Source organism: Eulemur rufifrons, chromosome 8, assembly GCF_041146395.1.
Source record: "Eulemur rufifrons isolate Redbay chromosome 8, OSU_ERuf_1, whole genome shotgun sequence".
Lineage (NCBI taxonomy): Eukaryota > Metazoa > Chordata > Mammalia > Primates > Lemuridae > Eulemur > Eulemur rufifrons.
In genome coordinates, this window is record NC_090990.1 from 18,352,013 (window position 1) to 18,468,389 (window position 116,377).

At 46.7% G+C, this 116,377-nt stretch overlaps 2 protein-coding genes across 2 annotated transcripts; one reads left to right on the top strand and one right to left on the bottom strand.

Moving 5' to 3' along the window:
* The first annotated feature begins 4,906 nt into the window (after positions 1–4,906).
* On the top strand, positions 4,907–8,059 carry GPR3 (G protein-coupled receptor 3). The gene is made up of 2 exons (XM_069477524.1): positions 4,907–5,022; positions 6,034–8,059. Exon 2 carries the CDS (start codon positions 6,039–6,041, stop codon positions 7,029–7,031), a length of 993 nt encoding a protein of 330 aa, XP_069333625.1. The 5' UTR covers positions 4,907–5,022; positions 6,034–6,038; the 3' UTR covers positions 7,032–8,059.
* A 7,983-nt stretch (positions 8,060–16,042) lies between these two features.
* On the bottom strand, positions 16,043–85,919 carry WASF2 (WASP family member 2). Its single transcript, XM_069479641.1, has 9 exons — positions 85,769–85,919; positions 37,081–37,253; positions 30,763–30,897; positions 30,085–30,238; positions 27,107–27,224; positions 25,900–26,030; positions 23,600–23,755; positions 20,951–21,462; positions 16,043–19,995 (listed from the first exon to the last, which is right to left on the bottom strand). Exons 2-9 carry the CDS (start codon positions 37,208–37,210, stop codon positions 19,838–19,840), a joined length of 1,494 nt encoding a protein of 497 aa, XP_069335742.1. The 5' UTR covers positions 37,211–37,253; positions 85,769–85,919; the 3' UTR covers positions 16,043–19,837.
* Between the last annotated feature and the right edge of the window lie 30,458 nt (positions 85,920–116,377).

The window sequence follows — 116,377 nt, forward strand, 5'->3', positions numbered from 1 at the left end:
CCTTTGAAAACATGTCAGACCATATCACTCCCCTCCTTAAACCCACCAGTGGCTTCTGCCTCACTGCTTTCTGCGACCACTCAATCTTGCCCCTGCCCACCTCACTGAGCTCAACCCCTCTCTTTCCCCTTTGCTGATTTGGCACCAGACACACTAGCCTCCTCTCTAGTCCTCAAGCACATCAACACCTTCCCTCCCCTTGACAATCTTCCATTCTCTCTTCAAGTAACCTGCTCCATGGCCTCCCTACCTAAAAGAGGCCTCTTGGTTATTCTACATCACAACACCTGCACCTGCTCTTTCCTTCAGCACCTGTATCGAATGTATAATTGAGTACTCATTCGTTTCCTAGGCCGTAAGTTCCATGCAGGCAGGATCCAGACTCCACCGTGTTGAGACTGTTTGTGTACATGTTTGTCTGCCCCACCTGTCTGTGAGACGCTCAAGGGCTCCCTACTTGATACCACATTAGGTATCTATTTGTAGATTGCACATCTCTCCCTATTAAAATGGAAGCTCCCGGAAGAAAGCAGGGATTTTTGTTCATTTCCATATCTTCCATCCCTGGCAAATAGTAGATGCTCGATAAATATTTATGGAATGTTGAAAATGCAGGACTGTGGCCAGATCATCTCCGTGACCCTGGCACCCACCAAAACCCAAGCCCAGAGGAACCCTCAGTGAATATTGGCTGAGTGAATGGGTCTATGCTAAGAATGCGATGCCTGACCCCTTGGTCTTGGACCAGGGGCTCATGTGTGGTGATATCTGTGTCTCTCTCACACACACACTCCTCCCCGAAGAATTTAGGCCCAAGAGATTCCCCAGACGGGTGAAGAGAGGAGGTAAGGAAAGATGGCTCACCTGGAAGTGAGTGCTCACAGCCTTCTGGTGGTCACCTGGGAAACTGCAGGTATTGTCAGCCCTACTCAAATTTTGCCGGCGCCCCCCTCCCCGCCCCCTTCCGGGGAGAGCGTGACATCTAGGCTAGAATGGAAGGCACACTGGACTTGGTTACAGATGGACCTGGCTTTAGCTCCCAGCTCTGCCATGTGCTTTGAGGCAAGTCCCTTGGCTTATCTGGGCCTCACCTGTGAAATGGGAACATTGTCCCTTAACTTTGCAGGGTTGTAAGCACTGGGCTCTGGCCTGGCCCCTGGTAGGTGGGAAGGAAGCAAGGAGGTAGGGGCAGAGGGCAGGGGAAGAACAGGAGAGGAGGGGCTGCCCCTTCCTCTAGAGAGCAAGTGTTCAGGGAGGAGAGACCTGATTAGTGGTGATAGCCTCAATTGTCCTGTTGGCACGAGCAGTCTGGTGCATGAGAGAGAGCACACACGTGACAATCCATAGCCCCTCTTTAGTCTCATGGATTTCCGGAGTTTCTCGGGGTTAGAAATATCACTGCACTCTTTTCCTCCCTGGCTTCCTGAGGATCAACCTCCACTGTGAACGACAGGGTAACTATTGGGATCAGGAAGTTCATGACCAACCGACTACTTCAGCAGAAACAAATGGTCACGGTCATTGATGTCCTTCACCCTGGGAAGGCAATCAGACCTAAGACAGAAACTTGATTCAGAACCCATTCTGTGGTGGCGGCAAGGCAACTGGCTTGGGCATGATTTACGATTTCGATTTCTCAGATTATGCAAAGAAAAATTAATCCGGACACAGACTTGCAAGACATGGCCTGTGTGGGAAGAAACACAATGACTTTATCTGCAGTGGTCGTGCATATTTTTCACCAGAGGATCAATAAACTATGAAAACTTAAACAAAAAATCACTGCTAATTTGTCGTGGGATTAGAATTTAAAAATATTAAACATTTTAAAAATAATAATAAAAATAAAATAAATCACTGCCACTCAGAATATAGCAGAAGATCATCTCTTTTTTTTTTTTTTTTTGAGACAGAGTGTCGCTTTGTTGCCCTGGCTAGAGTGAGTACCGTGGCATCAGCCTAGCTCACAGCAACTTCAAACTCCTGGGCTCAAGCGATCCTACTGCCTCAGCCTCCCGAGTAGCTGGGACTACAGGCATGTGCCACCATGCCCGGCTAATTTTTTCTATATATATTTTAGTTGGCCAGATAATTTCTTTCTATTTTTAGTAGAGACGGGGGGGGGGGGGAGGGGGCGGTCTCGCTCTTGCTCAGGCTGGTCTCGAACTCCTGACCTCGAGCGATCCACCCGCCTCGGCCTCCCAGAGTGCTAGGATTACAGGCGTGAGCCACCTCGCCCGGCTGTAGAAGATCATCTCTGATACACCCCTTCTGTGCCAACCTTCACCCTTCTCTGAGACCCCCACAGGGCTCTGTGGGGACCCAGCTTTGATGGGGGAGAAATGCGATGCCCAAGCCTTGGGGTGCTGATGCTCTTGCATCCCTCCTCTCTGACACCCCCACTTCCTTGACACCAGACATCGTACTGCTCTCTGTGAACGTCTCTCTCTCTGACTGCTCCTTTTAATCATCCAGTCACCAAATAATTGTTGAGCATTTATCACACATCAGGCACTGTTCTCCAGCAGAAAACAGGACACAGTCACTGCCCTAATGGAGCTTATGTTCCAGTGGGGGGCTGACATGGAGCAAAAACAAATGTGCGGGCGGGCCGGGCGCAGTGGCTCACACCTGTAACCCTAGCACTCTGGGAGGCTGAGGCAGGAGGATCACTCGAGGTCAGGAATTTGAGATCAGCCTGAGCAAGAGCGAGACCCTGTCTCTACTAAAAATAGAAAGAAATCATATGGACAGCTAAAAATATATATAGAAAAAAATTAACCATGCCTGGCGCATGGTTGTAGTCCCAGCTACTCGGGAGGCTGAAGCAGGAGGATTGCTTAAGCCCAGGAGCTTGAGGTTGCTTTGAGCTAGGCTGACGCCACAGCACTCTAGCCCGAGCAACAGAGCGAGACTCTGCCTCAATAAAAAACAAAAACAAACAAAAAAATGTGCGTAAACATAATTTCAGGAGAGCTTCATGCTCTGACATCTAGTAACCCAAGAGAAGGGAGGGAGAGTGAGGGGAGGGGAGTGGTGATCTGGGGTGGAGGTCAGGGAGTCCGTGTCAGAAGTGACTTGGGAGCAGAGACCTGGATGAAGGGGAGGGGTCCTAAGCAGAAGGAATGACCAGTGCAAAGGCCCAGGGCAGAAGCATGCTTGTCCCCAGTGTGTGCCTTCGATGGGGGGTTCCCTGAAGCCCCTTCGCACTCTCCGCTCCCCCTGGGTGATGTCACCCAGGCACCAGCTGCACATCTGTGCCTCCCAGGGTTCTTCATTGGCCAGCTGTGCCATCCACAGCCAGCACAGCTAGTGCTGATGACATGCGGCCCCTCCCAACAGTCCTAGGAGGTGGGTGCTGATATTGTCCCTGTTTTACAGATGAGGAAATAGGCACAGAGAGCTGAAGAAACTACCCAAAGTCACACAGCTAGGAAATGGAGGAATTGAGATTTGAATCCAATCTACACTCCTGACCACCTCCACCTGTTAAGTACCCTAAACTCACCACCCCCAGCCTGAAGTCATTACCCTCCCCAGCCCCACCCCTCCTCTCCCCATATTCCTTGCCACTTGGGCCTTCCCCTTGCCCTGCACCCAAGCCCAGAACCTTCCTGGTGGACCCTGACCAAGGGAGCTGCTGTGGGGCTGTGCTGGGGGTCTGGGTGACCCCTGGATCAAAGCTAGAGACGGGGGAGAAGGGGCAGCGAGCCCCCCTGCCCCAGGACTGGCCACATTAGTCCCACCTGGAGAACTCTGCTGGGGTGGTTCCCTGGGATTTAGGGCAGGCAGGGATGGGGAAGAGGGAGCTTTCTCCCTGAGAGGCTGAGAAGGGCCTGGCCGGAGGGCTGAGCTGCCAGGTTTTCTTCATCCAAGTTCTTCCCGGCTCCCCATCTCCTACTGCTTCGGGGAAGTGCCCCCCCCCCCTTGCTGGCCTTCCAGATCCTTGAATAAATAATTCAGGTTTTGAGATCTTGCCAGGCCCACCCCTCCCAAGCTGTGAGGGCGCTATTGGGCTGACGTGAGTGACGTCACCCAGCTCCTTATCCCAGCCCCAAAATCACGGGACCTGCCCTGGCAGCAACTTACCTGCCCGGTCACTGTCAGCCCAGACCCTCTGCCCTGTCACCTGCACCCTGGGGCCCACTCACCACTGTCGCCTGGTATCTTAATTCCAGGACCCTACAACCCTTATCACTTAGCTTTCTCACCTCAGTACCTTGGCACTTCTGACAGGGTTATGGTGACCTGAAGTTCTATCACCTGGATACTCCATCTTCCCCGGCCACCTGTCTGCCACCCTGGGATCCCTGAATTCCATCATGCTGCAGAGTCACCCTGAAACTGCTGTGATTGCCCTGGGGGCTTCCCCCTGTACCGTCCCACGGCCACCATCCTCCAAGATCCTGTCACCATGCTCATACCGTCACCGCCACCCACCTCCCTGCTCCCTCGTGCTCCTGCCATCGTCACCTCAGGGCCCCATCATCTCGGCAACTCCGTCATCCTCACAGGGAGGCCCATTCAGCCCCATCACAAGATCTTCGTCACCTGAATTTCGTTAGCCTCTCTCTGCCACCCGAGGGTCCCATCACCCCACCGCCTATTCGGGTCCCCTTTCCGCTCCTCCCACCCCATCCCCTGCAGCCTCCTTGAGACTTCTCCAAGGCTTTCCCACCAGCGCCCCTGAAACCCCCGGCCCGCAGAGGGCGCCGCGTCAAGGACAGCGCGGGCTGACTAGGGAGGGGGCGGGGCCGCGGCCACGGTCGCTTTTTATGAATGGGGGAGCGGGCGGTGCGAGGCCTCATTACTATGCCGCGCTGCGCGCGTTGCGCCCCAGCGTGCCGCGCCCATTGGCCGACCGGGCCGCTGACGTCACCGAACCGGTGGCCGGGGGCGGGGCGGGGTGACTCACGCCGCTTCTCCAGCGGCCGCGGGGGCTTCTAGGGGTCCGCGCACGCCCTGCGCCTTCAGGACCCGAGCAGAGCCTCCCCGCGGCCCGGCCGCGCCCAATCCTGAGCGGTGAGTAGTGGCGCCTCGCGGGCACCAGGCGTCCGGGGGGCGAGCAGGATGCTGGGGCACTGGGCCGGCAGAAGGCTCCTAGCGGCTGGCCGGGGTCTGAGGTCGAGGCTGAGATTCTGGGTTAGCAGGTGTGGGCCTAAGTGCTCCGGTGCTGGTCACTTGGATGACCCCGCGAAGGGTGAGCATTCCTGCAGGGAGCTGGAGGGACGATGGTCATCTGAGGTTGAGCCAGCAGGAGGCGTCTGGGGCAGGGACCCAGGCGTCTGGGCAGCAGGAGGTGTCCGACTTAGGTAGGAATCCAGATATCGGGGCAGGAGACGAAGTCAGGCCCAAGATCCAGGTGTTCGAGCAGAAGGAGGGATCTGACTCACGGACCCAGGCTTCCAGCAGGGGATGTCTGTTCCAGAGACCCAGGGGTTCAGACAAAAAGAGGAGTACAGCTGGGGGCAGAAGTCTGGAAGGGTGTGTGTAGGGGGGGCTGAGTTCCCAGGTGTTACCCAAGGAGTGTGGGGTGGTGGCTGGCGGGAGCCTCACGCGCATTCCCTGGGGGTGGAGCCTGGAGCTGGCAGTGCAGAGAATCGTGAGGGGTCTGGGAGCCTCAGAAACGGAGCGTCATCCTCTCTGATGGGAGGGAGCAGAGCTGCTCTCAGCCTCGAGATGTTTCCCTCCCCCAATTTGAGCCTTTCAGGGCATGCCCTGGATCCTCTGGGCCCCCATCCACCTATGGTGCCCTTCATCTGGTGACACACGTGGGACAAAGAGGCCTGCAGGACCCAGGGGATTGGGAGAGTGAAGAGATCCAGTACTGGGGTCCCCTGGAAAAGAGACCCCTGTTTAGGGGCCTGGGGGCATTGGCGAGGACAAAGGTATCCTGAGAACAGCCCCAGGGCATGAATGGGGGGACAAGGCATTGGGACCCCACCAGGTATCTTGAGGGGCACTGCACCCCCTCCAAACCCCTCCTCCAAGCACTCAGCCCTGCCAGCTTCTCACAGGGCCTTTCTCCTGCAGGTACCATGATGTGGGGTACAGGAAGCCCCCTGGCCTGGCTCTCGGCTGGCCCGGGCACCGTGAACATGAGCAGCGTGGACCCAGCTGAGGGGTCCACAGGCCCAGCTCCACCGCTGAGCTCGCCTAGAGCCTGGGACGTGGTGCTGTGCATTTCAGGCACCCTGGTGTCCTGTGAGAATGCTCTGGTGGTGGCCATCATCGTGGGCACTCCTGCCTTCCGTGCCCCGATGTTCCTGCTGGTGGGGAGCCTGGCTGTGGCAGACCTGCTGGCAGGCCTGGGCCTAGTCCTGCACTTTGCTGCTGTCTTCTGCATCGGCTCGGTGGAGATGAGACTGGTGCTGGTTGGTGTGCTGGCAATGGCCTTTACTGCCAGCATCGGCAGTCTACTGGCCATCACTGTTGACCGCTACCTTTCTCTGTACAATGCCCTCACCTACTACTCGGAGACAACAGTAACACGGACCTACGTGATGCTGGCCCTAGTGTGGGGGGTTGCCCTGGGCCTGGGGCTGCTGCCTGTGCTGGCCTGGAACTGCCTGGATGGCCTGGCCACATGTGGCGTGGTGTATCCACTCTCCAAGAACCATCTGGTGGTCCTGGCCATTGCCTTCTTCATGGTGTTTGGCATCATGTTGCAGCTCTATGCCCAGATCTGCCGCATCGTCTGCCGCCATGCCCAGCAGATTGCCCTCCAGCGGCACCTGCTGCCTGCCTCCCACTATGTGGCCACCCGCAAGGGCATTGCCACACTGGCCGTGGTGCTTGGCGCCTTTGCTGCCTGCTGGTTGCCCTTCACTGTCTACTGCCTGCTGGGTGATGCCCACTCTCCGTCCCTCTACACCTATCTCACCCTGCTGCCTGCCACCTACAACTCCATGATCAACCCCATCATCTACGCCTTCCGCAACCAGGATGTGCAGAAGGTGCTGTGGGCCATCTGCTGCTGCTGTTCCTCTTCCAAGATCCCTTTCCGGTCCCGCTCCCCCAGTGACGTCTAGTGACATCCTGGTGACCCTTCAGCCCTGATCACTACAGAATTCCAGAATGTTAGGTTCTCCAGGGCTTTGTTCCAAATCCCCAGGTCCACACCCCCAAGACCCAGCTGGTTCTGGAGTTCTAGGACATTGGGTGTTTCAAGATTCTGTTCAGATCCCTGTGGGGAGCCAGCTGGCTCTAAGGTTCTAGAATGTTCAGGTGGTCAGGGTTCCACTCAGAAATGTCCCACAGCCCAGCAGCTTGCAGTTCCAGAACGCTGGGAGTTTTACAGTGCCATTCCAAGTCCCTGACCTTCCCCCTCCCCAAAACTTGACCTTGACCATTGTCACTTTACTTTTGAATTTCTGGGCTAAAGAGTCAGAAAGATTTAGTCACATAGTTGCCTAGATAAGAGAAAGAAAGATTTATCTCTATTTATGTGCACATACAAAGAGAGTATCTATTTATGATTTATTTATTTATTTGAATTTATTTATGGGTGGTTAGGGGAAAAATGAGACCACACCTTGAAATCCAGGCCATACCAGGGTACCCCGAGTCCCCACACCCCCATTTCTGACCTCAGTTCCTGTAGGGGGTAAAGGGAGAAAGAAAAACCACGTATTTTGTTATTATTTTTGCTTATTTTTTATCGAAGAGATCATAGAAACCAGAGCCTTCTCCCGAGGCCCGCCCCCCTCGGGTTTGCAGGGGGAACACACCAGCCTCTGGTTTTTTATTTTTTTAAGAAGCCATCACCTGAGCAACCGAGAACTCCTCTGCGCTGGGGGCCGGCTGCCCTCTGGTGGCCATTTGGGGGAAATTGCAGCCCGGCCAGGCAGCCGGGACCAGAACGCGCAATCCCAATTCTGCTCCAGCCTGGCCTCCAGCGCCACAGCCAAGGCCAGGGGACCAGGCCTCATTCTCGGGTGCCCTAGAGGAGGCGGGGCACGAGCCAACACCCCACCCCTCTGCCAACCGGGGTATGGCTCCCAGTGCATCCCCCATTCCCGTCCCCAACCCAACTCAATAAAAAATGATTTTGTGATAAGTATGTTTCCACATGTGCGTGTGGAGGGTACGGAGGGGGTTCTGATGGGGGATAACCTGGTATGAGAGGGTCAGGCAAGACCTGGGGGGCCTGTTGGGAGATCCGGGGGGCTGGATACCCAGGGTGGAGTGTGGCAGGAAGGTAACTCCCCAGGATGTCAGTGCCCCTCTGCTCAGACGTGGGTGCTGCCGGGCAAGGACCTCACCTCCCCCTGGGGATGGGAACCAGGGGGCTGGGCCCATCCTGGGTTGAGGATGCCTACATCCTGCCCACATTAGGCAGTTTGGGGTTTTGGCGTGGTGAATATGCTCAAAGCATGTTAGTTTCCTTAACAATAACAGCCCTTTCTTTTTCTTTTCCTTTTTTTTTTTTTTAGACAGAGTCTCACTCTCTTGCCTGGGCTAGAGTGCCGTGGTGTCAGCCTAGCTCACAGCAACCTCAAACTCCTGGGCTCAAGCCATCCTCCTGCCTCAGCCTCCCGAGTAGCTGGGACTACAGGCACGCACCACCATGCCTGGCTAATTTTTTCTCTTTTTAGTTGTTTGGCTAATTTCTTTCTATTTTTAGTAGAGACTCCATCTCACTCTTGCTCAGGCTGGTCTCGAACTCCTGAGCTCAAGCAATCCTCCCGCCTCGGCCTCCCAGAGTGCTAGGATTATAGGCGTGAGCCACTGCGCCCGGCCGCCCTTTCTAATAGTGGGTGCTTACTGGGTGCCAGGCACACAGTAGGCTAGGCTAAGTGTACTACGTATGCTCCTTCACTTATGCCTAACAAGCATCCCATGGCGCTGGTAGTATGTTCTCCATTTTACAAATAAGGAAACTGAGGCTGAGGGAGGTCAGTGACTGGCCCAACCGGGAACATGTGTTTCCAGAATCTGTGTTCTGTCTACTGGGCAATGGCCTCTCATTTCCCTCCTTCCCAAGCCTGGGACTTAGGACATTCTGGTCCCTGATTTATGTTGGAGTTCATTGTTAGGGCCAGTGGCCCCCATTTGGGAGGTAGTCAGATAGGGTCTGGTTATTCTGGAGCTGGAAGAGTTTCTTTTCCATGCAAAGGTAAGTGACTATAAGTGTGTGCAGGTGGGAACATGTGTGAGGGCCCTGAATCTGGGCGTTTCGGAAGAGGAGGTGGACCCTGGAAAGGAGTGTTTATCAGGCAAGGGCAGGAGCAGGTCTGGGGTGTGGCTGAAGAGGAAGCTCTGATTAGCCAAGCCTCCCAGCTTCCCAGGCCTTACAGGTGGGCAAAGCCTGGAGGTGGGGCCCTCAGAGCATTTCTTGCCCACCCCTCTGTCATACAGATGGGGACACTGAGGCTTAAAGAGGAACAGCCCTTTGCTTAAACTCACACAGCTGAGCCAGGCTGGGATACAGGTCTTTCTCCATTTCCCTGTCCAGAGTCCTTTTGCCTGGTGTTCAAGACCCTCCCCAAAAGTCCAAGGTGGGTGGACAAGCCAACAGGCCCAGGCGCAAAGTGGGGGAGGCCACACCAGGTCAGGCTGAGCCTTATCCTCTCCTCTCTCTCCACCGTCCTGAACGGTCCCTGGAAAAGACCCCCCACTCAGTAAGCACTTCCCCTACACCAAGCTTTGAGCCAAATGTTTCATGCCGTCACTGTGGCTCCATCAGACAGGTGACGCTGTCCCCATTTTACGAGAGGAGGTTGAGGGTTTGAGAGTAGCGGGCCTTCATTTATTCACTGCTGTCCTTGTGGACAGCTTACATTCTAGCTGGGGGAATAGTAATGAACAGAAAAATTTTTGCAAAAATGTAATGTTAGATAGCTATAGATCCTCAGAGAAAAATAAAGTAGGAGAAGGACAGGGAATATGTAATTTTTTTTTTTTTTTTTTTTTTTTTTTGAGACAGTCTCACTCTGTTGCCCAGGCTAGAGTGTCGTGGCGTCAGCCTAGCTCACAGCAACCTCAAACTCCTGGGCTCAAGCGATCCTCCTGCCTCAGCCTCCCAGGTAGCTGGGACTACAGGCATGCGCCACCATGCCCGGCTGATTTTTTCTATATATATTTTTAGTTATCCGTATAATTTCTTTCTATTTTTAGTACATATGGGGGTCTCGCTCTTGCTCAGGCTGGTCTCGAACTCCTGAGCTCAAAGGATCCACCCGCCTCGGCCTCCCAGAGTGCTAGGATTACAGGCGTGAGCCACCGTGCCCCGCCCGAGAGTATGTAATTTTTAAATGAAGGTGCCCAAGAATGGCCTCCCTGAAAGATGGCATTGGATTTGCCCAAAGTCACATAGTTAGTAAGGAGTTGAGCTGGGATTTGAACCCAGGTCCATCTGATTCAAAATCTGTTTCTTTCCTGGTTGAGGGAGTGGGTTTCAGGAATAGCCCAGAAAAAGCAAGCGAGGAAACGGGCAGGAGGGCCTGTCCCCAGGCTGGGGGAAAAGTGGGGGTCTCCAGGTTATACCCCGACCTTTGGAGGCGTGATGTAGGGAAGGTCTCCTTGCTGCCTCTCCCATGCTCCTGAGGAGCCCCCACCGAGGTCCAGGAGAGGGGCCAGGTGCCCATCCCACACTGGGTGGGGCTCTGCCCTGTGCTCCCCTAGCCTAGCTTCCCGTTCCAGGGTCCAAGCAGGGACCTACCGCTTGCCATCCCATGTCTGGGAGGGCCTGGGTTGGGCCCCCATACTGATGGCTTCCTTTCTGTCTGGGGGTGGTAGTGGGGTGGATCTGAGGCATTTCTGGGAGCCTGCATCTGGGGTCTCTGCCTTGGGTCCTGGGCCCACCCTGAGGGGTGTCTGAATCTGTCCCTTAGGTGGGAGGCTGTGTGTGTGGCGGGGCTGGTTGGGTTTTCCCTCCCCACAAGATTCTGCAGACACAGCTCAGGGGCTCCCTGTACCTCCTCCCGAGTGTGCTCCGGGAAGCCTCCCTGCCGAGCCCTCCTGTGGCTGCGAAGACGGGACACCTCACCACAGTTCCCCGAGTGAACACTTACAGAGAAGTCTTGCCTTCCTTGACGGGGTCGGGGGCGGGGGGCGACCAGGCAGACAGGGCTGCGTCCCAGCTGCAGGCTCCTGAAAGCAGATCTCTTTCTTTCTCCTCAGAACTGGGGGCTCCTGAGTACAAGGTCACGTCTCCCCACTGGGACTGGGAACTCCTGAGAGCTGGCTCTGTCTCCTCCCTTAGGCTGAGGCTCAGAGCAGGGTCATGTCTTTTGCCTCAGACTGAGGGCGCATGAGGGCAGGACTCCCCTCCCCCCTCAGACCAAAGCCTCCTATGTCTCTTCCAGCCTCAGACTCAGACACCTCTGGCGCTCAGCCCGGGGCTGCTCAGCACGCATATGCGTGTGTGCATGTGTGCTTGTGTGTGCACGTGTGTGTGCTCATGTGTGTGCCCGCGTGTGGGGACCGGTAGCTGAGCCTCCCAGGCTCTCTGCCTCTGCTTTTCAACCCCTGTACCTGGTTGCCGGCTACAGGGGCGCAGGAGGGTGGCTGGGCAGGCAGGGCTGGGGCCCAGAGCCCCACCTTCCTGCAGGGGGAGGGCTTGGGATGGGGGTGGGGCCCTCTGTCCTCCCCTCTCCCTTGGCCCTGTGTGGTGAGGGGGGGCAGCCCTGAGTGCTGAGCCCCAGCCGAGGCCATGTTGGTCTCTCCTTGCAATAAGTGAGGAGACAGCAGCTATTAATATAAGATGAGTTCACGGGCTCACGGCTTCCGCAGGCTGGAAAACAGGCTCCCGGGGCCGGGGGCTGTGGCAAGGCTCGGCTGTCAGATTCCCTCCTGGAGTCTGGAAACTGCCAGCCCCGCATCCCCCAGCTCCTTCCGTGCAGAGACCTGCATGCATGCAGACACACGCAGGCACACATGTCCAGGCCTCTGGCTGTTCAGAGAACACACACACACATGCACACACATGCAGACATGCAAGTATACCCAGACACATCTGCACACTAAGGTACACACACTTGTGCACACAAATACATAATTGCACACGTATACACAGACTAGGTCAACTTTATGTGCACGTTTGCATGCTGGAGCACACACTTGAATGTATGTACATCCCCTTGTATACACAGACACAGACTTACCCTGTATACACATATATGCACACAGGTCTAGGCATGCTTGCATACTCAAAACCATTTGCACACTATTGCACACCCACATATATACAGACACAACTTCATGTGTGCATACAGACGGTATCCATAGTCACGTATGCACATTGCATGCAGAACCACATTCAAGGACTTCAATGCATGTGTACACCCTTTCACACACAGCATACACACCCGCACATGCTCCCAGCTGCTGTCAGTGCGCAGCGATCATGAATTCACGGGCTGACCCTCGGTTCCAGCACCAACGGGCTGGCTCGGCCCTCCCTCCCCCCGCTTCACGACAGGCAGCTCATGCTCCTGCCAACCCCAATGCCTGCTTTCAGCTTCCCGCCCCCCGGGGGTCCCCAGATCCCTGATTAACCCCCTCGCTAATTGGCCACCAGCCCCTTGACTTTGCTGCAGGCCTTCTCAGGAGCTGGGAGCGAGAGGCTGCAAATTGGCCAAGCAGGATGGGTCTGGGGAATAGTGTGCACGTGGGGGTGAGGGTGGGGGTGCTGCAAGCCCAGTCAGTGCCTGGCTGGAGCCAGGCAGGGCACCCCTTATACCAAGGCTGGGTGCAACACTGGCGTCATACCCTTTTGGGAGGGCACTCCTATGGTTTACACAGTCACATGAAGCCATCCCTGCATGCACATTTACACACACTCACCAGCGGTGTGTGTAGACATGTTCTACCCCACTCTGTACACCAATCCATGTGAACATTTGCACATACCTAAATATACTCATGAACATGCCAAGGATGCATGCAAGCAAAATTTTACATGTACCTAAAGTCACCTGCCACATATGCAGACACCATTTATATATGCACATCCAAACACACACAAATATGCCTCAACTAAACACAAAAACGCAGTTATGTGTATATGGGCTTGCAAACACACAAACTTACATATTATACATGCCTATGAATGGCCTAAGTGTACATGTAGGCATGCGCCAACATAAATCCACATGTGAGTATACACACATGGAGTCCCCACATGCATGCATGTGTGTATATTCCTTAATGAACAAGCAACCAAGTGGCCACAGGCTGGGAAGAACCCTCTTTCCTTAGCCTGCCTCTAGCTTTACATAAAAGGAAGCTTGAGGTTTGTTCAGTGCACTGGTTGGGGTAGGGAGTAGTGGAACCCACCCAAGTTCCAAGTTGCCTTTTCCCAGCCTCCATGCTAAACACCTAAACCCGGGACCTCCTCTGGTTCCCCCACAAGCCTTCAGACAGCCCCAGGGACCCTGTTAGGGCTCCCAGACAAAAGGGCAGAGCCTCTGGCTTTTAGCCTTTGCAGTTCCAGTCCTCTTGGCTCGGGCCCGGGCCCACAGGTGCTCTGCTCTCTTGTAGGCAGACAGGCATTGGAAACTAGAGGGTTTCTATTTCTATGTCTGCTGCCAGCCTGCTGTGTGACTTTGGGCAAGTTGCTGTGCCTCTCTGTGCCTTGTTTCCTCATCTGTAAAATAGGAATAAAAGGTTTGTGTTGGTAATCCTTCCAAGACTGTCCGGAGGAGTACATAGGTTCATGATTATGGTTCATGCTTTACTCAGGCACACACTCTGGGAGCAGTGTCAGTGCCCAAGACGGTCAGACGCCAGAGTTGGGGGCTGGATACAGCATCACAGGCAACTCTGTTGAATGGGCAAGGAAGCTGAGGCCCAGAGAGGCAGCACCAAGGTGGGAGCTAGAAGACCCGATCTCTGACCTCTCAGCCAGGAGTCTGATCCTCCTTCATGGTGTATGCAGAGCGTGAGCTCACGTGTGCACTGTGGACATGTGTGCGCAGTTGCCTGGGCAAGGGCAGGGAGTGTGGCCACGCAGGACCCTCTGCCCTAAGTATTACCTGCCCTCCTATCACCAAGGGACAATTCTACCATGAAAGATTCCTTTGGATATTAAAGGCTTTTTTTATGTCCTCAGTCTTCAAGAGTGCCCCCCAGGCACCCACACCTCCTGAGGCTGAGGGGCAGTTCAGGGGGGACACCTGAAACTGCTCCCAGCTTGGTGATCTAAGAGGGAACTAGCTGACAACCACCCCAGAGCAGAACTTCCGGGAAATGGTGCCAGGTTGCCCTGGCCACTGGGCAGCCAGGAGGGGGCAGTGAGGAACTGGCAGAGCCAGCGAGTAGAGCGGGTGGCTCCTGAGGACTTTGTGTGAGGTTTGCCTGGGATTGTGTGGGTCCCTGCAACGGTATGCTGATCTGTGTCCTTGTGCAAACAGGGGCATGGGTCTGTGCACGATGCGTGCATGTGTCCCTGGGCCTGGGTTCTCATGTGTGCCCACCGACACGTGTCTCCTTGCATGTATACGTGTCTGAATACACGTAAATTTAAGTGTGTCTGTGTGAAGCTCCCACCCATGCCTAGGGAACCCCCTTTGTTCCCAGGTAGCTGTGCAGGGTACTTCCTCCTCTAAGGGTCTAGGGTGGCTGGGCGAGTCATGCTCGCTTGATTTCAAAGCAAGAGCAAAAATAACCCTAACCTGTTATTGCACCTGTAAAACTGGGCACCAGGGGGAGGGCAGATAAGAATCAAACCCTTTAACGTGCTCCCTACAACACCACAGACTGTGATTCTAGATGGAGAGATTCTTAAGCCGTTTAAATTGTGCTGTGGACCGAGCATGGGCTCTGCCTGCGCCCTGTGTTTGGGCCGCGGCTGTTTCTGGCCAGCTGTGTGATCTTAGGCAACTCCCTTCACCTCTGTGAACCTGTTTTTCTCGTATGTAAAATAGGGGACCCCCTGCTTCTCAAGATTGGAATAAAATATATGCAGTCGTTGGCAGGTAGTGGGCGCTCGATAAATGCTCATTCCTCTCAGATCAGCCCAAAGAGGTGAAGCGACTCGCACAGGGTCACAGCTCCCGAGTGGCGAGCCAGTATTCAAGCTCAGGCCTCTTGCTTCCCAGAACCGCATTCCTTCCCTCCAATTGCCTAGCAAGGGCGGCTCCCGACACCACCATTTTGTCTTCTGCCAGGGCGGGTGTCTGGCTGCCTGTCAGTCAGGCCTCGGGAAGCCAAGTGCTGACTAAACACAGGCCTGAGCAGGAGCAGGCGGGTGGAGTGGAGGGCTCCGCAGGGGCGAGCCGGCTCCGCAGCCCCCTCCCCTGCGCCCCCACCTCCAGCGATGAGCTCAGAGCGGCTGGCGCAGCAGTTGCTGACAATTCAAAACTTCTGCCCCCTCTCCTGGGACGCCAGTGGGTGACTCTCTTTCTGAACAGCAGGCGTGACCCGCAGAGTCACCAACCCTGCTCCCGCCCCTCTCCCTGGGGCCACCCCACTGCGTCTGCTGGGCCCGGAACCGGGTGTCTGCTCATAAATTACCCCCAGGGACAGTTACCCGCAGCAGCTGTGCTCGGAACAACCGTTGCTTCCTGGGTAGGTCATTTTTTTGGGTCAAAATATAAACCCAGCCCCCTGGCCTTCCCCAGGCAGGAGAGGGGGCATGCAGCAGCCCAAACCTTTTATCGGATTCCATTGTAAATCGTTCTATTTAAGGTAAGTTGCTTGGGTCTGAGAGGCAGACAAGATGCCGGCCAGATGTTGGGTGGCAGCATCAGCATTCAGCCCGTGCTCCTCTCCTGCCTGACACGAGGAGTTGCCAGCAGCGCGTCTCTGTCTCCCCGGCACCAGCCCAGCCCCTTCCTCACGGTGACGGTGACGGGGGCTGGGTCTGTAGGTCGCCCAGCTCGGGTCTCCTCCTAAGCCAAAATGGTCCGAAGCCTCTCCACCCGCTGCACGCAGGGCACCAACCACACCCAAAGCCTTCTGGCCTCGGGCCCACCCACACCAGAGCCCCCTCCCGAGCTCTGGTCACCACCTGTGGCTGTCACTGTTGCCCCTTCTAATCTCTTCTCTCGTTACAGAAACAACACACACACCTGAGGTGACTGAGTGGCTACTTTATCAAATTATTTAAAATGTTGGCATTTAAGTATTTATGTGTATACATAAAACAGTTACATGGAAACATCACGTCATTGGGGTACAAATGTTACACACAAGAGCCTGGCAGGTGAGCAAATGAGGCCAGGCTTGGAGCCACAGGGCTTTAAAAAACTGGATGTCCTCTAAGGGTCTGAGAGAAGGGCAGAAGAGGAAAGGGTCAGTTTAGGGGTCTGGCTTAACCCCACCACTCAGATCTCTTCAGCGCCTGTTCTCAGACTGTATCCCCACTACATACACACCCACTCCCTAAAATCTTGATGTGGCAAACACACCCAAGAACCCACTGGAATATGTCCTTATAAATATATTTATTTTAGAGAAGACAAGGCACTTTGGGAATATTACGGCTTACTCTCCTACATGTACATCATTCTAGACAGAATGTAAAAATTGGTTAGTTTCTCAAGTGAATTAACTGAATAAAGTTAATACAATAACAAAAATTGTTCCCTAACCCTCACTGAGGCACTATTAAAGTGAACGTGGCAGGAGGCACAGAATGAGGCACATCTCTGTGCAACACCTGGTCCCGGGTTGGCGGGACCCCAGCAGAGCTCAAAGGCTGACACCCCCCAGGAAGCCCGACATCTCTCATGAGCAAAGCCCCCTGGTCTTGCAGCACTGCCTGCCTCCCCAGGCCCTGAGGTCAGGTGAGGGCTGCAGCGGAGGCAGTCCTAGAGCAGAGCTGGGACACGGTGGGAATGCTTAAGCAGGGTCACCAAAGCCACAGAGACCTCAATCTGTCCAAGCTGGCGCAGCAGAGTCGGAGGATCGGCGCCACGGGAAGAGATTTCACATTAACCCTGACAATACCGCCTTGGCTCTGCGGTGACATTGGCCAGGGTCGTTTCTGAGGGCGCTCCAGCTTCCACTGGAGGAGCTAGAGCTTGGGCGGCTGCTCTGAGCCTCCGAGGGCTCCCTGATCCTCCCCTCCCCCCCCCACTTTTGGAATGTACCCATCTCACAACCAAGGCAAAGCCACAAGTCACTTCTGACACTGCCGACTGGAAGCTGGGCCCCTGGGCCACAGGAATGGGGGCAGGTCCCCTGGGCTGGGCAAACCAGGAAGGGAGGAGGTTTCATCGCTTCTTAAGAGTCCTTACAGGCCATTGTTCCAATACTCTTACCAGCCTCAGCCCAGTTTAAATAATCACTAAACTTTGCATTCTACAATTACAGGATTCCAGAACACACGATTACCTGCACTGGGTCCTTTATCATCTTAAAGGGCTCTAGGTTTAAGGAAGCAATTTTTTTTTGGTGCACATATGCATAAATAGAGCCCAGAGGGCCTCTCGGCTGACTGGGTCCCCAGCCCCCCGAGCTGAGGAGGCTTCGCAAGGCCGGCTGCTACAAAGCGCCGAGCTTGGCTGCATAGATTTTAATGAGAGCGTCAGGCAGAGCTGTGCTGTTGCTCTCCGGGACTTGCAGATCATTACCAAACCAGCTGTAGGATGAGAACACAGCACATCGAAACCCTAGGAGGTCAGTGAGCTAATGATCTAATCCTACCTTCCGCAGGCAGTGCCCCTCCCCACCTCCTCCTGCCCCCAGCCCTTTCCACGGTGGACTCTGTCCATTCCAGAAGCCAGGCCAATACCGCCCCCTTCAAGGTCAGAGCAGAATGATAGTGAGTGGCTCTGGCTCCCCCTTTTCCGGAAAGGAGGAGGATGGGGGCAATTTAGTCAAAGCCATTAGGCCCAAACCCTGGCCTGGCCAGGCCCCAGGACTCCTATTTGGGAGAACCACTGCCCTCTGCCTGCCTCTCCAGCCACCACTGGGCTGCAGCCCAGGCACCTTCAACGGCCATTTTAGGGTTCTGATGAAAGCACCTATACTCCTACAGCTCCCAAAGTGGGGGGTGGGAGACAAGGCGGGGGGCCCACATAGCTTGGTGTCTCGGTATGGAGCTAGGTGCCAAGTCCTGTGCCAAAGACACCTGATCTTTGGAGAGGGGGAGAGGGCACGCTTGGGAGCAGCTGCAGCAGGCTTAGTCCCCATGTCCTGAGATCCGGGAAAGAAGGCAGAGGGGAAGCATTCAGCAAGGGCACAGAGGCAGTACCCATGATTATACACATTCTCCTCAAGCCGGAGGGGTTTACGAGGGCTTTGGCAATTACTACAACCATTTGCTGTGCTGGGTAGAGACAGATCCTGTTTCTCTTTGTTTCAGGGCTCTGAAAGCTGGAGAAGCCAGGAGAAGCCGATTTCCGCATAAGAGGCTACACAATAGTTAGGGCACAAGAGAAGAAACCTCACTGTTGGCCAGAGCTGACCAGTTTTTTCTGAATAATAGCACCTGTGTATTAGCTCTGGGAAAAGGGGGGAGGGACAGAAGGAACATCACCATGTGCAGTGCAGGGTGTGGGGGAAGCTGGAAACAGGACCCGGAGTCCCTCTGCCTTTCAGCCTGCTTCACGGCTGCCAGGCCCCCCCAGGCAGGTACCTGCACGGCTGCCAGCCTGAGGGACTGAAGTTTCCACAGTTGGCAGAACCTAAGCTTAAATTGGGGAAATAAAAGGGGGAGGAGTTGCAGAGGAATTGAAAACAGCACCTGTCAAAGCTGCCTACCCCTTCCTTCTCTCACTACTTATAGTCTCCCAGAAGGGAAGCTCCCAAGGCCATGTGGTTGGCTGGTGATAGGGAAGGGGCAACAAAGAATTCTGAGAGAGGGGAGGAGGGTGGAGCAGCACGGACAGGCTGGCACAGGCCCAAGGCCTCCTACTGGGGCCCCCACCTATGGTGAAGTCTGGAGTAGCACAGAGCCAAAAAAGCTCTGCCCAGACCCCAGCAGGTGCCCATTATTTGGTCCCAGAAAGCACAAGTGACTTGGAATCAGGAACTCTGGGCTCTAGCTCTGTCACTATCCAACTGTGTGACCTTGAGCAAGTCACTTCCCATCTCTAGGTCTCGGCATCCTTAAGAGCGTAGGACCCAAGGAGTTCCACCCTCCTTGCAGTCCTGCATTCCAAGTCTCTAAGCTTTGCTCCTGACAGCCAGCAGAGGCCCCGGGCCCTGTGTGTCAGGGGTAGTTTGGTCATGGATATTGGAGGTTAAAACGGCTGTGCTGCCTGGAGGCACCTAGGGGTGAGGGAGGGGCATTTCAGGGACACCTGAAATGCCACACTCACCATGAGGGAGCCTGAGAGGGAGGCAACAAGCTCAGCCTTCAGAAAGGCAGCATTTCTGGGCAGAAGGGGTGAGACACTCTTTAGAGGCTTTTTGCCTCCCAGAATAAAGGGCATCCCTGGCACAGAGATCACTCAGCACAAGGCAGCCCCGCCCGGTTGATTAGGGCCTCCAGCCTGCTCTGCCTTCTGCTGTGTCCACGCAGGCCATTCTTGCTGCTTTAGGACCAAGAGATGGCTGGCATTATTTGAAGTGGCTGAGAGCAGGGATTTTGGAATGAGACCACACCTGAATATGGCTCCTAGGGGAAGGCACCATCTCCAACTGAAACTCAATCAAAGGGATCTGCTTTAGGGTTTTTCCTTCCTTTCAATACACAACAGTCACTTGAAGGGAAGAGGGAACATCCCGGCTACTGAACCTCTGGAGCCCCACAAGGCCTGACAATGGGAAGAGGAAATACATGTTGATTTGGAGGAAGCACTTGGATATATCTTTGGTTGCTTCAGGGAAGGCTTTGGCCCCTTGAAATTCTTTTTTTCCTCCCTTATGGGACTACTGGGGTAGGCATCAAAGAAGGCAGGTAGAAAGGAAAGAAAAAGAAGGTGGGCAGTGGCAGAAAGAGTTAATCCGACCAGTCGTCCTCATCAAACTCAGAGGAGTCATCTTCTGAGTCGCTGTACTCAACAGCAATGCGACGTGACAAGATGGTGGCCACATCATTGCCCACAACATCCCGCTTCTCTTGCTCCTGCTGTTCCTCAACCCTGCGCAGCTGAAAGCCTGGTGGCAGAGGGAGAGAAGGGTGAGGAAGGTGTGTCCGTAGCCTCAGAATCCATTCAGGACTGGGTAAGGGGGAGTGGCCACTGGTGGGGGGTATACTGGAAAGGACAGAGAAAAAGAAGGATCCTTTGGAAGCAAAGAGGGAAAAGGGTTGGCAGGAGAAGAAGGAAAGAAGGAGCTTTGTGAAACTGGTGGCCCTGGTGCTACAGGTGTGCCTGAAAGGAAGTCTGCTGTCCTCCCTGGCTTATGGTGAGGATGGTACTTTGATTGGGGAGCAGCCACCACACCCCATCTAGCAGGTTCTCAGTCTGCCCAATTCCGCTGATTCTAACGGGGCTCGGCTGCCCCAGATTTTCTCCTCTAGACTAGAAGTTCCTTGATTACAACAACAAACCACTATAACCCTTTGGGCCCAGACCTGGCCTGACAGAGAGGGAATAAATGCTCCAGGAGGATGAGATGATGAGGGGGAGGGAGGGCGGAGAGAAAGGAAAGGAAGGGGAGAAAGAGGGCAGAGGGAGGGAGGATGTGAATGGCAGAGCACTGGAGGAGGTCGGGGGTGGCTGAGTCCAGCTGAACAAGGACCTGCTGGGACACTGATTCTTGTTTTTTTGAGGCACAAACTCTTTTGAGAACCTGATAAAAAATTAGGAATCCTTCCCCAAGAAAAAAAATACATGCAAACACACCTAAAGCATACATTTCCAAGGAGTTCAAGGTTCAGGTTAAGCATCCTTTACTTTAAACCAAGGTGGAAAGAAGTCTAAATCTCCATATCTTTAGGGTAAAGCCTTTTTTCAGGCCGCTCTGAGGCCTGAGGTCCCCCTCTGTCCCCACCCAATGAAAGCCATTCCCTGGGAAGGGTACAGAGTCCCTCTCAACAACCCCCCTTATCAGTTAGACCAACTTCAGAAAGACAAGGCTCCACGATCCCAGACCCACCACTGGGGCTTACCTTGACGGATGGCTGAAAGCAGGTCACTACGGGCATCGCTCACAGCAGGCAAGGAGGACTTAGGCTTGGTGACATCAGAAAGTGGTGGTGGTATGGCAGGCTGGCCATCCACACCACTGAAAGGGAGAGGAGGGGGCCCTGGGGGAGGGGGAGGAGGGGGAGGGGGAGGGGCTCCTCCTGCTGGTTGGGACAAGGGAGGTGGTGGCAGAGTTGGGTAGTCAGCTGCTGGTGGGGGGGGAGGCGGGGGAGGGGCAGCAAAATCAGGGTGAGGTGGAAAAGATGGGGGTGAAGGTGGTGGAGGGGTCCCTGGAGACCCAAATCCTACAGGTGGTGGCGGAGGCGGAACACCCATCATTGGAGGCGGAGGTGGTGGAGCAGGTGGTGGAGCGAACCCAGGTTTGGGGCCTGGCGGAGAGCCCAGAGGAGGTGCCGGTGGGGGGTGGCTTGGGCTGACCACACTGGATCTCTTGGGTCCAGCCAAGCCAGATCCTCTTTGGTTGTCTGCCGGGTAGCTAAAAGGCCAAAGACAAAAGATCCAGTATCACTCTCAGGATGCAAACACTCACTTACAATTAGGCTTATCTATAACCCTAGGTTCATCTTGGTTGACTACACCATTTTACTTTGGTTCAAACACAAAGAAAGACCTAGGTATAATAAGAGCAGACCAACAATGAAACAGGCAGCCCTTTAAGGTAATGAGCTTCCCACCAACAAGGAGTATAATCAGAAATTGAGGAAACTACCTGGAAATAAGAGGACTTGGGATTCCTCGATCATGTAAGAGCTGGCTGAGGCATCCCTTAGGTCCCCTCCAACTTTCAGCTATCCAGGGGAAGGCACCCTCCTGAACCCTCCTCTAAGAGGAATGGGCCATGGACGGTTGTCAGTTTAATCCTGGAGCCCGGGCTAAGAATGCAGGCAAGAAAGAATTGGAATAAAAATTCAAACTCCACCCACCCACTGTGCTCTGTTTCTCAGGCTGTTAACATTCACCAGGTCCGGTGAGGGCAGGAAACCCAGCAACCTGACCAGACCTGAGTGGGATACAGATTTAGGTGAATGCATCTTCAGTGCTCGTGTGGGGAAAACCTGAGAGAGAATGAGTGTCAATCTAAGGGTCTGCAGGGATGGGAAGCGAATGTGCCACCAGACTCCTGCCCCAGGTTTGAAAGAGGATTAAGGCTACACTTCTCCTGGGAGCAGATTTGGTTGGCTGCAGCTGCAAGGTCTCAGGCTATGTGTGAGGCTGAAGGTTTTCTTTTCCGCCTTTGTATCTGTCCTGCACTAATAGCTACTCTTTAGGAAGGCCTCCATCTTGGAATTTTCCACAGACCTTCAAGCCTTAGCTGCATCTGATAGGGCATGAAGGAAGTGACTGGGGAGGCGGAAAGAGATTTGGGATTTGTGGTTTCAAGAAGAATGAGGGGAGAGGAGGAGGACATCATTGCTTTACGTCTCCATCTGAGGTATCCTCAACATATTTAGTCTCTAATTAAACAATGTCCAAGGCTGGGCGAGGTGGCTCACTCCTGTAATCCTTGCGCTCTGGGAGGCCGAGGCGGGAGGATTGTTTGAGCTCAGGAGTTCGAGACCAGCCTGAGCAAGAGCGAGACCCCGTTTCTACTAAAAATAGAAAGAAATTAGTCAGACAACTAAAAATATATAGAAAAAAATCAGCCGGGCATGGTGGCTCATGCCTGTAGTCCCAGCTACTCAGGAGGCTGAGACAGAAGGATTGCTTGAGCTCAGGAGTTTGAGGTTGCTGTGAGCTAGGCTGACGCCACGCACGGCACTCTAGCCAGGTCAAAAGAACGAGACTCTGTCTCAAAAAAAAAAAAAAAAAAACCCCACAAACAACAACAAAAAAAAACAGTGTCCAAGGAGAAAGTTCACTTATCAAAGCTCTCATTTGTTAGGCATGAGAAAGGACAAAAGCAACTGTGAGGAAAGAGTGCAATCTGAACAATCCCCGGACCTTTTTTCAGCCATTACTGGCTAACTTGTCCTCTGTACACATCTGCCAGGGATACTGACCGATATCAAAATGGACAGATGTGAAGTTTCATCCTCCTTTCCCCTTGTTTAATTCTGGAGATTCTATACAGCAGTGAAATGAACCAGTAGCAACAAGAGAGGAAGGTGACTATCTGCTAGGTTCCTAGATAACTGGGCAAGGTGACTGCTAATTATATCATGGATAGCAGATTATACCACTTCATTTCATGCTGAGTTAAAGCTAAGTGAAAAAATGAGAGAGAAGTTGGTGACTTCTACTTGTTCAGGTTTAGGCAGAATAGCAAGTAGTTGAGAATACAAGTCTGGAGTCCAAATGACCAATCATGGCTCTGCCTCTCCCTGGCTGTGTGACCTTAGCTAAGTTCGTTGACCCCTCTGTACCTCACAGTTCACTCATCTATAGCACAGAGATAATAACAGTACCTATCTTAAGAGGACTCCTCTGGGGATTAAGGAACACACAGTGTTTAGCATAATGCCTTGCAAACACTTGGTAAATATTAATTATTTCCATTATGTAGACAGACTTGCCTGAAGTTATTTTTGTCATCCTGACCAAGATTTTGAATTCTTATGTTGTTCTTGAGTGCATAACCACCACAAGTGGATGGAAGAGGTACCACCATTTACCTGAATTCTGCTGGTGGGGGAGGCAAGTTGTCCTCAGAGAAGGCAGGAGAAGGTGAAGAAGCGGAGTCTGACTGCGGTGGTGGTGGATAGCTGCCTGCATCCACGTTTTCCACAGAGCCGATGCTGCCATTCTGGTACACCAGGGTGGGTGGATACCTGACAATGAACCCAATGCCAAAAGCTGTCATTTCAAGAGCCTGAGTGGTAATCTCTTTTCTCCTTAAAACATACCATAAAGAATATAAAAACTATTAGGGAGAAATAAAATAAGTAAATTCCCCAAATACTTTCTGTTATACTGAAATTTTATTTTAGGATTAAATATTCTATTGACAAATATATAGATATTTCTCCTGAATTGTTTACCGTAATGAGATTCAACCTAGATTATTAAAACCATGCTGTTTCTTTCCTAGTGTTGGTCTTGTCAAACCTAGCAGTTAAATTCTCTCCGAAATATTAGGTGCAACTATATCTGAATCCCAAAGTCTGTCCTGTGGCAAAGGGTGAAGCCAAGCCCCACAGGCTAGTGAGCTGCAAACACGTGATGGGCACACAGCCTGGTTCTGAGGTCGGCAAGCCTCTGGAGTGCTCCAAGGCCAAGGAGCCATTTGATTGCAAAATCAAGCCAAGGATGAATGCGGGTTGCTGTGTGGTAGTAAACGTGGCCTCTCTGCCAGGTCTCTTATCAAACAAAATGAGCTGACGATTAAAGTAGGGTGCTAGGGGTTGCCTCATAGAAACCTGTCTCTCAGAGCATGGGGCCTTGGATGAATTTGTTCTGGGTCAACAATAACAAAACTTCAAACAAGAACAAATACACCCAGCAACAAGCACAAGTACACCAAGCATCAGCTAGCAAAATTTGGCCTGTTCTGCTCCACCTCCCACTTCTGTCCACCATTGTTGGGTTCTGAAGAACTCATCTAAAACACACCCCAGGGAGAACAGAGTTGGAGGGAACTAACTGAATCAAAAGATGCTCTGATTTGGAAAATCCCCGAAGCCTGGAGTCCTGTAGGCTTGGCACATGTCTTTACAGGCTCACCAACAAGCACGTCCAGATAGACTAGCCATGGAGCCTAGCAAACCTCTCAGACAACATGAAAATGGGAAGCAAATCCTCATCTTCACTATCCCCACTCCACAAAAAAGGACACACACGATAGTTGGCATTCTGAATATGCAAGCTTCTGGCCTCAGAGTCACTGAACCTATGACAAGTGCCTGTCTGAACAGGATGGGACTATGGAACAAAATGGCCCCCTTTATTGGGAGGTGAAGGTAAGGAAGGTACCCTCAGGGCTGATTTCCCAGTAGAGAGAAAGGTTCATTTTTACTTTCACCATCTTCATCACTCTTTTAAAACAAATCTCTTAATCCATGAAGAAGAAGTGTCAGAAGTGTCAAGATTTTTAAAAGTCAAGATTTTCATGGTAGAGTTATTCCTAAAAGCAAGAACAACTCAACTCTTTCCTTTTATCATTCCTAGCCACCCGGCATGGGCTGGCATGGTTCTCTGACAGGCAGGATGCAATGTATTTAGAGGAAAAACCAGGGCGACATTCACGCCAAGCAGTCATGGTGACTTGGCTTTGAATGTCACACAGGTCAGACACTAGGATAAGCATCAAACCAAGCTTTAAAACCATTTTTTCCCCTTTAAACCTCCAGTGTGATTTGGTATTGGGAAATGGGGTCAGACTGACATCTCTTATTTCTCTGCAGAGATATACAGCCTCAATACTGGCCAAGCAACCTTTCCCACACTGTCTCTGAGGTCTGCATTCAGTCCCTTGGCCAGCCTCTCTCCCAAGACTGACAAAGGCTGGCTGAAAAGTTGCTTTGGTGATGTGCACAACTTGCCTGCCCGGCCCTCCCCACTCCTGTGGAATGCCCAGCTCTGAGGCACAAGCTTCTCATCAATGCTCTGGAGGCAAAGGGCTCCCAAGACCACTTTTCTTCCCTTTCCAGTCTTTCCTCCGAAGCCTTTAAACACACCAGTGTCTGGCAGAGTGAGGGCACCAGGAGCCATGGCTGGCATGGGCCAGCCACGGGTTTTCTTTTCCAGAAGACTCCAGTCACCTCATTTCAATTGCTGAGTCTCCTGATTTATTTAGCAAATTTTAATCACCAGATGAATACACTTTAAAGTAGCTGATTACCAGTGGTATTGATCTAAGCCACACAGCCAGACTTCAGGGGGCGTGAAAGGTGTCATGACAGAGCAGTCAGACTGTTGTCCCCAGGTCCCCAGCCCCTTCAAAGAAGGTTACCGAAAGTATAAATGCACCACCTACCCAGAAGGCCCCAGCTTTTCTTTGGACTCCACAAATTCTTGCCCCATCTTCATTTTCTCCCACTCTTCCTTACGGGTCTTGATTTTACGTGGGTTTACATTCCCTCGATTTGGATTATCTTTCTTTTCTTTCTATAATGAAAAGGAAGAGAACATTTGTGAAACATTTTCCAAAGTTCTTCATTAAAATTCTACCCATCTCCGTAGATGTTAAATCCAAGGGATGATTTGCCGAGACAACATATGACAGCTACAGAACTTACAAAATTACTGGGTTTGGAGTGACCTAGAGGCCATTTAATCCAAACTGCCCACCCACCCCCACCGGCGAAACATTTGCTCACTGCCACACTCAAAACACCTTTAGTGAGGGGAAACCCACTACCGCTTTGGGTAACTCAGTCATGTTTGTTTTCCCTTTGAGCTTAGCTTCAGGGAACACTCACAGTTTTGAACTGTTCTAATTGTTAGAAAGTGAGTAAACAGCTATTTGTTATTTGCTCTGCCACAAGAGTCAGTCAAGGAAGATGAAAAGTAATGACAGCTGCAGATATCTGAGACAGATATAGGGAAATGGTTAATAAAAAAAACCAAAACAAAACAAAAACCAATGAAGAATGTTTCGGCCTGTGCAGCTGCACTAGCCCCCGGCCCTCTCTTGGGCCTCCTGGCAGCCATGCTGAATGGGATTGTGCGGGTGCACTTGGTGAGTCACATACATACCACTAGGAGTCTAAGGGGAGAGGAAAATCTCCAAAAACCATGCATATCCCCCCACCCTAGCCCTGCCCAACCAGAAGGTGTTAAACTGCTCCAGTTGCAAATCAAACACTGCAGAACCTTGTGCTGATCTTTGAGAAATGAGCTGCAAAACTGGCAGGGAAGGTACTAGCCTAGCTTGAGTGTCCAGCAGAGTCAGGTGCAAATTGCAAGAGAAATAAATGGTGAATAGAAAAGTCAATTTCTAAAACTCAGCCTGAATATACTCAATTGTTAATAGCGCTGGGGGGAACAAACACATTTTTGGTGTGATTTATACTTTCATCTTGGTTGTGCTTGGTGTGGACACATTTTTTTTAAGAGTTTCACCTGGCATGCAAGCAAGCAGCCACTCGAAATGATTACTTCACATAAGACTGGAGTCCTTTTTATCCCCCCTCCACAACCGTGCCTACTGATGTGTAGAACAGAGGCCCCTTTCCCCTCACCCTATGCTTTCTCTTCTCTTTCATGATATCCTTGGTGTCCTGCAGCATCTTCTCCTTCCAAAGATCAAAGAAGTATGAAGGGTCTGTGTAGAATTTGAGTGCCTCTTTTCCATCGTCCCTGGGATAGAAATGAAGACAAGTAGCTGTCACTACACAGATGAGCTCCCAACCAAATCCAATATTCCAAACACCTACCAGTTAGCAGTTTTTACACTAAGGAATCAAGAAGTCATTTGAATCAATTGCATATTTCCTCTCCCATACCAGCATTTCAATGCCCCCGAATGGCACCTCTCTACTTATCTGGCTTTTTAAGAATCTTAGCCTTACTTTCAATTCTTAGCAGAGGAATTTGCATGGTCAGGGCAAGAACAGGCTATAGCAGCAGGGATCCTGATTATTTCTAATGATCTGCATGGCCACAGACATCTCCCTGAGGATACCCAGATATCCTGGCACATCAGAGGGGATTTCTCCCACTGGTTTTCTTTCCCCTACCAATTCCCCAGGACTTTCTGGGAAGCATTAGTAGCTTCCCACTCACCTGAAACGTGTGCACACATGTGCAGGTTCGCATTGTACATATGTACACACATGAAATGTGTACACATGTACAGCTGTTATTCCTCTGCACACACAGAAAACCACAGTATTCCACCTTCTAGCTCCCTTCAAGATAGCTCCGTATACGCCCCACCACCACAAGGGGGCTCCAGTGAGAATAGAAAGCCACCTGTTTTAGACCACAAGGTGGTTGGTTGGTTTGTTTGAGGCAGGGTCTCTCTCAGTTGCCCTGGCTGGAGTACAGTGGCGGCATCATAGCTCACTACAGCCTCAAACTCCTGGGCTCAAGCGACCCTCCTGCCTCAGCCTCCCGAGTACCTGGGACTACAGGCGCACACCACCATGCACCGCTAATTTTTTCTATTTTTGGTAGAGACAGGATCTTGCTCTTGCTTAGGCTGATCTCGAACTCCTGACCTCAAACGATCCACCTGCCTCAGCCTCCCAGAGTGCCAGGATTACAGGTGTGAGCCACCATGACCGGCCAGACCACAAGGTTTAATCACCAACACCTAGTGGCTGTGACAGTAGTACAGAGTGAGCTCCTGAGTGTCTACATAAGGGCTATCTGCTAAATTCAATGATCCTGATTGGAATCCTGCACTTTGGCACGGCTAAGCCCCTCTGACTACACAGAAAGCATGAGCTTAGGGTGAACGTTTATTCTAACATTATTCTGAACTAAAACAAATTAGAAAAGTAATTCTATTCCCTGTCCCTTGAATCCTATCACAACACATAGAAAGCGTTTCCAAATCAAATGTTAATGATTTCTATATTAAATCTTGTTCTGAGTTAGATATACCACCACTTGTTTCTGTTAGGCCAGGTCCAGATAATTGAGAGGAGATGCTAATTCTGGGGTTGTATGTTAAAAAAGAAAATACCGGCCGGGCGCGGCGGCTCACGCCTGTAATCCTAGCACTCTGGGAGGCCGAGGTGGGCAGATCGTTTGAGCTCAGAAGTTCGAGACCAGCCTGAGCAAGAGCGAGACCCCATCTCTACTAAAAATAGAAAGAAATTATATGGACAGCTAAAAATATATATAGAAAAAAAATTAGCCGGGCATGGTGGTGCATGCCTGTAGTCCCAGCTACTCGGGAGGCTGAGGCAGGAGGATCACTTGAGCTCAGGAGTTTGAGGTTGCTGTGAGCTAGGCTGACGCCACGGCACTCACTCTAGCCTGGGCAACAGAGTGAGACTCTGTCTCAAAAAAAAAAAAAGAAAGAAAGAAAAGAAAAGAAAAGAAAATACCATTAACTGAAGAATAAAATTCTCTTAATATCATTTGTTTACCCTATTCTACCACACAAACCCTATATCATACTCCTACAATAGTATCAGGTGTGTGACCCCTTCCTGCCCAAGAATCCCTCTGCCCAACCTAACTAGACTCAGTGATGGAGACTACAGAGTCAAATCTCTGTCCTGCTCTGCTAGCTAGCCCCTTCGAAAGCCAAGGGGCAAATGCAATTCCACACAGTAACAAGGAAGGACAGATGCCATGCACATTCTCTGTAGCTGTGTGAGAAGCTACCAAGCTCCTATTCCAAGCTCCCTGAATCAAGCTGGTGTCCTTGAATTTCACAGGGGTGCGCGCGCGCGCACTCTCTCTCTCTCTCTCTACCTTGCAGTGTACCCATGTCTGATAGAAGACATCTGCTTCCAGCTATCTGTAATTACTTTTTACCTGTTCCAAAGATATTTATGGATGTAAGCAAGATAAACATTCGCTTTCTGCCCCTGTTCAGTGGTTTTTGCAGGATTACAACACTACCAAACCATTGGCGGGGACAGGCTTTAAGTTGTCCATAAGGCTACCTTCTTTTTCAAGTCCAGCTGTATGTAGCAGGGTAGGTCCTTTCAGAAGGAAATGTTGAAAGGATGTTCAAAACAAAGTGACCGATGCTCATTTGGAAGAATTCCAATTACTCCTTAAGCTTTGGAAAGACCCCTCTGGGCTCGGAGCAGCCAGTCCGTGAGGCTGGCCCCAGTAACACGCCCAAACATCTGGTAATCTAGTGGTTTCCAAGTAAGTGGGAGCCTTGTTAGAATGTTGCCCCTGGGATCTATGCTGTAGGACTGCCTTGTAACAAAGTCCTTTTGGTTCTATAATAACTTAAATTCCTTGGATGAAATCCAAGATGGACCTGGCTTATACCAAATTAAACTCTATAGCATGCAATGTTACAGCAAACTTAAAATATATATTATATTCACTGTGAATTTCAGAAGCCAAATAATAGTAAGTGATAATTATTTATAGGGTAAACTTTAGCTTGTGCCACAAACAACTTTGGGGTAGGTAGTGAGCTTTTTGATACAATCCTCTGATGTAAACAACTCTTCAGATAAAAAGACAATCCAGTGTTGTTAACTATACGCCCAAAAGGGAGGAGCTAGCCAGCCATTACCTGTAAGGGGTAAGATTGTTGAGAGGGGGAGGAGTATCACAGGTATTGTATGTTTCTAAGACAGGCACTGGGAGAGAGTTTCTGTCAAAAAGCTTCTGGTCTTGAATGGTAGAGCTTCTGAAGGCCTTCCGGGTGTTGATTCCTTGTAGTGACACTGAGAGAAGATGGAAGGCGTTAGAAAATGGACGACAGGCTATTTGAGCAAACACTGAGTCACACTAGTCAGAGAGGCCTCAGCTGCTGCATTTCTTGGCTGCGGCTGTCTGCAGCCAGGTTTTTTTTTTCCTCCCCCTCTGGGGAAGCCCCACAAGGCTGTCAGCAGCCCAGCCATTTCACGACTGAACAAAATGAGGCAACACAAAGGTTTACTATGTGGCCAGATCTAGCAGGCCTCTCCCTAGGAGGAATGAATCTTCCAAGTACTTTTATGGTAGCAAAATACGATCGAAGGAGGGGAAATCTGAGAACGAGGGAATTGGGGGAATGGGAGAAAGGAAGTGTATGAGGGTGTGGTAGAGCTAAAAAGGTTTCTTTACACCACCCAGGCTTGTGTCACTTCAAAGCAGAATTCCATAGGTCTCTGTGATTTCTCCCCTCACTTTTTACTTTTCACTCAGGGGAAAAAATTCTAAGAAGCCGCTCAACAGAGCCTGCAAATGCTGAGCTCAGCTTTCTTACCTTCTTCTTCCTTGGGATCCAACTGAGTGACTTTAACTTGTAGTCGGTCAACCCTCTTAGCAAGGGAGCTTACCCGAGAGGCAAAGGTATTTGCCTGAGTAAAGAGCTCTCCAAAAATGTCCTCTGCATATTTACCTGGAAAGAGCAAAGAAACCAAGTCACTGCTACACAGAAGTGACATAAATGGTCAGAAAAACTGGCTACTAAAGATCATATTCCCCACCCCAAAAACACCCTCTGCCACACACACCCCCCCACACACAAACCCTAAGATGGTTTGAACTATATGCAGGTGCTTGCTCTTGGAGATGGAGACATACCCTCCACCCCTCCATAGCTAGGGCAGTCTGCATATATTCTATAACTCATAGAGCCCTCTTGGCAAACTCTAAACAGTCATGAACTTCAAAACAGGCTAAATAGGCCGGGCGCGGTGGCTCACGCCTGTAATCCTAGCACTCTGGGAGGCCAAGGCGGGTGGATCGCTCGAAGTCAGGAGTTCAAGACCAGCCTGAACAAGAGTGAGACTCCGTCTCTACTAAAAATAGAAAGAAATTATATGGACAACTAAAATATATATATACAAAAAATTAGCCGGGCATGGTGGCGCATGCCTGTAGTCCCAGCTACTCGGGAGGCTGAGGCAGTAGGATCACTTAAGCCCAGGAGTTTGAGGTTGCTGTGAGCTAGGCTGACGCCACGGCACTCACTCTAGCCCGGGCAACAGAGTGAGACTCTGTCTCAAAAAAAAAAAAAAAAAAAAACCAGGCTAAATAAATCGAAAGGGATAATGCAAAAAATTAATCCTGGAAGAGTAGATAATAAGTCTACACACTTGCCTATATCCCTTAGCCTCTTGCTGTTCTGTAAAAGCACCTTGTAAAATGGTTCTGGAAAACAGATTGGGAGTTAAGAGGACCTTCTAGGTATCTACAATTAACATGAAAAATAAGAAATTACTTCTTCAATGGAGCCTCAAAAGTACACTGAACAACCAAGATGAGCTGTAGTATCTTTGAAGGGCCTTGAACTTATCAACAACCCACAGCAGAGACACATAACTTTTTCTAAGGGTAAAAAGGTTAACTTATGTTTTATAACCTATAACTTTCAAAGTCTTTGCTCTAGGTTATAATCCTTCAAATCTACATCTTAGGAAACAAAAGCTGAAACTTTCAAGCCTTCCCTGAAAAACAATGCACCAGTGGTCTCTTTCCACAATGTCTTGTTTTTTAGAAAAAAAGAAAAGAAAAAAGTTCTGTACTTTGAACCCTGGAATGCAAGGAGAATTTGCAGCCAGAGAAACATAACAGCAATCTGACACTAACTCCATATTGTCATTCCAAGCCACAAGGCACATTCTTACTAGGAATGAAAAGTGGTACATACGAATAAATATACCATCTGAGTTTCCTACTTGCAAGGTGAAGGCAGGCATAAGCAACTGTGCCCAACTAAAAGATAATTTTTTAAAAGAATTATTTAAAGTAGGCTCTAATTTTTAGCTTCTAAACTACATTTATGCATAGTCCATATCTGAAGGGAAAAAAATTAGTCGTAAAGGCCAAAACTGCACCTTCAGGGTGAACTGCAGCTCACCTTCCCAATATAACCTGGAGAGTAAGGAGAAGACCAATCAACTGCGGATTTTGAATTGCTGGTAAATTTAAGTCAATAAGGAGTTTCTAATCAAGGAAGGAGCAAGTCCTTGCATACTGAACGGTTTTGTGATCTAAACAACTATGGGAAGCTCCTGAGCTCAAAGGACTCAAATCAGCTAATGAGCTGCATTTCTACTCTGCAGGTTGGGGATCCTATTTGATGCTTGGATACAATATGGCTAAAGTCCTCTAAAAACTTACTGTATCATGGTCATCTAGGTAATGGAAAATTGTGTTTGGAAGGCTAACGCAGAGCAATATGCAACATTCTGTGTGGAAAATAGACCAAGCTCAAAAATATCTGTTAACTACCCAGCTGCTCTAGAGGAAAAGAAAATTCCAAATCAACTTACCCTTAGGTCACCAAGAGTGTACCCAGGATTTCCTGCTCCTTAGTAAAGGGGGCAGTGACAGTGGCAGTACCGGTAACAATGAGATCTCTATTTTAAAGAGGAAGTGAGGTGATACGAAGGCTTCCCCTGGTCACACCACCTCAGGCCCAGGCTGACCTAGAGCCACCACAGAAGGAGCTGTGAACTTTAAATCAGAAAATCTGTATTTAAGTCTCAGCTCTTTCTATTTATAACTGTGTACTCTGCAGTGAGTCACAATTTCTCAGCCTAGTTTCCTCATCTGTAAAATGGGGATAACTACATCTACCTCATCAAGTTACCGTAAGGATTAAATGAACTAAAAATACAAGTTGTTACAATGAGATTCTTCCTTATATTGCTCAACATTAGATGACTTTTAAGGTGTGAATATCTAAATACTCTAAGTTTTAAGCTTAGAGGAAAAATTGAAATATAATTACAATCAGTTATTTGATAGTCCCTATTCTTCAAGTGCTAAAAATTATTCTAACCTCTGAAAACGGAAGTGTGATACTTAAATAGAAGAAAACCAAAACACCTTGTTCAGAGTTAAATTTCACTCATTCAGATTACCAAGGCAGACTCAATATCCATCAGGACATTCACAACAGATATCACATTTTGCAAAATATTCCAGAAGCAGTCTCCCTTAGCAGAACTCTTCAAATGAAATGTTATGTGGAAGCAGAACAGGTAAAACTGATTTTTAAAAATGTGAAGCTGCTCTTGTTGAAGTCTGAGTGGGAGTCTTGGAGCTCCCCAATGGCATGCCTCGCCCCCTCACCCCCACTACAGTCAGTTAGAAACTCAATATCATAGCATGATCTCCTAATGACCCAAGTGGGAGTTCCACTCTCCTAGGTGGCCACAACACTGATCAAAAGTGCTGGCTGGCTGGTTGTGCCTGTATTTCCTAAGATATGGCAACCTAATATGTGAAATGCCAATCTCACTGTACTGAGGGAAAATAAGAATTCTGGATGTGCTGTCACAGAGCGATCCATGGCTGTAGAATTTTTAGTTTTTTATGCTTTATCCATTCCATAATCAGACTTTCACTACTAGGTTGAGCAGTTCTGCCTAGAGTACAACGCACATGAGGCCAAGGTCATGAGCCTGAAGCACATATAATAAGCCCTTCCCTGAGCCCCTTTCTGCTAGATGAAATCCCAGTCATATTTCAAGGCCTGGTTCAAATGTAACCTATTCTATAAAGCTTTCCTTGACCTTCCCTATCCCCACCTGTGCCCCAACTCCCTACAGAAAGTATTCCTTCCTTCCCTATAGTCTCTGCACTAACAGCATGGAATGGTGGAGAACATATAAGAATGAATCACTCAACAAACATTTACTGAGCTTCTACTGGGTGACAGGTACTATATAAGGTAGACGCTGGGGTTCGAGGACAAACAATACATGATTTCTGCCTTCAAAGAATTTTTAATTTAGTAAAAGAGAGATGTAATTTGCAACATAATGTGATAAGTAATAATATAGGCATGTAACAGGAGCTCAGAGGAGCACTTAGCGCAATCTGGAGGAGCAGATCCCTGAGCTGGGCCTTGAAAGATCAGCTACAGCCCGCCAGGCAGACAAGGATGGCAAGGGCTGTCCAGCCAGCGGAGACAGAAGAGTACTGCATGGAAGTGTGAAAGAGCATTGCTTGTCTCAGGAGAACTACTAGTGGGTGATAATTCATTCTTTCTTCCTTTTTTCCCTTTTCCATTTTAAAAGAATCTTTTAAAAAGACTATAAAACGGGAGAAGACAGATTGCAGAAAATGAGGCTGGAAAGGAAGGCAGGTCTTGGCGAGCTAGGCCAAAGAACTTAGACAATTCCATAGTGAAGAACAGGAAAGAAAAATAGTTAAGATTTATACTGTTACTGTAAAAATACTTGTTAAACTACAAGATTTAAAAACTCAAAAATTACTAATTATAAAAGTAAAACATGAGATCCGTGTTTCAGGCAGATCACTCTGGGAGGGGTATAGGGGATAGATCTAAGGGGGCTGGATCAGACAAAGGAGGCCAGGGGGAGGCTTGGACAAAATAGTTCAGGTGAAAGTTTTGTTGTTTTTACTTTTTTTCCCCTCCAAAAGATGGGGCCTCACTCTTTCGCCCAGGCTGGAGTGCAGTGGAGTGATCACAGCTCACTGCAGCCTCACGCTACTGGGCTCAAGCGATCCTCCCACCTCAGCCTCCCAAGAAGCTGGGACAACGGGCTCACAAGCTATGGTGCCCAGCAGTTTTGGTGAAAGTCGATGAAGGTCTGAACCAGGGCACTAATGGCAGACAGAAAGTAAGGGACAGAGCTGAGAAATTCCTTAGGAAGTCTCAGTTTAAATACTGGCTGTATCTCTTTAGGCAAGTTACCTTACTTTTCAGAGCCTTCACTTCTTCAGCTGAAAAATGGGAATACGAGCACCTACCCTCATAGGATTATTGAAAAGATAAAAAGCAATAATATATGTCAAGCTCCTGTCAAAACCTGGCATAAAGTAGGCAATCAACAAACGTGACTTCCCTTCTTACTCTCTCCCCATTCTCCTCTTAACAATTATTTATTTCTGTCTCCCTTGGTAGATTATGAGCTCCTGGAAGGCAAAGACCATTTATTATCACCACTGTATCCCCTCAGCATCTGGCACATAAAATATGCTTAATACATGTTTATTGGATGAATAAAGGGTCAGTTAGCCCCACAATGTGAGAAAATCTTGTTTCCTTAGGCACAAACCAACCCTGGCCCTCAGACTGGCTTCCTCAAGAGAGGAGTGGTCTGATCACAAGTGGCAGAGTGAGCAATGGCATCCATCAACACCACCCTGGAAAAACACCTGTGAGAGGGCATAACTTCTGCTGAGTGAGAAGCAGCAGCAGCATTAGCTAGATGGTCTTTGTCCTATGGAGAAAGAACAGTATGTGATTGACTTCCACCCATTTGGCCTTCTCAGGGAGACAGAAGTAGAAATAATGCTTTTAAGCAGCAGTGAGGCTCTCTGCAGCCTTCATATGCTTGCTTGTCAGCTGCACTGCTATTGCGCTACTGTCAATGTTCCTTTGTATAAGACAGACACTGGCAGGGTTTCATTTCTTTGCAATGCCCCATCCAGGTTTTCCTAAGCCCTGGATCAACTGAGATGGTCCCTGAGCTAGGTGAAGGCTTAGGAGTCTCAGACTCCATACATCATCTGGTCACAGAGCTCTGTCTCCTCAGGCTCCTATTTTAAAGGCTGGGCCTATTACTATCTGGGGGAATGCAGACTTTCTTGATATTCCACTGCCTTCACTAAGGGCAGTGATGCGATAGGAGGGGCAAGTGTCTGAAATAATTCACACCAAGATGCCTTTGCTAAGGAAGATCACAAAAATGGCATTTTGACGGAGGTTCTTATGGGAGCTGGAGTGGCACTAGACAAATGCAGAGCAAATCCAAGCATCTGCCCTTCCCATACCTCAGCTTCAAGCAAACAAAGTCAGCTTGATTCAGAATGAAATCCAAACCACATGCATGTACCCCACCCAAGGCAGTCTCATTCATTCTTGCCAATTAAAAAAATATATATAGTTGAGCTGGCTTTCTCTCAGCTCCAAAACAGACTGGGCTAACCCCCACCTTCCTCCTAGAGAAGAATGGCTCCAGCTACTATTTGTGTCACTGTGTGTTCACACAGCTTGCAAAACTCCTAATACCCCAGAGACTGCAGAAGTAATTTGTACTCTGAACTTGGACCTGGGGGCTTGCAGCACAATTAAATGTGTACCAGGGTGGACAAGTCAGCCAGAATCTCTCTGAGTGCATGTTTGCTTTACTCCTCCTTGGGAAGAAAAGAGTTGGGGGGGGGGGGGCCTCGGGTAGATAAAGACTATCGGCACATTTGAGGCTTCAAGAAAGTCAAGCTACATCGAACAGCTCATGTAATTACAGGCACATTCCCCGACCCAAGATACTGCTCTGTGAACCTCCCACTTTACAGAGAGAATTCTGCTCTGTCATTCCATCTGCAGTTTTTGCTGCAGCCCTTCCTGCCACCCTTCCCACAGATTTCTTTTGAAGCAGGTGGAGGGGGAGGGGGAGGGAACCTAGAGGGTGGTGGCAGATAAAGAAGGTTGAGGGGAAGAATCTATACCAAAAAGGATCCTCTCTTTGGGGAGGGATACATTTTTGCATTACCTAGGGAAGGCAGATGGGGGAGAAACAGGAACACAGAGGAAAAGGAAACTAAATAAAGAGCACCAACGACCCCTGAGGGCAAAGCACAGGCTCTCGGAGGCACTCACTCAGGCTGCCCAGCTGTCGGATGACATTTGCCAGGGAGATGTTGGTCACGCATTCCAGCTCGCTTCTAACACTAGGCAACGTCTGACGGCACAGGTGCCTTGGCTCGATGTTCCTCGTTACTAACGGCATGGTGGACCTGCTTCAGGCAATGTTCTGAATGATGAAAAACAACCTAAAAAAGAAATAACAGGAAAGTATTACTCAACCACAAATTCCAGGCACACTAGGGCTGTGTGAGTCTTTTTTTTGTGGGGGGGGGAGGTCGTCTTGCTCTGATCTAAAACAGTTTTTAAAAAAATCTTCACTCCTCCTATCTTTTTTTTTGTTTTTCATTTTTAAGTCCTCCCCCCACCCTTCTTAAGGTTTGTTATTAGAAGACTTGCTATATAAGTTTAGCAATTCTGAACTGGTGACTGCTGGCTGAGGTACACAGGCAGCAAAAAACCCCTTAAAGTGACAACTACTGCTCCAACCAAGAGTCCCCAGAGGCAAAAAGGCATGGTTAGAAAACAGCCCACCCAGCAGGCACTGGATAGTATAGATCCTATCCTTGAGGTGTCCGTTACCAGGACAGATCATCTTCTAGGCCATCAATTACAAGGATCAAAAGAGAGCTTCTGTTATCTAATAATCTCCACAATGAAATCAAGATGCCAATAGTGACTTCACTGATATAAATCAGGACGTAACTTTGCCAGTTCCTCCTGGGGGGATGATTGTTAATGTATAACTAAATTCTACTGCTAGTATCTACTTAAGGTTAGTCTGTAAATTGACAGAATGAAAGAATATAAAGAAAAATTTTACGTGTTCAATATGTCAAAACATGCTGAGTAAACTGTGCTATAAGATTCCCCCGTCCTTCCTCTTCTACCACATATCTCCCTTTCTGTCTCCCATCTGGTTCAACACACCTGAGCCAAAAGGCTCTCGAGACAGCAGGAAGTGTCTGGAGCAGATCCGGAAACGTTCCAGATAATTTTTTTTTTTTTTTTTTTCTTTTGAGACACAGTTTTACTCTGTCACCCCAGGGTAGAGTGCAGTGATGTCATCATAGATGACTGCAACCTCAAGCCCTGGGGTTCAAGCAATCCTCTTGCCTCAACCTCCTGAGTAGCTAGGATTACAGGTGTGTGCTAATTTTTCTATTTTTAGTAGAGACCTTTCTGTTTTTAGTAGAGACAGGGTCTTGCTCTTGCTCAGGCTGGTCTCGAACTCCTGGGCTCAAGCAATCCTCCTGCCTCAGCCTCCCAGAGAGCTAGGATTATAGGTGTGAGCCACCACACTCAGCCCAGATACTGTTTTTTATCTAGTCGGCTGAGCCCCTTTCCCAAGGAAATCCCCCAGCATTTCATATTCACGCTGAGCTATTGTTTTAGATTTAGATTACCAAATTTCTAGCTTTACAAGGATAGGAGGAGGTTTTAATCTCCACAAAATGGATACGATTACAGTTCAGGCACACTGGGATAGTCTTTTTTCCATATCTTGTAAAACTAAAGAAATCTAAAGTGGCCTAATGGTTCTTATGCTAGGAAAAATGGCAAATTTGCTTAAATGAAAAGATAAAGCATAAAGGTAACATATCCAAGCCCCCAATATTATAAACTCCTCTTTTAAAAAAAGCAAAATAGAAGTTTACTTACATCAAAGCTTAAAACACCAGCTCATCACCAAAAGTTGATTGTGAATATAAAATGCTTAAATCAAACTAAACATCATAGATCTTAAAAGCAAACCAACATATTGTCTGACCAAAAGGAAAAAAAAAAACCCTTCAGCCTCAAAGGGGGAGTAGAACCCTTTGGAACAGACTGCTCCTTGTTATGGACATTCTGATCTGCTACAAGTAAAAATAAAACAGGAAGCCAGCAGCTTGGGGAACAAGATTTCCTGTCACCAACAGCAACAGCCCAAGAACCAAGAGAATCAGCTGTTTGCTTATAACTTTGAACCTCCTCTTAATAGTCACTGTGTGGCAGCTGTGCCTATCTTTGGGGTGCAGAGGTGTTTCCTGAATACTTGTCTACTGTCTAAGGAAATGATTTCCATTCCATTCCTCTGCAAAGTTCCCCCTTTGACTCAACAGGTTTTCTAATCTAAACTCTGGACTTTCCAGTTTAACTTTTCCTTAATGTAAAAGGTATCAGGCACTAAGATACAATCTTCAGTAACGCAGTGAAAAGAGTTTGGAACAAGAAAGGAGGCAGGAGGTTACAAATAAAAGAATCTTGCACAGCTCTGTATACCATCCTCTAGATGCCCTTAGATTCCCAAATTTCAAACTTTCTGGAAGAACCAGATATTTGGGATACAGGCAGGAATGACTGGAAACAGCCAGTGTGGCTCCCTCCATTAGCGATCATTGGAGTACTTGTTCCAGCTTTTCAGAGGAGCTAAAAGAGCCAGACCACCTTGAAATTCTGTGTTGAATGTGACCACTGACAAGGCATTCCAGGCTTTCCCTCTATAGATTCCAGATGGCTAGGAAATGTCAGATTGGGGTTGGGGGGCAAATTCTAACACCTTGGTACTTTAGCACTTATGCTTTTCCAAGTGCTTTGGGTAAGCAGACACAAATGGAGTTAATTCTATGTCATCTTGGTGGCGTTTACCTGGAACCAAGTTTTCAAAAGCAAGATGGCTTCCTCTTTCTAAAAAAGTCAGCTCCTATAAATTGCTAAAAAAGTCAGCTCCCATTATAGCTAGAGAGTTTTCAAGAAATAATAATATGTCAATATCCATTAAGGCAAAACAACTAGAAAAGTATATCTGCTATTTTTTTAAAAAGCCATTTAATTTGTTTCAAAGCCACTAAAAAGAGACAAGATTCCCTGTTACATGAACTCACTTGCCACCATTGTTCATCTTTCCTTTAGATAATTCATAGTTGGTTATCTTCTGCACAAGACGTATGGAATTATGCATGATCTGAACCACAATAGTAACCTGACCAACAAAAAAAAAAATCCTACATTCTGGTGAAGATAAACTTAGAAATGGGCAACAAGACTTCCAAGCTCTTAATCCTCTCAATTTAACTGCAAGATGTAGAAAATGCTCAGGCTTGGGAGTTGAGACATACTTGGGTTAGAACCCTGACTCTGATACCTTACTAACATGTGACCTTGGGCAATTTTGCTGGAGACAATAAATAATATAATGTATATAAAATGCCCACTACCAGGCTAAAAAACAGTTATATGTAGTTCCACTGACCCTGGGCAAATCTTCCTATAGAATCAATTCTATTCATTGATAAATATTTAAAAACACTTTTAACCATGGACATATTATATAGTAGAATGCAATATTCACATAAAAATTTAAAGATGAAACTCCAGACTTCAATAAAATTTGGTGGGTTTTTCCTGGAGGTTGCTTCCAGCTATGGTCCTAGACCTCCTGAACAACATACACTCTCTCTCTGTTCTCCAGTCTCTCATAACTGGGGTCCTCATCTGAACTACAGAATAAAGAAAATGATCAGAGAGACTGTTTTCTCAATTATCCTGAAGACTGTAAATAACCAGCACTACTTTAGATGCACTGGAGAAAAGTTAATACATTATATACGATGGATGCCTAATGGCATTTGGGTTTAATTCTTCCATGGAACCCTAGTTGAGAAAAGCTTCTCTATCATCAGGAGCACTTTACTGGAAAACTTATGGAGCACTGAGTGTTCAGGAACCACTGAATTAAGGAAGTACAGGGTCACATTTGCATTTTAGACAAATCATTCTAACATAACCACGGAAGTTTTATTTGAGCAGGAAAAGGCTAGAGGTAAGAAGACCAATTGGGAAACTCTTCCCAGGCTGAGAAGGAGAGCGCAGGAAGGGAGAGGCTACCACACCACAGGTGACAGATATGAACTGAGAAACCACAGACAGGCTTGTCTTCAGCCCTGCTGCTCTCTCCTTATAGGTTTTTTTGTTTGTTTGTTTTGTTTTTTTTTTGAGACAGAGTCTCACTCTGTTGCTCAGGCTAGAGTGCCGTGGCATCAACCTAGCTCATAGCAACCTCAAACTCCTGGGCTCGAGCAATCCTCCTGCCTCAGTCTCCCGAGTAGCTGGGACTACTGCCATGCACCACCATGCCCAGCTAAATTTTTCTATATATATTTTTAGCTGTCCATATAATTTCTTTCTATTTTTAGTAGAGACGGGGGTCTCGCTCTTGCTCAGGCTGGTCTCGAACTCCTGAGCTCAAACAGTCCACCTGCCTCGGCCTCCCAGAGTGCTAGGATTACAGGCATGAGCCACTGCGCCCAGCCTCTCCTTATAGTTTTGTACAGTTATACTCACAAAGTGATAAAATGTATGTTTCCTTATTAAGTGTCATGAAAAGAGCTAAATGCTAATGCCAGTGACAGAAATGAAAAGAAAGTGAAGAAAACCAATGAAGTAGTGGTTCTGAGGTAGAAAAATAAATTTTAGGAGGCCAAGGCAGGAGGATCGCTTAAAACTAGGAGTTCAAAACCAACCTGAGCAACATAGCAAGACCGTGTCTCCACAAAAAATACAAAAATTGGCCAGGCATGGTGGTATGCACCTATAGTCCTAGCTACTCGAGACGCTGAGCCAGGAGGACTGCTTGAGCCTGGAAGTTTGAGGCTGCAGTGAGCTATAATGATGCCACTGAGCTCTAGCCTAGGCAACAGAGTAAGACCTTGCCTCAAGAAAAAAAAAAAAATTCTAAATACATGAAAGAGTGGAGTGCCCTGTCTTTATGGAATCAGTGAAGGTCTCTTTCAGTCATCCTTTACTTGATTAGGGAAATTATATGCTATGTGGTATTTGCTAATTTGGGGATTTGAGGCCTTACCTTGGGGATGTCACATAGAATTAAATTAGAATCGCTGAGAAGATAAAAGTTACAGGGAAGCAGATTTCAATTTACCTAGTTCCTTTTAATTGGAACTGTCCTATAGTAGAATGGGTTCTCTTTAGATAAGGTCATGAGTTCCTCCAGCCCCCATCCTCTGGATGACCAGCTAATCAGGCATGTTGGGGGAGAAATTTCTAGAGTATAAGGTGTTGGAAGATCAGACTGGATGACATCTACAATGCCTTCTATATCAAAGATGCTGTAAGTCTCACTCTGGGCTTTAGTCTCCTGTTCTGCAAAATAAAGGGACTAAGCTAAATGATCTTTAAGAAGCTTCCCAGCTCTGAAATTTCTGGATTTGTTTCAAGCTGACATAACTTCCTCACTCAGCCAACATCAACTTGCATTCTGAACACAAGATCGGAGGCAAGTTTGGGGACTATAGAGAGGGGTGGATTAATGGCCATGAATCAAGCAAGCCCCTTCTCCAGGTCTATGTTCATCTAGTTACCAGGACAGGTGGAATCTAGAATGGCCCAAGAAGTTTCAGACACAGCCCTAGGGTTAAGTTATTTATACTCCCTAAGAGGCTCCTAGATTGATCTGGGAGTTGGCTACCCAAAGAAGTCAAAGGAAAAATTCACTTTTGGACCAGTTCCAGACATCTAGGCCAGACCCAGCCGCAATCCCCGTCTTTACCCCTTGCTAGTTTCAGCCTAAGGGACTGGAGAATGTATCTGAAAACAAATAAAAGACTTTAAGCATCCCTTCCTAGCCATGGCCTGGCAGTATACTGATAAGCCTGGACTGTCAGTGCCACTATGGGATTCATGCTTTGAAATGAAAACTGGTTGCGGCTCTGTGAGTTCCCCTCAAACAGTGAGATTCTTTAAGTCTATATAGTGGAAGTTATGGAATATTTATATACCATATTTGGTCAGTGTAAAGTCAAAAAGAGACTGTGACATCCACTCTACTTTCTGAACTCCCACAACTCTGCTCCCAACAGCCCGGGGTAGGTGGGGTGAGGTGGGGGTGGGAGGAAGGTAATAAGGGAGGGCTGCCTGTGAGAGGGAGGAAGTAGGAGGCACTCATCTGTACCCCACACTCTGAATTCCTGTTATTACCAGGACAGAAGACAGATGACTGCTCATTCTGGAGATGGTGTTTATTACTAGCTGTTTATGATAAACAAACAAACAATGCTGCATTTAGAGCCAAGGTTACTGATAACACCTGCAGATTTCTATGGTCACATCCAAATAGCAAGTATATCTGAGCAATAACCATCACAACAGAAATGCTTCTCGAGGCAGTTCCTCTTTGAAACATCCCCCCAAAACGCTGATCAGCAGTAGCAGGGGATGGAACATGTGGGGATGTTGCATGTGTGCCAATTAGGACTTCTGCTTTCACTTCAGCATTTCCCACTGTTCTATAGTTAACAGCGCATTGGATGGGGGCATATGAGAAGAGGTTTATAGTTTCCTCTTTCAAGAGACAAATTTCTTTATGTCAAATAATATGCATTCAACAGGGTTCAAGAATTTCAATTGAAAAGTTGAATAATCATTTGACTTCAAAATGATAGACAATATATGGTCCTACTGTAATCTAAGTCTGCATACTAAAATGTTTAAAGTATGAATTTACTGTTGCATATAGCAGTCCTCACTATAATGCAGAAACTACAAGAAGGAATGCTTCATTATAGGCTTAAGCACCCACCCACTTCCTGTTGAAATACAGGGTGGGGCTGAACTGACAAATATAACCAGACTGTCTCCAAACACAAGGAATTACTGACAAATGTGTTTAGGTCACTAAAACAATGTCCAAATGAGCAAGTAGGACAGAAATGGAACTCTTAGGGTAGAGAGAGAAAGTATCCGACTGTGAGAACCAAGAAAAACAGCTTACTTGTGATCTATAACCAGAAGAAATTTCCAATTTCATAAAGGAATAACACGAACTCTGGGCCTACATTCAATCAATGTAAGGTTCTTCTTGTCTTGATTTGGCTTTGAGATAGCAGCCCAGGAAAACTAGACTTCTAAACTCCAGTGTCTTAAACTCCTTGAGGACAATATATACATCTATCAAGGACCATTCACATCTGGTAATTCAGTAACTTTCGATTACCTTTTGGGGGCAATACCACCTTTTGTTCTTACTTTTATTACTCTTCAGGTTCTAATCAGCACTTCGTTCTTAAAACTAAAAATGGGGGGATCACTTTTACCTTCAAAATTGGTTTCTTCTACTATCAACTTTTCTATAGAAAACTGCTTTCTAACTGGCCAAAATTAGTCTCTCTTTTTAGTAGGATCCATCTGGTTGTCCAAAAGAAATTATATTTAAACTGTGAGATGGAAACCTGGATTCTAGTTCTTAGTCTAATGATGACTGGCAATTGGGGATAAAATTTCAATTCATCCCTCTCTAGTCCAGCTGTGAGCTACACTAAAAAATCCTTGAGAGATGCTACATAAAACTGAGATTTTGTTTACAAAGTATTCTGAGGTCGGAAGAAAAGATTTATCTGCATAAAGTATTTCTTGTATCTCCATCTTGGCCCAATTCCCTGTTATGGGTCCGCTTATACAGGATCTACAATGTTGTCATTGATGACTTTCAGTTACAAAGTTCATTTTATTTTCCCAATCTAATGCCAATTTCTAGCACAACCCATATCATGAAAATGACATGGTTTGCAATACTTCAAACTATCCATCTAAATGGGCTTACTTTTACTTTGATTGGATAGAGATTATGAATAATTTTACTCATTAATGGAAAATTCTTACCCTTAACATTTATGGGTACCAGATTTCTTTCAATCATAGTCATCAATTGAGCATGAAATTCGCACAGGAGTTTAACACGAAACAACTAAACTGCTCTGAAAAAAACAAATATCCACACGCAAATTATCAAACCTCAACAATTAGTTCACAAGATTACTAGAAATACATCAATAACTCACACAAACCCCAATAAAGTACTCTTCATATTTAAATGCTTCCTTTCTTATTTATAGTCAACAACAGAAGAGAATGATCTCCAGTTGGTGGTGATCAAAAATTTGAGATAAGACGATAGATACAAAAGGCGTTCCTCTCCAAGAACCTGGGAGGAAGCCAAACCTGGGCATGTGTTCTAGACTACCAGACAAATGGAGAGCCAAAGTCCAATGCCATATGTGAACATACAGTTGGTTTTTATGGAAGGGTCTAATCTCATTTTACCACCCTACTCAGGGATGGAGAGGATGGTGCTAGGCTGTAATCTTTCTTTCTTGGCTCTTACAAGTAGCAATGAGTACTGTACTAGATTAAACTCCCTTTGGACAAGGCACTGGAGTACCCACTGGTGGATTAGATGCAGTGGCAGGTTTGAAAATGGGGGGGTGGAAAAGAGGTAATCAGAGGTGAATTGCACATCAGGCACTGAGTAAGTCTCATTTCAACTGGCCAGCTGCCTAACCATTCGTTTTAATCTCTGTGATGCCTCACTTTTTTTTTTTGAGACAGAGTCTCACTCTGGTGCCCGGACTAGAGTGCTGTGGTGTCAGCCTAGCTCACAGCAACCTCAAACTCCTGGGCTCAAGTGATCCTTCTGCCTCAGCCTCCCAAGTAGCTGGGACTACAGGTATGCGCCACCATGCCCCACTAATTTTTTCTATATATATTTTTAGCTGTCCATATAATTTCTTTCTATTTTTAGTAGAGATGGGGCCTCGCTCTTGCTCAGGCTAGTCTCGAACTCCTGACCTCGAGTGATCCTCCTGCCTCGGCCTCCCAGAGTGCTAGGATTACAGGCATGAGCTACCGCGCCTGGCCTATGCCTCACTTCTTATTTCAAGCTTCTCTCTGCAGTAATTGCTCCCTCTCTGGGATGGAAAGGCCAAAAAAGAAACTGACTTTACACAACTGAGAAAGGCCAGGGAAAAGAAGGTTGCAGAGCAACAACAAAAAAGAAAATTCAGCAAAATATTTTGCTGACAGCTCAGGGCAATATACAAACACACCGTGTGGTCATGGAGCAGGCAGAAGCAGCAGTCCAGACATGCGACTGTTAATATACCAACTTAAGTGAGGGGAGAGACCTAGCAATCACAACTACATCTGAGCAACAGGGAGTGGAATTATGGAGCAAACTGCCATGCAATTCCATATCAACTATTCTATTCTGCCAGCTGTAACAAGAATTCATTCCTGAAAAAGTGTTACACACACATCTGTCACTAACAGCCAAGCCGCCAGCAGCTGACTCAGAGTCAGAGCAAAGGGCAGCTGTACATCTACTTCCTCTCACAAGGTCTAGTCACCACTCACAACATAGGATTTATAAGGAAAAGTCCTTGAGCAGAAGGAAAAATAAGTACTTATTCTTTCCCTTCTACCCTCAGTTTACTAGGCAGTTACCAAAGCCTTCAAAATCTAATAAGCAGTGGGGCAGAGCCGCAAGGGCATGAACTTTAAGAGACATAGCTATCTCTTAAAGCCTAAAAAATATGAATGAAAATTAATAAGGATTATTAAATTTGAATTATATATATATGTATATGTATAATTGCATCAACAACATGAACATTCTTATCAAGCATATACGGAAAATTTACCAAGCTTGACCAGAGTGTGGGTTTCACTCCACCACTGCCATATTTTAGTTTTGAGACTTTGACAAACAGTCTCAGCTCTCAGTCTTCTTCCTAGCCTGTTAAATTAACATAATGATTCCTAGTTTGTAAGGTTATTGTGAAGAAAAATGGAATAACCCATGGATAAAATGCTTAGCACAGTGCCTGGCACAGAATAGATAATTAAAATAGCAGTATTAGTAATTGTAGTAATAGTAGTGGTGGTGGTACTAGTAGAATAGCTAACATGCATCTAGCACTTGCACTGTTCTAAATGTTTTATATGTGGTTCTCTTTATATAATACTATCTTAAGTCTCAGGTTGTATTAATGGTTAACTATTAATTATAGTACCCTTATCAATCAATGAATATTTATCAAGTAGACACTAGAAGACACAAAGAAGAATAAATTCTCTCCCTGGACTCCAAGAACTTATAATTTAGTTGAGGAGACAGATAAAACCACAGCTAAGTAACCAAATATCGAATAAATAGAAGCTCTATTATCAAATGAATGATGCAGTCAATGATGACAATAGAAAGGATGAAAAGATCACTGTGAACTGAAGAGACTAAACAGACTTCCTGAAACAAAGATCTGAACTAGGTAGAATCTGGATGTAAAGACTAAAGAGGTGAAGGTTTTCCAAGGAGAGGTAATATAATAAAAAGAAGTCTTGAACTCTACCACTAATATTTATGGAAAAGTCACAATTCCAATGCGCTTCTACCATATTTCATCAAATCTACATGCCATTGTTGTAAAATGCATCATGATTCAGGAGATGTTAAAATGTGGGGAAAATTGTACATCTCAGAATCAATGAAATATATATACTTTTTTAAAGGGAGAGTCTCGCTAGGTTGCTCAGGTTGGAGTGCAGTGGCTATTCACAAGTGCAATCATAGCACACTACAGCCTCAAACTCCTGGGCTCAAGCAGTCTTCCTGCCTCAGTCTTCCAAGTAGCTTGGACTACACAGGCGTGCAGCAGTGCCTGGCTGAAATATATTTTGAAATACATTTTTTAATAACATGAGAGGACGGACAAAGTAGTCTTTAAGAGGTCTTTCCATCCCAGCTATTCAGGAGGCTGAGGCAGAAGGATTGCCCAGGAGTTTGAGATCAGCCTGGGCAACATAGCGAGACACTGTTTCTAAAAAAATAAAATTAGCCAGGTGTGGTGGAACACACCTATAATCCTAGCTACTCAAGAGGCTAAGATGGGAGGATCACTTGAGCCCAGGAGTTCAAAGCCAGCCTGGACAAATCAGCAAGACCCAGTCTCTTTAAACACACACACACACACACACACACACACACAAATCAATATAGCTTGGTAAACCCAGAGGCATGTTCAGTCAAGGAAAGCAAGGATGCCTTGAGCCACTAGCTATAAGACCTTAGATTGGTTAATCTCTCTAGAGTGTCATCTATAAAATGGGAAAAATAAAACCTACCACATAGGACAGTTCTAAGCATGAGATGAAATAACATTATGTAAGGCTTCCAGAGGGTACCTAGCACCCAACAGGTACTCGGTAATTGACAGCTCTCATTATTACTAATTCAAAGGAATGCTGAGTTTGTTTGGACTCACTTCCTAGTGGTAATGGAATAATCTAAGGAGAGCAGGTCAAATTAAACAACAATGAACATTACACAAGAGCTCTCCTAATTGGTCTTCTCTTATTTGGTCTCAGTGGAGGCCAAGTAGTGGGTGGGCCTCTTACCTTCTGAGACAGGCTCTCCAGGAGACAAATAAAGAGAAAGATGGATGACCTCTGCTTACATTATGCAAATTATTAAGGATTAAGACAAAGGGTATCAGTCTTCCAAATCACAGTCAAGAGTCAATCCAGTATTTTCACTTTATGTACTTTGAAAGGAAAACAGTCTCAAAGAGAATATTATCTGGATTACGGTATTTCTTTTTAAAAACAAACAAACAAAAAACCGCTTTCATCTTAAAGGCCCAAGGCAAATGTCACCACTTCTAAGACATTTTCCACAACTCTTCTAGTCTGAATTCATTTCTTCCTCTCTAAAAGTGCCAAAGAGGTACGCTGAACCTCTCTATGGCAGTCACTACATTCTATTTTGTAGCACAGATTTTCGGAGTTTACAACTCTTTGAGTAAAGGAATTGAAAAACAAAATATCTTTAAACCTAACAGAAGTAGTAGTAGCAACAGCAGCTATCTGGAGACAAGGGTGAGATTCTTAACACTTCTTTGTATCCTATAGTGTCTGCTCAATAAACATTTGTTAAATTCCTAAAATGTGCCAGATATTTATTCACATTTTCTTGAGTATCTATAATGCTCAAAACAATTCTCCAAGTTAAGTAGTAGTATTCTGGCTTTACAGATGAGAAAGCTAAAACTCAGAGTGGTCCCTTAACTTTATCAAAGTCACACAGATAGCTTTTAAACCCAGGTCCATCTGTGTCCAAAGTTCATGCTCTTTCTATGAGACCACACTGACTCTTCAAAAAACTGTATGCCCATACTTCTCATCTTCATACACAAGTGCCACCAAACCCCAGAATAGTTTCTTCCCCCTTGAAAAAAGACTGCATGCTAACTTAAGAAAGCCTTCCTGACATATTTACCCTGGAATTGAAATGGTGTTAATGAGGATAACACACTGCTTTCTCCCTCTCTACATCCAGTTTTAGCCAGCTGCTCAGGGGCTTCACATCTTTTACTTTAAACATAAACACTGGCTTATTTAAAGTGCCAGCTTCAGATAACATGTTCAGATACTATTGCTTTTCAAACAAACCCCTGTTTTCAAGTGGCTAGGCATTTGGGGTTCTATCACTTCTGACTGGTTACTTTTATCCACAGGGTCCCTGAGAATCAATTCATTCTCTGTTCACTGTTCAACTCATCAAATCATGTCATCAGGGACTTTTTTTTTGTTAAAGCACCTAATCTTTCATCTTCTTTTACAACGAACCAAAACACATTCCTATGGGTAATCTCTAAACTATATACATATATTTTAATGTAATATTGTTCTGACCCTTTTTCTAAAAAACACAGTTGTTTTTCCTATTTAGCCCAAGTCAAGATAATTACATCAGAAGTGAGTTTTCCCTCATCTCTTTCTGCATACAGGGAATACTGAAAAGATAAGTCTTTTTTAATTATTAAATGTAAATAGCTTGTTAAATATAATCCAATTACTTTAATTGTAAAAAGGGGGTAATTACAATATGTACATGTCTTTTTGCCTAGATTTAATATCTTAAATTAATCTTTTAAGCATTAATATTTTAAATTAACCTTTGACATTAGAAAAATGCAAGAAACTGATGTCTCTTTTAAAAAAAATTATATATATATATATATATTTATACTGACACATACATAAAACCGTACTTTCTGGATCTTTGTTGTGGTTTCACCTACAAACAATTTTGGTGGGAACAGCCCCACTTCCACAGAGAGGGGTAATTAAATCCCACCTGCCCAAACTGAACTGGTATTATTTCTTGTGTGCTATAAATCATGTTAAAGGGTCTGTTTTAAATTCTAATGCCTTAGTGGGACAAAAAGCCTGGAGATGAATTCTGTGGCATTCCGGTCATCATAAAAACTTTACTTGGAAAGACAATCCCAAGACAAAATTTGTTAGAAGAATGTCTTTGGTACAGCAGCCTAAATAACCTAATTTCTGTTGTACTATCAATCATAGTTACCTGGGACCACCCCCCAAGCATTCTTCTTGCTCTTTGGTCTCTAGCCCCTCAAGTTTGCTGTTATAATATTTTCCCTCAGTAGCCATCTGGTTCTTTGGTTTTTATTCTTTCTTGGTGACCAATGGTAAATAAATTGCACAGCTAAGTCTCTTTGAAAATGGGCTCTGCCACCTCTGAGCACTAAAGAATGTCCACTAGAATGGAGGGAAGAGGCTTACATAGAGGAGGAATTAAGATTGAGCTTTGTTTTTCTACCTCCTACCAACATCTATTAATGAGTGTTAAGATATGAATATATTTACAAAAATTAAATTATATTTACATGAACACAGAACTTTTTCCAAACCTCAGAAATAGCAAGAACTATATGAATATATATGTTATAAAGGTAACAACTCAGCCATGTTTATACAATTTCGCTCCAAAGTAGAAAAGTTCTATTTAAAGTATTAACAGGTATCATGTGTTTTCAGCAACTCTCAAGGATTTCTCTGAAATAGATTTTCCTGTTCAGACCTGGTATTAACAAGCCAAAGGTGCACCTCAGTCTCACTGATACCATTTTGCTAAACAAATTAATGAAATGAAGGAGGCTGTGACCAACTCCTTTGGTTATTCGATTGTAGCCATGTCAGAGCAGTTCCTGACTATATAAGGGTGGCTTCTGCTGTCCTCCAGCCTAACTATGGAAAGTTGTTTTTTGGTCTAAAAGGACAGTGACATGGGTTGCTGTGGGTTCCCTCATTCCAAACACTAGTGGATTCTGAACAGTTACCAAAGGTTAGCAGAAGGGATGGAGCCTGGTATCTGATGATGATCACAGTGCCCCAGAAGGACAGCACCATTAAAAGACAACAAGAAGTAATTGCACAGGTAAAAGGTGCACTAGCAGCTAAAATTAAGCCCACTGCAAAATCTAAATCATTCAAGTCTCATCTTGATAACACTGGTATTTTTGTACAAAATATATCTTATTAGGCCAAGCCCTTGAAAGTTAAAAAGGTGTCTTTAAATGCCCGCTGGCCTAAAATTGCCATGTTCCATGCTTTAAAGGGATTGATTTTCTGGAGAAGGACAATAAGATGCCAAATTCTGTTCAACGGAGATCAGAATACTATTTGGTGAACCTATTCTGCACCTGTGGAAGTAAAAGAATAAGATTGGCCCACACACCCCAGAGGAAGGATGCTATTTATGTGCACTCTCCCTCTGACCTCTTGGCAGCAAATATAAGAAAGTCCTTTTTTGAGGCTTAGGGGCGGACCCAGGACTTTCAACTACCCATTCAAGCAGGGTTACAATTCCCCTCCTCCATAATTAAGTCCGCTTTCCCACTCTCTATGCATGCATGAATTGCAGTGACACTGACATGGGGGCCTGACATTAGTCTTTGAAGGTCATTTAAATCCTCCTCCTTCCAAGCTGCCTTAAAAGCAATGCATCATCCATTCCACAATGCTTGTATGTGGAGTTTGACTAGATGGTACTCAAAGAGGAATCACCTAAAGAATAAAAAGAAAGAGGGCTCCAAATTCGGGCATCATAAAAAGAGCAAATCAAAGAAATAAAACATGGTAAAACTCAAGTTACTCAAGAGACAATAGTAGGAGAAACACTAAACACCTAACAGTGTATGAATGAGAACACTTCCACTGATAATCCCTTTCATCTAGGAAAGTAGAAAAGGTCATTCAAATACGGCCCCTTTAGCTCCCGTCTCATCTCCTGAGATTCTCATACACACACGCTCTTCTCTGCAGTCCTACATACCTTCTCATGGCTCCATATTGTATCACGTTCTCTCTTACCTCCATACTTTTGTTCAAATCTGACCACCCACCACAACCTCCACCAACTTCCGAGGTTTTACAAGATTGAGGCTTAAGTGAAATATTTCTTGATGGGCCTTGCCCCAAAGGTGGTGTCTCCCCTCCCACATGCCACAGTGGGTCTCTAAGTTTCCATGACACATTGTCCACGACTGTACCATTGCACTGGATTAAAATGACTGATTTTCTAACTTGTTCTCCCACTGGACTGTAAGTTCTCTGAGGCTGGTGCTATGAGTCATCTCTAATCCTAGTGCCTACCACCATGTTAAGTATCAAGAGAATGTTCAATAAATGTTTATCAAATGAATGAAGTCAGTTAGTGGCTCTTGTGCTTTGGCCCTCACAAAGGAAAGGATAAAGAAGGTATCTGGGCCGGGCGCGGTGGCTCACGCCTGTAATCCTAGCACTCTGGGAGGCCGAGGTGGGCGGATCGTTTGAGCTCAGGAGTTCGAGACCAGCCTGAGCAAGAGCGAGACCCCATCTCTACTAAAAAGAGAAAGAAATTATATGGACAGCTAAAAATATATATAGAAAAAATTAGCCGGGCATGGTGGTGCATGCCTGTAGTCCCAGCTACTCGGGAGGCTGAGACAGGAGGATCCCTTGAGCTCAGGAGTTTGAGGTTGCTGTGAGCTAGGCTGACGCCACGGCACTCACTCTAGCCTGGGCAACAGAGTGAGACTCTGTCTCAAAAAAAAAAAAAAAAAAGAGGGTATCTGGACCTCCAATCTTACAGTACTGTTTCCTGAGGGAAGATAACCCAATCTAAATAGCACAAGTTCAACCTCTGTTTTAGAATTAAGATTCCTGGCAGTTCTCCAGGTTACAAGATAGGATGTATGTATACTCCTAAAGCCCAGGGAGGTGATCAGGGGGCGAATCTGGGATAGAGTAGAGTGAGAAGTTAAAAATTAGAAACTAAGGCCACCTTGACCAACATGAGCTGTCTGCCATCTCCATTTTATTCATGTGCCTCAAAGCTCTTACTCTCTAATGTAAGGAGAGAAAAAAGAGTTATTAACCAAGGGAGAGAATTCCAAAAAGGCTAAGGAAGGTCAGAATAAGGTAAGTCATGAAAATTAGCATATGTCCAAAGCTTGAAAGAAATCCAGGCTGTCTTAAACTCTCTAGGCACTTGGCCTAAAATGTTAATAAGCCCGTGAATCCTTCCTTTCCCTCTCAAATCAGCTTCTTGCTTCCTTCTCCTCAATATTTTTCTCCTACCTGTCTACTGACTCACCTGCCTGCTTTTTTCTCTTCCCTTATTTTCCTTTCCTTTCCCTTCCCTTTTTCTCTCCCTCCCTTCCTTCATTTTTTTTCCTCTAAAACTACAGATAGAAATGGTAAAAATCTGGCACACAAATGACAACTATAAAATATATACTGGAGCTGGGTGCAGTGGCCCATGCCTGTAGTCACAGCTACCTGGGAGGCTAAGGCGGGAGGATAGCTTGAGCCAGGAGTTTAAGGCCATCCTAGGCAACATAGGAAGACTCTATATTAAAAAATATAATATATATATGATTTGTATAAAGTGATATAAAATTATTTGTTCATTCATTCATTCAATAAACTTTTATGTACCAAGCACTGTGCCACACACTGGTAGTATTAACTCAATACTTCCTCTGCCTTCACAAAGCTTGCAACCTACTGAAGGAGATACAAATAAAGAGGACAATAAATAATACTCTGTGGTAAGGGTGACTACAAATGTTAAGTTCAAGGTGTTATGGAGCCATCCAACTCAAGTTGGGCAAGAGAGAGTCAGTTAAGAAAGGGTGTCTTGGCTGGGCGCGGTGGCTCACGCTTGTAATCCTAGCACTCTGGGAGGCCGAGGCGGGAGGATCGCTTGAGGTCAGGAGTTCGAGACCTGCCTGAGCAAGAGCAAGACCCCGTCTCTACTAAAAATAGAAAGAAATGATCTGGACAGCTAAAAATATATATAGAAAAAAAAAAATTAGCCGGGCATGGTGGCACATGCTTGTAGTCCCAGCTACTCGGGAGGCTGAGGCAGGACTGCTTGAACCCAGGAGTGTGAGGTTGCTGTGAGCTAGGCTGACGCCATGGCACTCTAGCCCGGGCAACAGAGCGAGACTCTGTCTCAAAAAAAAAAAAAAAAAGAAAGGGTGTGTTATAATACAAATAAGGCTAGTTAAGAGAAGTTCCAGGTAGAGGGAGGGAGCAGCATGTGCAGAGGAAAACAGTGTCCCAGGAACATCAAAACAGCACGGTGTGGCTGAAGTACAGGAAGTCATGAGTGATGAGGCTAGTAAGGCAACAGAAACCGAGGCACAGAGAACCTTGTATGCCGCACTGTAACACTTGCAGTGTGCTGAGGGATATAGAAGCTGTTTAAGATGGAGGCCAGAGAGTGACACGATCAGATTTGCATTTAGAAAGCTCTCTCTGGCAGCAGTGTGGAGAATGTACCGCATGAAGGGGTGAAAGACTGAGGCAGTAGTCCAAGTGGAAGCACTTCTAATTCATCGACAGAATCTACGTAACAGGAGGGTTGCAACATAAGATGATAGAGCTCTATACTGGGATTGAGACCAGGTTCTATCATCGATAAGCTGTCTCCTTTGAACAATTAAGTTACAGTGGTACCCCCCTTATCCACAGGAGATAGTTCCAAGACCCCCAGTGGACGCCTAAAACTGCTGATAGTACTGAATCCTATATACTATATTTTTTCCTATACATATATACCTATGATAAAATTTAATTTATAAGTTAGTCACAGTAAGAGATTAACAATGATAATAAAACAGAACAATTATAACAAAACACTGTAATAAAATCTATGTGAATGTGGTCTCTCTCTCAAAATATCTCACTGTACTCACCTATTTTTGGATCACAGTTGACCACAGGTAACAGAAACTGTGGATAAGGGGGGACTACTGTACTTAATCTCTCTAGCCCTTAGTTTTTATATTTTGAAAAATGTGTATATGTGTGATAGAATAACTACGGGGAACACTAGACTAGATCAGGTGTCACTAATCTTTTCTTTTTTTTTTTTTAATTTTAATTTTGTTGACAGGAACAGTGAGAATAAACTGACCTTTTCTTAATGTTTTAAATTTATAAACATTTAAAAATATAAGGTATAAAGAATCACAATATAGCAAATATCAGTGTACTTACCACCCTGTTTAAGAATAGTATTCTCATTAGCTTTAAAGCCCCCTAGATGCCTCTCTTAAACCCATCTCTTTCCCTCTTTACCCTGAGATAACCACTATCCTGAAATGTGTACTTACCATTTCCTTTTCTATAAAGTTTTGTCACATTTCTATCTCAAAACGTTATATTGTTCAGTCTCACATATTGCTGAACTTCACAGGACTCTAATCTCCATGTATATATTCTTCTGCAACTTTTTTACTCTACAGTTTGTTCTTGAGATTAATTTATGTTGCTATAGCTGCCATTTACTAATTTTTACTATTATATAGTATTCTGTTGTGTGAATATATGAGATTGATTTACTTATCCAATCTCAAGTTGATGGACACTGGAATTTTTTCCAGTTTGGATTTTTCGACTCTGTTTTGCTACTGCCAATAGTGTTGCTACAGACATTTTTATACTTGTCTCCAGGTACACATGTGTAAGAGTTATTCAGGGTAGATACCTGGGAATGGAATTTCTAGGTCATAGGGTATGCACATCTTTAATCATGAGATAATACCAAACTGTTTTTGAAAAATGGTTGTATTCATTCACACTCCTACTTGCAGGGTTCTAGTTGCTTCATATCCTTGCCAACATTTTTTGTCAGACTTTTAATTTTTGCCAATCTGATGAACATAAAACCAGTATATCACTGTAGTTTTAATTTACATTTCCCTGATTACTGATGAGGCTGAACATCCCCAACCCTTTTTGTAGAAAGGAGCTACTTTTTACTTTTCCAAAACACTGAGTTCAAGTTCGCATCTACTCCAATAGCACTCTATTATTCCTCTATTATAGCATCCATCCCATATTGCAGTTTTAACAGGAATACATTGTGAGCTCTTTGAGGGAAGGTACTATCTTTTAAATCCAGAGGTGCCAAGCAGCATTTCTGTCACCCATTGAACCTTCATAAAATACTGGATAAGTGAAAGATGAACAGAATCTGCTGAGGGAAAAAAATTCCAAAACACTGGAAAGGTTCTTTCTGACTCTTGCTAACTATGAAAAAAAAAATCAGAGAAAAGGCAAGGAAGGAAATAGGAAGTAGGAACTAATAAAAAATAAATTGTGATGGTCATGTCCCCTTAGTAGAGACCCACGTCAGAATAGCCAGGAAGTGAAAATGTAAATCATAGGTCACTTTCTTAATGTGAGGAACAGTAGCAAGCAAAAGTGGAATTTATAATTAATGCTAAAACTATAGACTGTATCTTGAAAGTCTTATGGAATTCATCTGGAAAAATTATTTGGGTACGGTGTTTTCTCTGCAAGAAGTTGTTTAAGGACAGCTTCCATTTATTTAATAGTTAAAGGTTTTCCATTTTTTCTTGAGTCATCTTGGTAAGTTATGAGTATCTTTTGTTAGGAGTTTGTCCATTTTAATCTAAGTTTCCAAATTAATTGACACAATATTCATAGTATTCCTTAAATTGATTAGCAAAAATTATTGTTATTATGATAAAATGGCTAGAGGAAGGCTGGGCATAGTGGCTCATGCCTATAATCCTAGCATTTTGGGAGGCTGAAGTGGAAAGATCACTTGAGGCCAGGAATTCAAGACCAGCCTGAGCAACATAGCAAGAGTTCATCTCTGTAGAAAATAGAAAAATCAGGTAGGCATGGTGGCACATGCCTGTAGTCCCAGCTACTCAGGAGGCTAAGGCAGGAGGATTGCTTGAGCTCAGGAGTTTAAGGTTGCAATGAGCTACGATGACACACCACTGCACTCTAGCTCAGGCAACAGAGTGAGGCCTTGTCTCAAAAACAACAACAAAAAAATTCTTAAAAAATGGCTAGAAAAATGGAATAATGGGAGAGATAATCCAGACATAAGGATTTAGGATTCAATAATATTGCAACATTTTCATGTGCCTGTGTGTTCTCAGAATATAGGCTTCTTTTGGACAGGAACTTATGTCTATCATAGACTTTGCACATACTATATTTTCAAAAATATCGATGATTTCCTATATCAAATAAAAAATACAAAATTCATAATTAAAGCCAAGTAGGTATCTCATTATTTTAATAGCTGGTTTCTATTTGTGCATAGGTGACCTAAGTTAGTGACATTTGCTGTTGTCTTTAAAAATAAAGATTTTTGGCTAGGCATGGTGGCTCACACCTGTAATTCCACCATTTTGGGAGGCCAAGGTGGGAGCATCCCTCAAGGCCCAGAGTTCACGACCAACCTGGGCAACAGAGTGACACCCCATCTCTACAAAAAAATTTTAAAATTAGCCAGGCATTGTAGCATGCACGTGTAATCCTAGCTACTCAGAAGGCTGAGGTGGGAGGATCATTTGAGGCCAGGAGTTCAAGGCTGCAGTATGCTATGATCATGCCACTGCATTCCAGTCTGGGTAACAGAATGAGATTGATCTCAAAAAATAAAGATTTTTAAAAATTAAGTAAAAATTGGGCTGAGTACAGTGGCTCACATCTGTAATCTGAGCACTTTGGGAGGTCAAGGTGAGAGGATCACCTGAGGCCAGAAGTTCAAGACCAGCATGAGGAACACAGCCAGATCCTCTCTCTACAAAAAACAAAAAAATTAGCTGGGCACGGTGATGCATGCCTGTAGTCCTAGCTGCTTGGGAGGTTGAGGTAAGAGGATCGCTTGAGCCCAGGAATTTAAGGTTACAGTGAGCTATGATCGGGCCACTATACTCCAACCTGGGTGACAGAGTGAGACCCTATCTCTTAAAAAAAAAAAAAAAATGAAAAAATGGCCAGGCATATTGGCTCACGCCTGTAATCCCAGCACCTGGGAAGCTGAGGCAGGAAGATCACTTGAACTCAGAAGTTCAAGACCAACCTGAGCAAGACTGAGACCCTGTCTCTACTAAAAATAGAAAAATTAGCCTGGCGTGGTGATGTCCACCTGTAGTCCCAGGTACTCAGGAGGTCGAGGCAGATGGATCCCTTGAGCCCAGTTTGAGGTTGCAGTGAGCTTTGATGATGCCACTGCACTCTAGCCTGGGCAACAAGAGCAAGACTCTGTCTCACAAGGAAAACAAAATAGAAAAAAAAAAAAAGAAAAAATTGTCAGCATCCTTGCCCTGTCCCACCTGCTCCTACCCTAGTGGATCTGTACTTGGTTAAATATATACTGTATGAAGAAGACGAAAAGAGGTAACTTGATCTTAAAAATTCAGTGCAGATTGTATTAGAATATTTGTTAAAGCTTAGAGATTTGACCAAAAAATACTAGCCCTATAGTGAAGGCCAACCTCTAATTGGATGCAGCTCTAGCAGAGTGTTATTGCAAATAAGTATGATTAGAAGAATGACAATGGATACTACCTGGCCAACGGATCAATGAGACAACATACATGCCTTTGATTCTAGACCAGTATAATACTTTCTTTTTTTTTTTGAGACAGAATGTCGCTTTGTTGCCCTGGCTAGAGTGAGTGCCGTGGCATCAGCCTAGCTCACAGCAACCTCAAACTCCTGGGCTTAAGCGAGCCTACTGCCTCAGCCTCCCAAGTAGCTGGGACTACAGGCATGCGCCACCATGCCCGGCTAATTTTTTCTATATATATTTTAGTTGGCCAGATAATTTCTTTCTATTTTTAGTAGAGATGGGGTCTCGCTCTTGCTCAGGCTGGTCTTGAACTCCTGACCTCCAGCGATCCACCCGCCTCGGCCTCCCAGAGTGCTAGGATTACAGGCGTGAGCCACCGCGCCCGGCCCAGTATAATACTTTTTGACAAACATTAACACAGCCTCCAGTACCATACAATAAGGTTATTTCCAAATATCTATGGGAAGTTGACGACAGTAATATTTCTCTGTCAATCTAGTAATGCAGATGCATTTACTGGCTCCTCTCCTTGTAGAAATCATGTTAATAAAGATGTTTTGGGATTTATGGTTTTAAATGCCAATATTTTTAAAAATGGGACAAGTGTTACAGAAATTCCTGCTGGTATTTTTCAGACTTAGAGGAAATGGAGTTTGACAAAGAGTATTTCCCAAGTGGTCTGGAAGGAAGCAAAAGAATTAGCAAAATCGAGAGAAGAAAATATGAAAATGCATTAGGTGAAGGCCTGAGTTCTGTCGGCAGGATAAAAAAAGTATCTGTATTGTGTAAATAAGAATCCATGGTAAACAAAATTCAATTATAATGAGGCAATTATCATGTCCTGTCACATTTTTTAAAACTGAACTCTGCCAAGAGGTATCCTTTTAGGGTGTCCATTCGTCTTGGTTTACATCAATCATCCCGGAGTGATTAACAGTATTCCTTCTTACTTTTAAAAGTGAATTCATTTATACAATACATTATATGATCGCCCTATCCTTGAAGAACCAGAAGGCAGAGCTGCTAACACAGTCCAGTGTTTAGGATCCAATCATAGTCCCACAGTCAGATTTGGTACAAACACACCTCATTTATCTAGCACCATGAATAGAGCAGCACAATAGCACTAGAATTAAGAACGTGGATTCTGGAACCAAATGGCCTAGGTTCAAACCTCAGCCTTGCTATATGTATTCTTTAGCTTTATAACCTCAGAAAAATTCTTTTGTTTTACTTTTTATTTTTAAATAATTTCATACAATCTGAGCTATTTGATTAGGAAAAGAAAAAAGGGGGGAAAGAAGAAAAAAAACAAAAAAAGAAAAAAATGAAGTAATTTCAAACTTGGAGAAAAGTTGCAAGAACAGTACAAAGAGCTCCAACGTGCCTTTCACTTTAGGTTCACCAATTACTAACATTTTGCCACATTTACTTTGTATCTCTCTCTACACACACTCACATACGCACACTATTTTATTACTAATTATTAAACCATTTGATCACAGGTTGCAGACATCATGTCCCTTTCTCAAAATACTTTAGTGGGTTATTTCTTAAAACAAACTATAGTACAATTATCACATTAGGAAACATAATGTTGATACAATATTATTATCAAAGATAAAGTCCATATCTAAATTCTACTAGTTGGGCTGGGTGTGGTCGCTCACGCTTGGGAGGCCGAGGCGGGAGGATTGCTTGAGACTAGCCTGAACAAGAGTGAGACCCTGTCTCTACTAAAAATAGAAAAAATTAGCTGGGTGTGGTGGTGTGCGCCTATAGTCCCAGCTGCTCAGGAGGCTGAGGCAGTAGGATCGCTTGAGCCCAGGAGTTTGAGGATGCTGTGAGCTAGGCTGATACAACAGCACTCTAGCCTGGGTGACAGAGTTAGATACTGTCTCCAAAAAAAAAAAAAAATTCTACCAGTTGTAGGCTGGGTGTGCTGGCTCACACCTGTAATCCCAGCACTTTGAGAGACTGAGGTGGGAGGATTGTTTGAGGCCAGGAGCTCCAGACAGCCTGGGCAACATCAGCGAGACATCTCCCCCTATATGTACAAAAAATAAAAAAATTAGCCAGGCATGGTGGCACATGCCTGTATCCCCAGCTACTCAGGAGGTTGAGGTGACAGGATCGCCTAAGGCCAAGAATTCAAGGTTACAGTAAGCTAAGAATTCAAGGTTACAGGCCGGGCGCGGTGGCTCACGCCTGTAATCCTAGCACTCTGGGAGGCCGAGGCGGGTGGATCGCTCGAGGTCAGGAGTTCGAGACCAGCCTGAGCAAGAGTGAGACCCCGTCTCTACTAAAAATAGAAAGAAATTATATGGCCAACTAAAAATATATAGAGAAAAAATTAGCCGGGCATGGTGGTGCATGTCTGTAGTCCCAGCCACTCGGGAGGCTGAGGCAGTAGGATCGCTTAAGCCCAGGAGTTTGAGGTTGCTGTGAGCTAGGCTGATGCCACGGCACTCACTCTAGCCCGGGCAACAAAGTGAGACTCTGTCTCAAAAAAAAAAAAAAAAAAAAAAAAAAAAAAGAATTCAAGGTTACAGTAAGCTATGAGATCACTACACTCCAGCCTGGGTGACGGAACATGACCCTGTCTCAAAAAAATTAAAAATTCTACCAGTTGTCCCACTAATACTCTTTAATGCAATTCTTTTTTTTCCCAGGTTCCTAATCCAGAATCCTGGGCAGGTTTCTTAACCTCTCTGTACATCATTTTCGCCATCTGCAAAATAGAGATTAATAATAGCACCTGCCTCATACGTTTAGCAGGAGAAATGAAGGAGTAAATAAAATAAAGAATTTAGAATAGTTGCTGGCTTTAGTGCACATGTGAGATGCTTTTTAGAGAATGACAGACTCCATATAAGATAGAACTGTCAGAGAATGGAAATAACTCTTTACATACTATGTTTTTTGAAACCATTTTTAATCAAAATCCAAGATATATTGTATACACCAATTATTTCTTAAACAGAATATATTAAATATAATTTAATCTTTTCTTGGTAACTCAGGGTCTTCAAATCAGCAGTGGTACTGTTATAGAACTGTGACACTGTTAAGTGTCTAAGGTGTGAGGTCTATGTGCCCCTGTAGTAAAATGGCTACAAAGTTCTAAACAGACAACTTGAATCTCTGCCTGCTGTCATGTTTCTGGGCATTAGTGTGTATTATTGTGTCTAATCTGTATTATTCTAATAATACTCATAGTCATACAAAGCTTCCAGTTAAAAAAGTACTTTCATGCCATCTCTCATTAATTCAATAAATATCTATTATATTAATATCATTTGATTAATTAGCTGATATGAATCTTCTGGTAGTCTGTGAGGTAAAAAGAACATGTATTACTACTCCCAATTTTTTTTCATCCTGTCGGGAGTCATATGGCCGGGGCTTGGCCCCCTGCCCTCCCGAGGCCACTACTCCCAATTTGAACTACCTCATTTATAGCCGAATACATTAAGGCTCAAAGAGGTCAAGTGACTTACTTTGGGACACAGCGTCAATAGGCAACACAGTTAGCCCTCACATACCTGGGTCATCTGTGCCTCCATATATATTAATACAATTAACCAAGTGAGGCCCTGGGGTGATGCTACACTTTTGGGGTAAAGTGAAAGGAGGTTTCTGAAAGCTCTTTCCATTCAGAAGCACTTTCAGCTTAGTTTTAGACGCAAGGAACTGCATTCTGATTGGTGGAAACTGCCAGATATCTGACTTTCAGATGCTCTTCCTCCGCACTTTCTCAAATATCTAAAATTCTCTGAACTTTATGGCAGTACTTTATTAAAATAGAGACTCCCATTTGAAACATGAGATAAATTCAGATCTGAGCTAAAGTTTACCTCTGCCCTCTTAAATAAAGACTAAGAAAACAGTGTAAATTAAGATTGCAGGGAGAAATGTTTAATGAGCTGTTTTTAGGCATTTTGAGTCTAATTTACATACAATTAAAGTTAAATTGCACACCATTCTCAGCTATTCATGAAACCAGGTACATGGACCTCTACCTAACAAAATAATCTGGTAACACTATTAGCCTAGTTTCAATTACTATGTGAACTCGAAGTAACAGCTGTACCTAAAGAAAAACAACACACAACACTCTTTGTAGGTTTTCCCCCAATTAGCCTAAATTAATAAAGTTTGATAGTACCTCCACTGATGACCCACAAAACCTATCCTCCCCTGATGGCCTAGAGTAGAAGCTAAAATGTAGTCAAACCACCTGTCCTAGAAACTAGGTAGAGGAAGCAAGCCAAAATGGCAATGGCATAGAGCTAAGAGCCAGAAGGCTAGGGTTCTAGGGCAGATTAATGGCCCGAAATCTTTGTGACCTTAGTTAACTCACTCAACTTTTCTAGCCTTCAGTTGCCTCATTTACAAAATGAGGGAGTCAACAATGTGGTCTCTAAATACAAAAGGATCCAGAGCTCTTTGGGGAAAGGGCAGAAAATGTGTAAGACAAGTCTGGAACATCTTATCACACTAGAAAACGAGGAACACAATCCTAGCACTCTGGGAGGCTGAGGCGGGAGGATTGCTTGAGCTCAGGAGTTCGAGACTAGCCTGAGCAAGAGCAAGACTCCATCTCTACTAAAAATAGAAAAAACAGGATTAGCTGGGCAACTAAAAATAGAAAAAATTACCCAGGCCTGGTGGTGTGCACCTGTAGTCCCAGCTACTCAGGAGGCTGAGGCAGGAGGATAGCCTAAGCCCAGGAATTTGAGGTTGCTGTGAGCTAGGCTGACGCCACAGCACTCTAGCCTGGGCAACAGAGCGAGACTATGTCTAAAGAAAGAAAAAAAGAAAGAAAGAGAGAGAAAATAGGAACATTATCAAAGACTACTACAGCAGTTATGTCAAAAGGAATCAGGAGGCTCGGTGTGGTGGCTCATGCCTATAATCGCAGCACTTTGGGAGGCTGAGGCAGGAGTATGGCTTGAGGCCCAGAGTTTGAGATCAGGCTTACACTTGATTTTTTCCTTAATCTTTTTATTTTTTATTTCAGAACATTATGAGTTTTTTCCATATCTTTTTAATGTGCCAACTAAAATATTTAAATTTTATTTGATGCCTGAATATTTTAATTACACAACACTGCTCTAGATCTAACAGCCATTTTACAGAGAATATTAGAGATAGAGGAACATAAATGAATCATAGAAATTCAATTATCAAAGTCCAGAATGGGAAAACTATACAACAACAGTTTCATCAACAACAGTAGCAGCAGCAACTACAACAAAAATACAAGAGAAACAAAGAGGTGAGAGAACCTATAGATTAAAAAAGAGACTTAGAAGTCTTATAAACCAGGCTGGGTGCAGTGGCTTACACCTGTAATCCTAGCACTCTGGGAGGCTGAGGTGGGAGGACTGCTTGAGCTCAGGAGTTCAAGACAAGTCTGAGCAAGAGTGAGACCCTGTCTCTACAAAAAAAAAAGAAAGAAAGAAAAAAATTAGTAGGGCATGGTGGCGTGCACCTGTAGTCCCAGCTACTCTGCGAGGCTGAGGAAGGAGGATCACTTGAGCCCAGGAGTTTGAGGTTGCAGTGAGCTATGATCCCAGTGCTGCACTCTAGCTGGAGTGGAGCAACAACAGAGTGAGACTCTTGTCTCAAAAAAAAAAAAAAAAAAGCCATACAAACCAAATCAATGTATGGACCTTATTTGAAACCTAAAGATTTATTTGATTCAAATAAACCAAATGCTTAGAGAGAAAGAATGGCAGGGATAAAGAGAGAATGGAAGAAATAAAAATCAACTGTAGGCATTTGAACATTAACTGGATATTTGATGATATACTGTGGTTGTATTTGTAAAAAAAAAAAAAATACCTTTTATCTTTTAGAGATACTGAAATTATTTACAATTTAAATGATACAATGTCTGGGATTTGTTTCAAAAGAATGTAGTGGGTGAGGGAACAGGCAGTGGTGTAGATGAAACAAGAATGACCATGAGCTGATAACCGTTAAAGCTGAGTAATGGGCATATAGGGGTTCATTATATCATCCTCTCTACATTTGTATGTATTTGAAATTTTCTACAATTTTTAAAGATAAGACAAGCAAACAAATGTATCCATAAGGACTCTTCTAGCTCTTAAATCTACAAAAATACATAATAAATAAATCATGGAGTTGGCCAATACTCAAGAGGTCATTCAATCTAGTTTACCACCTCCAGGACACACAACAACATTATCACACTCGAAAAATATTTACTGAGTAATTTACTAAGTGGGAATGCCCTGGCATTGTAGAAAATGCATAGAAATAAAAGAAATGGTTTATGTTTAAGGAGTTTAGTTACATAAGAAAGATGAGAAAAGTACATAAACACAAAACAAGGTAAAAAGTGATGAAGCTATGGTTTAAGTATCATAAGTAAGGAACTTCTGGTCAAGTAAATCATAGAAGGCATCAAAGAGTAATGCCGTATAACTAGGCATTAAAAATGGGTGGGATTTAAATATGTGGTTACAAGGAGCATTACATCTGAGGTATATAGACAATGTAAGCAGAAGCACAGAGGCAAAATATAACATTTTTGGGAAATAAAGATGAGTACATTATTCAAAAGTAGTGGGAAGCAAGGTCAGAAAGTTAAGATCACGTGAATCTTAAATATCTGGCTGAGTTTGTACTTTAGTCAAAAGCAACTGGAGTTCTAAGATTACAGAATATTTAGGGAGAAGATATACATCTCACCTAAGTAGAGTAGAACAGAATGGAGGTGGGGGCCAGCCATGGTGGCTCATACCTATAATCCTAGCATTCTGGGAGGCCAAGGCAGGAAGCTCGTTTGAGGTCAGGAGTTCGAGACCAGCTTGAGCAAGAGCGAGACCCTGTGTCTACTAAAAATAGAAAAAATTAGCCAGGCATGGCTATAGTCCCAGCCACTCAGGAGGCTGAGGCAGGAGGATCGCTTGAGCCCAGGAGTTTGAGGTTGCTATGAGCTATGATGCCGACACTCCACCCTAGCCAGGGTGACAGAGTTAGACTGTCTCCATAAAAAAAAAGAATACAGCTCGTGAGGGAGATTGGAAGAAGGGACAAATAATCAAGGCAAATGGTAACAAAGGACCTGAACTAGAACAGTAGGAGAAAAAGACAGCGAGGGATCTGAGAGTGCCTAGGTACAATAAGAGGTAGGAGTTCAGGGAAGTCAACACTAAGGTTTTACATCTGGATGAACTGGGAGATTGGTGGGGCCAATGTTTATCATGTTGGCAGACCTACACCAGCCCTGAATAGTGCTGAATAAATGAATTACTGAGTGAATAAATAAATAGAAATATGTGAATCAGGACAAAGAGCAGCAAGTCTGGGACCTGGGGGGTAGAAGAGTGGGGTGGGCAGGAGATAAGCTTAACCTTCTCGTTTTAACCTAAGAGGAAGCCAAGGTCCTAAAGGACAAAATGCTGCCCCAGAGTGCTAAGTGTCTTTCTTGGAAATGCACTTCTCTAAAGCAAAGGTTCCATCATTACACTTGATATTAGCCAAAAGGCTGAGAAGTGATAAAGGTTCCATCATTAAAACCTATATAAAAGGTAGAAAATCCACCCTTAAAACCTGTAAAGGAGGAGATAAGCTACAACAATCTGATGACAGGTTCCCAAAAGCACGCAGCCCATGAAAAGCTGCAGGTACAGACAGGATATCAATGGAGTAGTAAATGGGAATTCTGGGACTGGAGCTCAGAGGCAGAAATATAGATGTGGGAGTTACTGTATAGTTTGTAATTAAAGACACAAGAGTAAATGACCTCTTAATACAAAAGCATAAAAATGAGAAGCAAGGTCAGAGGACAACTTAGAGACTGACAAAGAAGGATCAGGAAGGCATCAGAACCAGAACAAATGCTGTGTCGTAAAAGCTAAGAGAAGAGTTTCCAGAAGGAAGCCATGTTTAGTCCTTGTCTTCTTCCTTGACCCACATATCTAATCAATCAACAAGTCTTATCAGCTCTACATCCAAAATATATATTAAATACATCCACTTCTCTCCATCACTTTTGCCACCAATCTAGTTCTATCATTACCTAGATCTCTGCAATAGCCTTCTGTTACCCATCTAAATCAAGTCCTGCCCCCAAATAATCCAGTCTCTTTGCAGCAATTGAATTAATCTTTCAAAAATGGAAATGGAAAGAAAAGGAAATCAGATCATATCCCACCCACTCCGCACTCACTGCCCACCCCATTTAAAAATCTTTAAGTGACTGGATATTTAAAGATATTAGGGTATGACAATGCTAATATAATTATGTTCCAATGGGGAATATTTGTCTTTCAGAGATATACACTCGAATATTTACAGATGAAATGAAGTCTGCGATCTTTTTCCAAATAATAAGGGCAAACATTTCTGAACTCACTCTATGAGGCCAGTATTATGCTGATTATCAAAACCAGGCAAAGACATCATAAGAAAAAAACCATGGGCCAATATCCCTTATGAATAGAGATGCAAAAAATCTCAACAAAATACTAGCAAAATGAATTCAGCAACATACAAAAAAGATTATACACCATGACCATTTATCCTAGGAATGCAAAGTTGGTTCAACATATGAAAATCAATCAATATAATATACACATTTATGAGACAGGGACAAAAACCAAACAATCATCTTAATAGATACAGAAAAAACATATGACAAAATCCAACACTCTTTCATAATAAAAACACTCAAATAACTAGGAATAGAAGGGAACTTTCTCAACCTGACAAACAGCATCTACAAGAAAAACCCGAGCTAACATCACACTTAACAGTGAAAGACTTTCCCCCTAAGATCAGGAACAAGAATAGATGTCCTCTCTCACCAATTCTATTCAATTTTGTACTAGATGTACTGGTCATGGCAATTAGGCAAAGGAAAAAAAGGCATTTAGATAGGAAAGAAGGAAGTAAAACTCTCTCTGTTTGCAGATGAAATAATCTTGTATATAAAAAGTGCTAAGGAATCCACAAAAGAAACCATTAGAGCCAAGGTGGCAAGATATAAGATTAATATTCAAAAACCAATTATATTTCTATATACTAGCAATAAATAATCCAAAAATGAAATTAAGAAAATAAAAGCATTAAAAAGAATAAAACACTTAGGAATATATTTAACAAAAGGAGTGCAAGACTTGTACACTGAAAACTATAAAACAGAAAAAATTAAAGAAGATCTAAATAAAAGACAAGTCATCTCATATTGATGTACTGGAAATTGTAATATTGTTAAAATGGCAATACTCCCCAAATTGATTTATAGATTCAATGAAATCTCTGCCAAAATCCTAGCTGGATTTTTTGCAGACATTGACAAGCTGAGCGTAAAATTGATTTGGAAGTGCAAGGAACTCAGCATACTGAAAAAGAATAAGGCTGCAGAATTCATACATTTTGACTTCAAAACTTAACTGTGGGCCGGGCGCGGTGGCTCACGCCTGTAATCCTAGCACTCTGGGAGGCCAAGGCGGGTGGATCGCTGGAGGTCAGGAGTTCGAGACCAGCCTGAGCAAGAGCGAGACCCCGTCTCTACTAAAAATAGAAAGAAATTATATGGACAACTAAAATATATATATACAAAAAATTAGCCGGGCATGGTGGCGCATGCCTGTAGTCCCAGCTACTCGGGAGGCTGAGGCAGTAGGATCACTTAAGCCCAGGAGTTTGAGGTTGCTGTGAGCTAGGCTGACGCCACGGCACTCACTCTAGCCCGGGCAACAGAGTGAGACTCTGTCTCAAAAAAAAAAAAAAAAAAACTTAACTGTGGTGTTATGGTAATGAAGACCATGTGGTACTACCATAAGGATAGATATTCAGTCTACAGCCATACCGCCCCAAATGCGCCCGATCTCGGAAGCTAAGCAAGGTCGGGCCTGGTTAGTACTTGGATGGGAGGATAGATATTTAGATCAATGAAATAGAATTGAGAGTCCCAAAATAAATCCATACATTTATGGTAGAAAAATATTCTATGGGAAAAGAACTGTCTTTCAACAAATGGTGCTGGGACAACTGGATACCTACATGCAAAAGGATAAAGTTGGACTCCTACCTTATACCATATACAAAAGTTAACTCACAATGGATCAAAGGACTAAATACAAGATCTAAAAGTATAAAACTTTTGGAGGAAAACATAGGTGTAAATCTTCATGGTCTTAGATTTGACAGACAATAGTTTCTTAGATATGACACCTAAAGCACAAGCAAAGAAAACACTGATAAACTGGACTTCAAAATTTAAAAATTTTATGCTTTACAGGGCATGATCATGAAAGTGAAAAGACAACCCACAGAATGGGAGAAAATATTTGCAAATCACATATCTGATAAGGAAACTACATCCAGAATATATAAAGAACTACAGGTCAGGCGTGGTATTAATAGTTCATGCCTATAATCCCAGCACCTTGGGAGGCTGAGACAGGAGGAACTTTGAGGCCAGGAGTTCAAGACCAGCCTGGGCAACAAAGGAAGACCCCCCCCTCCCCATTTCTACAAAAACTTTAAAAATTAGGCAGGTGTGCTAGCACATGCCTGTAGTCCCAGCTTGAGCCCAGGAGTTTGAGGTTCTAGTGAGCTACGATGACACCATTGCATTCTAGCTGGGGCGACAGAGTGAGACTGTCTCAAAAAAAAAAAAAAGAAAAAAAATTATATAGACAGTTCTCCAAAAAAGATATCCAAATAGCCAATAAATACATGAAATGATGTCCAATATCATAGTCATTAGGGAAATGCAAATCAAAACTACAATGAGATGCCACTTCACACCCACTAGGATGGCTATAATCAAAAAGACAGGGCCGGGCACGGTGGCTCACATCTGTAATCCTAACATTCTGGGAGGCCAAGGCGGGAGGATCACTTGAGGTCAAGAGTTCGAGACCAGCCTGAGCAAGATCGAGACCCCATCGCTACTAAAAATAGAAAGAAATTATCTGGACAGCTAAAAATATATATAGAAAAAAATCAGCCGGGCATGGTGGCACATGCCGGTAGTCCCAGCTACTTGGGAGGCTAAGGCAGAAGGATTGCTTAAGCCCAGGAGTTTGAGGTTGCTGTGAGCTGGGCTGATGCTACGGGCACTCTAGCCCGGGCACCAGAGAGAGAATCTGTCTCAAAAAAAAAAAAAGACAGATAATAAGAAGTAATAAGAAGTACTGGCAAAGATGTGGGGAAATCTTACACACTGCTGGTAAGAACATAAAGTGGTGCAGTCACTTTGGAAGACAGTCTGTCATTTCTTCAAATGTAGAGTTATCAGATGACCCAGCAATTCCACTCACAGGCATATATACCAAGAGAAATGAAAACTTGCCACACAAAAAATCTGTAGATGAATATTTATAGCACCTTTACCCATAATAGCCAAAAAGCAAAAACAACCCAAATGTCTACCAACTGATGAATGGATAAACAAAGGTAGTATTTCATACAATGGAATATTATTTTGTCATAAAAAGGAATGAAGTACTAATCTATGCTACATGGGTAAATCTTTGAAAACATTATGCTAAGTGAAAGAAATCAGCCACAAAAGACCACATAAGATTCCATTTAAATTAAATCTCAAGAATGGGCAAATCCATAAAGACAGAAAGTAGATTAGCAACTGCCTAGGTTTGGGGGGAGGGAGGAATGGGGAATGACTATAAATAGGTATAAGGTTTCTTTTTGGGGTGATGAAAAATGTTCTGGAATTAAATATTGGTGATGGTTGCACAACCTTGTGAATATACTAAACCGTACACTTTAAATGGGTGAATTGTTTGGTTTATAAATTATATCTCAATTTTTAAAATTAAAAAAGTCCATATAATGACATACACAAATGTTCACAGAAGTCTTATTTGTAATCGCCAAAAATTGAAAACACCTCAAATGTGCATCAACAGATGAATGGCTAAACAAATTACTACATTTATATAATGAATATTTGACAATAAAAAAGATTGAACTATTGATATGGATGAATTTCAAAATAATTATCCAGAATGAAAGAAACTAGACACCCACCCTCAAATGAGCACATATTGTATGATTCCATTTATATAAAATTCTAGAAGATATGACCTACTTTGTAGTGAAAGAAAGCAGATCAGTGGTTGCCTGTGGACTGAGGGGCAGGTGGGCAGAGGGGAAGGTGGGAGTGATTACAAAGGGGGCAGGAGGAAATAATTAGAGGTAATAGATATGTTCACTGTCTTGACTATGGTAGTGGTTTCATTGGTATATACATATGTCACAACTTATTAAATTTTACATTTTAAATATGTGTAGTTTATTGTATGACAATAATACCTTAATAAAGCTGTTGTAAAAATAAAATAAAAGCACCGCTGGTTGGGCTCAGTGGCTCACACTTGTAATCCTAATAATTTGGGAGGCTGAGGTAGAAGGATCGCTTGGGGCCAGGAATTCCAGACCAACCTGGGCAACAGAGTAAGACTCTGTCACCATAAAAAATTTAAAAATTAGGCCAGGCATGGCAGCTCATGCCTGTAATCCTAGCACTCTGGGAGGCCAAGGCGGGAGGATCGCTGGAGGTCAGGAGTTCAAGATCAGCCTGAGCAAGAGTGAGACCCCCCTTCTTTACTAAAAATGGAAAGAAATTAGCTGGACAACTAAATATATATAGAAAAAATTAGCCGGGCATGGTGGTGCATGCCTGTAGTCCCAGCTACCTGGGAGGCTGAGGCAGAAGGATTGCTTAAGCCCAGGAGTTTGAGGTTGCTGTGAGCTGGGCTGATGCCACGGCACTCTAGCCTGGCAACAGAGCGAGACTGTCTCAAAAAATAAAATAAAATAAAATAAAAATTAGCTGGGTGTGGTGGCATGCACCTGTAGTCTCAGCTACTTGGGAGGCTGAGGCAAGAGGATCACTTGAGTTATGACTGTGCCACTGCACTCCAGCCTGGGTGACAGAGACCTTGTCTCTAAAATAGTAAGTTAATTAATAAAAAGCACCATTAATTCTAGTATTTAAACTGCTAGAGTTCTATAGGTCAGAAAATAATTTTAAATAAATGTTACATTGTTAATTATTAAAATAATAATAATAGGGGCGGGGAGAGAATAATTAGAAAAAACAACACAGTAAGTCCTCACTTAACATTGTCAATAGTTCTTGGAAATGGCAACTTTAAGCAAATGGACATACAACAAAACCAATTTACCAGTGGCTCATTGATGTAAACAAAAGAATTAAGGTCCTACTATATTTTTGATCACAAAAACATCACCAAACTTCTAAATAAAGACCAAAACACGTCTAATGTTAAATATTAAAATAAATGTGAGCTATACAAACATTTAAGAAAAATTAATAAAAATAAGATAATTATTTACCCAATTATGCCAGTTCAGGGTTACAGAGGCGGGAGCCTCTTCCAGCAGCTCAGGGCACCAGGAAGAAACCCACACCCTGCAGAGGACACCATCCCATTGCAGGGCACACTCACATGCACACTCACACTGGAACCAATTAGACATGCCAATTCACCAAAGATGCACAGCTTCAGATGTGGGAGGACACTAGAGTGCCTTGAAAAAACCCACACAGACATGGGGAGAACATGCCAACTCCACACAGGCAGTGGTCCCGGCCAGGAATAGATTTTTTTTTTTCCTCATCAAAGTTATAATGAAACCACACTGAACAAAACAAGCTTATTCCAGGACCTGCTGTACTTGGCCACAAGTTGATAATTGTTGAAGTTAGGAGACAGATACATAGGGGTTCATGATATCATTCTCTTTACTTTTATATATGCTTGAAACTTTGCATTAAAAAGCTTTTATATCAGACAGAAGGGGAATGGGGGCAAATTACAAAAAAAATAAAAGGAAAAAAGCCTTTATAAAACTCTTCAAGCCGGGCATGGTGGCTCATGCCTGTAATCCTAGCACTTTGGGAGGTTGAGGTGGGAAGATCGCTTGAGGCCAGGAGGTCAGGCCCAGCCTGGGCAACATGGCAAGACTCTGTCTCTACCAAAAAAAGAAAAGAAAAGAAAAATTAGCTGGGTGTGGTGGCGTGCTTCTGTAGTCCCAACTACTCTGGGAGGCGGAGGCAGGAGAATCACTTGAGTACAGGAGTTTAAGGTTGCAGTGAGCTATCATGACACCACTGCACTCTAACCCCGGCAACAGAGTGAGACTCTATCTAAAAAACAAAACAAAAATCCTCTTCAAGTATCTCAATTTAAAAACAAAACACTTTTTCAAGCTTCCCATTTTATTATACTTAAAAATAAAACTCCTTATCAGTCCTATCTGGCTCCTACCTACCTCTCCTACCATTGTTCACTAGTCTATAGTCATAGTGGGCTTCCATCATTCTTAGAATATACTAAGGATTTTCCTGATTCAGGGCCTTTGTCCTTACAGTTCCTTCCGCCTGGAACTCTCTTCTGGCATCTCTTCATTTGGCTGGTTCATTTTCATCCTTGAGTTCCAGTCTGTCACCTTCCAAGCCTTCCCTGTCCTTCCTCATCAAAGTTCCTCCATTACTCTCTATTATAGCGTCCTATTTTATTCTTTTCCTAACACATCACAATCTTTTAACATTTTATTTATGTGTTTATTGTCTATCAGGCATTCCCAAACTGCATAAGAGCAGGGACCTTGTTTCTCATTATCAGTGAGATGCATCCCAGCTGGGCATGGTGGCTCACATCTGTAATCCTAGAACCCTGGGACGCCAGAGGCGGGAAGATCGCTTGAGCTCAGGAGTTTGAGACCAGCCTGAGGAAGAGTGAGACCCCATCTCTACTAAAAATAGAAAAATTAGCTGAGTATGGCGGTGTGCACCTGTAGTCCCCAGCTACTTGGGAGGCTAAAGCAGGAGGATCCCTGAGCCCAAGAGTTTGAGGTTACAGTGAGCTATGATGACGCCACTGCATTCTACCCAGGGCAACAGAATGAGACTCTGCTTCCAAAAAAAAAAAGACAACAACAACAACAACAAAAAGATGTATCCTAGTACCTGGCACACTGTATGCACTCCATAAAGGTGTTGAATGTTAAACTAATAACCCAATACTAGGCATTACCCTGTTGCTGAGTGTTTAATATAACAAAGGCTTACAGAGAACCTACTATTATTTGCAAGGCTTCAGGTAACACACATACACCTGAAGTGAGAGGATACATAGTATGGGAATTAAATGGATAGAATTAAAAAAAAAACCTCTTCCAGAGGCTACTGAAAACAGCAAATAAACAGACTATGTATCCCCCAGAGAATTCATTTAGAAACAAAAATAAGAGAGTTGTGATATAGGCCCTGCTCTAAAGATACATAAACAAAGGGTCCTCTAGGAATCAAGGATGAAACCTATCACAATTAATACAATTAACATTTTGTGAAATTATCTAGGAAAAAAACTAGTGAAGTCTTCCCAGTTTGCAGATGACTTTATAGCAATACATAGAAGGCCAATGGTGCAAGGCTGTTATGTGTCCAGAAATGTGAAAAACTGCTTCTATGGAGACAAAAATAAGGTGATATAGTAATGGAAAAACAGTTCAAACTATAATTACCAGATGAGGAGCTCTAAAGCTACCTGTTACAACACAGGAAAGGGGTTTCGAAGTCCCTGGACTGCATCCTGAATACAGCTGCAAAAAGGCAACAAAACGCTGGCTGTTATTATGAAAGCTTTGGAAACACAGAACACATTATCCTATCCTTGTACAAACCAAACTGTATCTGTACCTAGAATAGAATGTGCACTTGTGGTCATTATAGCACAAAAAAAGGTAAAATAGAGAAGACCTAGAGAGGTACCCAAAAAGACCTAAGGACAGAGGGGCTTCCATGTGAATACAGATTTTTTACAAATATGAATATATGTAGATATATAAAGGACACTTTAATGTGAAACAAAGACGGTATGAAACGGTAAATACAGAGGCTTCTGTATCAAATCTTAGAAGTTATAGAGCAGTTAAAAGTCTAAAGAAACAGCTGGGCACAGTGGTGCAGGCCTATAGTCCCAGTTTCCCAGTTACTTGGGAGGCTGAGGTGGGAGGATCACTTGAGCCCAGGAGTTCAAGCCAGCCTGGGCAACATAGAAAGATCTCATCTCTAAAAAAAGAAAAAGAAAAAAGAAAAACAATGATGTATATTTAAAAATATACTTCACACCAGTAATCTCAGCACTTTGGGAGGTGGAAGGATAGCTTGAGGCCAAGAGTATAGCTTTAGCCCAGGAGTTCCAGACTAGCCTGAGCAATATAGCAAGACCCCATCTCTACAAAAACTATAAAAGTTAGCTGGGCATGGTGGCATGTGCCTGTAGTCCCAGCTATTTGGGAGGCTGAGGCAGGAGGATCACTTGAGCCCAGGAGTTTGAGGTTGCAGTAAGCTATGATCACACCGTGGCACTCCAGCTTGGGCAACAGAACGAGATCCTGTCTCTAAATAAATAAATAAATTTTAAGCCAGGTTTTAAAATCATGAGGGGGAGGGGAGAAAATAATAAATAAAATAAAATCAGAGAGATGGGGGTTTTACATGCTAGTCCCAGTAGGCCTAGCTGTGTGACCATGGGCAAGCTACTTAATTTCTTTGAGCCTCTCTTAATCTGCAAATAACAACTAATCTGAAGGACTGCTGTGAGGATGAACACTGCCTGGCACATAGTATATATTCAACACACAGTAGCTATTGCCGTTATTAGAGCCAACAAAAAGTAATGGTTTACTAGCCAATCCAGTAGATGAAGTATTAATAATGCAGTATAAAACTCATCACTCAGATGGGGAGTATAAAATATAAGAAAAAATAATCCAAAAAATAATATAAATAAATTCATAGGTAACATTCCCATAAGAAACTCCTAAGAAGCTGGGCAAGGTGGCTCACACCTATAATCCCCGCACTTTGGGAGACTGAGACAAGAGGACCACTTGAGGCCAGGAATTCAAGACCATCCTGGGCAACAGAATGAGAACCTATACTTATAAAAAAATAAAAAAATTAGGCATGTCAGCACACACCTGTAGTCCTAGCTACCTGGGAGGCTGAGGCAGAAGGATCTCTTGAGGCTAGGAATTTGAGGTTATAGTGAGGTATGATTGCGCCACTGCACTCTCGCCTGGGAGACAGAGCAAGACCCTATCTCTGGAAAAAAAAAAAAAAAAAAAAAAAGAAGAAGAAGAAAAGAAAAAGAAACTCCTAAGAGAAATGAATTTGGGGAAACATAGCCCTAAATTCTGAAGTTCATGTTTTCATGCCTTCCCGACAAGCAGCTCCTTGTAAGTATATAAGCACAATTCTGCCTTTTCACCAAGATGGTATCAAAGGCAAAGTACGAACCTCCTGCCTCTTCCAAAGCCAAAGCCAAAGCAAAGACTTTGAAAGCCAAGAAGCCAGGGTTCAAAGGCATCCATAGCCACAAAGAAAAAAAAAAAAATCCACATATCACCCACCTTCCGGTAGCCCAAGTCACTGTGTCTCTGGAGGGAGCCCAAATATTCTCGGAAGAGCACCCCCAGGAGAAACAAGTTTGACCACTATGCCATCATCTGACCACTAAGTGGGCCATGAAGAAGACAGAAAACAACACACTTGTGTTCACTATGGATCTCAAGGCCAACAAGCATCACATCAAACAGGCTATGAAGAAGCTCTATGACACTGAAGTGGCCAAGGTCAACATCCTGATGAGGCTTGATGAAGAAAAGAAGTCATATGTTCGACTGGCTTCTGACTATGATCCTTTCCACATTGCCAACAAAATTAGGATCATCCAAACTAAGTTCAGCTGGCTAATTCTAAATAGACATTTTTTAAATAAAAAATAAATAAATACATTTTTTTCACCATTACAAAAAGCAGAATTTTGTATTACATAGATGTTTCTAACCATATATGCTGTATCTTAGTTTATGATAACAATTGTTAACATTTATTGAGCACTAGACTAAGGTGATATCATTTAGTCCTTCCAATACTCCTCTGAGATATGCTCTATATTTTACAGTAAAATGAGATAGGTCCCCATTTTACAGATGAGAAAACTGAGGCTAAGAGAGGTTATGTCATTTGCCCAAGGCTACAGAGCTAGCGTAAGTGGAGAAGCTTACATTTGAACCCAGATGGACTGACTCTAGAATTTATACTCGTTAACAATGGAGCAATACTGCCTCCTATTCTTCCAGAAATGCTGGGTGATAGGTATGCAAGAATGAGGTGGGTGATGAAGGAATGTATAGTAAGTGTTCCAAAATTTTGCCTAATGAAGCCAACCCTGCCAAGTTTACCCACAGCTAGATAGTCAGATTTAGGGTAGCCCCAAACGTGAGCACTGAAATAACAAAAACTGATTAATGAGGGTGTGACAAACCTACATAACAAGGGAAGCCCAAAAACCCTTAAACTATGATCTCAGCTGTGGTCAACAAAATGCAGAAAAAGAGGAAAATGTGTCAAAATGCTAACTGGTAAGATGACAGGCGATACTCGTTTTCTGCTTCATATTATCCAAATTGGGCCATTTTTATTTATTTATTTACTTTTACAAAGAGCACTATTTTCATAATTGGAAAAAGGCAGAAACAAAAATAAATCTGAGAAAACTTTCACTTTTTTTTTTTTTTTTTTTTAGACAGAGTCTCACTCTGTTGCCCAGGCTAGAGTGCCATGGCGTCAGCCTAGCTCACAGCAACCTCAAACTCCTGGGCTCAAGCAATCCTCCTGCCTCAGCCTCCCGAGTAGCGGGGACTACAGGCATGCACCACCATGCTGTGCTGATTTTTCTATTTTTTTGTAGAGACAGGGTCTTGTCCTGTTGCTCAGGCTGGTGCAGGAGTTTTAAAAGTAAAGAAAGGGGGAAAGTTGGTCCTATACTTTTCATAATTCCACAGATGCCATTGGTATTGGGAATACTATTCTTTAAAGACTACCAATATTCTAAAAAGGGACATTTATTTACAGTTCCAAATTGTGAGTCAAAGGGAGTATCAATGAGATCAATGGGCATGATCCAAGACATTCTTCTACATAAATAAAATTTCTAAAGACCTGATAAGAGAGAAAGCTTTTTAGACTAAGTACTTGCTAGAACAATGGCATAACGGGGGGCCGGTGCGGTGGCTCACGCCTGTAATCCTAGCACTCTGGGAGGCCGAGGCGGGTGGATCACTCGAGGTCAGGAGTTCAAGACCAGCCTGAGCAAGAGTGTGACCCCGTCTCCACTAAAAATAGAAAGAAATTTTATGGACAACTAAAATATATATATACAAAAAATTAGCCGGGCATGGTGGCGCATGCCTGTAGTCCCAGCTACTCGGGAGGCTGAGGCAGTAGGATCGCTTGAGCCCAGGAGTTTGAGGTTGCTGTGAGCTAGGCTGACGCCACGGCACTCACTCTAGCCCGGGCAACAGAGTGAGACTCTGTCTCAAAAAAAAAAAAAAAAAAAAATGGCATAACGGGGAGGGGAGAGTTTCAATTCTAGATACGGGACAGAAAATGAACTGCTCTCCTTACTTTACTATGTCAATTACAAAGTTTAAATTTCAGGCCGGGCGTGGTGGCTCATGCCTGTAATCCTGGCATTTTGGGAGGCCAGAGGCAGGAGGATTGCTTGAACTCAGGAGTTCCAGACCACCAGCCTGAGCAAGAGCGAGACCCCATCTCTACCAAATATAGAAAAATTAGCCAGGTGTGGTGGTACAAGTCTGTAGTCCCAGCTACTCAGGAGGCTGAGGCAGGAGAATCACTTGAGCCCAGGAGTTTGAGGTTGCTGTGAACTAGGCTGATGCCACAGCACTCACCCGGGCAACAGACTGAGACTCTATCTCAAAAAAATAAAAAATAAATTTCACAGGAGCCACATCATACATATATCTGTGTAAGTATGCATGTGCGCATACACACATCGATATTTGCCTAAATTGCAACTGAGTTGAACCACTACTTCTCAAAAGGGCTTCTATATTCTAAAAATTTAAAAAATTTTTTTTTTTTTTTTTTTTTCCTGGCCGGGCGCAGTGGCTCACGCCTGTAATCCTAGCACTCTGGGAGGCCGAGGTGGGCGGATCGTTTGAGCTCAGGAGTTCGAGACCAGCCTGAGCAAGAGCGAGACCCCATCTCTACTAAAAATAGAAAGAAATTATATGGACAGCTAAAAATATATATAGAAAAAATTAGCCAGGCATGGTGGTGCATGCCTGTAGTCCCAGCTACTCGGGAGGCTGAGACAGGAGGATCCCTTGAGCTCAGGAGTTTGAGGTTGCTGTGAGGTAGGCTGACGCCACGGCACTCACTCTAGCCTGGGCAACAGAGTGAGACTCTGTCTCAAAAAAAAAAAAAAAAAAAATTTTTCAACTGGAATTTCTCTTACAACTAAGAGAGCATATCTCAGACTTCTCCATATTTTACCAGAAAAGAAAAACAAAGTTTGAAAAGAAATATCACAGGCAAAGTTTAACAGCTTCTCCCATCAATCTCAAATTATTTATTTTTATTAGTCTGTGGAGATCATGATGAAAAGCAAATTTTTCTGAGATACTTCTGTATCTGAACACTATTTCCTCAGCAAGCATTCAACAATTCTTGTCTCTATTCTTCTCTTTTCTAATTCAATTCTGTTTGGTTTCTAAGTTAAGAAGTGTGTTTCATTTGCATAAATGGTAACTATTCTGAGATACTATTCATAACTATACATTTGAATTCTCTAAAGTACCATTCATAACTTCAAATGGAACAGGAAAAAAACACTCATTCAACTTCACCTTAGTGGTGACTAAGACATGAATGATTATAACATTATATTGTAGAGAGTTGGCCAAAAGAGAGTGAAGTCCCCAAATGTTACTACCACCTTGTCATTAATTTATGAATGCCCAAAAGAACCAAGGACCACTGCCTTGATCAGTCTACCTATAACAAAAAATACTGAGCTTGGAAAAGCATGACCAAGCTGGGCACAGTGGCACATGTGTATAGTCCCAGCAACTTGGGAGGCTAAGGCGGGAGAATCACTTGAGCCCAGGTTCAAGTCCAGCCTGGGCAACATAGCAAGACCCAGTCTGTGAGAAAAAGAAAAAAGAAAAGAAAAGCACGTCCATGCTAAACATGTTTTTTTAGAATTATAAAGTATCTTTGCAGGAATATCAAAAGATATATCGTAGCTATGAAACTCAAAAATTAGCAAAGAAGAATCCTGACAAGCCTAACAAAGCCTTTATGAAAGCAATGCTGGTTATTCTTTAGGTGTTAAACTTTTCAGCTATGTAAAACTTTTCAGGTTTTTTTTGGGGGGTGCTTTTTTATTTTTTAATTATTATGGGCATATAATTGTTGTATATCTTTATAGGGTACATGTGATATTCTGATGCAGGCATATGAATTAATCAAATCAGTGTAACTGGGGTATCCATCATCTCAGGCATCTATCATTTCCTTGCATTAGGATTCTGATTCCACTCTTTTAGTTATTTTAAATTATACCCTAACTTATTGTTGATCATAGTCACTTTGTTGTGCTATAGCTATGAGCTTTTCTAAGAAACAGTCTTTCATGCAAGGTAGTAATATTCTAGTAGTTCTTTACTCCATCTAATCTTAATCAGTGGTAGAAATTGAATTTACATAGATCTGCATAAATAATTCAGCTATCTGTACTGCTCTAATATATTTAAACTGAATAAAATAAAATTTGAACAGAATAAAAATAATGGGGCTATTTTAAAGTTGTCACCTCCTGATTTCCTTCATTTTCCTTTCTTAACCAAAATCAGAGACAGGAATTCTATAACCAGAAAGAAAGAATAAAAGGAAAGAATGCACCTGAGGACACATACACTCACTTTGTTCTATTACTCTACTGCCCCTACTCCTGTGGATACAGATCTCAATAGGGGACACTTTTGCCCCCCAGGGTACACGTGACAATACCTGGAGACATTTTTGATTGTCACACAGTGGGGGGGGGGGGGGGGGAGGTTCTACTGGCATCTAGTGGGTAGACCAGGGATGCTGCTTAAACATTCCTGATCTGACCATAAAATGTAAGAGGAGCACACAAGAATGAAGCAGGAAGAATACGGAGGCCATAATTTAAGCATTAGTCACATCTATGAAGCCTACATTGTGGTATTGTGCACTAGTCATTCAAAAATGAATCATATAAGCCAGGTGCAGTGGCCCACCTGTGGTCCCTGCTCCTCAGGAGGCTGTGGCAGGAGGATTGCTTGAGCCCAGGAGTTTGAGGCTGCAGTGAGCTATGATCACATCTGTGAATAGCCACTGTACTCCCGCCTGGGCAACATAGTGAGACCTCATCTCTTTAAAAAAAAAAAAAAAAAAAAAAAAAAATATATATATATATATATATATATATATATATAGTCCTGACCTTAAGGAACTCACAATCAGGTAGAAGAAAGAGTTTTGTAATTTGTCCCATATCAGATTTGACAATCTGGCAAATGCTTTAACAAAGGGGTAAAAAAAAAAAAAAGAGGGGAGTCACTCAACTTTTCCCAGAGAAAGCTTCATGAAACGGACGATCTGCCACAAAGAATGAGTAGGAAGCATCTTGGATCTTATGTCATAGCCTGTACTTCTCTTCCCAAACAAGAAGCCATTCATAGCTTTAAGACATGATAAATATATATAAAAAGGAAAAATGAAAAATAAAAAATTTAAAAAAATAAAAATAAAAACAAGAAGCCATTCATTTCAACAGTCAAGAAAAAGCTATGGAGTGTCAATTATGTTCCATGTGTTGTACTATATCTTGGAGACCCAGTCAAATTACAACTTTTCATTTCTTCCTTTGGTATTACTGGTGCCCATCGATCCACCTCCCCCACCCAAATCCTCAAGAATTCTGCATTTCCACCTATTCCCAATTTAGCAATTGCTGCCCTAATCAATCATAGTAAGGCCACTAACCAAGGGGTAAACAAAAATTTCAATTGTCTGTTAACACAGACTGCGTCTAACCCTGCCTAGGTCATAAAATAAGGGGGGTAATTCTGGCAGAGTAGTCAACAATGAACTGACTATGGGTACAGATCTGCTGTCAGATACGTGTTGATATCTCGAAAAGCTATGTAGTTCATGAAAAAATTTGGGTCCTCTTCCACGCTCCCCAACTCATGTCAGTTGTAAGTGCTCAAAATACTTATTGATCATTTATAATATATTTTACCAATGGTTCTCAATCCTGGCTGTATACTGACATCAGAGCTCCTGGGCCAGGTATACATATTTTGGGGGAAAATTCTGATAAGTTTGAGAAGCCCAGGCCTTTAGGCATTACAGAATACAAAGGAAATGTGAGACACAGTACCTGTCTTCAAGAATTTACCCACAGTCACAACAAAATAACTTGGAATAGGATGTTAGTCTACTAATTTGTAATCCTTTTGCAATATATTTTACTTACTTTTTTTTTTTAAGAGATGGGGTCTTGTGCTGTTGGGCAGGCCAGAGTGCAGTCGTGTCACCATAGCTCACACTGCAGCCTCAAACCCCTGGACTCAACTGATCCTCCCACCTTAGCCTCTTGAGTAGCTGGGACTATAGGCACGTTAACGCCTGGCTTCCTTTTGCAATATTATCAGTGCTTATGAAATAGAAGAAATTGGGTAGTCTGGATAAGAACTGTTCCTAATTCCTAGTCCAATCACCGACTCCACCTGCAACTCCTGATACACTGTTTCACACCCCTTGTATCTCTCAGACAGATGAAGGTACACCATTTTCAGAAACTACGGAGGCACCTAAATAGGAAAATAAATTGAAGCCCACAAACCAGGTGGCTACACGGTTTCCTGAAGGACAGAATTCTTCAAATCCATGCTGTCATGGGGCTTCTTCTAAAGACAAAAAATAATTCTTCATCCTCCAACAACACCAATCTACCTCAATTCTATAGTAGGGGTATCTGAGAAAAGCTAAATTAGCCTAAGTTTTAAAAAATATACTCATAGAGGACTTTGGCCATTTAAAGAAACCACCCAAATTCATATGGTTGGTAAACACAAGTTTCTCATATAGCATACACATAAAATAGAAATACTCTAAATTAAATATATTTTAGTGAACTCCTTACATCAAGATGTGCAAATTGTGGAAGCTTCATAAATTAAAAATAAATAAAAATTTGACCCAAATTCAATCCAACAGTTATTACCTCATACTAAAGACCACCCTGAAGGGAAAAATCAGCTTTAAAATCCTACAAACAAGAATCTACAGATTTTCACCTGATTAGTCTTTCTCTGAATTATATAGAAAAAGGTACAATTCTCTTAAACGCTATACAAAAAATGATGAGCAAAGACCCTACAAACTGCTATTTAAAAAAGAAGTGGACGATGTCATTCTAACATCTAAAACTAAGTCCAGTGAAGGTATAAAAAGATAAATTTTGGTACTTAAGGGAAAATGCATATCAGACATATTTTAATTAGAGTAAGATTTTAACAGGACAGAAACAAACAAACAAAAAGCATCTTCTATGTAATACTGTTTTTAGGACTCACGACTTTGAAATTAATTTGGTTATACAATATTTTTCCTTGTAATTATGCTTGTCATCATCATATAATTTTACCTAGAGGTCCACAATCCCTTCACTTCAATTCCAAAATCCAAAAGGCTGTGAAAAACAAGTTTTTTGTTATTCATTTGGTAGCAAAACCAGACAAGAAATGGCATGAGGCTATTGATAGTACAGTATTTATTTATCCCAGTTAGTGTGAACATTCAGTTTACTACAGAAATAGTAATACATTTGATTAAAAGGTGCTGCCCCAGACCTCTCTGGTGTTACATAATATCTAGTACATATACCACATTTCTTTTCTAAAATCCAAACAGCCAAAAATGTCTAAACTCAGAAACACACTGACCCAAGAACTTTTTGTGGCCCCCCAAAGATTTTGAATACGGTACTGGGATACTAATTAAGACTAAATCTTATACAGAAAATATAACTAATACTGAGAATAAATGTAGATCTTCCCATGTAGTAAATTCAATGTCTTAACAACTATCACATATACATAATCCTGGAAAATAAAGCATTAAAAATACTTTTAACAAATGTCAAAAACCAAAAACACCGTTAAGCGTTTTTCAAGTGATGGTAACATTTGCATCCTCCAATATCTAAATCAATCCTTAGGTTGAAATCCACTGATTTACATCACAGTTAAACTATAGTCAAAGACTGAATGGTAATTATGTTGGGAAGAAGAATCATTCACTGATAAATAAGTTACTCACTAAAATGTTCTGACTTTATAAAAACGATATCTCAGAGGGTTTAAGATTTAAAATTATTTCATTCTAGAAGAAAATGTTGAACAAATTACAATTGACTTTTTCTGTGAAAGCAGAGCATTGGACATGGATAGAGACAGGAACAGCCCTTAAAGACATTTGAACAGGAAGAAGAGTTTCACAGTTCTCTCCTTCCTTCCTCCTTTAGTTGCTGCTTTTCTGGTTTTAGAATTTCAAACAAAGAAAATACATATTGGCTCCACTGCTAAGAAACGCCCTCTTTCTCAGCAACTTCCTCTTCCAATTTTCTTCCTTACCATAGCCATATGAGAACAATACCCAAGGCCGGTCCCACTATTTTGATTAACCAAAAGCTCTGAGGTTTGGAAAAATTAAGGGCTGCAATTTTTAGTGCCTAACTACTGCCTACCCCAAATCCACAATCTTCACTCATCTGGAAATAGATAACAGGGAGCACAAAGAAAGGGATATTAAGCTTCATCAGAGGTGGCCTATTGAACCTTTCACCCCAAGGAATCCAAAGAAATTTGAACTAACAAATGGGAAATTTCTCCCATCCCAAGAAAACGTGGCCTTCTTAGGGAGGAGAAAAAGCTGGCACCACTCTGAACCAAAAGTCAATACACCAATAGCTGGTGAAATTTCTCCTATAGGCCAATGGACCAGGATTCAAATGGCACTCTGAGGTTCTGACAAGACTTCAAAGTGACATTTACCAACTTAGAAACAGCCCTTTCCAAATCACAGACTGAACAAAGGGGATGAACTTATAATTAACCATCCAGAGATCAAGACTGTCTCCTTGCCAGAAGTCAAATCAAATGTCTGGGGCTGGGCCCCTTCCCCCATTTGTGACAAAGCAAACTTCCCTACTTTTAAGTGGGCAGTGACTTTCCCCCTTGCCCGGTGCTTCTCAAAGGAAACAACTTAGTGTTGATAAGCTCTGCACTTTACTGTGTGACCTTGGGCAAGTTACTTAACTCCTCTGAAACTTAGTTTCCTTATGTGTAAATTCTCAAGAGTGGCTGTAAAAATTAAATAAGAACATATACCTAAGCAAGGTTTGGCACACAGTAGCAGGAGTGCCATAAATGTTCTTCTCCCTCTTCCTCCTAAACGTTCTGACTTCTGGGCCTAAATTCCAATCCCAGCCCCAAAAGGCGCCAAGGAGTCCTTCCTCTTCTGACTCCATGGACAACTGTATAAAAACTTCCCCATCTCAGAGGCTCCAGGATTCCTGGGGTGTTATATGCAGACCCCACCTCACCCCATCATGGTCTGGGTAGCGCCCATGGCCTTCGTGGCAGAGCCCCTTTAGCCAACTCTCCTTGTTCTGCAGGCCATCTTGTACATATACACACTCGGTGGCCTCCCTGAGGCTCCGCAACTTAGCAGGCCAAGAGCCTCAACCAGCACCTCAATGGCTTCACTGTCCAGAGGTGGAAACTGAGGCTCAGGCTGGGGAAGAACTTGCCCAAGATCTCAAGACAATGGCTGAGACCCAACTCATGTACAACTACCAACAAAGGCTTCGTTTTACCAATAGGGAAACTAAGGCCCAGAGAGGGAAGTGACTTGCCCAAGATCACACAGCGAGTTGGTGGCAGTGCCAGGTCAAGTTGGGACACTTTCACTGCCTCACAGACTTGCGGGCCCCTCCAAGTCTCCGAGGGGGACTCCAGGTCACCCCCTCGAGGGGGTGGGGTGGACTAAGACGCCACCCCGCGCTGACCGCTCGCCTGGCCTCTGCCGGTCTACAGCAGCAGGCGCGGCACCCACTCCCCCCGGACCCTGCGCGGCTCCGGAGGGTCGACCCGGCTGGGGCCCCCCCACCGCGCCTCACGGCGGGGGTCTGTCCAAACCGACTTGTTGCTCACCTGGCCTCCCGCAGTCGCCCTCAGCGACAGGAAGGGTCGGCCGCCCGCCCAGTCTCTGCACGGGGTCTGCTCCCGCGGACCGCCTCACCGGCTGCCACACGGCCAGACCCCCCTCAGCGCGCTACGCCCCCAGCCGCGCTAGCACGGCCTGTGTCCGCCATTACGCGATTCCCCGCCCTGGGACGCAGCCACACCCCGCCAACGGCCCTGATTGGTTCCCTGCCCCACCCGCCTGGGGCTTCCGGGCATCCCATTGGCCTGAGTGCAATGCCAGTTAAATAACTACGCAAAAGACGTACTCAAGGGTACTGTCCCAGGAGCTCCACCCGGCCAACTTCCGCAATCGGAGTAAACAGCGGGGGGCAAACCAAGTGAAGTGGGGGCGGAGATTAAAGTAAATCAACTCTTAAATTCACAGTAGGAAAATCCCACCTAAAAAAGTGTAAAAACTTGTATAAAGTACGTTGAAAGAAGAATTCTTTTTGTTAGAGTTCAAAGAACCAGTATTTTTGGTGGAAGGAAGGAGACAAGTCCACAAACTTTCTGTAGACACCCCTCGAGTTGCAGATAGTGTTGTCCCTTCACTCGGGTCTCAGCCCAGGCGGAAAGTAGGGTGGGGAGAGTGAGTCATCCGCACCAGCCCGCCCTAAAGGATCCATCCGGGGCGAGGCTTGTGTCCTGGCACGGGGAACTAGTTCTGAAAGGCCATGGTTAAGTGAGGTGGACCCTGGTTCAACTGCCACCTCACTCAGCGACCTCAGACAACTCCCTGAACCTATCTGGGTCTTAGTTTAAACTTCTGCAAAATAGGAGCAGTCCTATCTACCTCACGTCCTGGGGCTGTTTGCTGAGGATTCATGCACGAATGGGCATAAGGCCTCTCTTCTTGATTATAAAAGGCTGCAGCTGGTTAACAGTGTGACAAATTCACAAGTTGGCAAAGAAACCTCATTTGGTTCTCTAGAGCAACCCTGTCAGGCAGGTATTATCCTCATTTTGCAGAAGAGAAAACGGAGTCTCCGTGATGTTACATGACTTACCCAGGGTCACCCAGAGAATTTGAAACAACCCTGGGACTCACGTCTGTATCTTTTGGCTTCCATTCCTGTATTTCTCCCTGCCAGGCCTGGTGTCACCTGAGAAAGACTTCCATCCCTCATCGTCTTAGCATTCCAGGGAAAGTCTTAAGGGTGCCAGGCCAGTCCCCCATCTCTCTAGTCAGCATAGACTTGGGCATGGGCCGTCCCCCAGCTATTGTTAAGCACCGAGGTTCCCGAGGGAAAGTGATCCTAGGGGTGCAGCCAAGCTGTTTTGGGGGTTCTAGGAATCAGGAGGTGAGTAAGGGATGACAGGCAGGTCAGGAACGTAGGCAGAATCCCAAATGAGGACATGGAAGCTCCAAGAACAGCAGTGATGCCACTGTGGGCCCTTAGCAGTGCAGCCTCCATGCCAGGACTTAAATCCAGGTTTCTCTGCTCTCAGAACAGGGCTCTTTTCAGCAGAGGATTGTTTTTCCCAGAAGGGCTGTCTTGGCTGTAATTCCTAGTCCTTTTCCCTCCCTGGAAGGGAAGGAGGCCAAGAAGAGAGAGGGAGGGAAGCAGCCTAAGACTTTAGAAGGGCAGAGACCGCCAACAGGGTGGTGCCAACCGGGCCCCTGTGCCATCCCAGTTGGTGTCCTTCAGGCTCAAATCCGGACATGTGGTGTGACAACCAATGACTATTTAAATCTTGGCTGTGGCTTTTGGGTGCTGGGAGGCAGCTGTGCAGAAGGCAGTAGCTTTGGGGTCAGACCAACCTGAGATTGAATCCAAGCTCCACCACTTTCTAACTCTCTGAGCCTCCCCTACCTCTTCTCTAAAATGGTGACAACGGGGCAGTTGTGAGGATTCAGTGCGTTCATTGTAGTTCATTGTGGCACCAATGAGTCATGTGTGTAAAGTGCCTGGTAGCTATTTATTCATTCATGGATTCATCCATTCAATAAAAAATTATTAGGTACCGACCATGTGGAGGGCAGCCTGCCAATGGCACAGCTACAAAGGTAAGCAAAACAGATTCAGACCCTCGTGGAGCTTACAGTCTGGTGAAGAAGAAAGTCATTAACCAAATGATCAGACAAATCAAAATGCACTTAGAAACTAAGATAAGGACCAAGAAGGCAAAGTACAGTGTGTTTATGAGAATGGATATCAAAAGAGGGGGTGGGGCCAAAGGCTTCCACTCATGAATGGGCAGGACACTGGGAGGAGTGTTACAGGCCAAGGGAAGGTGTGTGGAAGGTATGTAGGCTGATCGGGTTGTGGCAGTAGGGAGGGCACAGCACCCAGGGCCTGTGGGCCACCATGGAGAGTACAATGGTTATTGCCGAATGAGTGAGGGTGTTACAGGGGCAGGAACTTGACTTTGAAAGTGGGGCTGTTCCCCACCATCTCTGTACTTTTCTGATAGTCCCTGAAAGAATGCAAGCTTTTTTTTTTTTTTTTTTTTTGAGAAGGGCTCTCTCTGTGTTGCCCTGCCTAGGATGCAGTGGTATCATCCTAGCTCACTGCAAACTCAAACTTCTGAGCTCAAGCAATTCTCCTGCCTCAGCCTCCTAAGTAGCTAGGACTACAGGTGTGCACCACCATGCCTGGCTAGCTAATTTTTCTATTTTTTGTAGAGACGGGGGTCTCACTCTGTCACCCAGGCTGGTCTCGAACACCTGGCCTTAAGCAATCCTCCCACCTCATCCCCACAAAGTGCTAGGATTACAGGCATGAGCCACCACACCTGGCCTGAATGCAAGCTTTGAGGCAGACCTACCTGGATTTGAATCTTGGCTGTGTCATCTCACCTAGGATTGTGTGACCTTGAACTGTCACTGAACCTCACTGTGCCTCAGCTACTCTCCTGTGGAATAGTGATAATGGTAGAGGGTCAGAAGGTAGGGGTGAGGATGGGGAAATGTATATAAAGTGTCTGGTACATGGAAGTCACTGCATAAACTGTGCTTGGTCTTCCCAGCATGGAGGGAGGTGAACCTGCGACAGCAGATCCAACAGATGGTTTGGGATTGAGCTGATGCAGACGCCCGTGTACTGGGCAAATAGTCTTCTGATCTTCACTGTCATCAGAGACTTTGGAGCCAGACAAACCTGGGTTCAAATCACTGTTGTAACTGCTTCCTAGCTGCATGACTTTGGGCAGGTGACTTTATCTCTCTGAGCTTCTATTTCCTCATCCATAAAATGGGATAATTGTTTCCAGTTCCCAGAACTATGAAAATTAAATGAGATGGTAAATGTGAGTACTTAGCACAGCAATTGGCACATAGTAGGCAGTTGTCAAATGTTAACTCTAATAATAATAATTATTATTATTGCTGTCAGCAGTTCCTACCTGCACTAGAAATTAAGATTCTGGAACTTTGCTTGAAGGTTGTCTGACAATAGGAACCTTATTTTTTCCTTTTAGGCAATGCAGATAGACAAGTTGCTTTCAGAGGAGGTGGTGCTGTGCATATTAAGAGTAATATTAATACACACCAACATTTAGTGAGCATTTACTGTGTGTCAGGCATGTGCATTCGTCAATCCTCATAGCAGTCCTGTAAGTTAGGTCCTGTTGTTATTGTCCTCATTTTACAAATGAGGTAAAGGAAGCATGGAGAGATTAAGTGACTTGCCAAGGATACCTAGTTAGGAAGCAACACAGGTAGAATTCAAACCCAAGCATGGAACTTGAGAGGGCTTGCTGCTCCTGAGGGGCAAGCTTCCCCTCTTCTACCCCAAGGAGTCAGAGTGTCACCTGCAGCGCCAAAAATTATTCAGTTCCTGTAGCAACTCCCCAGGTTCCAAAGGCCAAGCTCTGTTCCTTTCCTACCAATTCTAAAAAGTAACCCAGGCCTGTTCCCTGACAGACCCTCTTCCTCTGCGAGGAGAAGCAAAAAGACATTGAAAATCTCAAGAGCTGGGTCTGAATCCCAGCTTTGCCACTGAATGGCTCTGTAATCTCAGCCAGGTCCTAGCCTCTCTGGGCCTCAGTTTCCTTCTCTGTGCACTAGGGATAACAGCTCTGTCTGGGGTTGTGAGGAGCAGAGGAAATAGATCTGCATAAACTCTGAAGTGCAGTCCACACAAGACTTCCTTTCATTGTTGCTATGGGGACGGCAAGCTCTTCAGGAAAGCAGCTTAAGTCAGTACTGCAGGCAAAATTGTCATCTCTGGAAACAAACCCAGGTTCAAATCCCAGATCTGCCTTTTATGCCCTGTCTTACCCTGGACAAGTTATGTAACCTGGCTGAGCCTCAGTTTTCTTGTCTATAAAATGGAGTGAATAATTCTGATCCTGTAGAGCTGGAGAGAAAGTACGACGAGAGAATGCATAAAGAGCCATGAGCCAGTGCCAGGTACAGAACTGGCAGAGCGCAGCAGTCAGCTAAGGGATCCAGGGGGAGGAACAAAGGAGAGGGACGAAGAAGAATCTTCCCTCTCCCCTCTCCCCTCCACTGTCTGAGGCGAAAGGGGTAGAGAGCACTGTGCTCAGAGCCGGGAATGTCTCCAGGCCACTCCCCGCCCTCTGCCATCCTTAATGCCTGCTGGATCCTCAGTCTCTCTCTCTCTCTCTCTCTCTTTCTTCCTCTCCTCTCTCGTCAAACAAGTTCTTCTCCACTGAGCAATCCCAGGGGGCCCCGAACCTCGGTTCCAGCCAAGCTCGCAGGCTTTCCCCACCTCCACATCCTTAATCCGCAGCCTTTGCATTTGCCATTCCTTCCACCTGGAATGCTCTCTCCTCCCGGAGCGCCTTTGATGGGGAAGGGGGTGCTGGAGGGGAAGGATCTGGAATGATGCTCCCCCACCTCTTCACTCCCCTCCCCTGCATCCCCCACGCTGCATGCCTGACCTCCTCCTCCCAGCGTGGGGGACGAGGCAGCGCTGGGAGGGGGAGGGAAGGGGGGACTCAGGGAAGGGCCCTCTGTGGGGTTTTTCACCTGCTTAGGAGAGGCAGACGGAAATGAAAGCTCTGGAAAAAAACGCCTGCTGCTCTGCTTCCGAGGCCCCAGCTTGGTGAAGCCTCCCTGCCTTCCCACTATGCCATCTCCTCCTTCTCCCCCTCCTCCTGCAGGCAGGTGCCACAGTCAAGGAACATGGGTAGGTGGTGGGGCCAGAGAGATCTAGGTTCAAATCCCATTCCTGCCACTTACCTAGCAAATGACCTCAGCAAGCTGCTTGGTCTGCTTACTCCTCATTTCTTTGTAAAAGGGGACAACAATCCCTGCTTCTCAGGCTGCTGTGAGGACTAAGTGAGATGGCAGATAAAAGTGCCTGGCACAACCAAAGTGCTCAGCAATAGAGATAATCGCAGTGACAGCAAATACAGTGCCCGTATGTACCTGGCACAGCTCTCAGCACCTTGCACACATTAAACCTATGTAATTCCTGATGAGGTAGATACTATTACTATCCTCGTTTTACAGATGAGGAAACTGAGGCACAGAGAGATTATATAATTTGCCCAAGCTCACACAGCTAGTATAGGGGTGGAGCTTAATCTGTGTTCTCATCCACCGTGCTATGGTGCACTTAGCAATAGTTGCCATGATGATGATTATTTGTTTTTATCGGTACTGACTCTATGCCCTCGGTAAGTACACGTTATTCTCTTTCCTCCCACCTTCGAAATCCTGCCTGAATTCTACCTCCTTTGTGACATCTTCTGGTCTATTCATTTAACAAGCATATATTGCTGCCTGCTCTGGCCATGCTTATTATGCAGGGCACTGGGAACCCAGGAATCAATCCACCCAGCCTCTTTCTTTGAGTGGCTCCCAATCTGATGAGGGAGAAGACATACATAAAAATTACAACAGAGGAGGAGACACTGATTGCAGCAGGAGCTGTGAGTTTACAGAGGCTTAACTCGACTGGGAGACTGGGACAGGCTTACAGAGGAGGGGTCATTTGGATGGGGTACTGAAGGGTGAGCAGGAGTTCCTCAGACAGAGTTAGAAAGTGGGAACAGAAAATATGATGTGTTAGACCTTGCAAAGGGGACTGAGTGAATAAAGGCTGGAGAGTAACATGTTTGGGGCCAGTTTTATTTAGGTCCTGTACTGGGCACTCCAGGTATAGAAGTAGAAAAATATTAACTGGGCCTTCAGGGAGCTTACAGATTCGGGATGGGGGGGGGATAGAAAGCAATAAGTAAAACAAAAATATGGATATTAAAAATCCAGAGGGGCTTTGGGAGCACCAAGAAGAGACCTAAACCTGTGTGGAGGAGTCAGTAAAGGCCTCCTAGAGAAGTAGTTGATATCTAGGCTGAGACTTACAGATCAGAGCCAGATTATGTCACCTACTGCCATACCAGCCCAGGTATAAATTCAGCACAAAAACAAAGCCAACCATAATATAGGAGTAAGGAACTCCAATAAAGTTCTGATTTTTCCCATGAACATTATTTCAATGGTTTTTTTAAAATCGAATACCAAATTACTTGAAAAAAATGTTTTTAGTGTCCCTGCTTTGCTGGTGCTCAAAACACATGCTTGTTCTGCTCGTTGGGTAATCTGACAGGGGAGGAGGCCTGAGGGAGTTGGCCAGGTGAGGTAGAGGATGCAGCTTGGGGAGGGGGGGTGGATTTCACGTGCAGAGGCCCAGAGGCAAGGAAAAGATGGCTCACTGGGGGGAAAGGAAATCCTGTGAGTGGAGAGAGGAGGACAGAGGATTGGACTGGATTCTGAGGGTGCTGGAGAGGCATGGAAGGGTTTTAACAGGGATGCGTTGTAATCAAATGTCCCTTTTGCAGGCCGGGTGCGGTGGCTCACGCCTATAATCCTAGCACTCTGGGAGGCCGAGGCAGGAGGATCACTTGAGCCCAGGAGTTTGAAGTTGCTGTGAGCTAGGCTGACGCCATGGCACTCCACTCAGGGCACGGGCAAGAGAGTGAGACTCTGTCTCAAAAAAAAAAAAAAAAATACAAAGGTCTCTTCTGCAAGATTGCCCTGAATATGTCCAGAGACCTATTTATGGTTTGAATTAATTCATTCGAGAAACACCCCAGTGTACCTACTGTGTGTTCGGCACTGACCCAGGCGCTGGGACTACAACAAATTCTTAAGGGTTCTTCAGACAGAGCAAAGGGCGGGACATTGAGTGCCACCCCTACAGAAGGTTCTGAGTGGATACAGACTTAGCGTGTGAGAGTGTGTGACTTTCACAGAAAAAGCAAGCCAAGCCCCGTGCTGGGTGATGGGGTGCAGAGATGGAAGACGGCACCCAGGGAACTTGCACCGGAGAGACCAGCGCTTCCTAAGACAGAAGAATAAAGGGATGAAAGCAGGAGAGAGGAAGGGGTGAGGGGTGAAAGAGCCAGATGCAGTAACCTCTGTAGAAGGTAGCCAAGTGGGCAGGGGGGCAGAGTTCCAGCCACTACCACCGCCTCCCCCCTCACCCCCATGTTTTCTCACAACTGCTGAGCCCTGCAGCTTGTCTCCTCCTGGCTGCAAACGCCACACCAAACCCTGAAGGAGAACAGAGGGTGAGGAGGGGGCAGGCGGGGGACAAGCCCAGGCCTCTCGCCCCAGCAGGGCCTTCCTTCCCAGCGCCTGGGGCCAACCGGCTGAGGAGCCAGAGGTTACAGGGAAGGATTAAGGAGTTGGTTGCTTTTTTACCCAAACTGTGCTGCATCTCTCTCGCTTTCTTCCTCTCAATCTCTCTCTCTCTCTTTTTTTTTTTTTAACAGAAAAAATGTTCCTGTACACGCACCCGGAGGCTTTTGCAGGAGGCGGCTGTTGGAGAACTGGGAAAACAAGCCAAGAAACAAGAGAAAGGAAAAAGACCACGCCTCGCCTGGCAGATTCCTAATGGCCCAGGAGACCTGAGGCTTTACAGTGGGAGGCCGGCGGGGGCTGGTTCGGGTGGGAGGGAAGGGCAGGCCGAAGGACAGCCACTTGCTGGCCGGTGACCTTGGGCGGGATACTGCCTGCTTCCCTCTGGTGAGAATGGGGAGGAGGGAGGCAGGGGCAGGGCTGGCCGGCTGAGGTCACAGGAAGGCCCCTTCCAGCCTGAAATGTGATCTCGGGATGTGGGGCCTGCCAACCTGCAGCGACCCTGGGCCAGCAGAGATGAAAGGCTGCCTGTCCCCAGCTTCCGGACCCCCAAGGCCCTGGTGCCTCAAACTCGGAGGGCAGCACAGCTGCTGCAGCTGGCTGGAGCCAGTTGCTGGGCTCCCCACCCCACCTTATGTCATCCAACCGTCCCTTCCCTGTTTTGCAGAGGACACTAAGGCCCAGAGAGGGCTGGTGACCTGCCTGAGGTCACACAGCAAGTTGGAGGCTGAGCCAAGATGCACCACAAAGTCTCTGGACTCCAGGGCCAGGCCTCTCTGCCTTCCCAGGACCTGGCTGCTTGGGGGCTCACTCTGGGGAGCCGGAGAGACCTATGGCTGGGGAGGACAGTTGGGGGTTGTGTCTGTTTGAAGTCACGACTTAATGTTGACTAAAGTGCATTTTTTCAACACAAAAAGAAAATTCCAGGCCCCTGCCATAAGCCTGGACTTGCTCTGCTGGCAGGGGAAGGAATGCGGCTCTGGCCACCACAGCTGCTGGTGGCCAGCTGCAGCCTCAGCGCCTGCTGCGCCCGCCCAAGCCGGCAAAGGGACAAAGGCCTCTTCTCAGGCCCGTCCCCTCCAGCCGCTTGGATTAGCTGGCAGAGCGTTGACCAAGAGCCTCATCTGCCGCAGACCTGCTAAGTCATCGTTCCTCTCCGGGCCTTAGTGCCCTTTCTGTAAAATGGGGGCAGAGTAACTGCTGACCTACTTCTCAGAGCTGTTTCGAAGCTCCAGGGAGGGAAAGTTACAGAACTACAGCCCTCTCAGCACCTCCTTCCATCTGAGGGTCTGCTACTCACTGTCCCCCTGCCTCAAATGCCCTTCCCTCCCTCATGCTCCACCTGGCCGCCCCAGCTCACTCAGCTCCGCACGGCTGGGCCATCTCTCGCCCTGGGAAAGCTTCCCTCGGCTCCAGACTCTGGAGCTTCTTCAGGGGATTTATCACTGTTGTAAATAATGAAAAAATTAATTGTGTAGTCGGATCTGTCTCCTCACTAAAATGTGAGCTCTGAAATGACAACAGCTAACAGCGACTGCTACCCGGGGCCAGGACGTTACATGCAGGGGCCCATTTAATCCACATGGGAGGTGCTGTGAGTCTGCCCATTTCGTGTCGCCATCGTATAGATGAAGAAACTGAGACAATGAGGGTTCAGTCACTCACCTGAAGTCACAGTGGTTGGAGGCTGAGCCAGGACTCACCACAAGTGAGTTGCGGAACCAGGATTCAGGTTCAGAGCCCCGGCCATAACCATCACATCACCAATGAGGCAGCTTGTTCCCTGATGTGTCCCCAGCTCCCAGCACAGCATCTGGCATACAGTTGGTGCTCCATATATGTTGGATGAGTGTACATACAAATAGGTGATGAATATATATGAGTATTTGGGGAAGAATAAAGCACCCTCCAGGAGTGAGTTTTGCAGGTACCATGTGTGTGGGGGGTGTATACTAGATTGTTAAAAACTAACTATTGGGCTTCCTTCTGGGACGTCAGCTTTAACTCCTCCCCCTACTTCATCTGCCAGAACCAATGAGTCCCCAGGTTCTGCTTGATGTCTCCCTGGTGCACCCCCTCCTCTCCATCCCTCAACCCCCATCTTTCTCTTGGATTTTTGCAGCAACTCCCACACAGGTTTCTCTGTCTCTAATTTCTTCTCTTCAAAGTGGTCCTACGAAAACAGAAAGCTAATTGTGTCATCTCTCTTTACCCCTCACCCCCACTAATGAACCTCCCATGGCTTCCCCTTGATCTCTGGATAAAGCCCACACTCCTCACTGAGGCTTCCCCCACCCAACCCCTACCCACCCGCCCCTTAGCCTCACCTCCTGCCCCTCTCCTCATGCCTCTGCATGTTCTTTGGCCAAACTACTCTATGTAGTAGAAGTTAAGAACATGCAAGCACAGACATACTGGGGTTTGAGTCCCAGTTCTGCTGCGTACCAGCTGTGGGAGTTTGAAAACAAATCAATTCCCCTCTCTAGGCCTCAGTTACCACACCTGGAAAATGGGTGTCATTGTACCATTTCATAGCGTCATTGTGAGGATTAAATGAATATACAAGGGCTGAGCACAGCACCTGACACTCCCAGTAGTCACTATAATTCTTATACCGTCCTCTGCCACAAAGAGCATTTCTTACTGACAATCTTACCTATTCTTTATGGTCCAACTCAAATGTCACCTCTTAGAGGAAATTTTCCTTGATATCCACACACCATTCCCCAAGTGAAATCAGTCTCACTTTCTATGAAGCACTTGTAAGATTGTTGATTGTGTGCACTCTCTTTCCCCTGCCACCCCAAGAGTTCCCAGAAAGCAGGAACAACGCCCTTCTTAATTCTAGCACAGTGCCTGGCATGCGACAGGTACTCAATACGTGTTGGTTGAATTTTTTTTTTTTTTTTTTTTTTTTTTTTTGAGACAGAGTCTCACTCTGTTGCCCGGGCTAGAGTGAGTGCCGTGGCGTCAGCCTAGCTCACAGCAACCTCAAACTCCTGGGCTTAAGCGATCCTACTGCCTCAGCCTCCCGAGTAGCTGGGACTACAGGCATGCGCCACCATGCCCGGCTAATTTTTTGTATATATATATTTTAGTTGTCCATATAATTTCTTTCTATTTTTAGTAGAGACGGGGTCTCACTCTTGCTCAGGCTGGTCTCGAACTCCTGACCTCAAGCGATCCACCCGCCTCGGCCTCCCAGAGTGCTAGGATTACAGGCGTGAGCCACCACGCCCGGCCGTGTTGGTTGAATTGAATGGAGTCACCATGGTCAGTGTCTTTCCTGAGCACCTTGCAGGAAAGAGGCCTGAGTGATGAGACAGCTGGACTTGGCCAGGACCTGTTGCTGAGGCCCAGCCCAGCTCTGGGGCGGGCTATGTTGGGATGTGTGTGGGAGTGGGGGTGGGTGGAAGAAGCTCCTGACCTCTGAGCTCTTCCTTCCCTGCAGGACTCTTGAGCCCTCCAAGGGCGGGAGAGAGAGAAGAGGAAGTGAGGAGGTCCAGGTGCTGAGCCCGGGAGCAGGGGTGGGGTGTGGATGGGAGCTGGCAGGCTCCAGCTCCTCTAAGACAAGGGCTGGGCCTGGCAGGACAGGGCCTCACAGCCTGAGTCCCCACCTGCAATGCCCCACCTTATCCTGGCACCTGGATTAAGTGACTTTTCAAGTTGTAAAACTACATCTTGATTGCAAAGACGGAGAATCCAAGCCTGGCCTTGTCTTGTTGCTGAGCAGGGAGAAGGGGGCGTGTATCCTTTTATTCTCCTTTCTGTGTAGGCAATATCTTGCAGTCCTGACCACATCAAAGAAGGTAACACTAGGTTTTGCAAACCCTGGTTAAAGTCACATTATCCATAACCTTTGCTTCAAACCTCTTGGACTTTCTCTCACTTTGCCTTCACTCCTTCTGGCCTTTTCTCAGTTCTTCTAACACACCTTGCCCATTCCCTCCTCTGGGCCTTCACACATACCGTTTTCTCTGTCTTGAATGTTTTTCCCTACCCCTGATAATTTTGTGTTATGGTTAGTACTTTGGATGCCCAAGAAATCTTTGTCTCTCCCAAGGTCATGAGGATATTCCCATATGTTTTCTTCTAGAAGCGTTGAAGTGTTAGCATTGGCGTTTAGGTCCATGGTTGATCTTGAATTCATTTTTGTGTAGTGTGAGGTAGGGCTGAGAATCATTCCCACTCTGTAATTCCCACTCATTCTTTACAGTTCAGCTGATCCCTAACCTCCTCAGAGAAGTCTTCCTTGACTACTCCCAAGCCAGATCAGGTCCTCCCACTCCATAGCCCGTAGGATCCTCCACTTTATTGTAGCACTTGTCACAATTGTAATTAAACAATTATTTGTGTAACAAGTTGTTTAATGTCTCATCTCCCTTACTGAACTGTGGTTCTGTAAGCTCTGTGCTTCCAACTGTGTTTTTAAAAAATCTTTTTACTAAACTATACACGCAGAAAAGTGTACGTATCAAAATGTACAATTTGGTATGAATTTTCACAAACTGAACACACCCAGGTAGCTGGTACCCAGGTCGAGACACAGAACATTTCCTGTAGTCAGAAGCCCCCCATCTCTTCCAGCTACGGTTGTCTTTCTTTCTTACCCTTATATTCCTGGCACCTAGAGTAGAGTCTGGAATTTGGAGGCTCTCAAAAAATCTTTGTTGAATGAATGAATTGGTTGGCGATGCCTAATTCTTCTCCAAAGAACTCAACACAGAATCCTATTTCAGCTCTAGCCCCAGCTCTGTGTGACCTTGAGGAGATCCCTTCTCACTCTCAGTGTGCTTGTCTATGAGATGGAAGTAGAGGAAGGGAGGTTGGACCAATAATCTCTTTGGCATTTGGGGCAGAATTAACCCCTGGGGTTCTGACAGTACATTGTCAGGAACTATTTTGGTCTTTTGCCTAAAAATGAGGACCTGGGAGGATTGGAAACTTGATCCACCTATAGCGTCAGAAGCCTGGGCCTGAGAGTCAGAAGACCTGGGTTGGAGTCCTAGCCTGGCCTCTAGGTAACCCTGGGCAAATCCCTTCCCTTCCCTGGGCCTCTTGGGTTTCCTCATCTAGCAAGTGAGGGGTAGGTTGACCTCAAAAGCTTGAAGAGCAGTCATGCTGACCCCTGGCCTCTGAGTGCTAAGGTTCAATTCCTGGTGCATGGGCAACTCTCTGGCTCTGGGCTCCTCCCTGCCAGGCACTGTAGGGGGAGAGGGGAGCACACGAAGTGATGCTGCCCTGGGGAGGAGAACTCACAGCCTGGCCAGGGAGACCCGATGTTCAGCCAGGAACCAAATGGAAAATGGGCTAATGGTCCAAATGATTCTCTACGTGTGGGGTTGAAAGGAGAGGGGCCTGAGTGTTCCAAGCTGGGGTAGCAGACCTGGGGGTAGGGATGGGGGGAGACAGAGATGGCTTCCTGGGGGAGAAGGCTTTGGAAATTGGCAGGGCAGCCGAGGGGTGCTTCCCAGAGATGGGAGGAGGCAGGAAGAAGGAAATTGAGTCCAGGTGACCACAGAGCAGCAGCTTGGCCAGGGAGTAGGAGAGGCGGGGCCGGCGGGAGCTTGGGCAGCCGCCCCACAGCTGGGCCTTGGAGGGAAGGGGGGACAGCCTCTGCCTTGGCCCTGGAAAAGCGCCATCTTCTCAGGCCACAGGCTGGGATGGAGGGTATAGTTTGGAGCTCAGGTCAGAGGGGCCTCGCTCTGGACGGCCCCAGTGTCCTGCCCAGCTGTCCGGGGATGTGCAACAGGGTGGGAGCAGGGTCGAGCCCCAGTCCTCTAGCTCCTTCCACACCGTCTGCCCGGTGCCTTTGGGTTGGATCCCATTTCTGCCTCTTTCTGGCTTGTTAACCAGGGGACACCCAGAGCACCTTCACTGTATCCCGCTGCTCAGGCAGTCGGCTGGGGCGGGTGTTTGCTAGCCAGGTTAAGGAACTGAGTTATAACTATGCTAATGGTATTAGGCAGCAGAGCCCAGCAGTTAAGAGCTTGACTGCCAGGGTTCAACTCCCAGCTCCACCAATCATGAGCTGTGCGGCCTTAGGCAAATCTCTTAACCCTTCTGTGCCTCCATTTCGTCATCTGAAAAGTGGGATAATGCTATTACATATAACAGGGTCATTGTGAAGGTTAAATGAGATAATAGATGTAAAACATTTAGATATAAAGCACTGCCACTTCAGAGGCAGCAAAATAGGCTTGGGAATCACTCCTCTGGCAGAGCCTCAGTTTATTTAGCTCTAAAATGGGGCTAATAATTCCTGGCTTTCAGGGCATTTGTGAAGATGAGTAAGGGCAAGCTGGTCCCTAATAAGAGTACACCGGAGGCCTTTTCCTCCCATATTTCCTCCCCACCCCATCGCCTGCATGCCAAGCTCTATTCACCCGCCCCTGGTGAACAGCTGCCCTTGGCCACCCGTCAGCCTAGGAATGCACCCAACAACGTGGTTTGGGAAGGTCCACCCAGGTCCTGGAAGCCAGCTCAGGGGAGTCTAGGGTCCTGGGTACCCAGAGGTGTCTAGAAGGGGGTCGTGGTGGGGTCTGGGTGGGCATGTCTCCTTGGCCTCTCTGACACCACACTCCATGGAGAGGGACCCAGTGGCCCTCTGAAACATTGCGGCTCCTGCCTCCCTGGTTGCCTGGGCCTAAGGGCTGTACTAATTGAGAATCAATGACAAAGCCTGGCACAGTACCTAGCTGACACTTGGGAATTAGTAAAATTGGTTGCCATTCATTATCTTCACAACAACCTTGAAAAGCAGGTACTATGGAGCTCATTTTGAAGATGAAGAACTGAGACTCAGAGAGGTAAAATCACTTGCTATATCTGAGGGTAGAACTGAGATTCAAAACTAAATCTGTCTGATTCCAATGGGGCTGCTAGCCCAGGGCTGGAAATCCCAAGGTCACCAGCAGATCCTTTTGGGGGCTGGGCCAGGAGCTGGTTGCCAGACTGGGCACAGTATCTGTCTCAGGGTGATGACCAGACCCGCTTAGAAGAGGGAGGCTCAATAACTCAGCAACTTGTCCATGAGCCCATCTCACAACTCTCTAGTAACATTTTAGCTAAAGTTATTTATTCATTCTACACACACTTGCATACTCCAACTTTTTTTTTTTTTTCTTTTTTTGAGACAGAGTCTCTCGCTTTGTTGCCCGGGCTAGAGTAAGTGCCGTGGCAGTGGTGCCCGGCTAATTTTTTTTTTCTATATATATTTTAGTTGGCCAGCTAATTTCTTTCTATTTTTAGTAGAGACGGGGTCTCGCTCTTGCTGGTCTCGAACTCCTGACCTCGAGCGATCCACCCACCTCGGCCTCCCAGAGTGGTAGGATTACAGGCGTGAGCCACCGCGCCTGGCCTGCATACTCCAACTTGTGTGTGGAGCCATGTGCAGGGGCCCGGGGACCCTGGAGGTGTCAGTGTTGAACTCTGCCCTCCAAGTGCTGCTAGTCTGGTAGGGGAGGAAGATATGTAGCTAGAAAACCTTTCTGTAGGGCACTGTGGAGTTAGGACTATGCACATGCGCTGTGGCAACAAACTGCCTGGGTTCAAGTCCCAGCTCGGTCACTGGTTACCTTTGGGAACTGGGCCAGTCACTTTAACCTTTCCGAGCCTCAGTTTCACATAAGTAAAATGGGCACGATAAGATACTTTCTTACAAGATAGCCATGAGGGGTGGGAAGTGGTGGCTCATGCCTATGATTCCAGCATTTTGGGAGGCTGAAGTAGGAGGATCGCTTGATGCCAGTAGTTTGAGCTAGCCTGGATAACATAGCAAGACCCTCTCTCTACAAAAAAAAAAAACCAAAAAAATAGCCCCTCATGGTGGTGCACTCCTGTAGTCCCAGCTACTTGGGAAGTTGAAGCAGGAGGCTTGCTTGAGCCCAGGAGTTCAAGGTTATAGTGAGCCATGATTGTGCCATTGCACTCTGTCTGGGCAACAGAGCCAGACCCTGTCTCTTAAGAAAAAAAAAAAAAAAAAAAGGTAGCCATGAGGATTAAGTGAGATCATGAATGTGGAATGCTTATATAAGGTTGAGCACCTAGAAAGAAGCATTCAATTAATATTAGCTACCTGTAATTAAATGTAATGGGAACACAGAGGAGAAACTTATTCTTTTTGGGGAAGAGAGGTCCAGAGAGGCCTCTTGGGGGAGAGGACATCTGTGTTGGGCCCTTAAGGATGAAGAGTTCACCTGGAGAAGGGGAGAGGGCATTCCAGGAAGAATGTATTATGAGGACAAAGGCCCAGAGAGGGGAAGGATATGACCTGTTTGGCTGTGGCTGAACGCTGAGTTGGCCAGAAGGAGTGGTAGGAAATGAGGCTAGAAAGGTGGTTTTGAGGGCCTCGAGTTCCTCACTACTGAGTTGGGACTTTAAAGGACTGGGGAGACAGAGCAGGATTTTCAGCTAGGAAGGGATGGGATTGTCCCTCTTTTAGAAAGATGATTCTAACTGCAGTGTGGAGAGTGGACTGGAAGGAGAGACTGGATGTCGGGGAGCAGAACTGAGCATGCCCCCCAAGAGTTAAAGTCCCCCACTGCTCCCCTCCGACCTCCAGATCAGGCTGTGTCCTGCCTTCCCACGTGCTCCTTCCTCTGCTTAGAACACCTTCCCTCTCCTTTTGCCCCATAACTCCTTTTTTTTTTTTTTGACAGAGTCTCAATCTTTTGCCCTGGCTAGAGTGCCGTGGAGTCAGCCTAGCTCACAGCAACCTCAAACTCCCGGGCTCAAGCAATCCTCCTGCCTCAGCCTCCCGAGTAGCTGGGACTACAGGCATGCGCCACCATGCCCGGCTAATTTTTCTATATATATTTTAGCTGTCCATATGATTTCTTTCTATTTTTAGTAGAGACGGGGTCTCGCTCTTGCTCAGGCTGGTCTCGAACTCTTGAGCTCAAACAATCCGCCCGCCTCAGCCTCGGCCTCCCAGAGTGCTAGGATTACAGGCGTGAGCCACCGTGCCTGGCCCCGGGTAACTGCTTGTCCTCCTTCAGGTCTCAGTTTAGCCAGGACTTCCTCCAGGAAGCTCTCCCAGACACCCCCTTGTCTCGGTTAGGCCCCCCTACTGCTCCCCTGTACTTGCAGACCTGCGGCCTCACTGGCTGGACTCCGGCAGAGGGCAGGGTCTGTGTGGCACAGCTCACTGCTGTGTCCACAGGCACATGCCGGGGCGCTCAATCCGTGATTGGAGGGGCCAATGGGTAAGCCTGATAGGGGCAGGTGCAAGAGTCGCAGTGAGAATGATGGGGTCTGCGGTGGCAATGAGGAGAGAAGACACGTGATAGAATTGACAGGACACAGGAATAATGAGAGGTGAGCGCGGGGAGAAGAAAGCGTTGGCGATGACTCAGAGGTTTTTTCCTCCTTTGGATAAGCCCCATGCCTTTAACCAAGATAGGAAACATGGAGGCGGGGTGCAGGCAGGGAGGGAGGAGAGGCAGGGGCAGAGGGGCAGGGCAGAGCCTTCCCTTGGGAGGATACTGAGCCCTGACACAGGCTGTTTCCTACAATGCTCGTCCCCTCTGTCTGCCCCACTGGTGGATCCTCATCAACGTCCTTGACTGCCAAAATGTTGCCTCCTTGGAGAAGCCACCGTGACCCTTCTAAATATTTTAAGTTGCACCCCCTCCAAAAATACACTCTCTCCATTTCCTCCCAACTCTCACTATTGTCATTGTATATCTCTTGATTTGTACTTGTTTGTAACGTGTCTTCCTGGCTAGATTGGAAGTTCCATGAAGGCACGGATTTTGCTTGTTTTATTGACCCTGTATACCTGGCAGTTTCCCTGGCACATAGTAGGTGCTCAAAAAAAGATATGTTGAATGAATGAATGAATGAATGAATGCCATGGAAAGGAATTTGACTCTTAGCCTCCAGGGGATGGGGAGCCATGGAAAGTTCTTAAGGAAGGCAGTATCAGGATTCAGCTCTTGTTTTAGAAAGCTCGCCCTGGTGGCTGTGTATAAGAAGGATTGGGGCCGGAAGGCAGGCGACTAGAGGAGGGGGAATTGAGGAGCCACTGGGGGAGACAAAGACACAGCACCTGGGGCTGGGCCTGGGAGCCCCCCTGCCTGTGAGGGCCCTGAGCCCCTCCCAGTCCTTCCCCAACCCCCTGCCAGGCCTGTTGTCTCTGAGCCCAGTGGCAGGCGGTGGGAAGAGCAGGGCTGGCAAAGCTGACACTCACTAATCACGGCCCTCACCCCAGAGCCGCACTGACTGTCTGGTCTCCATGGAGACACGGCAACCTCCGGCCACTTGTTAATGGCAGCTCAACAAGGCTGCGGCAACAGGGACAGGCCTGACCAGTGTGCCCAGCTCTGCACCACCCATCCCAGCCTGAGCCTCTGCAGCAAACCCCAGGGGCGCCAGAGTTGGGGAACAGGACTGAAGGTCTGGTGGCTGGGAGGCTCCCCCCATCCCTCCAGGGCCCCGCCTTCCCTGGCACTGCCAAGCAGTGAGAGGGCAGAGACAGCCTCTGCCCGGGCTGACTCCTCCGCAGGGCTGCTGGGAAGCTGAGCTCATGCAGGTCACCCAGGCAAGGCCAAAGGGCTGGAGGGGGATGGTGCAGAGTCGAGAGGCGACCTGCCCACATCCCACACACCAGCAGGACAGAGGGGGGTGAGCTTCGCCTGCCCTGACAACCCTCTGCTCTGCTAGCCTGAGGCAGGGGCCCGATTGGGAACCATCTGTCCAGAACCTCTTCTTAGTGCACTGCCACTACATCTGAAATGCCACCATTAGCAATTCGTTCCTTCGGGAGGCAGCGTGGCATAGCACAAAAAAACACTGGCTTTGCAGTCACGCAGGCCCGGGTATGAGGCATGGCTGTCTCTTTACCTCTGAGCGCTCCCTTCCCCGTCTGTAAAATGGGGCTAATAATTGCACGTGTGGGCTCACTCACTCTCCCTGGCAACCTGAGCTCAATGCCTGTGATGCCTCTCCCCACCCAGGCCTTTCTTCACCCCCACGGACGGGCTGCATGCCTTCCCCACAGTCCCCGGGACAGATCCCGTGGTGTGCTCCACCCTCCTGCAACTGTCCCACACTTGTTCTTCCCACAGACTGAGCCTCCTGGGGCTGGGCAGAGTGAGCATCAGGAGAGGGTTGAAGGAGGGGGGGGCCTCCCTCTGCCTTTCATCTTCCTTTCTCCTCCTTAGCACCCTCCTGGGGGTGGGCGGCTAAGCCCCTGGAGCACTGGTTTGAAGGCCTCTCTTCCCTTCTCTCCTTTATACTTCTGTTGGTCCATCTGTCTGTCCATTCATCCATATTGCAAACACTCCCCAAACTTGTCCCTTATGTGGAGTCCCAGAGAGGATGCAAATGCCACTCCAGCCTACAGGAGAGACAGGGTCTAGACTCCCGGGGTCCAGATACCCTTGGCACACCCCTGGCTGGCTGAGGACCTTGGCGCAGCCGCCTCCCCACACCATGTTTTTCCTTGGTCACTCTCTAGGCAGCACTGCAAGCTGAAAGGGCCCTTGGAAATCATCTCGTCCAATCCATGACAGCCAGCCAGATGAAGAAACTGAGGCCCAGAGAGGCCCCAGAGCCCATAGCAGCTCCTTTTTTGAGCTGACAATGTACCGATTATGTGAGCCTGTTTGGGAGGTGGCTTTTGGCTCCCTTGGCCCTGCTGACAGCTGTGTTCCCAGCGGCAGCTGGAATGTTGGTGGGAGGCCTGTCTGGCCTTTGTACCCTGACTCCCCAGGGCAGAACCAGGTGGCTCTGGTGGGGCCCAGGACTGGAGGGAGGCTGGGGGACAACTCTGAGGGGGCAGTTAGGGCCTGGGGTGGCTGGAAGATAAGGGAGGCAGCATTGTTTTAGTGACTAAGTCAGAGGCCCTGAGCTTCTGTCCCTGCTCTGCTGCTCACTTGCTGGGTAAACTTGGTTGCATCCTTTGACCTCTCTGAACCTTAATTTTCTTATCTGTAAAGTGGTGCTACCTTCCTGGAATGAGAACATTTTGTCAATGGCGGTAGCTGTACAAAGGTGAGGCTTTTCTATTGTTGGGCTGAAAGGCAGAGACTCCAGAGGGGAAGGGACTCGCCCAAGGCTACAGAGTGAGCCTACGTCTTGCTCCTGTGAGTTCTCTACACAGAACTGATACGAGGATTTGGAGCCGGAAGAAATGTCCGGTCCATACTGTTCACTTGCTGAAGGAGGAAATGGGACCAGAGAGGGAACAAGTTGTCCAAGGTCACCCAGTGAGTCTGGGGCCAGCGTGGGCTCAGAGCCCGGGCTGTGCACAAGGTCCCCCTGCCCAGCTGCCTCGCTTGCTCATCCAGCCCCCTTGGTTTTGTCTCCCCCAGTGAGTGGGCGCAGAACGGGCCCAGCTTCCTTCCTGCCTCCCTGCCCGCCGTCTGCCACGTTGGCAGCCGCCTGCAGCCTTCTCGCCCCTGCTGCTGCTGCTGCTGATGCGGCATCAGCCGAGACCAACCCGCCGAGAGATTGCCCAGAGCGGCCAGGGCTGCCGGAGCTGGGGCTGGGCTGACTGACTCTGCCAGACGGGAGGGAGCGAGCCAGCCGGTGGAGGGAGGGAACAAGGGCTGAGCCAGCCCCCAGCCTTCCCAGCCATTCCCCACCCTCACCAGCCAAGGGAGGGAGGCAGGAGGCTGGAGTTGGGGGCCAAGGGGGCTGGAGTGTCTGAGAGTGAGGTTCAGATAGCTGGGTCTGTTCGTGAGAGTGTGTTCACACATGTGTGTGTGCATGGAAGAGCATGTTGGGGCGATGTGCGAGTCTATGTTTGCCTCAATGTGCATAGGTGATACTAGGCGTATGAGCCTGTGCCGACACAGGGGCCACTGTGTGTTTGTGTGAGCAAAAGTGGAAGCTGTGCGTGTCCTGGGTTCAAACACAGGCCTATGTACAGAGACATGCTGGGTCTAGCAGTGTGTGCGCATGGAAGCTGCCGTGCACCATGACAGTGACAGGAAATTCGTGTATGCACAAAAGGGTCAGTATGTGTGCCTGCGCTTGTGTACGTCATGTCTGGGTGTGTTGGGCGCCACTGTGAATTTGTTACGGTGTGCAAGAGGATGACGACATAACTGGGTTTGAGCTTGTCTGTGTGTGCACAAGGGACAGTGATGGGGAGTGCCTAAGAGAGTGCTGTGTGCAGTCGTGACTCTGTGCGTGTCTCCATGCCCAGGAAGACACTCCGTAATGGTGTGGGCTAGTCCAAATGTCCAGGGGTTGGGCATGGGGTGTCTCTGTGCCCAACGGACTTTGCATGTGCGGTTATTGATGGTGATGTAGGGGACACTGTGTGTGACTGCGTATGCTTGGCTGTGTGTGCAAGGGAACAGGCAGCACAGGCATTGTGTTCCTGTGGCTGCATTTATGCAGCGTGGTGGCGGTGGTGGCGGCGGTGGTGGTGCAGTGCAGGGAGATGCTGTGCTACAGGTTTGCACTTGTTTTTCTGTATGGCAAGGCCCTGCGTGTGACTGTGTTTGTGCGTGTCTGTGAGCACCGTGTGCTGGAAACTGTGCGTGCTTCTGAGTCTGTGGTAAGCTGAGTGTAGGAGGGGGAGGGAGTACATGGCTGTGTTTGTACTTGTCTGTGAGCCTGGGGTCAGATGCGCTCCATGTGCTACCTCCTGTGTGCACAGGTGGCCGCTGTGTCCAACCGTGTCTTTGTGTGTTTCGGGTCGCCTGAATGTGCACAGGCGGAGGACGTGGAGGGGGGATTTGAGTGCGTGCCTGTGCAGGCCCCTTTAACGTGGCAAGTCTAAGAAATGTCGGCCTTCTTGGCAGCAAATCTGGGCTTGGTTCCACTGGGGGTGTCTGCAGAGAGGGGCTCTTAGAAGGGACGTGCTTGAGTGAGAGAGACAGGAAGGGAAGGGGGGGGCCAGCCCCAGCTCGGGGTTTCCAGGAGGGAAAGCCAGACATTGGAACTTGTCAACGCTACCTCCTTCCCTGCCCCCACCTTCCCACTGCTGCCTCCCCTCCTGGCGCCTGAAGGCTGCTGGCAGACAGACAGACAGACAGACAGTGCACACATAGACTGGCTCACAGGCACAGAGCCAAAACCTGAGCCCCTAAATACACAAGCCTGGACACCGAGGTCCAGAAAGGGCAAAGGAAGTGGCTGAGTCTTGGAGGAGCACATGTGTTTATATGAGTTGGGGGCAGGGGGTGCTGTTGGCCTCTGGTGCTTCAACCCAGACTAGAGCCCAGGCCTGGGAGGGATGGAGGCTGCTGGGGGAGCCTCTGGGGAGAGGGGCTTTTATGGCTCCAACCAGGCTCCCAAGGCTCCCAGTTCCTCTCCCTATTTATACAACTGCTGCAGTATCCTTGAGAGTCCCATTGCTTCAGAAATCACCTACTGCAACTCCCTGTTTGTGCAGAGGCAGCAGAGGCCCAGAGAGGGACAGCAACTGACCCAGGGTCACACAGCAAACCAGGACTGGAACCCAGAGCTTCTCCCAGCTGTGTTTACTGTGCACATTGGCCCACCCATAGGCCAGTTAGTCCTATCCTTCCCTTGGCCCATTTAGCTCTTTCTCCCTCCCAGTTCTTCAGAATATGACAATGACCCCTTTTTTGTCCCAAGTGATATGTCTGTCTGCCTGTTAGTCTACTTGTTTGTCACAGGGCTTCAATACCCTCCAGCAGAACCTGGGAGAGAAAAGGAGAGTGTGGTTTTTGACCAAGAGCTCCTGGAGAGGTAGGGGTAGAACGGGGAGATAGAGAAACAAAAAGAAAGGATTTCTAGAAGAGAGAAAGGAGGAGAGGAGAGCGAAGGGAGGGAGCTGGGGGCTCCAGCCTGGGCCCCAGGGGCAAGCTCCGAGCTCAAGAACAGTTCTGCCCCTTGGGGACTTGGGTAGGGACCCCAAGGCCTCTCTAGGGCCTGGGCTCAACACCCAAACCCTGGGAAGCAGGGCTGGAACCTTAGGGGCAGCATTCTGGGTGCCATTGTGGGGTGCAGTGACCACCTCACGAGGAAAGGAGGGAGGGGGCTGCGGGTGGGCGGAGTGGACATGAACCTGGGTATATGTCCACCGAGGGTGTGTGGCCTCTTTGGAGCATGGTTGCTGGGTGCGTATGTGAAGTTGTGAGTCTGCTGGGGCCCTGTGGGTACCTGTGAACATATGACAAACAGGCTGGGACTTCACTGGGGGAGGGAAGGAGGACTGCAGGGATGTGTGTCTGTGACAGGCAGGGAATGGTTGTGTGTGTGTGTGGCGGGGGGCGTTGTGTGAACCTGCGCTTACATGCTCCTGTGGGGGCTGTATCTTACATATGTAGGTAGGTAAATTGTATAGCTATGCACAACCACATGTGTGTGTGTGTGAGGGGTCTGGATTTACGTGTGTCATGTGTTTGTATTGCATGAGTATTTATATGTGAAGTATGTAATTGCATATGGTGTAGCTGTGTACACGTCTGATTGTTGTGAGGTACATGTGTGGATTTTCCTGTATGAATCGTGACTGTGGGCTGTGTGTGCAGTTGTGTGAATTGTGGAGCAATGAATGTCAGGAAGTGGCTCACATGTATGGTTGTATATTTTGGAGGATTAGGTTATATGTGTGGTTCTCGAAGCAATACTTTGTTTTTTGCTCCTTTTCAAACTTCCCCCATCCAATTGTAAACTATGAGGCTGAAATTTTTATCTGTTTTGCTCACGGTGTCCCTGTGTCTAGAAGAGTGCCCAACGCATAGTAGGCACTGAATACATATGTCTTGAATGAATGATGAACAAGTATGTTATAGGTATGAATCGGGAGTGTGTGTCTGGGTATGTGAATGGATACATCTTTTGTGTGTCCAGGTGTGTGAGGTTTCTGACACAAGTAGCATGTGAACCAAGTGTGTGCACAGGTGCATGTGTGTCGAGGTGTGTGACTGTGTGCCTGAAGCTGTGCCACTTCTGTGAGCATTGCAAGTGCTGGGGGACACGGCTGTGTGCGTGCACAGTCGCACAGTTGCGTGTGCGTGTGCATGGGGGCGGGAAGGCGCTGTCGGCTTCTCCCAGCCTTCAGCACTCACTCAGCTTCACCCCAGGTCGCCTGCTGCGAAATGTCAGTGGCAGAGAAGCTAAAAATATCTGCTCTCCTCCTTCTGCTCACTGCTTGGGCTGATGGGACTGTGGGGCCCCAGCCGGCCCCTTGGGCCCTGGGGGGAGGAGGAACTGCTGGATGGGGGGCGGGGTAGGGGGGGAGGAAGGGAGGCCCTCTTCCGTGCACACCCTGCCCCCTTTCCTCTTGGGCTCCAAAGCCAGGCTCCAGCCTCACCTCTTTCAGGAAGCCTTCAAGACCCCTCCTCCCTGCCCCGCACCCCCCCCCCCCCCCCCGCCATATGCTAGTGTGTGTGTATGTGTGTCTGTCTGTGGTGTCCAGAGCTGCCTGGGAGGGAGATATGGCCTTCATCAGACTGGGGCTCCTTGGGGCAGGACTGTGCCTCTTCCGCCAGTCCAGGGCCTCCAGAGGACAGAGGTTCCTCTCGGCCTTCAGACAGGGGGCTCTCAGGGAAAGAGCTGGTGCTGTCTCTTCCCTAAGGCTGAGGGTTAGGGGTGCAGCCCAGACCATACATGGGTTCATTTGGCCCTGGCCCTGGGGCCACTAGGGCCTTTGACCTCAGGACAGATCTGCTGCTGCTCAGAGCCGTTGGGCAGGGAGGAGTCTCGGCACACCACACCCTGGGTTGGCACGCGTTTGTGCTATGGGTACTTGTGTGAGTGCAGGTGGGACATGTCAGGGCCCGTGGTCCTTTAGGGACCTGTGCCTCTTCACATGTTGGGCTCCTGGGTGTGTTTCTGCCCTGTCAGTGTGGCAGCAAATGCCTGCCTTGGGCATTGTGGTCAATCCATACAAGTTTTGCAGGCTGAGGTGGGAGGATGGCCTTGAACCGGGAGTTCAAGTCCAGCCTGGGCAATACAGAGAGACTTTATCGCTTAAAAACATTTTGCTGCATTGTGTGTTTATGTGTTCTTATGTGTGCATATGGGTGACTCTGCATGTGGGCTTCTGCCTTTCGTCATGCAAGCCTGCAAACACTAGCAGGAATGAACCGTGTTGATGCGGGAGTTGCTGGTGTTAATGTGTATGTGTCAGCGTGCTGACGTGTGTGTTTCTGTCAGATGGTCAGTGCCTGTTTGTCCTCTGTACCAAGATGTCTGTGGGTGTATCTGTGTGTCAGTGTTTCATTCACTTGCTTACTGTGTTTCTGTGCGTTTGTGTGTCTATTTGCCTGGATGTCATTATGTCTACGGGCATCTCCATTCCTGTGTTGTGTGCCTGTGTCAGTTTGATTTTGCAGGTCTGTCCGTCCCTGTGGCCCTGTGTCTGCTTGTGTTCTCTGTGTGGGTTGGAATCTGCCTCCCCCCTTTCTTAGTCTCCCACCATTTCTGTGTGGAAGGCTTCAGGCAGCATGCGTGTGTGTGTGTGTGTGTGTGTGTGTATACACCAACTTTCCCCAGCCCCAAAGCCTCCAGCCCTGATATCTGCCCTCCCACTCTTTCTCTGTTGGACTTGAGGTGGGAGCTGAAGCAAAGAGGGCAGGCAGGCACGGAGCCCACGACAGCCGGGGGCCGTGGCCAGGCTGCCACGAGGGCCCTGCCTCAGCTTTCCTCCAAGCAAGCGCTAAGCCAGAGCCTCGGTTACATGTAAACACCAGCTGTGTCAAGACTGCGCAGCTTCTTCTAGGTCAACAGACAGCTGTGGGGTTGCTAGGCAACCGCCTGGCTCCCCCCAGTAGGCCCCCTCCCACTGCCTCTACCTGCAAGCCCTCTGCTGGCTCCCCCCACCCCAGGATGGGCCTCACCCTCCACGCCAATTAGCGCAGCGGGGGCGGAGGGGGTAGGGGTCAGGGCAGCTCTGGGACTGGAATCAGGTACGGGAGGTGTTAACCCTTCCTGTGCCTCCACCCTCCTCCTCAGTGCGCTTCTCCAGACCCCTCCCTCCACCACTCAGATTAGGGCCGGACAGAAGTGATGAAGAGCAGGTCCTGAGAGACTGGGGGACCGCGGATATGTGGCTGCAACTCCCTCCACCCCCGGGGGTCAAACCGGGACTGGAGAGATGCTGGAAGCAGATGGAGAAAGGATCGGTCAAGACCCTCCCCTTCCCCAGCCCAACCTGGGGAAAGCAGACTGGAGGGCGCTGTGGCAGCGAAGGGTTAAGTTCCCCTTTACTTCCCCTGTCCCGCCCCCTCCAGGATGGCCACCCCATTTCCAAGGCAGCACCTGCGCTCCCAGCTGCCGTGCGCGCTCGGTGCCTGAGCCCAGGCCAGGCAGCCCCCGCAGCGCCCCAGGCCCTCGCCCTGGCCGACTGGGAGCCACCGTCCCCGTCCCCCCTCCCCCGCTCCCGCCCGGGCCTTCTTTGGGGGGCGAGGGGAGGCAGGGCCTCCAGGCAGCGGGCGAGGTGCTCAGGCCCTCTGAGTGGGGTGCGTGGGCCGAGGCCGCGGGCCGGGGTGACCGCCAGAGCTGGAGGAAGGAGTTGGAGGAGGGAGCCCGGCCGGCAGGAGGGCAGCATGGGGGCAGCGCCAGTGGCCGCCCCATTAGTATGCGGCCGCGCTCCGCTCGCCATGGCAACCGCTCCCCCCGCGCCGCGCCAGCCGGGCAGCCCCGGGCGCAGCGTGCACCTCTCCTCCCACAGGTGGCGGCGCGCACGGGCACACACGCACGCTCGGCCCAGGCGCCTAGGGGAGCGCCGGGGGGCGCCAGGTGCGTTGGGCCGCCCTGCCCCCATCCAGCCACCTATGGGCGGTCCCCAGGTGCTCCAGAGTGAGCTCCGAGGGAGGGGTGTGCACCTGAGGATGTTCCTCTGCCAGTGCCAGGGTGTGTCCCTCAGTGGGTTCCTCAGTATGCCCGTTGTGCTTCTCTGTCTCTGACTGTCCTTGAGGGTATGTGCCTGTCTGTGCTCAGTTGCCTCCTTATCCCTGAACGTCTCTGGCTCTGAGTGTGATTGCCACGGTGAACTAAGTGTACCTGTGCCTTTGAATGTCTGTATTCTAGTGTGTGATCGTGTCTGTGTGTCTGTATGTGCCTGAAGCTGTGTGTGTGTATCTGTGTGCATGTCGGTTGCTCTGGGTTTTCCTCTGGAGGAGTGCCCCAGGTTATATCCATGTGTGCCTGGATGAGTATTTGTGTGTGTGTCTTTGTATGTGAGCATTTGTCTGTGTGTGTGGATCCGCTGATATCTGCACATGACCCTCCGTGTCTGGCATCCTTGTGTGTTCCTGGGTGTGGCTGTGTGTTGAATTTTGCACCTGTGTATAGGTCCCTCCAAATGTCCTCAGGAATCCATCTCTCCACGTATGTCATTGTGTGTCCCTGTGAGCGCCCCGTGTCTCCTGGAGAGTGGCTGTGTGTCCAAGGGCTGCTGGCTCTTTGCCCTCCTCGGCTTCACTCCCTGCTGCCTGAGTGAGCCGACACCTGCTCCCTGAGCACTGGGCCCCCTCCCCCCACCTGGCAAGGACAGAGAAGGACACAGAGACAGAGGCAGACATGGAGGCAGAGACAGAGACATGGAGGAGATACAGAGCCAAGTAGGCTGGAGAGGTGGCGATCCAGAGTCATGTGATCAGCCTCAAAGCCCAAGACCCAGAAGAGAGAAACAGAGATGCCAAGATCCGGACATTAGAGAGAGGGAGGCTCAGTCACTCCAAGACCCAGAGCACCAAGTCCGGAACTGCTGAAACAGAACAGAGATCAAGGATGTGGCTCCCCAGCCTCCCTTCCTCTCTCCCTCCCTCCCACTCTAGAGTTTCCAGCCCCAGCTGTGCCTCCCCCACATACCCACAGCAGTTTTCCTGGCCCTGGGACTGGAACCCAGCCTCCTCACAGCTGGCCCTGTGTGTATGTGTGTGAGTGCATGTGCCACATCTGTGTGATGTTTTGGGCTGGTGCCTACCTTGCACACAGCCCTCCCCCATCACAACACCCCTTCCTCCCACTGTTGTCCACATGTCACAGGCCTGGATCATGCACACCTTTACACACATGCCAGACAGTCAACCACACTCATTCAAACCCAGAAACATGCCCTGGGCCTCCCTCTCTCAATCACATCCACACACAGGGCCTGAAGACCCAGTATGTACAGCCACACCAGCAAACCTCTCACCGTCCTAAGTTCTGCCAGTCAACCCTCATTCCCTCCTAAGCAACCCCCAAGGGGTTCCAGACCCCTGCCACTCACAGGGGAAGGCACATGACCAAATCTGTCCATTGCATCTGACTGCACACTCAAAGGTGGGGATCTGTCTGCCTTGTTCACTGTTGTCTCCCCAAGTGCCTGGGACAGTGGAAATATCTGAATGAATGTGTTCACTCAGGGTCTCTCAGAGAACCCATAGTAATTTATAGCCACTTGGAATGAAAAACACTAATGAATACCACAGTGTGCAGATACAAGAAGGCATCATATGCACACCTAGGACAGCACCTTAAATATAGGTGTGCAAACATCACAATTGCTAAATTAGAGGTTCTCCACTTTGGCTGCACATTATAACCACCTGAGGAGCTTTTAAAAATCCCAATGCCCAGGCCGGGCGTGGTGGCTCACGCCTGTAATCCTAGCACTCTGGGAGGCCGAGGTGGGCGGATCGTTTGAGCTCAGGAGTTCGAGACCAGCCTGAGCAAGAGCGAGACCCCACCTCTACTAAAAATAGAAAGAAATTATATGGACAGCTAAAAATATATATAGAAAAAATTAGCCGGGCATGGTGGCGCATGCCTGTAGTCCCAGCTACTCGGGAGGCTGAGACAGGAGGATCGCTTGAGTTCAGGAGTTTGAGGTTGCTGTGAGCTAGGCTGACGCCACGGCACTCACTCTAGCCTGGGCAACAGAGTGAGACTCTGTCTCAAAAAAAAAAAAAAAAAAAAAATCCCAATGCCCAGCCCCACCCCAGACCAACAAAATCAGAATCTCTTAGAGTAGGACTCAGGCATCAGTTATTTTGAAGCTCTCCAGGCAATTGCTTTCTGGGGTCTAGAATCCCCGATCTAGATGAATAGATTTGAAAATGTTGACCTGGGAGTTATTACCAGCCATGGGAGTAGAGAGACTCCTGAACCAGAGTGCTTTGTTGGGCTCTGGTGTCACTACTTGCTCACTGAGTGGTCTTTGTAAATTACCTCTCTGCACTTGAGTTTCCTGTCTGTAAAATGGGAATACTAATCGTTAGGATGAAGCCTCGTAGGATTGTTACTGAGACCAAATGAATTAATATATATGTAAAGTATATAGAACAGCTGGTATATATAAGTGCTATTATTTCTTTTCTTTTCTTTTTTTTTTTTTTGAGACAGAATCTCACTCTGTTGCCTGGGCTAGAGTGCCATGGCATTAGTCTAGCTCACAGCAACCTCAAACTTCTGGGCTCAAGCCATCCTCCTGCCTCAGCCTCCCAAGTAGCTGGGACTACAGGCATGTGTCACCATGCCCGGCTAATTTTTTCTATATATATTTTTAGTTGTCCAGCTAATTTCTATTTTTAGTAGAGATGGGGTCTCGCTCTTGCTCAGGTTGGTCTTGGACTCCTGACCTGGAGCGATCCTCCCGCCTCGGCCTCCCAGAGTGCTTTTGCTATTATTTCTATCATTTATAATTTTTTTAAATTGGATAGCTCAACTTTTGGATTTTATAAGCAGATTTTTTTCCCCCTTGAAACTGTTATAAAGCCAGGCATAGTGGCTCACACCTGTAATTCTGGAACTTTGGGACGCTGAGGGGGGAGGATTCCTTGAGCCCAGGTGTTTGAGACCAGCCTGGGCAATAGCAAGACCCCCCCCACACACACACACATACACAAAATAGCCGGGTGTGGTGGCATGTGCCTGTAGTCCCAGCTACTTGGGAGGCTGAGAAAGGAAGATTGCTTGAGCCCAGGAGTTGGAGGCTGCAGTGAGCTATGACGATGCCACTGCACTCTAGCCAGGGTGCAGAGCAGGACCCTGTCTCAAAAAAACAAACAAACAAAAAAACCAAAATAAACAACAAAAACTGTTATGAAAAAGCGAGGGCTTAGAGCCTGGGCCAACCTACTTCGCTACTTCCCATGTAATCTTGGACAAGTCACTCTCTCCATGTCTGTGAACCTGTATTCTCATCTGTAAATGAAATGAGTATCTTTATCTACCTCAAGAATTGTTTTGAAACACTCAGGGAAGTGTTTAATAAATGGTGGCAAAACCGAAGTATCCAGTAGCCACATTGCCTCTGCATTCTGGGACCGGTGTGGCACTGTGGCTGTGGTAGGACCCCAACCTCTGAAAAGAACAGATCCAAATGAGGTGACCCACAACCCGGCCCTATATACCGGGCAGGATCTCTGCTGCCCTTTCTCAGAGGCCCAAGGGCACAGAGAACCTTCCATCCCAAGGGCCCTGGCAGACCTCCTGAGTTTGGTCTCCAAAATACAACTTGGCCCTCCTCACCCCTTACTAAGCAGCAGACCCTAGGCGGAGGCCCCTCCCTGCACCTCTCACGGAGTCCCTTTCTCCTCACCAGGCCTCTCTCCCATCCGTTCCCTGGGTTCCCATTGTCCTCCCTAAACTCTCATTTCCTTCCTGGGTCTCCTTTGCCCACCCCAATCCCTGAGCCCTGGGGCCCACAGCCCTTCACTGCCCTTCCTCCTCCTCCTCTCAGGACCATCTCATGTTGAGCCCCGCTCCCCTCCCCTCACTGAAACCTCCTCCGGGCCTTCAGCCCGCCTTCGGCCTTCCGGGCCCCACCCTGATTCCCTCACAGCCAAGGCACCCAGCCCGCCGCACCTGGACAGCCTGCCCATGTCTCTTCTGCTTCCTCAGCAGCCGCTGAACACACTCATTTTCTCCCTGCAGGCGATTCTTGGGGCTGAGAGGCAGCTTCTCTGGGGTTGGCTGATCCCAGCCTCACCCACTGGTTTCTCTCATGCCATCCAACCCTCCAACCAGCCTCCACCCTGCCCCACAGTGACTTTGCCAAAGCCCTCTCCCATCCCTAAACACACAGGGTCTATTCCGAACAAACTGAACTGTGTGTGGCTTTTACCTCCTGCCACTCTGTCACCTCTGGGCCTTTGCAC

Bases quoted from the DNA above. Each gene is read 5' to 3' on its own strand.
- WASF2 (XM_069479641.1), bottom strand. From the start codon at position 37,210: ATGCCGTTAGTAACGAGGAACATCGAGCCAAGGCACCTGTGCCGTCAG. The intron at 27,225-30,084 runs GTAATGGCTGGC...TTTCTATCCCAG, and splicing joins AACAATCTTACCCCTTACAG to GGACGATGGAAAAGAGGCAC. The intron at 21,463-23,599 runs GTAAATGGTGGT...TTGGCCTTTTAG, and splicing joins CCCCCACCAGCAGAATTCAG to CTACCCGGCAGACAACCAAA.
- GPR3 (XM_069477524.1), top strand. From the start codon at position 6,039: ATGATGTGGGGTACAGGAAGCCCCCTGGCCTGGCTCTCGGCTGGCCCG.